Consider the following 144,179-nt stretch of genomic DNA (forward strand, 5'->3'; position numbering starts at 1 on the left):
ACTCTGACCTTTACATTTTATTGATGCTCACAAAATAACACTGATTAACTATACAAAGAAAGTTGTTTTGATTTAACATGGTTTGATTTGATTTGACAATTTCTCCACTGTTAGATCTGTATGGCCTAACCATGTTCTTTCATTACATGTTGTATGTGTTCCAGTATACTGACATTCTAATATTCTTTCATCACTAGAATATGATTTTTTCCCTGCAGATGATGTTAGAATTGCAGATCTGTAGTTAACAACATTTGTCTTGCTCTGATGTTTGTGAAAGGAAATCATATGTCCCCTCTTAGCCGGTTCCATAGCTTAGATGTCTTAATCCCCATTATGTTCTAGATGACATGTGCTTGATTAACCACTTTGTCACTGGAACAGTTAGCGAGGACTAGTGTTGTCTCACTTATTGGGAGGAGAGAATTCACAAAGTTCTGTTGCAAAACAGCATCAGAACAAATGCCTAGATGTGCTCCACTAACAATGTGGACATACAGAAAGTCTAAGCGTGCTAATGAGTGGATAGAATTTCAACTGAATATCATGTCTATGAATCTTAGTATATGCCCACAATGCCTCAGTGCAGCAGGTAATAACTATATAAAGCTTATAAAAATTTATAACCCTTGCTGTATGATAACTGTGACATCCGCCTCTTCCCTATCTTTTCAAGTAAGTTTCTGAGGGAACAAATGTGTCAGTAAAGAATTTAGGTTCTATGCTGATAGCAAAAATAAAGGTCAAAATAAGTGAAGAAACTCATATTGTCCTCTTCCTATCATCAGTAAGTTTGCCATTTTCCATGAACATCTAAAAATAGTTGTGTATTGCCAGCTGTATTCTCCATAATGAAATGATGATACGTTAGATGTAGTGAAGATCCATTTCATTAGGACAGATCCCCATATTTCACCAAATAATTTTAAAAAGTCTAGCCTGGAGGAAGGAGGAATGAGATCCTCAGGCACACCTGAGGCAGGGGGCTTTGCTACCACATCTTCTTACTAAACATAGTCCAATATCATGCCACGTCAATGCAAAAAGTTCAAATTCAATGAAGTACCTGTTAATAAAATCGGACTTGATTCCATCAATAGTTACCCACAATAATAATGTGGTGAAGTCTGTCCAGTTCCGTTTTCTTGATACAGAATTTTTTTTAGCTATATCTCAGGATGCTGTCTTCAGTGGAATGACTGGAATTAGCTAGGTTTTCCTCTCCTCCTCCACTAGCCATATTTGACAAATCTTTTACCATCCTTTATTAACACTAAAGTGAAACATTCATGTAGTGACTCTGCTTTTTTCTTTTCTTTCTGTCATTTTCTTTGTAACCTCATGCACTGTCCTTTCCTTTCCATTACATTTTGTAGTTATTCATCTATAAATGTCAGTATCTGGTCTCATAATTAAATTGGTTGCCCTACTGTCAGTCTATACCGAAGTCTTTCTGATTGCTTTTCAGGTCTCCTTCTATTTCATCTAGCATTCTCCTCTGTCTTGTCCTCTTCTTAATTTTTCGCAATTTTTTTTCTAACTCTTCATCCCATATTGTTTGAGAACCATGGTAATTACCCCCTTTTGGCATCTACATTTCTTTCATAGAATGGTTTTATTTTTCTCCTTTGTTCTTCTTCTACCTTGAAGTATATATATATATATATATATATATATATATATATATATATATATATATATATATATATATATGTATATTGGATATTTTTTAAACAATGTATGTTTCGTACATGTTTACATTTCTAAGGTCCTAAAACCTCATTTATGACTGACTAGTCGTTAACCACATTGTTTCATAGTGAGTTGCTTCCAAACTATTTCACATTTGTAGGTCTGAGATTCTGTTTCTGTATTTGAGCAGTTTATATGAGACTTTTCTTTCTCTCTCTCTCTCTCTCTCTCTCAAGTGACAAGTGACATAAGACTATCTATACTTAACAACTTTTATAACCTTTTGCCTGGCACAAGTTCATAACGCTGCCAGCGATTTGTGCAAACAGTTTTTAATCTAAAGCGAGGCATACACTTCAATGATGCTAAAGCTGTGTCTAGGTTTTTCTATATACTAGTGTAACCCATAAAATTGCACTGACATGGGTTCCTATTACATGACTGAATGATAGAAATAGTGAATGCTCATTTGTCAAACCCAAATACACAAAACCACAGAATATTGAAGGAACGGCTCAGCAATTTTTTCCCCAGGGAAAAAATTTGCTGGGCCATTCTCCAGACTTTGCTGTTTTCTTCACTGTGGTGTGATCTCAGAGTTGGTATATTTAAGCTGGGAGATGTGGGGGCAAAGCCCCCCACTTTATGATGCTTGTACTTCTTTTTTTGGTCAGTGAATTTGTCCCTGGGAAAAAAATTTGCTGATCCGTTCCTTAGACATTTTGTGGTTTCTTTGGGTTCAGTAATAGATCATTCCCTATTTCTAGCATTCAGTCATATAATATGAACCTCACTGGCCTACCTCATTTCCTCTGGGTTCAAGAAATCCTTTTCGGTGGAGCCTAGATGGCCAACTGAAAGCAACACTTTTTAGAGCTCCACAAAACTATCTTAAAAAACAGGAAAATATTTAATTTTATCAAACAAAAATAGCCAAATGTTGCTGATAAACTTCTGAACTACCAGTATATCAATTTTGGTATTTATTCATCAAGATGTTCCTGTGAAAATAACTTGGAGACTATTCCTGCATTGTAGAAATAAGCAGCACAAAGAACTCTCACTCAGAAAATACTTTGAAAAAAAATACAGCTGATGTCCTCTACACTACAAGAACTATCTTTGAAAATGGATGGATTCAATGACAATTTAGAAAATCTTAAAGAAAATTGTCAAAAACAAACTGAAGCCTTTAAAGGATTATTACAACACCAAACAAAATATCAGATATTGAAACTTCATTATGTGACATAGAGGGGAGACTTAAGGATGAAGAAAAACAAAATGAATTTCTCCTACAGCAGAACAACTGGCTCATTAACAAGGCAGATAACTTAGAGAATAGAGAAAGGAGAACAAAGATAAGAATTTTTGGACTTCCAGAGAGAATAAAAGGTGAGGATATCATCTTATTTTTAAACTCTTAGTTACCTGAAATATACGACTTAAAAGAAAGTTTATCCAGTGGCATAGAAAGAGCTCATAAAGCCATAGGAAAATCAATACCTTCCTCACCTGCTGCACCTCCAAGATCAATTGCAGTAAAGTTTTTGTCATATTTAGATAAACAACTTGTTCTCAAATCAGCATGGAGAAAAAGTCCTTTGAAATATAAACAAAATCAAATAAGATTTGATAATGACTATTCTACCAGAGTACCAGATCTAAGGAAAAAACCTGGCCACTTGTGAAACTTCTTAAACAAAACAAAATAAAAGCTCAACTTTTTTATCCTGCAAAAATCAGGATCTTCTATTCAAATGAAATGAGGACCTTCAATGACTTTGAGGAAGCATCTTCCTTTATCAAGAACAATAACATAATTACAAATTCAGATGAACGAATTGGACAGCATCTACTTCCTTGAAAAGATCTCCAGAAAAAAATGTGTGGACTGATATAAAGAAGAAAAAGCAAAGAACTAAGTCCAAAACCACAGTATCCACCAAAACTCTCAAAGAATCTACTAAGGTATGAGATTCATACCAAAGAAAACAAAACCGTATGCACAATTATTTACTTTTTTTCAGTTGTCTCACTCTTGCTGTTTTCTTTCTTCTAACTTATCTAATATAATTGGTTTCATTACAAAAGTATTTACATTGATTGCAAATCTACAAAGTGGTCATATTTTCATAAAATTTTGTTCTTTATTTAAATTAGCAGGAGAGAGAAAAAAGATCAAAAATCAATGGGAAGTAACAAAAGGCTCTATGTCTAACTTGTCACTTTGAGCAATATATAAAATGATTATTCATCACATAAGACATTATGCCTATAAATATATAGGATAACTGGAACTGCATTCAAATAAAAGATTAAATGCTTTTAGGAAAAGATTAACTGATGGATAATAATTTAACATATATGTCTTAAATTTTCTGATCGTTAACTAGTTTCCATTAAAAAATGTTTATTCAAAAGTGAAATGTTCTCAGAAGTTGCGAGTAGACAATAATCAGCTGTGAGAAAGTCGCAAGCTTCTGAGAAAGTTATTTACTTCACAGTGGTCTGTATAAGTTTTCCACTTACTGTAAGACTGAGTGTCATAGCGGTAACTTAGACAGCATGCAAATAATCGAAACACATAACAATAAAATGAATGTGGGAGAAAAACAAAGATTTAATGTACTGACCTTAAACAAGATTAAAAGGCATATAAGCTACCAGGAGGTTTTCCTCATGCAAGTAAGATACAGGCAGAAAAGAGAAGACTGATTTTCTATTACTGCTCCAGTTTGTGAGCATGGAAGTTGCAACTGTAAGGAAATGCAGAGGCAAAATACATATGCATATATGCACTTCCACACACTCTTAAATTGACAAGCAGCATTATAAAAATGTTAAAAGAAAAACAAAAAAGTTTTCTCACACTACAGCCTTCACATTTTATAGGATATCTTTTGGTTAGCTTAACCACATCAGGTGGGAGGGTGAAATTTCTTTCTTTTGTGCTGGGAAAATACTGTAATCGTATATTAGACTGTAATTATAAATATGGCATAGAAGGAAGGTGTGCAGGGCTAGAACATGCAGTGCATAATGTGCATAAAAGAGAAGACTGTGAGGGATCAGTTGCTAGTGTCCTCTCCTGCTCAGCTGGTGAACCTGGGAATATTGAGGTAATGTTACAATTGCCTCATGTACACAGACAACCCTCTCCTCCTCCCACAAAACACAAATACATGCGAGAGATGCAACTATACGGCCAAACTGGAGGCTGAGCTCTCTCAACATAGGACTGGCAAGACCAGTCAGGAGGAGAAGGTTACCACACACACTATAGACCCAGTCTCACATATTACCATTACAACCTCAAATCATACACATAAACACACAAAGACATACTCGGAGGCTCTGATCAAAAATCTACCAAAACAGCAGAGGCCACCAAAGCAGACACCCAAACAACCACCACCTCAGAACACAACACCTGCAACACATAGACCTCACAGTCAGAGTGTCAAACAGTCACAGCCCTTAAGGCCAAACACAATGCCAGACACACTAGTCATTGGTGACTCCATAGTCAGACACACTGACGCCCCGCCACCAGACTGAGTAAGGAGAAGGTCACAGTAAGCTGCCTGTCGGGCGCTAGAATCCGCCACATAACGCAAGCACTCAGGTCTCTCAACAGCAGGTACAAATATGACTCAGTCATTGTCCACGCTGGTGTAAACGACCTGAGACGCACCTCCTTGGACTACATGAAAAGAGACATTGAGGAGCTCTCTGATTATGTAGCCCAGACAGGTATGACCCTGACCTTGAGCAGTATCCTACCTTCACCAAGAATGATGCCACAATACAGAGATAAGATGATCAGCTTTAACAATTGGCTTAAACACTGGTGTCATTCAAAGGGGATCCAGTGTCTGTCTGCCTGGGATGACATGCTGGACAAGCCACGCTGCTTCGCAAGGGACGGCTTGCACCTGTCACCCCTGGGATTCCGGATATTGGCAAAGGCTCTTGCCACCCCCATAGTGCCTTTTTAGGCAAGGCTCAAATTCTAAACCTACCACCCTAGAACACAAAAAGGAAAAAACTAAGGGTAATGCTGCTCAATGCCAGAAGTCTAAATCTCAAAATGCACGCACTCGAGGCCCTTCTCAGTATGGAGAACATCGATGTCTGTGCTGTGACAGAAACCTGGTTCAAGGCTCCTGAGAGCACCCCAGCGCTATCAGGTTTTACCTCATATTATGCGTTCCGCCCCAAAATCTGGACAATACCAAGAAAGGAGGGGGTATCCATATTCATCAAGGACACCCACACCTCAAGACTGGTGGCAACGCACGATGCATCGGAGACCATCCAGGTGCAATTAACCATAGGCAAGACTGCTCTGCAAATTGTAGCATGTTACAGGCCACCTCACAAACTCAGGAACCTCACATGGCCTTCCTGAAAACACTAGAGGGGATAAATGTATCACCAAACACCATCATACTAGGTGACTTCAATTACCCTAATATAGACTGGGAACACTACTCAAGCCCAAACACCCTAGCCCAAAAGTTCCTGGAATTCATAAACTCAAATGCCATGGAACAACTAGTCACCATCCCCACAAGAGGAGATAACATACTTGATCTCATCATCACGAACATGGGAGCACAATGTTCAACACCGGAGGTGTACCCCTCACTGGTGAGATCAGACCACAAACTAATCTCGCTGGAGGTCCTCATCCCACCCCCACCTGAAATAAAAAAGACCACAGTAAAGAACTTCTCAAAAGCCGACTTCACACTTCTAAAGACTAGTGTGGTCTCCTTTAAGGCCCCGAGCGCGGAAAACAGTACTCAAGCCGCTGAATCACTTACAAATGCCTTCTACCAGCACCTGCAGGACTGCATGGATAAGGCAATCCCAAGCAAAACAAAGACTCTTTGTACCAAAGGCAAGCGTCCAGTCTGGTGGACCCCAGCCATAAACAAACTCTACAACAAAAGGAGGAAGCTACTACAAGATAGAGCAAAATCCTTAAAAGGTAAGACACCCTTGATCACTATAAGTAAAAACTAAGAGCTCTCATAAAATCATCCAAAGCAAATTTCGAGAGAAAAATAGCTAAAGACTCAAAAGACAATCATAAGGCCTTCTTTAGCTATGTTAGAAACCTGGGAGGAAACTCCCAGATATGCTCAGAGCTAGTTCAAAATGATGTGAAGATTACTGATCCTACAGACATTGCCAACATACTGGCTGACAGGTTCAGTGTAAACTTCTCCCCTCCCCAAAAGGAGAGATATCTATACCAAATGATTGCAGCCCCCAAACATCTCCAGCGCCCAAGTGAGAACTGCTCTCTCCAAAGCAAAAACACAGCATCCATGGGACCTGATGGTGTCCCCGGCTGTGTGCTCCATGAACTCAATGAGGAATTAAACCCACAGCTAGGACAGCTGTTTAATCAAAGTCTTACCTCTGGATACGCACTCCAGGAGTGGCGCACTGCAACTGTGGTACCACTTCACAAAGGCGGTGCCTCCACCGACCCTGGAAATTACCGCCCATTAGCTTGACAAGCCTTATCTGCAAAGCCATGGAGAGGATCATAATGGACCTCATAAATAAAGACATAGGGAATTTGCAGACTTTGGATCCAACCCAGTTTGGCTTTGTCAAAGGCAGATCATGCCTTTTAAACTTGGTTGACTTTTTCAAACAGTCACCAAAGCCATTGATGAGGGAAAGGCAGTCCATACAGCCTACCTCGATCTGGCTAAGGCCTTCGATACAATACCCCATTCGGGTATCATTGAAAAACTCATCAGCTTAAATGTCAACCCATACATCACAAGATGGGTTGCAAACTGGCTGAGTGACAGAACCCACAGGGTCAGAGCTGCTGGCGCCATGTCAGACTCAAAGCCTGTCACAAGTGGTGTCCCACAGGGCTCAGTCCTGGGCCCACTCTTGTTTGGCATCTACTTTTCCAAGTACAAGCAAACACAGGAGGGTTATGGCTGACAAAGTTTGCAGATGACTGCAAACTGGGCCATAGTAGAAAACACATCTGACACAGATATCCTTCAGAAGGGTCTCACAGAAACGGATAACTGGTGCCAGAGCCACGGCCTAAAGTTAAATGCCAAAAATGCATAGTCATACCCTTCGGGAAAAACAAGGTTACCCCTAGCTACCAAATAGGTGGCAATCCACTGAGCACAGAAGAAGTTATCAGGGACCTGGGGACCCAGGTTGATAGTAGTCTGTCATTCGACACCCATGTAGCTAAAGTAGTTAGGAAGACCTTCTACATTGCCCACCTTATCATGAAGGGATTCTCATCTAGATCAAGGGAGGTCATAGTCTCCCTTTACTCATCACTCATCAGACCAATGATTGAGTACAATGCCCCATTCGGAATGTATCTGACCCGACACTTGCAGCAGCTGGAGAGGCCACAAAAGTTCCTCACCAAAAGGATAAAGGGTCTCAAAAATCTGTCCTATGCTGCCCGACTGAAAGAACTCCAGCTCTATTCAGTCGCTACCGCTTGCTCAGAGGTGACCTTTGCCTAACATACAAGGCCATGTCAAACCCAGATTTGATGAATATGCTTCACCTCAAAAATCTAGATCCATCAGAGCCACAAGGGCGGAGACTTAAACCTTGACACGGCTATTAATAGGACGTGCTGGAGGGATAGATTCATCACCCAAAGACTCCCTATGCTGTGGAACAAAATCCCGGTACATGTGAGGCAGAGCACCTCGCTGGCCTTGTTCAAGAGAAATCTTGACCAATGGATGGGAGATCGCAGATATACCCCAGGGATTACCTCAGTGTCACTGCTCGACAGAGGCACAGCAAAATAATGGGTATAGTTCCCCATACTAAAGGGGTGGCGTAAGCCACAAAACGATGGGCTAGGCTTGTAAATGCCCTCGGGCAGATAGCCTAGTATGAACCTATGAACCTATGAACCTATGTGTGCTTTTCCATTGTTGGGGTGGCGGGTGTTGTGATTGGTTGGCGTGTTAGCATGCAGTCACAATTTATCTTTATTTTACTTTGTGTTTCGGTTTCCCATTTATAAAAGTGAATGCATAAATAATTAGATACCCGACTACCCAGTGATATGGCTATTTGTGTTGCTGCCTCACTGTATGCAGTTCTCCAGCTGTCTTGCTTTCTGCAAGTGTGCATGTCCCCATCTCTTCCCTGAACAGTGTGAGTTTTTTTACTGAGCGTGTCAGTTTCTACATACATCCCACGGACAAGGCTGAGGCAAACTGGTGTGTGTGTGTGTGTGTGTGTGTGTGTGTGTGTGTGTGTGTGTGTGTGTGTGTGTGTGTGTGTGTGTATCCTGCAAAAAAGGGGACCACGACTCTGTTTAGACAGGGTCATGGTCCCATTTGTTTAAGGTCCATTGAGTACTAAGACAAAATCTGCCTGCCTTGCAATTCCGAGAATAGGTGCTGGAAGGAATTGGCCTTTAACTTTTGTCTTCTGCAAAGAACGGCTGACTTCAAGACTTGAAGTAGTATATTTACGCCCTTTTCCATAATGTTTTGTAGGCGGGTTCATTTTATATTAACAAACTGGATTGAGTTAAGAGAGATGTTTTTTTTTTTTTAATGGACAGTAGAACAGGGAAGGTGAACAGTTGGATTTGTTGCAGGCCTGTTGTTTCTAGATGAAGATTCGCACTGAAGCACACCAGTTTATATAAATGCGTGCTTTCAAGAAACATATTAATTCTGCAAGTCACTTTCTTTTTAACCCCTGTGTGTATGTGTAAGTGTGCGAAAAGAAGAGAGAGGGAGAAAGACAGAAACATTTTTTTTTTTTTTGGCGGCCGCTTGCTGGCATTCCGACTGCTCATTGGACCTGTTGCCCCGATGGCAGAGGGGTACCGAATAATGTTGTCTCAGTAACTCCCTCTACCTAAGGTATATAAAAAGTCTCTTAATGTGCAGGATGACTAGCACGATGGGGAAAGCAGTTCACTCTGTCTTCTTGTTAACATATCAGTGAAGTGGAAAAAGACCCAGGGGGATTGTATGGGAGACTATAGCAAAAAAAAAAAAAAAAAAAAAAGAGCAATAGTAGTAGTTACAGAACAAATGTTGATGAATCAGAAAACACATTGAAAGGGACCAAAAATTATTACTTAGTGTAAGACATGTTTACCCTAATTTACACAGACAGTAGAATGTTGTTTTTAAGAGCTTTTGGTTTAGTCCTGCACTCCACAAAGAATTGTATATGATCCTTTATTGTACAACAATTACTAAATTGTTGATGACACTTGAATGAATGTAATGTATACTCACACTGCTATACTAATAGCACAAACTTTACAGTAAGTTCAGAATTCATTTTTTCTGGTAACTGAACTATAGGTTGTAATGATTGTTGTCAATGTAAACAGTTTTGGAAAATTTTATATTGTCAATGTTATTGTTAGCAGCTTTACAGTTGCAATTAATGTATACTTGATTATTCAGGAAAACTGTGGTATAAAGAGTGCGGAAGCAGGAGGGCGGGTAGAGATATTACACTGCAGTGTAACATGCTAATGAGTTATACTTACGGGACTATGGTCTGAAGCTGTTTTAGATGTGAATGTTTATTTTTTCAGACTAGAGTCTTACTGTGATATGTTTGTGTATTAATTAGAAACTAAAGTAGTATACACAATTTAATCAGTTATGAATCAAAATAACTTTCTAGAACTACTATTATATGCTTATGTAAACCAAGATGAATTTCTTAACTACATGCTTATGTAGAACTTTATTTGAAGTATAATACAAGTCTATAGATTAAATTTAATGGTCCTGCCATTAAGATTAAGATACAGTTGCATAATTAAACGTATACAAATACACAGTTTTGAATCTGCATGATGTTTTAAGAAAAAAGAGCCCTGATTTTAAGGTCATCGGGTCCTGATGCTTTTGTATGGCAGGGGCTGAGGGGTTGTAATGATTAAGATATATATTACACAGATACACAGTACAGTATATATTTTCTTTTCATTATAATGAAGAGTGTCTAGACTTAAAAATATTTCATAAGGACAAGTAACCTAATATTCAACTAATATAGTAGGAAATAATTTTTCTGTTTGAACTTCATGTATAAAATGAGGAAACTACATATAATTATTGAAACGAGTAGTAGCATATTTACTAAGTGTCATATATTTTTGCATAGTAAATACTATACAATAGTATTTTAGACAGCTAATGTTATATTCAATATATATTGATTCTATACAGTGACTTTATACTACTTAAAAGGTGGCGAGACATAAATCAAAATTTATAAACAAATTTCAATATGTGATTATGGTTAATGTTACATATAACTGATTAACAAGTTTAGTTAAATATATGTTCTTATATAAGTTTAAAACATCTCCAGTGAAATCAAAGTGTTTTTTTTTTCTAGATATGAGGGATAATCTGATATACTATTTTTTGTCTATTGTATTGGAAATGTATATCATTCCATGTATGATGGAGGAAACTCTCAACTGCTTGATTATTTTGTTATATTTAATTGATCTCATGTTACACTTTTTTTCTTTTTATTGGCTTGAACTTGAATTTAATTTATGTTTTTCAACAGAGAAAATCAATATGTTAACAATATCTAGAAGAGATAAGAACTTTATCCAATTTCAGGGTTATGAAAGAGTTTTGAGTATGAATCATCTTATAAGTAAACTCTAAACACAGTCTAATTATATGGACGTAACACTACTTTCATTAAACAGTAATGATCTGAACAATCCAAAGAAAAGATCAAATCTATTGAGATATTTAAAATTAAATAAAGCCCAGGTGATCCTTCTTCAAGAATCTCACTAAAAACAAATGATAGACATATATGGAATCCAAATGAATATTTAATACTATCACATTCTTCATATAAAACAAAAACTAGAGGAGTAATAATTTTGTGGAGGAAAAATGTTACTAATCCTCAATTCATTTGTAACTATGAAGACAAAGAAGGACTTATGGCTCTTGTAATTTGGACATTAGTAAACTTGTACTGATTTTCTGGCATAGGGACAGAGACAGTTAAAAAAAACATTTAGAGCTCATTAGCAGGGCAACCTGATAATAGGTGGAGATTTTAATTGCATCTTGGATAATTCTAAGACTACTAATAAAAGAAAATCACGTCTTACTTCTACAGCAAAAATACTCAAAAATGGAGTGAAAATTACAATCTAACTGACACATTTAGCTTTAAAGAAAATAATTCACTTTTATTTTCTCACCAAGATCATAGATTTGGTACTCAAACAAGAATGGACAAAAATTTATGTATCCCAAGAATTAAACACAAAAACTAATTTCTCAATAATCCCCTGTCCTCTGTCAGATCATAGATCACTTATTTTTAAAATTGAAGTAGACTTTAAGAAATTAACACACATGACAAGAATACCAGTTTATATCACAAAATTAAAAGAGTTTAGACCTTGGTTAATTTCAGAGTTACAATTTTTCTTAGATACCAATTATACTGAAGAAATTAATATAGTTATGATATGGGATACTTTAAAAGCATATATATATATATATATATATATATATATATATATATATATATATATGGGTCTACTTGAAAACACCAACATGCCAAAACACTGATGACAACACCGAGACCGGAAGATCGACAAGTGAGATGACCGACAGGTTAAAAGCCCAATGCTGAGAACACCGACATGTTAAGGTAAGTGTGCGATAGTGACAGACTTTAGGGTTAAGGGTGGTTAAGTGAGTTAGGGTTAGGGTGCGGGTAAGGTAAGTGTGCAATAGTGACAGACTTTAGGGTTAGGGGCGGGTTAAGTGAGTTAGGGTTAGGGCACGGGTTAGGTGAGTGTGCGATAGTGACAGACCTTAGGGTTAGAGTTTGGGTTAAGGTTAGTGCATAGATAGTTGTGTATGTAAGGTTTAGTGTAGGTTTGTAAGGTTTTTGGTGTGCTTGTGTTTTGTGTGTGTTTTTCGGAAAAGGTATTTGTTTTGTTTTGTTGATTGTCGGGATTGTGGTTTGTCGGGCATGTGAAGTTTTATGCTTTTAAACTGTCGGTCATCTCAGTTGTTGATCTTCCAGTCTCTGTGTTCTTGTCGTCGGTGTTTTGGCGTGTTGGTGTTTTCAAGTAGACCCATATATATATATATATATATATATATATATATATATATATACACACATACATATATATATATATATATATATATATATATATATATATATAGTAAAATTTTTACATGGTTCAGAAATAAAACAAAAGAATGAGAATCAGAATTACATAACATACAAAACAAAATTACAAAGATTAATAATAATAATAATTTTTGGAAGAGAAATTAATAAAAGAATTTTGAACCAAGAAATCCTTTTCACTCTCAGGTATAAATAACACCAGTGAAGGCAAAACTATGTTGTTGCCTGTATTCAGTTTAATATTCTAATTACCAACCATGTGAGCAAACCAAAGGATTGTTCCAAGGTTGGATAACCCTCTAGAAACCATCTTTCGGTTGAGCACTTGATCACATTCTTCACTGCAGAATACATGGCTCCAGGAGATTGTATTCACAATGGAATTACCTAGTGTGCCACTATTATCCATTAACTGGGACTCATTCAGCAGGCAGGGCAAGGAACTCGTAACTGCAGGTCCTCCATGCATCATGTCAGAGAAAGAAAAATGTAGTTATTTACTGGCCTGGGAGGTGACAAGTACAGCTACATTTTCAACACTAAATCCATACATCCTGATGATGCAGTTGTACTTTCTTCTTAATTTTCCAAAGTTTGAGCAGTAGGTCATGCTAAAATGAATATCATTTCTACAGCATGAAAGAGTTGTACAAACATTATAGGAAAGAAATCACCTAAACAGTTTAGAGTTGAGATGAAATGCCTTATAAAATACTGTGGTTATGCTTACTGCAATGAGACAGCGAGGGACCACATGATTTTTTTCAATCATTTCCTTTATGATATATGAAAACTTACTAAATATGGTTCTGGTTTAATGCTCTAAAAGGTAATAGACACTGCTTGTTCATATGAATGACTCATTTCTGATAGTAAATTAAACATACACAAATATTTTATCCTTGTATTAACAGACACCTTCTGTTATTTTCTGTTTAACATTTGTCTCAATCATTTAGACCCATATAGGGGTTAATGCATATTTGTTTGTCTTATAGGGGTTAATGCATATTTGTTTGTCTTATACATTATGTGTATATCACTTGTAGATTTATTCAGCTTGCATCATAATGTATGTACAATTTTGTAAAACTTTGTAAAGTATTTTAGCTATATGTTTTTTACTCTACTGAATTTTTTGTAATGTGTCAGCATCTTATTGTAATCTGCATGTTTGTTTTTGCTTATATGTGGCCCAGGCCATGGATAAAATTGGTAATTGAATTAGTTCATTTACCTGGTTAACAAACATTAAATAAATAATTAGTACAGGAATAGCTAAAAGTTAATTTTCTTGTCTAACACCATGAGCTAGTAGGTCCAAATGGAGAGATGATAAAATCAGAAAGCAAAGGAAAGTAGTATTGCTGGAAGTGAAATCATCAAGTCTAGGTGAGTACCTTCAAAGGTGGACCCTGTTATTTTACAAAATATCACCAAGATGACATACATGTAAACTGTATTTTATTTAGCATATACCATGTCAGTTGGGTGTACAAGTCCCAGAATAAAAAAGTGCCCAATCCTGGTAGGTGTATTGTGCCAGGACTGGGAAACATGACAGTGCTGAATCCTCAAGTTAGTCCAGGATCAGGGGGAGGATAGCCCCTCTGTTGTAGAAGGAAGTAATAGTTCACAAAAATCACAAAAAATGATAGGCCAAAAAAGAGCCATAAAGATGATGGAGTGGACTACTGAGGATAAGAAATAAAATATGTATTGCTGTTATTATGCAAGAAGCCCAGAATGTCTGTACAGAAGATACACAAAAAGGTTAGGAGTGAAATTAGAGGAAAGAAAAGTACCTGCACAAGGAAAAAAAACATCAAAAGCTTCAAATGCAAATTTGTACTCATTAATATTAATGAAAAACATTGTAGAGAGCAAGAAATCTTGGGCCATTTGGAAAAAGAAGCATCTGAGGAAATGCAAACATATAAAGAACAAAATATAGAGATTTTTGAAAGGTATAAAAAAGGAATATGGACATGAGAAATAAAGATAAATCTGATATAATGCAACATTTATGCAACGGTGAAAGCCAAATTAATCAATACAAAAAAGCAGCCACAAAGATATCCAAAGATAAATACAAACAAAGGCACCCAGATATGGAAAATTTCACAATACAAAAATTAAGATCACAAAGAGAGAATGCAGAACAGAAAATTACTAAAGTAGAAGATGAAACAATAGAAGATGAAGTTATAGAATACCTGCAAAGGGAAGGATTTAGTGTAGAAGGTCTAACATAGGTTATATCACAGCATGATGGAACAGTGAGTCCCCCTAGTAAGGAGAAACAGGAAGAGCAGGAGACATCTGAAGAAGAAATATGGACATGGCAAAGAAAACCTGATTTAATGTGGTGCAATATTTATGCAATGGAGAAAGCAAAACAAATCAATACAAAAACAGCAGCATCAAAGATATTTGAAGGGAAATAGAGGCAAAGGCATCCAGATATGGAAAAGTTTACAATACAAAAAATATGAAGACAAATGGGGAAGTAGAAAGCAGTATTATTATTATTATGGAAAAGTTAAAGAAATAGTAACTGAGGTTATGCATTGCCTGCAAAGTGAAGGAATTAATGCAGAAAATCTAACTCTGATAACACCACAACAGGATAGAGTAATGAATCCCCAACATAAGGAGAAACCAGTGGAGCGGGAAACATCTGATCATTTGCCATATGAAGATACTTTGCGGCCTTCATTAGGAAACCAGTATAAAAGTTCAGTTGGAGTTGCACAGCAGGGAAAGGAACAGGAAACAGTGTCAACTCTGATGCAGTCAATGTTGTGGAGTGATAGATAATTGAGCTCCCATATGAAACAGCAATGGGTGACACAGGATGAAACTGAAGAGACTATAGCACAGGGAGATGCTCTGGTACTTTCTGTAGAACATCCACAGGAAATGAAGAACAAAAAAGTAACCTCAATTTAGAAGAATATGATATAAGGGAAGCGTTGCTTGATTTAATTAAGACTGTTAGAGATATTCAAAACAATGAAAGAAATGGACTACAGAAAGTCAATAAGACCCAAAATGTTAGAAGTTTGATAAAATAAATAAAGACAGTAATCAGGATTGTTCATAGAAATTCATGTGATATAACAGAAGTAAATAGGATATATTACTGTGCAGCTAAATTAATAACAGATAAAGTCTTACCACAAAAACACAGGGCAGTAAGGGAAAGGAAGGAGTGAAATCAAATGCCATCATGGAAGAATTGAACAGAGAAAACTATGAAGTAGTTAAGACAAGATGTGTCATTGTCAGAAGAGCACAGAAGAGGGAATATATCAACAAAAATACTCAGAAAAATAGACATAATAAAAACTATGTGCAATATCAGAACAGATCAGGATCTATCGTGCACTACTGCAAATGATAAACTAAAGATATCAGCACAGGCAGAAAAACATAGAAGATAAACAGATAAAAATAAAGGAAAAGTACAAAATATGCAATTTATTGATGACCCAAAACACTTTTACAGAGAAATGAGAAACAAGGCAAAAGGAATAGAAACACATCCAAAAAAAGAAGAAATTCACACATTTTCAAGAAATATTTATGAAGATTCTTTGAAACATAGCAAAGATGCTGATTGGCTAGAGAAATAAGAGAATGAATAAGAAGTTCAAAAGTACAAGATATGAAATGGGATGAAGTAATAGCCAGAGAAACTGAAACAAAACTAAGAAAATCTCCCAAATGGAAAACGCCAGGCCCAGATGCAGTACCTAACTTCTGACTAAAAGAATTAACATCTTTACAGGAAGATTTATCCATGAGTAAAAACTATTTATATGCCCACCCCAAGCAGACGCCAACCTGGTTAACAATTCCTGTGGAGGCAGCAATGTGGGCACCTGTGGAGGAGCCACAGTGTTAAAGATCTTTTGTCTCAAAAAGTGCAGCTCTAAGGAGGACCCTTTAGCATTAGAAGCATATGGCGATGTCCAGTTGGGCCAGCCTTAGGCTGCCAGGGGGAAGCCCACCTTAGTGGAATGTGAGACTGAAGCTCTGAGGAGGAAACAGTTGAAAAAACAGTGGAAAGAAAGTTGTAACTTCCAGATGCCAAGATAGCCTTGTGGGTTAGTGGTTCCTCTCAGTGGGCCAGTGGTCACAGTCACCGGTGCTACATCTCAGGAAAAAAATCTCAGTAAAACCTCGAATCCTGGTGTTTGAGTGGGCAGGCCAATGGTACAGGCAAAATCAGGCTAAATCAACACATAGACAAAGACAATGCAGATGAGACAAAGCAGACGTAGATCAAATCTCTCAAGTAGTCCTCTAGTTTATTAGAGCCACCAAAGCACAGTTCCAAACTTGTATATTTCTGCCTTCTTACTACATCTTACATACAGCATAGTAAAAATGTTAGACTATTGGAAATACAGGGTTGTCTACCAAACTGATGTTCATAAACATTCGGGTGTCTACCAAAAATCCCAATTAACAAATTAAAACATTGAGTAAAAAGGTCACACAGGATAACCACTTGGTAAAAAACACAAACAATGTTTTTGTAAAGCTAGAACTTCTAATGTGTAGTACCTAAAACCTCTTGTGTCTGAGGCATCATGGGAAATATGCAAATTACCCCTTAAGGATATCACGTGCTTCGGCTATCACTCAATCCAAAGTTAGTTTAGAAAAGAGATCAGAACCGTGTCGACTCCAAACTGTAATAGAATGTTGTTGCTGGAAAATGTTAAAAAGCTACGTAGAAAATTCATGTTGAAAAGTTAAAAAAACTCATAATTTTGAGGGAGGTTAGGCTACGCTTTTCATCTAAATCTTCTTCAGGATGGCTATGGAATCCTAATGGTAAAACTACTAGGAACAACTTGAAGAAAACATAAAACAAAATACAAACATAAAAAAATACAGAATCAATTCAGCCAAAGTGAAAGATCAGAAAACCAAAATAAAACTAGAAATTGTTTAAGCAGAGTAATCAGAGTACCTCATTATCCCTTTTTAAGTGCAACCTGGATAACTGGATGGGAAACAGAAAATACACTCCTGGGATTCCACCTGTGTCCTTGCTGGACAGGTGCTGTGGGTGCTGACTTGTCTAAACATGGGCTAAACTTTTGGCTAGGCTTATAAGTAAAAACGTGCTCCACAACATTCAAAATAGTTTAATAAAACAAAGCTTTCGGACTATAAGCCCTTCCTCAATGTTGTAAAAACATATACAAACATAATAATCATTTTATACAAATTTAAAAAAGCTCACATGACACAACTCATCCAATAGAAAAAATAAAACAATTATTCAGTCATTACTATCTAATCATTTTCTGTTTAGACTTCACTATTGGTTTTAAACTAACTTGTTTATTTATACCAAGAAATTTATCTGCCTGCATGCGAATGATCCATTCATACTCTTTAGTATCTAACTTATTTACATCACCTCATCTAATGTTCAAAGTTAACCTATCAAAAACGCTAAAAACAAATTGATATGAAACACCAAACATTTTTATATGTTTAGCCAAAGAATTAATCTCTACCATTTGTCGAATCTCAGAACGATGTTCGATAATCCTATCTCGTAGCTTTCTCATAGATTTACCTACATAAAATGCTTGACACTTCAAACAGGTGGCTAAATATACTATATGACAATTGTTGCATGTAGCTGCGCAGTCAAATTTAAATTTCCTATCGTCATTAACATGTATAAATTCAACAGATCTACAAATAGCATTACATGATGAACAGTTATAGCAAGGCATAGTACCCTTCCTATTATATTTAACTTCAGGTTTCTTATTTAAGGGAAAGTCCTTGTAACACAAAGAGTTTTTCAGACTATTAGAATTCCTATATGTGAAAAAAGGTCTTTCACTAAGCCATCTTTCATGTCCAGGAATTGCTTTCAAAATGTTCCAGTTTTCCTTAATGATACCCTCAATTAACTTACTCCCTCTATTATATGTCATTGTATAATGTAACTGCTGACTATCACCCACTTGTTGTTCCCTTTCAGTTAATCCAGTGTCTGAGAAAAAAGGGCTTGCTCTCCCATCCCTCATACTTAGGATCTTATTCTTTGCCTGATTGAGATGAGATTCATTGTAACCTTTTTCTTTAAAATCCTTTGTCATATCATCTAATTGCTCTAAGCTTGTACTTAACTGAGCATTCAGTCTACTAATCCTTAGATACTGTCCCTTTGCAATACCTCTAAAGACATGCGTGGCGTGCATACTACCCCTATGCAGATACTTGGCCTGAACATCCTTCTTAAATACTGAAGTGTCTATCCCTTTCTCATTTCTACATATTTTTATATCCAAGAAGTGTATTTCTTCCCTCGATGAGCTTTTCTCAAATCTCAAGAATTGAGTTGTAGAATCTAAATATTCCACAAAAGTTTGTAGTTCTTCCTCATTACCTCTCCGTACCAGAAAAATATCATCCACAAAATGCTTGTAGAAAGATATTCTGGAGGCATAGATACTATTCTCACCACATATATGCTCATTTTCCCATTTATTCATAGCTAAATTTGCATAAGTATTAGCGTGGGACGTTCCCATCGCCACTCCTGATACTTGGTGATAGATACATTTATTGAATATAAAATATTCTCTAATACATGCTCAAAAAGTTTACAATAGGGCTCTATCTGCTTTGCTGTAACTCTACTATAATTACACATAATCTCCCTAATGCAATTCACCCCATAATCATTGGGAATTACAGTAAAAAGTGACTTTACATCTAGTGTAACAAACATAAAGCTTTCAACAGGTTCCACCCCATTATACCATTCAAATAATTTCACTAGGAAGTCAGCACTATCCTTTATATAACTTGATATAAATTGCAAAAAGGTTTTAAGAACATTTTGTAAGTACACTGATAAAGGTTCAGTAACCCACCCCCTTCCAGAGACTATTGGTCTCATGGGTGGGTTTGTGGAAGATACGTGTAACTTAGGCAGACTATAAAGTATAGGAATTGTAGGGCAAGGTACAGTCAAAAAATTAAAGCGGTCCAAGTTAATATCACCTGCTATCTGTAAATCAAATACAGACATATTAATTTTTGTAATAAAACTGTTAACTTCAGTCTCAGTAATTTCTCTGAAAATATTTGCATCACATATTAGAAGCTTCATTGCTTCAATATAATCATCATTATTCATTATTACAATACTTCCTCCTTTGTCTGCCTCTTTAATTATAATTTCATTATTCATTTGCAGACTTTTAAAAGCTTCAGATTCCTTAGCTGAAAGATTATACATTTTATTAAAAACAGTTATTGCTATACAGTTCACGTATCCATTTTTCACATATACCTTCAAATGCAGATATAACCGATCACTTACAGGCATAAAAGTACTGGTTCTCCTACATTCAGTGCGCGTACGCACCTCAGAATCTTTAAAAATATTTTTTAAGTCTGGCTAAACATACAAAAATGTTTTGTGTTTCACATCAATTTGTTTTTAGAGTTATTGATAGGTTAACTTTGAACATTAGACGAGGTGATGTTGTAAATAAGTTAGATACTAAAGAGTATGAATGGATCATTCGCATGCAGGCAGATAAATTTCCTGGTATAAATAAACAGGTAAGTTTGATACCAATATTGAAGTCTAAACAGCAAATGATTAGATAGTAATGACTGAATAATTGTTTTATTTTTTTCTATTGGATGGGTTGTGTCATGTGAGCTTTTTTAAATTTGTATAAAATGATTATTATGTTTGTAAATGTTTTTACAACACTGGGGAAAGGCTTATAGTCCGAAAGCTTTGTTTTATTAAACTATTTTGAATGTTGTGGAGCACGTTTTTACTTTTGGTTTATCCATTTTGTGGTTTGCTTCTTCTTCACTTTGCCATAGTGCTCATTTTTGCTTTTGTGGTTTGTGAATCTATAGTTTGAGGCTGTGGACGTTTGGAGAACTTTTTAAGGAATAATGACACAACTGATTTTGAGTCATTCTCGCTCTGTGGACCAATCTTTACATGGACTTCTATCACGCCAAAATCCTCTTTTGGCTGTAGTTGGTGACCAGGCACCAATAGAAATGAATACCGCTCCAGCAACTTCACAACACGAGCTCTTTACAACTAAAATACAAACTTTGGAATGTAAGGTGAGCTGCAATGGCAACGTTTCAGCTTCTGTGTTTATATTGAGTTGGGTATTGTGCCACGGGGGTTGCATGTGTTAAACATGCCCTCATATCGCGATACATACCCTGAACTCCTGAAAAGGTGGCAAGAACTTAACATCAAGCTGAGTACCCAATATATGGTACTAATGAATGACTTTTTCAGTAAAAAAGAAGAAGCTTTATGTAAGGAGATAGATTTAATGGAAAAGGACATCTCCTCGAACTCTGCTTTCATTGAGCATTTAAATCTATATGAGGGTATGCTTACCCACCTGTGCACCTTTGATAAACAACTTGAGGTGATGAAAAGAAAGAAACTATGGTGTGATATTAATGATTTAAAAAATGGTCATATCTTCTCATGGCCTAAGCAATATAATAATAAAGAAGAGAATGCTCATGTTCAATTTACTCATACAGAACATAAACAAGGCTCTATGTATGAACTCGATACATTTGAGTCATCCACCAATCTGGTTTGGCAGGAGATGTCTCAACAAAATCTATTGGGTACTAGAGGTGTGGAGAATGAATTAGAGAATGTAGATGATGAACCAGAAGTAACGCCCATAACTGAACTTTCTAACGAAGATTCTCTCAGTAAGAAAAAAGAGGGATACCAGAAGGGGAGTAAGGAAGGAAGTGGCTCCATTAGTTCAGCGTTGGCATCTACTAGTTCATCTTTTATAGGCAAGCAGCAGAAAATACAACTGAATCTACCCAAACAGGTTGGTCCATACAAACGGGACCAATCGCGGAAATGCTCACAATCCAGAGGGAGAACTCGGAATGGCCCTGTAACAAAGAGCAGGCTGAACAGGTAATTGTGAATAGGAATATTGATATAATTGATTCACCTAGTAGTGTGGCGAATACTCCTGTGGTGAACTTGTCTAATTTGACATTGACAGACTCGGTGCTTTCTTTGTTAAAGCATGGTATGAAGTTCATTCCTGCAAGATTAGACAATGTTGTGAATGCAGTTACAGATTTGAAAGTTTTACACGCACTCTTAACTTAAAAAATATTTTTAAAGATTCTGAGGTATGTACGCACACTGAATGTAGGAGAACCAGTACTTTTATGCCTGTAAGTGATCTGGTTATATCTGCATTTGAAGGTATATGTGAAAAACGGATATGTAAACGGTATAGCAATAACTGTTTTAAAAAAAATGTATAACCTTTCAGCTCAGGAATCTGAAGCTTTTAAAAGTCTGCGAATGAATAATGAAATTATAATTAAAGAGGCAGACAAAGGAGGAAGTATTGTAATAATGAATAATGATGATTATATTGAAGCAATGAAGCTTCTAATATGTGATGCAAATATTTTCAAAGAAATTACCGAGACTGAAATTAACAGTTTTATTACAAAAATTAATATGTCTATATTTGATTTACAGATAGCAGGTGATATTAACTTGGACCTCTTTAATTTTTTGACTGTACCCTGCCCTACGATTCCTATACTTTATGGTCTGCCTAAGTTACACAAATCTTCCACAAACCCACCCATGAGACCAATAGTCTCTGGAAGGGGTGGGTTACTGAACCTATATCAGTGTACTTACAAAATGTTCTTAAAACCTTTTTGAAACTTATATCAAGTTATAGAAAGGATAGTGCTGACTTCCTAGTGAAATTATATGAATAGTATAATGGGGTAGAACCTCTTGTAAGCTTTATGTTTGTTACACTAGACGTAAAGTCACTTTTTACTGTAATTCTCAATGATTATGGGGTGAATTGCATTAGGGAGATTATGTGTAATTATAGTAGAGTTACAGCAAAGCAGATAGAGCCCTATTGTAAACTTTTTGAGCATGTATTAGAGAATATTTTATATTCAATAAATGTATCTATCACCAAGTATCAGGAGTGGCGATGGGAACGTCCCTCGCTAATACTTATGCAAATTTAGCTATGAATAAATGGGAAAATGAGCACATATGTGGTGAGAATAGTATCTATGCCTCCAGAATATCTTTCTACAAGCATTTTGTGGATGATATTTTTCTGGTACGGAGAGGTAATGAGGAAGAACTACAAACCTTTGTGGAATATTTAGATTCTACAACTCAATTCTTGAGATTTGAGAAAAGCTAATCGAGGGAAGAAATACACTTCTTGGATATAAAAATATGTAGAAATGAAAAAGGGATAGACACTTCAGTATTTAAGAAGGATGTTCAGGCCAACAAGTATTTGCATAGGCGTAGTATACACGCCCAGCATGTCTTTAGAGGTATTGCAAAGGGACAGTATCTAAGGATTAGTAGACTGAATGCTCAGTTAAGTACAAGCTTAGAGCAATTAGATGATATGACAAAGGACTTTAAAGAAAAAGGTTACAATGAATCTCATCTCAATCAGGCAAAGAATAAGATCCTAAGTATGAGGGATGGGAGAGCAAGCCCTTTTTTCTCAGACACTGGATTAACTGAAAGGGAACAACAAGTGGGTGATAGTCAGCAGTTACATTATACAATGACATATAATAGGGGGAGTAAGTTAATTGAGGGTATCATTAAGGAAAATTGGAACATTTTGAAAGCAATTCCTGGACATGAAAGATGGCTTAGTGAAGGACCTTTTTTTCACATATAGGAATTCTAATAGTCTGAAAAAATCTTTGTGTTATAAGGACTTTGCCTTAAATAAGAAACCTGAAGTTAAATATAATAGGAATATATGCCTTGCTATAACTGTTCATCATGTAATGCTATTTTTAGATCTGTTTAATTTATACATCCTATTGACAATAGGAAATTTAAATTTGACTGTGCAGCTACATACAACACTTGTCTTATAGTATATTTAGCTACCTGTTGAAGTGTCAAGCATTTTATGTAGGTAAATCAATGAGAAAGCTACGAGATAGGATTATCGAACATCGTTCTGAGATTCGATGAATGGTAGAGACTAATTCTTTGGCTAAACATTTAACAATGTTTGGTGTTTCACATCAATTTGTTTTTAGAGTTATTGACAGGCTAACTTTGAACATTAGATGAGGTGATGTTGTAAATAAGTTAGATACTAAAGAGTATGAATGGATCATTCGCATGCAGGCAGATAAATTTCCTGGTATAAATAAATAAGTTAGTTTGAAACCAATATTGAAGTCTAAACAGCAAATGATTAGATAGTAATGACTGAATAATTGTTTTATTTTTTCTATTGGATGGGTTGTGTCATGTGAGCTTTTTAAAATTTGTATAAAATTATTGTTATGTTTGTATATGTTTTTACAAAACTGAGGAAGGGCTTATAGTTCGAAAGTTTTGTTTTATTAAACTGTTTTGAACGTGGTGGAGCACGTTTTTACTTTTGGTTAATCCATTTTGTGGTTTGCTGCTGCTTCACTTTGCCATAGTGCTCATTTTTGCTTTTGTGGTTAGCTACCTCCCCCCATTCTTAAGCTAGAGGCTAGTAGCCTTTAAACAATTTGTTCTTTATAGCGCTTTTGCGAATTTAGAGGTTTACCCACTCTGTTTTTAATTTTCTGTTAACATTGTGTTCACCATATTTTTCTCTATGTTTTAATCATTTTATACAATTGTATATATATATATATATATATATATATATATATATATTTATAACATTTTAATGATGCATTTGTCTGGATTGGATGTGGCTTAGCATGTGGCTGGTTTGAATAGTTATTTAAACACAGTGTTGCTTAATATGGTTTGGAAGAAGTCCTGACTGTATGAAGGGAAAAAAGGGCTAAACCATATGTCTTTATTTTTAAGCTCAGAATAAAGTTTAATAAATCTGATCTTTTATTTGTTGTCTACTGGTCATATAGTTTTAAAATAACCATTTTCGGAGAGACGTGTTTGCGTTTGAGAACGCTACTTGAGCTGTTTGTAGTTTTTATGTTCTATGGGGTATGCATTTGTCAGAATATGTTAGCTGTGTTTGCTAAGGACATTTTGAAAGGTACACATGTGAGATGGGCAGTCGTCTGTCTCTGTGTCCAAACTTTGCTTCCCCTAAAATAAGTGGAATCTTGGAGTTGGCTATGTAAGTTTTGAGGACTGAATTTTAGATGCATTTTGTGTTTGTTTCAGATGCATGGGTGTTGGGTGGTTTCTGTGGTTTGAATGTGTCTGGTTGTCTGCATGCACCTGCATGTATTTTTGATCTCTGTGCTATTGGAGAACATGGTGGTCAATGAGTGTGTACTGACATTTTTTTTTTTTTTTGATGAGCATGTCTTTCACTGTTTGTCACTGACATCCTGAACCACACCAGGAAAAAGTTCTACTTAATGTCACTCTAAACTATTGATAACTTTTCTTCTAGTGTTCCATAGTTGAGCCATACTTGATTGGTCTTTTTATCTATGATATTTCTTAATTTTCAGTGGTCTTTGTATATCTGACATTTCTTAATTTTCGGTGTAAGTCCATTTATTTGCAATTTCAGCCTATATGTCTTTCTACCCTTCTAGAGAATCCTACATTTTAGCTAAAGAGTTCTGGAATAGCCTTTTACATTTCAGGCATCATATTTCTGTAGCATGTGGTTTAATCTTTAATTTTTAATCTTAAAAAGCTGACTTCATCATTTCTAACATTTTATTGCCATTTTAAAAATTTGTTTTGGACTTCATTGGTTTTGACAGCTGATGCTTCAGCTAGAAAGATTTCTGAGTTGCAGAGTTTATACACAAACAGCCTAATACATATTTCATAAAGACGTAGGGCCAGATCCAATAAAGCCTACACTAAGTGTACACAATATGTATTCAAGAACATTCTTATCACATTTTTTGTGCTTTCTATTCCCTCAGAAAGATTATCCTAAGTTTACATGTAGTCTACGTTTTGTGGTAACCTTTATGAATCCCTGTCAATATTTAAAGCTGCATGAATATCTATAGGAAAACTGCAATTAGGAGGAAGAAGAGGGTGTGAGTTATGTCTCTGTTGTCTGTTCACTCAGAATGGTGTACACTTAGTATACACATAGTGTAGGTGTTAATGAATCCTGGCATTGCTTTTTTATAAGCACGTTTTTGTTTTAAGCATGAAGTGGCTTTGCTAAACTCATTAAAGTCATACTATTCAGCTTTTTATGTATTTTCTTAAATATGTAAATGAAGAAGGACATGGTTTCCATAAGATAGATGTTTGTACTATATGGAGTGTATCCATATAGTACACTCAAATTGCTAAGGCCATAAGTCCTGAATAAAGTTTGTTTCCTTTAAAAATGCAGATAAGCAAAGCAGTTGCTGAAAATTTTTTAATGACTGACAAATTGTAATGCTTTTGTTTAACAAATCCACAAACATTAAGTGTGGTGGTCAAGCTTAATTCTACCAAAGTAGCAGTTATCAACACAGCCTTTTTTCAGAAATGTCTGTAGAAATGCATCCGTTCTGGATATCTGTAAAGCTGATTCCTGAGTGTCAGTGAACAAGTTTATCAGCTATTACAGGTTACATTGTTATTCAAGAGCTATGGCTGGTTTTGAATCCTCTAAAATGCAGCGTTTAGTTCCTTTGCAGCATCCATCATTACTTGTCGAAATGATAAGGTATACAGCTTTGTACTCTATCCATGTGTTATTTTTAGGACAGTCAGTAATAAGAATCCATTATGCAAAAGGTGCAGATACACACACCCACACACATATCACAATCTGGCTCTGTGATACATATTGTACGAGCCACAAGTATTCCCCTAAGAGTGAATGGATGAACGCTTTCAAAAGATAGCATTCACTTTCTCCTCCTAAAGGAAAACTCAGCTCATCTTTGTGATACTCCAAATTGCTCTGTTGAGTTAAAATAGAGCTACCACCATATCCATGGGAGAGCACATGGCTAACTAACATCAGGCACTTCCCCAGACCCCTGCATTGGCATTCATCTTTTCCAGCAACACCAGTCTTTCTGCTATAAATACTGCCAGGGAGAAAAACACAGTGGAGGATTAGTCTCTGAATCATAAAAGCTTTTCATTATGTGAGAATCTAAGGAGTGAATTTGTCTACATTCCATCAAGGTAAGCTTTTCTGAATTCCAGGGTGTGTCTGTGAAGAGTAGAAAGGCTGTTTACACACAAAGAATTGCAAATCAGAAAATCCTCTTACAGCAATGGAAAAAGTCAGCTAATATTGTTCCTTGACAGAAATTTCAAGAGGAAGATGAAAATAAAGGTTTTCCACGACAGAAATTTAAGAGAAGCAGAAATAACTGATTCAAAAGGGATACTTGACTGATTACATAAAAGATAATGATTGAAATTTTATTAAAAACAATATGAGGAACTTTAACATTAAGAACTCCCCTCAATAATAACAATGGGAAATAGCATGTGACACCACTGAATGTAAACTGAGAGTACAGAACAACACCATAACAGGATGGTCTGGATGGAGAGATGAAATTGTCAGGATGGAGAGATGATAAAATCAGCAATGAAAGGTGAGTAGTATTGCTGGAACTCAATTCATCCTCAAGTCTTGGTAAGTACCTTCACGAGGTGGACACTGTTTAAACAAAATCTCACCAAGACAACATTGATATACAGAGTGTATTTTATACAGCATATATCATGGACAGAAGTAGGTTAAAAATAAAAAAAGACAACTGGGTGCACAAGTCCCAGGATAAAAAGTGCCCAATCCTGGTAGACGCACTGGAGAGAGGACTGGAAAAATGACAGAGTAGAATCCTCAAGACAAAAACATTCCTACAGTAGGGTTAGGCCTGGTCCAGGGAGAGGATGGCCCTCCATTGTACAAGGAAGTGATAGTCCACAAAAACTGACAGACCAAAAAAGAGCCATAAAGATAATAGAGTGGACTACTTAGGATAAGGAAGAAATGATGTATTGCCACTATTATGCAAGAAGCCCAGAATTTCTGGAAAGAAGATATCCAGAAAGATTAAGAGATAAACTAGAGGAAAGAAAAATACTTGCATATGAAAAACTGTAGAAAGCATCAAATGCAAATTTGTGTACATTAATACAACAGATTCATGAAAAAACATTACATAGATCAAGAAACCTTGGGCCATTTGGAAAGAGAAGCAACTGAGGAGGTATGAAAATAAAAAGAACAAAACCTAGATATTTTTGAAACTTATAAAAAAAGAAACATGGACAGGGGAAAGAAAGTGGGATCTGATATAGTATATTATTTATGCAAATAGAAAGCCAAACTAAAATCAATGAACAAAGGCAATTACTGTAAATTATGTACACACATATGAATTGGTTCAGCAATATCGATATTTATGGGAGCATGATAAAAGTACTTAGGAGTATGGATTAAAAATTATTCTGGTGTGGCAGCTAAGTATAAGTGGGAAGAGCCTAAACAAAAGATAATACAAAAACTGAGAAAGTGGAAGCTCCATTATATGGATAGTAAGATACAAGCAGTTAAATTATTTTTAGTCCATTTAGTCTTATACACAGGTCAGGCATATTTTATTAACAAGATGAGGTTGCAAATAGCAATTAATAAGTTGCTGAAAGCTTTTGTCTGGGAGGGGAAGATGGCAAGAGTCAAGTGGGATAAGCTGATTCTTCCAATAGAACAAGGTAGAATGGGATTACCTGATTTGAATGGTATATAAGAGCTACACAGTTATGGCTCCTACACATAGCACAACAGAAATCTATAATTCCAAGTGGAAAAGGATGATGATAAAACAGGGGGAAGGTAAAAAAACAATGAGAAACTGGGAATCTGGATGCAGATCTTTAAGGAGAATAACAATAATCATAGAGAATATTATATTCATAAAGCAGCAGAAAGAAATAAGCCAAAACAGAAATGGAGAAAGGAGATTCTGCCAATAGGGATGAATGCAATTAGGGATACAGACAATAGCCAAGAGAGGGCTGGAATTTATGAGAAAAGTGGCAAAGGAACCAAGGTATTGGTAGCAAATAACTTGAAAGGGAAAGGTAAAAGAATGGGAACACACCACAAATTTATTTCAACTGCAGGTTAGAGATTGCCTTCCCTATCAACGATAGATATCAGAGTATAAGCAAAGAGAAAAAAACTAGGGAGTCCTAAACTAAAGACCAGCACTGGTAGAGTTTTTAGTAGAATCTAGAAGAGAAAATGCTGTTAAAAAGGAATAATTAGTACAGCATATAAAATATTGCGTGATAACTATATGAATCAATCAACGGAGGTTAGAAAGGATTGGGAAGTAAGATTGGATAATCAATTCACAAAGAAACAATGGGGATATATGTGTGTCTCTCAAATATGCAATAACATTTATAAGATTTAGGATTTTTGCTTGAAAGTGTTTACATAGGTATTTTTATACTCCAAGTAGACTCCAGAGAATTTTTCCTCAGGTAGACAGCAAATGCTGGAGGTGTGATGAGGAAGAAAGAGGTAATTGGAAACATATTTCCCAGGAGTGTAATGTGTTGACAGACTTTAAAAATTCTCTGCAGACTACTCTATAAGAGATACTGGGTGAGCAAATTGGTGCATCTAGGGAAATTATTTTTTCTGGACTATGATACAGAATCAGAATTGTATAGACTTAGTAAGGCCTTGCTGAGTCTAATTATAGTGGCTGCCAAAAAAGCAATTACTAGAAAATGGAAATCAAAGTCTAAACCACCCATACTGGAAGTAGTGATAAGATACACCCTACACTGATCAATTACATTACAGTGACCATGAAACAGTGGCAAACTACTTTGCAACTAAGCCATGATAAAGGACAAATTATTATCCCAGGGATAAAAATTCAGAGGGGGGTATTGCAGGGTGACTCTCTTGTCATCGTTGCTCTTTTGTCTTGCCATTAACCCATTAAGCTGTCTGCTTAACAGATTAGGTTATGGTTACAATTTGGCTCATAGAAAACAACAAAGGGTAAAGACTTCTCACTTCTTTTTGAGGGTGATTTAAAACTGTATCATTCATCAGAGGACCTAAAAGCCCAAGTAGAAGTGATCAAACGTCCTCAGATGGTATAAGAATGCCATTTGGTCTTGATAAATGTGTAAAAATAGCATTTACTGCAGGAAAGCTGCAGCACAAAAAAAAAAATATATCAGTCTGGGACAGGAATGTGATATAAAGGAACTTGAGCAGGAGGGATTGCATAAATAATTGGGAATTGATGAAGGATCAGCAATAAAACATGAACAAATGTTAACAAAAATCTGTAAGGAATTTCTTAGAAGACTAAAATTAATACTGAAAACAGCCCTAACTTCTATGAACAAAAGTTCAAGCTATAAATCAATTTGCTCTTTCTATTCTAACCTACTGTTTTGGGGCAGCCATGGTGGTGCAGCGGTTAGCATTGCTGCCTCACAGCAAGAGGTTCTCCAGTTCAATTCTAGGCTGGGGTGCCTTCTGTGCAGAGCCTGCATGTCCTCCCTGTGGTCGCATGGGCTTCCTCCGGGTGCTCCAGTTTCATCCCACATCCCAAAGACATTCTGTAGGTGAACTGGACACACTAAATTGCCGATAGGTGTGAGTGTGTGCATGGGTGTGCCTTCTGTGGAAGGTTGGGCACTGGGCTGGCAACTCAACACCATAAAACTCCACTGTCAATCATTCTACAGACCGTTGTTCCACTGTAGTGACCCCTAACAGGGAAAAGCCAAAAGAAGAAAAAGATTCTAACTTACTGGTTTAGGGTAATTGATTGGCCCCAAAACATACTGGATCTGTAGAACGGGAAAACAAGAAAAATACTTCATGTTTATCAAATGATATATAAAAATCAGTGCATACCAAGATTATATATCCCTAGCCCTGAAAGAGGTATGGGTCCTGACGAAATTGATTTCATGTATAGATCTGCAATCGTACATATTTGCTGACCTTATCAGATCCAAACATGGTGAAAGTTCTGAAACATAAAGAGAATGAATCTAAGCTTACTTCCATGCTTAGTTTAGCAGAAGCACATTGGTGTCAAGTGGGAATGGATCGAGTGGGAATGGAAATCATACCAGAAGTAGACAAAAATCAGGCAGTAAATGGATGTGCTAAAAAACAAAAGAAAGAATATTAGTAGAACCTGGTGAGAAGGCAAGAAATGTGGAAAAGGCATCAGTCTTCTGGAAGAACCTGATGTCAGTCAGGATCTGATGCAGGAATAGTTAAGGAGAAGTGAATTTAAACCAAAAGATGAAAATTTAATATTGGTGGCCCAGGATAGTGGAAATGGTAAATTTGTGATCCCCACTGAACTTCACTCTCACGCATCCAAACATGGGCAACATTTGAAACATTCATTTTCAAAAATTTTAGCCAGTATTTCAAGTTCTCCAACTTTTGTTAGTTTGAGCACTTGAATTAAAACCATGTGCATCTCTCTCTCTCTTTATATATATATATATATATATATATATATATATATATATATATATATATATATATATATACATATATAGTTAGATATATCTAATATATATATATATATATATATATATATATATATATATATATATATATAATATATATAGGTTCACTTCAAAATCTTGAAAGCTCAAAATCCTGAATCACAAAATCCTGAACTCAAAATCACGAAAGCTCAAAATACTGAAAACTCATAGTACTGAATCTCATAATACTGAAAAACATACAGGACACCAACACTGACTGTATTGCAGCAGAAATACATACAGAAACAAAGAAAAGGTAAACCATATCAGTCTAAACAAACTATAAGCATGGAGGCAAGCCCCCCTGCACCCCACATGTGGGGGGCTGTGCCACCCACACCCCCTGCTACTTAAATAGATCAACTCCAAGATCGCACTTCACTAAACTAAGCTGAGTTATGCTGTAGTATAGTACATTGAAAGGGAACATGACTAAGGTTACAACAGGCAGTCATGAAGCATGTAATGATCTTCTTTCTTCTTCTTTCGGCTGCTCCCATCAGGGGTCGCCACAGCAGATCAACTGTTTTCATGTCTTTCTGTCCTCTGCATCTTGCTCTGTCACACCAATCACCTGCATGTCCTCTCTCACCACATCAATAAACCTTATCTTAGGCCTTCCTCTTTTCCTCTTACCTGGCAGCTTCATCCTTAGCATCTTTTCCCAAAATACTCTGCATCCCTCCTCAACACATGTCCAAACCAATGTAATCTTGCCTCTCTGACTTTGTCTCCAAACCTTCCAACCTGGGCTGACCCTCTAATATACTTATTCCTAATCCTGTCCATCCTTGTCACACCCAGTGCAAATTTTAACATCTTCAACTCTGCCACATCAAGCTCTGACTCCTGCCATTTTGTCAGTGCCACTGTCTCCAACCCATATAACATAGCTGGTCTCACTACCCTCTTGTAGACCTTCCCTTTCACTCTTACTGGTACTCATCTGTCACAAATCACTCCTGACACTCTTCTCCAGCCACTCCATCCTGCCTGTACTCTCTTCTTCACCTCTCTTTCACACTCACCATTACTCTGAACTGTTGATCCCAAGTATTTAAACTCATCAACCTTCGCCACCTCTACTCCCTGCATCCTCACCATTCCTCTATCCTCCCTCTCATTCACACACATATATTCTGTCTTAGACCTGCTGACCTTCATTCCTCTTCTCTCTAGAGCATATCTCCACCTCTCCAGGGTCTCCTCTACCTGTTCCCTACTCTCACTACAGATCACAATGTCATCTGCAAACATCATAGTCCACAGGGACTCTTGTCTGATCTCGTCTGTCAACCTGTCCATCACCATTACAAATAAGAAAGGGCACAGAGCTGAACCTTGATGTAATCCCACCTCCACCTTAAACGCATCCGTCACTCCCACCGCAGACCTCACCACTGTCGCAGTACCCTCGTACATATCCTGTACCACTCTTACATACTTCTCTGACACTCCCAACTTCCTCATACAATACCACAACTCCTCTCTAGGTACCCTGTCATATGCTTTCTCTAAATCCACAAAGACACAATGCAACTCCTTCTGACATTCTCTGTACTTCTCCATAAACACTCTCAAAGCAAACATTGCATTGTAGAGCTCTTTCCTGGCATGAAACCATACTACTGATCACTAATCATCACCTCCCTTGTTAACCTAGTTTCCACTACTCTTTCCCATAACTTCATGCTATGACTGATTAATTTAATCCCTCTGTAGTTACTATAGCTCTGCACATCACCCTTATTCTTAAAAATCGGTACCAAAGCACTTTTTCACCATTCCTCAGGCATCCTCTCACTTTCCAAGATTTCATTAAACAATCTAGTTAAAAACTCCACTGCCATTTCACCTAAACACCTCCATGCTTCCACAGGTATATCATCTGGACCAACAGCCTTTCTGTTCTTTATCCTCTTCATAGCTATCCTTACTTCCTCCTTGCTAATCCACTGCACTTCATAATTCACTATCCGCACATCATCCAACCTTCTCTCCCTCTCATTCTCTTCATTTATCAGCCCCTCAGAGTACTTTTTCCATCTGCTCAACCCACTCTCCTCACTTGTAAGTATGTTTCCCTCATTATCCTTTATCACCCTTACCTGCTGCACATCTTTACTATATATACATATATGGGTCCACGTTTTAATTTCGAAATTACAATATCCCAAAGTTCTATATATCGAACTGAGAACCTCGAGATCTTGTGATCTCAAAATTAAGAAAAAAAAATAAAAACATATAAAACTATGTTTTTGCAAGGGGGGCAAATGCCCCTGCACCCCCTGCAAAAACATACGTTTACATGTTTTTATTTATTTTTTCTATTTAGTTTTTAATTTTGAAATTTCATAATGTCGAGATTCTGGGTTCGATTTTATGAATCTCGACATTATGGCATTTCAAAATTAAAAAGTGGACCCATATATATATATATATATATATATATATATATATATATATATATATATATATAAAATACTATGTACATACTTCTTGCTATGAGCAGTACACCAATGCACAGAATACAATCTTCCCAGACAAAAAAATTCCAACACTCCAAAATGGTGAGATTGAGATATTTATGCAGCATAACCAGCATCAAACTAAACTGGTTCCTTACTGATGAAGTATTCAGTGAGACCTGTTTATCTGGTTTGTGAGTTTACTGAAATTGGTCTGACTATCACAAGATCAACACAAAGCACAAAAAATACAGAAAAGAAAAAAATTATCTGAAACTCAAAATTTTGAAAGAACCTATACATGCTCTAAGAATTAATCCTGGAGCATAGCAGTACCACCTGCTACTTGTATATCACAACTCTTAAATCACACAATAATGAAGAAATGGCATATTCCCTTCTTTTCTATAGCAGCAATATTGCACCAATGCAACAATCAGCTGTCAATATTTTCAGTTTTAGGTGCTTTTTGGCAGTTTTGTATGTCATTTTGTGCTAGTTAGAGTGAGTGAGTGAGTGAGTGAGTGAGTGAGTGAGTGAGTGAGTGAGTGAGTGAGTGAGTGTTTGTGTGTGCGTGCGTGTGTGTGTGTGTGTGTGTGTGTGTGCGTGTGCATGTGTTTGTGTGTGTGTTTATATTATCTAGCTATCCTATCTGTGTATAAACATTATAACACCGACACCCAAAGAATAGTAATCAGAACTTAGCTAAGAGTGTGCTGAAGGATACATGCTGGGGGGGTGCAGCACTTTATTATTATTATTATTATTATTATTATTATTATTATTATTATTATTATTATAGGACCTATGTTTGCTGAACTACACATTCAAAATAATGAATAATGGCATTGCTATACATACTCCAGTCTATAAATTAAAGAATTTCATTTCACACAAATTTTACACACTAAACTCATACAAATCTTAACAGCACCGGTTGGTCCATTTGTTATAAAAATATGTCAATAAAATAATGTTTAAAAATAAATTACTGACGTAATCAAAAGTAATGTTTTCTGTGCTGTTTAGTTGACATTTCTTTTCTTCAGATTTCATTGCAGTTTAGTTGTCATTTCTTTTCTTCAGATTTCATTGCAATCTGCACTACACCTACTGTTTTTCAAACGAAGATTTAGATCAGAATATAGTAGAATGTACTTATGCTTTGAAATGTTATGCTATATAATAATGTGCCCATCCCTAATAAAATGACTATTGTGATAGTCAAGGAAACATCTTGTTAAAATTATTATACTTGTTCTGTGTAACACATATATGATAACTGTTTAGAGAGCCAATCTCAGCACTGGTTGACCTAGGAATTGCCTAGGGCCCACTGGTTGGTGGGAGGGAGGGGCTGCTGGCCAGGGGGCTGCCACATTTAATTTTTAATTAAAAAAAAAAATACATGTCCATTTTTTAGAGGCATTCTTCTTTAAGACCACACTCTGCATGTGTACATGACACATGCACATCCTGAGAAGCAGTGTACAATGGACACACTCCTCTGTTGCTGCTGCTTTTCTTCTTTCCTGCAAGCATGGCCTTTAAAGTTGCTTAGGCTCTTGGGTTCTTTTTCGTCTTCTTCTTCTTGAAGCAAGACAGACATCCATGAGTGTGTGTGTGTGTGTGTGTGTGTGTGTGTGTGTGTGTGTGTGTGTGTGTGTGTGTGTGCGTGCGTGCGTGCGTGCGTGTGTGTGTGTGTGTGTGTGTGTGTGTGTGTGTGTGTGTGCGTGTGTGTGTTTGTGTGTGTAATTCCCAAGTTAGGGATGGCAAGTTAGCTAATTAACTTGAACGAGTTCAAACCCTGTGTCTTGGTTACCTCTAAACTATCCAAATTTTGCCTCATTTTTTTTGTCTGTTCCTTATAATGATTTGCCAGAAAAACACAAATTTTAAGGACTGAAGTCAGTAATTAATGACTGCATTTGGCTTTCCGACTTTACATAAATCATAAAATAAATGCTGATGCTATTGGTCCAGCAACTTCCTATGTTTATAAGAGCAGTAATTAAAAGGTGTCCACCCATTATTTTACGCAATGTCAAGATTTCTTATGCTAACATGTTGACAGATATGTTGAGTTTCAGTGCATTTTTCAATGAGTTGTGAGTTTCAGAACATTTTTCAATGAATCGTTTCAGTGCATGTACATTTTCAAGGAATTGTGAGTTTCAATGCATTTTTAAGGAATTATGAGTTTCAAGAGACAAGAAGTTTACTGCTGTTCATACTAAGTCTGCTTTCAATGTGCAACTGTTTTCTTTAGCAAATGGCCATCAGTGTTTGTGCTAAACAATTTGAAAGTGGTGTTAGTAGCACAATAGGTAGTATACCTGCCTTTGGTGTATAAGGCTGTGGGATACACGTTTACGCCATGTAGATGGATTGATGATACTGAGGCATTCTTTAAGGGGTAATGGGTGTGCTCCTGAATGTGTCCTTCTTTGGATGAGATGCCTACTAACCTGTTGTTGGTTTGCCAACCATTCCCTATTGCAATATTATCAGCTTACCATTTTTTTTAATGTAACATAGGCAATTTATTCTTCAAGGGCACCTGGCACTGAATTTGTAGATGAAACAGTGAAATGTAAAGATGTTTGCTAGTAGCAATCTCTTCATTACTTAAAGATCTCTTTAATGTGGAATTATTCATATGACTCTTACACTGGAGAGATTGTGCATACTGACTATGTGTGGATTGTTATGACGTTTCAGTGGCCTTTTATGGCTGAAATGTTCTGAAATGGGTAGTTTATTATTGTTTCATACATTTTGTTTCATTGCTTACTGGGGAAGATGTTCAAAACTACAAATTTAAAACACACTCTGACAAGTGGTGCTGTATTATACTAGGGATATAATTTAATATAATCGGGAAGGTGAATCAAAGAACACATGTATATATGCATTATCCTAAAAACAATGTGGGTAAGGGGTCTATGGTCTGAAAACAGCCCAAAGGTAAAATGTCTGCCACTGGCCAGATGCATTTTCTTTGAATGTCAGTTTCAAAGCCGTTTCAATGAATGTGAGTTTCAAGAGCAGAGACGTTTAGTGTCGTTCATGCTAAGTCTGTTTCATTCTGAGACAATACTGCTTTGTTTAGCAAATGGCTATCAGTCTTTGTGCCTATAAAATAAATAAGAAAATAGTATAAACACTGATAGTTTTGAGCAGTGTTTATGATGACTGGGGAGAAATAGCCATGTGATGGGGACACTGGAATGACTGTGGGGGAGGGATAACCATTTACCCTGCCTAGGGCCCATTTGACTGTGACTCAGTACTGACTCTTTATAACTTTGAGAAGCTGTTCAGGAAGGTCCATTTTTTTTTTCAAAATGATATAGTTTACCCTGAACTTGTTCAACAGTGGAGAATATTATATTACATAAGCAGAGGTAAAGGAAATGAAGCCTCCTGCAGGGGGCAGGTAGATGGTTTTCCTGACTTCACTCAAGGCTATTCCTTCTGCTTTATTTATTTATTTATTCATCAGGTGATGAATCATGATATTGATGAACAGCATCTTGACTACATTTATATGAACACTTTTAGAGCAATATATCTGAGAAACAGTGAAATATTACTCCTGCTAAAATAATCACTACAGTAAATCTCTTGGGTGATAGGCTAACAAGATTTTATAAAAAAAACAATGTTCAGAAATTAGCACATTGTACAGCAGATTTTATTTTTTTTAAATAGAGTGATATGTAGAACAGGTGAGACATACATTTTTTGCAAATAAAATTTTGATGTATATATGTACAATGGGTCACAAATGCACTTTTACTGAATTGCGAATGGGCGGGCATACTTATGCGAAAATGCTTTTCACCAAAGCATTTTCGCGTAAGTATGCCTGTTGTGCCAGTCATACTATAGTGCGGATAAGGAAAAATTCCCTTTTCCCCACTGTAGTGCGATCTCAGAGTAAGAATATTAAAGTAGGGGGGTGCAGGGGGTCCTGCCCCCCCCCACGTAAAAATAGATTTCATGTTTTTTTTTTTTTTTTTTTTTTTTTTTAACACACTTTAGCGAAAGTGCTTTTTCAGTGAAAGTGCTTTTGTTAAAGTGTATTCGGTGATAGTGGATTTGGACTGTTGAACTTTCGTTCAGCAGTCCTAGATCCATGTACAATATATCTGCAGCTTTAAGATATCACATTCTGTAGTGTTTATTGATGAATTTCATTGAAACACAAAGAACTGTATTATCGGCATTGCTTATCAATTTCCCTATAGCACTGGACATATCTGAGCTGTTGGTATTCCCATGCCTGGTGGTTGTGCCTTCCACCTTACCTAGCCTCCTGCACTGCTATTTTTTTTTTTTTGCGCAATTATACATGCTTTCCCTGCAGCTAGTCAGCTCAGATTTGATCCCACTGCCATCTGATTTTATTTTGCCAAAGCTACAGTTTGTTAAAATCTTATACCACCTCTGCAGCTATCTTAAAATCTACTAGAGCAGTTCAACCTCTTGCACTACTTTTTAGCAAATTTTCACTGCATTGTTCTTCATTTTTAAGTTTTGTGCATATGTATTTTTTAACAAATGAAAAATATGAACACATTTCACTTGCAATATATGCATTTATTGTGCCTGATCATGTTGTAAAAAGGATCAAGTGTTTTAGGCAGGAATGCTTCAAAAACTGCTAAAATACAGAATAACCTAGAGTGTATATTATAAATCCTAGATCCCTCGCTCTGTCTGCAGTAACAGCTGCCTTGTAGGATACAGAAAAAACATTAGAAGGGGACAGCCAGTCTGTTGTTTTGATTGTACTGCTTGTTCTGCAGGTGAAATTGCTAACCAAACAGGTAAGCACTTTTTTAGATTTTACAATACAGTATACTATGAATATCATGTTCGTCAGAAAGTATTTCCAAGCTAACATGCCTCTATCCATTACTAGGATGTGAAGCTTAGTGCAGCTAATTTACACTCAGGTTCCACCACCCCAACATGCACAAACCAGTATGTTCATATTCACGTTTAAGTCAGTCTTCTGAAGCTTAAAGAAGGGACTGCTTAGCACAAGCTCATAGGCTTAATGTGACCTTTGGCTTGAATGTTACTGGCATTTCACACTTATTTGTTACACAATTACTGGTTGACAACACTTTGCTAAAACACATTTATTAAATGAAGATTAAGCAAAAATGTTTTCCACAGTGTTCAGACATACAGGCAAAAAAAAATCTTGAGATTAGGGTAGATCTCTTCACAATCCCATTTGTGGAAAAGTCAAAGACCATTCAAAGTAACCATAACTTCTTCAAAGGCCATAGCACCTTAAAATAGGCTACATTTGCAAAAGAGGTTAATTGTCATTTTGCTGAAAAGCAGTTCAAACAATCATTGTTCTTCTAATAATTGCATGCACTTCTTTGAAATATTCCCATTGTTTTATCCTTTTGTGGCACTTCACGATCATTTTAATAAGCCAAATTTCTATTGCTTTGTGTACTTTTCTAACATCTTGACTCATCATCATAGAAATTTTGAATTGTAGTGACGCTATGGTAGTTCCATTTACAAATTCTCTATATCCGTTGCAGTCTGTTGTATTTTTGTTTCCATGAAGACCATTCATAAATCATAATCTTACTCTATGGTAAAGACATCATCATTTGCAAGTCAGGCTGTTTATACACAAAAATAAAACTGCAGCTTCAAGATAACCTTAAAATGTTGCAGAATGACTAGAATCCAAAAATCTAAACCTTAACCACTTCAAAGTAAAAATAATGATTTTTGGAACCTCATAAAAAATAATCATAAGTTCCTCCTGCCTGGCATATTTTGAACCATAACATAAAAACCTCCATTTCATACTCACATTCAACATAATTAAACAATTAAACAGTTAAATCCTTGATTGAACCATTAGTTAAAACTACTTCATATTTAAAGTGCCCTTGCTTCCTGACTTACAATTTATTGCAATGCCTTAGATGCTATGGCAACAGTGTAAAAAAACTTGTTTTTACATGTTATTAAAAACCCCTAATAAATATTATAAAATCATAAAATACTATTACAAAAACTTTTTGTTTGTATTTATATTCAATCTAAATATCGAAAATTCAGAAACATCAGACAAAATGATAGGCACCTCTAAAGGACCCTAACTATCTTTCATTATATAAATCCATGAGTTGCATAAATAATTAAATATCTAAAAAATGTATGTAAAAAATGTAAGTTATATATGATAAACATCAGTTTGTCTATAAATATAACCTATACTAATTTAATAAACTTAATAGCAAAAGTATTAGATTAAAAACATATTCTTTAAGTTAACATTTTATCTAGAAAGTGCTTTTAACTTCAATATACATTTTATAGAAGCATATTCATTCAGCCCAGGGGGTGTATGTGCTGATGTCTGAATTTGCCACATAAGTTCGCATTCCTTTAATCTTAATTCCCATGGTCCCCCTCTTAGATGAGGTTCAACTTTTTGAATTACTGTAAAGCCAAACTTATGTGTTGTTGTTCATTTAAACTAGGAGTCAGGTCATTGTGCACATTAGCCCCATTAGAAGGTACCATACCTGACTCCATAGCAATTTGTGTACTATTTCCATGTGAATTAATAAAGTGTTGGAGTCACGACCACATTTCACATATAGAAGAGACCCAAATTTGAAAAGCCTTTTAGAACGACAGAGCCACGAGCATACATTTAGAAATGGTATGGGTAAATGTAGACACTGTCAGCAGTGCAAGTACATAAAATTAGAAAAGCAGTATACCATTAGAGATAGACAATATGTAATAAGAGGAAAGTATAAAAGATTTAAAACTTTCTTCCTCGTGGTGGTTTCAAGCAAAAATTTAATCTAGGAAAGTATACTTGTGATTTCCAGGGAGTAGTGTATGTGGCATTATGTGAATTTTGCCCATCATTTTATATAGGCAAAACAGAAAGAAAGCTGAAGCAAAGAATTTATGAGCACCAATATAATATTCAAAAAGGAATTCTGACAAACACCCTGGCTAAGCACATAGCTGAGAATCCAACACATAAGTTTGGCTTTACAGTAATTCAGAAAGTGGAACCTAATCTTAAGAGGGGGACCATGAGAATTAAGATTAGAGGAATGTGAACTTATGTGGCAAATTCGGACATCAGCACATATACCCCCTGGGCTGAATTAATATGCTTCTATAAAATGTATATTGAAGTTAAAAGCACTTTCTAAATAAAATGTTAACTTAAAGAATATGTTTTTAATCTAATACTTTCGCTATTAAGTTTATTAGATTAGTATAGGTTATATTTATACACAAACTGATGTTTATCATATCTAACTTACATTTTTTACATACATTTTTTAGATATTTAATTATTTATGCAAGTCATGGATTTATATGGTATTTATATAATGAAAGATAGTTAGGGTCCTTTAGAGGTGCCTATCATTTTGTCTGATTTTTCTGAATTTTTGATATTTAGACTGAATATAAATACAAACAAAAAGTTTTGTAATAGTAAGTATTTTATGATTTTATAATATTTATTAGGGGGGTTTTAATAACATGTAAAAACAAGTTTTTATACTGTTGCCATAGCTTCTAAGGCATTGCAATAAATTGTAAGTCAGGAAGCAAGGGCACTTTAAATATGAAGTAGTTTTAACTCATGGTTCAATCAAGGATTTAACTGTTTAATTGTTTAATTATGTTGAATGTGAGTATAAAATGGAGGTTTTTATGGCTGTTGAGTTGTCTGATGAAGTTGGGGCATTTGCCTTGATGAAAGTGCTTACAATATATTGGTCTTTGTGAAGTTTAAAGCAGCTAACTTGCCTTTTTCTTATTTCTTTTTATATTTTACATCACTGATGTCTCCACATGCTTTGTTGTATCCTATTTATTTCACTATCAAACTGAATGTACATATACTTTTTAATTACATTTGTACTGGTGCTTTATTTGATGTTATTTAACTCTCTGAAGCTTTTCACAGTGAGCCTTTGCTAAAAACATCTGTTTATTGCTCATTTAGACTTTTCCAGTAAACAAATGTCAATAAATAAATACATAGCGTACTTTGGTTTTCTCTCACAAGCTGAAGCTGAAATATAGATCAGTGTTCTACCCTTGTTAGCAAAAATAAACATAACCTATGAAATTACTCTCTAATGACAGCATCACCAAATGGAGTGTGCAGTTAGCCATTAAGGACTCAAGCAATGCGTAGTTATCAATCACATAATTTTTTTTTTTATTTCGGGCTATTTTTGAGGAAGACTCCAGGTAGAAGCATCAATATTAAACTTTATTTTTTTAAAATAATTTTAACTGATTTTTAAAACAAAATAACATGTACAAGACCATAAATATATTCAACAACTTTATAATATGTATATACAATCTGTAAGATAAAATAACAGAATTAAACAACATTCAGACATTACCTACACATATAAACATGAGCAGTACAGTTTCCATCCTCCATATACATAATTATCTAACTTAAGAACTTTACTCATTCAGTATAGCTTATAGTCCATTAGTTTTGTTCAAATCCCAATAAAATAATTTCACATATATTTAACTTTTAAAGTTTAGCTTCTGCCCATTCACATTGTAATAATGTTAACCAGTTTCAGTTACTCCAACTTTACAGAGTACATAGACCTCCATTTCCTTGCTATGACCATGTTTGGTACAGATATCAGTAGCACTCGAGTGGTCACTTCCTCCTTACTCTAATCTGCTACATGTCTCTACCCCAAGTTTCAGTGTTTCACAGCACTAACTAAAGCTATAATAAATATCTCAATCCATCCCTGTGTTGCCTTCCTCCATCTTTTTTGTGCTCTTCTATATTCCTAAAAATATTCCTGCATCTTAAGCTCAACATCTCCAACATTTTAAATTAGAATCTCCTTTATCCAGTGTTATTTTATTGGATGTGCTATACCACAAATGGATCCTCATTTGTTGATCTCACAGATATGGCCATTTCCTACGATAAAAGGGATTTTCCCATTACAGTTTACAATTGTCTTGACTTATTTCTTCAATAATTCTTTCCTGAACCAACCAGACCCTCTCTACTCTAGTTCTTCTTTAACTATTTTATGCTTTTATATACAAAAATACATCTAATATTTTTAACATTGCTTCACTTGCTCCAAAGACTTTTTCTGTATTTTTTTTCACTTGTGTAGTGTTTGAGCATTCAACATGAATGTTCATCAATGTCATGAAAGTAAAGTTATTTTTATTCCCAGCTGGGAACAGTTTTGTACATCTTGGAATGAAAGACTCTTCCTTCCCAGCCATTGCTTAACTAACTCCCTTAAATGTTCCCATTTATGTTTGCCTGCTTCTTGCCATATTACCTGCTCATGCCTAGGAATTATATTTATAACATCTGCCAGATCTCAGTTCTCTTGTAGATGGGCACTTTCCAGCACATTTCTCTTAGTTGCTTAATCCCTGTCTGCCACATTTCCCTCAGTGTCAGCCATAGGCCCTATACAGAAACATACAGTCTCCTCCCCAAAGTCATGTGTCTTTATTCTCTTTGTGCAACTCAAGCCATTGTGCTCTAGATTCATAAGTGAATACTAGGTTGTTGATCTAAAGGACAGCTAGCAGCCTAGTCACAATACCTCAAATCATAGGTACATATTGATACATAGTTTTGACCCCTTTCAATGTGGGCTTGAGGGGCCAGACCCAGAGTGTATTTATGACTGCCCCTCCGTTCATCCACATTGTACTTAATGAGAGCCAGGGAGCTATTTCATTTTACATTCAAAGTAAGTCTATTCCATTAAAGCTAGATTATCTGGGATATATATATATCGTGCCAGGAGGTTCTATTTATGTCTTTGAAAACTAAAATCTCCTGAGTGAGTGTTGAGGGTGTTATTACTTTTTTGGATGTGCAGGAGGTTACACAGGACTGGTTCTTTCAGGTCCTGTATGCTACACTGATGTCACCTCTCAAGACTCTGTAGGAAACAAAAATGACAGAGAGAGACAGAATGCTTTATGGTGATCTGGGTAGCTCAAGGAAGACATGCATTTGTTTATTTTAGTGAGGAAATGCTGAGGTCTCTCAAGCTGAGTCATATGCTTAGACAGTTACATACCAAAGTGCCATTACTCTCTGTTATGGCCATGCTAAGGAAGTAGTAGATAGGATTAATAACTTCTTTCTATCTGGGAAAATACTCCAGGTGATTATTCTGGCAAGGTAAAAGGATTTCATAAAAATAGGGAAGACATGATGATGATGATTAAAGAATAGTTCATTGTCAGTAAATGTGTCAGTTTCCCAAATGTCTGAGTTAAATGCCACAACCTGTGAGGATAGATGAATTAAACCCGATCCTCACTCAAATTTAGCAGTTCCTTGCTTGGAATTCTATGTTGGCTTACTTCACCAATGCACTCTTCAAGTAGGACCCAAATCTCATCCACCAAACCATTTTAGGATATATTGTATGACATGTATAATTTGAGATGGAATCATAACCTTGATAGTGTTCATTTTGCCAGCAGTTGTACATCCTACCACCTCTCTTTTTAGAGAATTTATTTTCCTACAAAACTTCGTCCAGTTTCTTATAACTACCCCTTCACATCAATAGCCCACCTCTAATCCTGGGTAGTTGGGAAACTCCATCGCCTGTATACCACTCTCTCCTTTTCCTTCCCCATCACTGAGCAATACTGTTTCATTACAGTTCACTTCCGATCCTAAGCTTTATTTTTTATTTACACTGTGTAATCATAAACCGCTTCTGCTGCCTTTTCTGGCCACATGATGCTACATCTTTTTTTAAAGAATTTTTTTTATTAATTTAACATATTTAAAATATATACTGATGCTACAGCTTAATGATTTATTAGAATTTCCTTACATTTTTTATACATTCTAGAATCTTGCCACTGGTTTGGAGCTTGCTATCCCATTCTACAGGTTATTTCAGTAATATAAAACCGTTTCTGCTAAACAAATACTTCCTCATACCCCTCTTAAGCTGTTCTTCCTGCAGCTTCCTTTTGTGTCCATGTGTTCTCATACATTTTTCATTTTGAAAGATGGCTAATTTTACTGGATGGGTAAAATACCTATGTGTATGTCCTTTCTAAGTAAATATATGTTTTGGATATACAACAAATATAAAAAAAACTAAATACATAAACTCTTTATGCATTTTTTAAAGCTTTGAAAAATCAGTTACACTGAAAGTTAAAATCAAAATTGAAGTACAGCAGTCAATGCTGAAACAATCAGAAATGTTTCACTAGATTGTATACCTGATCTGTTATCTTAATATGATCTTATACATTAAATAAATCTCAATATTCATTACTATTTAGTTGTGAGGCATGAGTTACTAACGTAGATCAATTTGTAAAAAATATCATTTGCAAATTAGACATCAAATATTCACAAATATTTTTAATTTCATACCAAGAATCTGAATCATTTAGTGCTGGTCTACAAAATTTCTGAATACATTTCTAAAATTTTAAATAATGAGCAATAAAATATTTCTACTTCTCCAGTGTAATAGAAGCTCTGTTTAACCAGTGCTTCATTACAATGGATTTTACCCTAAAAGAAATGAACCAATTTAGCAAATTATATTCTTTACTCAGTTTTTACCTTGAGAATGATTCAAATACAGTTAAGTCATTTCTAAGTAAAAGATGTTGGGGATATTTAGAAACAATAAGTATACTGCATTAAGTGAAATGGAATGGTGAAAGGTAGTGTGCAAGAAGGATCTGATAAAGAGATGCATGCTGAATAATTACTCTACCATAGAAAACAGCACAGTAGACATCATGTGCAAAGGTGTGCATACTGACATGCAGACAAGTGTTAACATGAGAGTTACTGCATACACAAACACCAACAAAAGACATGGTTGAACTATTCAATGATACATCAAAGATAATACAGTGAACCATGGCAATCAACTTTTTTTCTATGCAAGCATTTCTCAAGGAGCAGGATTATCACTTGTTGAAAAATGCAAGGATTAGCATCTACTTTAGCAACTCAGAATATTCTAGTAAACATTTTGGAAACCAGTGTATGCATCACTTGTGTAGCACCACATTGTGCATCACAGAAGAGTCATTCAGTGGCTGACATAGCATCACCTTCATGGCTGGGATATATTTGATTGATACCATGTGGAACTAGTTGGCTGCCTGGTGCTATCTCCACATGGGATCACTTCCATGACAGGGATAATTTGATTGCTACCTTGTATAGACAGCAAAGGAGAGAATGACCACCATGCTGACATTCTATGACATAGCCTATCTTCCTGAGGTCCTGAGGGCTCCGACTATATCCGCATTCCTATCAAGACCCACCTGCCCCACTTGTCATATAGTGTATCATCCACCACTCCATCAAATGTCAGGTGTATACAACACACAGATTATTATAAACAGTGAGTGTGTGCTCCATGCAAGCAGTTCCCCAGATTCTCACATCTAACATGTGTGACCTATACCAGTGTTTCCTGCAAGGGATCTTTCCACAGGGTCACCTAGTTGTTATATGCATATATTGTCGACCTAGATCCCATAATGAACCAGTGACATGACTATGGGGAGCAGACAGCTCATACTGGTGTTTGCTGTAATGTGTTACACATGATGCTGCATATGGCTTTGCTCAATTTCCAACCATAACTGGTCTTATTTGCCTCATCCATCTCCAAGATACTCCTGTCATGTGCCTCTAGGTCCTGAAGTGCAACATCTGTCTCCTGCTGTTTACATTTTTCATAGTGCTGCCATTCTTTTAGCACCATGACTCCTCCAGTACACCTATGGGGGCACATATGCATCAGTGTGTATACAGGACTGTCCATATTGGACAAAACACACCAAGCCATTGCCTCTACCACCTCTATGGTAGCTACTGCCTTGTGCAATGCAATTGCATAAAAACTGGGACTGTGTTACATGCAGGCATGGGGTCTACATACACTGGTCTTTACTGCAGTCCCTATAACATTGTCCTTGCACATTGATCTGCAAGCACAGCATCCACTGCCATATGAGTATGTACCACAGTGTCCCTTTGCTCCTCCTGGATCCACAGCCCCAACATGTATGTCAGCTGTAATGCCTGCCTCTCACAGTCTGTGCTGTCATCCCCCAAAAGACTACAATGTCTTACTGTTGAAAAGTAAGGTGTGATCCCTGCGGTGAATTTCCTATCTTCCATCCAATCATCAAGGTTCCTTTTGAAGAGGGCCAAAGAGGCGCTCTGCTTGACATGTATGGGAAGTCAGTTCCAGAGTCTTGCGAGTCTATGGGTCAAGAACCTATCCCTCCAGCATATTTTGTTCATTGTGATGACGAGGTTTATATCCATGGAGCGTGTGTCTCTGAGGGATTGGGATTTCTTTAAGTGTAGCATGTCCAACAGCTCTGGGTTTGACATGGCCTTGTATGTTAAGCAGAGATCACATCTGAGTAGACGATATGCCACAGAGTATAGGTGGAGTTTTTTTAGATGGTCAGCATAGGGCATCTGCTTTAGGCCTGTGATTCTTTTAGTGAGGTATTTATGTGGCCTTTCCAGTTGTTGCAGATGTATTGAGAGGTACATACAAAACAGGGCATTGTAGTCTATAATGGGTCAAATGAGGGATTGAGTACAGTGGGACAATGACCTCCTTTTTTCTGGATGAAAAGCCCTTAGTGATGAGGTATGCCACATAGAAGGATTTCCTGACTGTTGTGGGGATGTGGTTATCGAAGGTGAGACCATTGTCCACCTGTGTCCCTAAGTCTCTTAATACACTTTCAGTGTTAAGTGTATTGGCACCTATGTGGTAATTCACGGGTATTTTCCCAAAGGGGATAACTATACATTTCTTGGCATTGAGCCTGAGCCCATGGCTTTGGCACCAAGCATCTGTTTCTGTAAGGCTCTTTTGTAGAATATCCACATCATTTGGAGATTCAATAATGGCCCCAGTTTGCAGTCATCTGCAAACTTTGTTAGCCAGAGTCCCTTAGTGTTGGCCTGTACTTCAGAGAAGTAGATGCCAAACAAGAGCGGTCTCGGGACTGAACCCTGAGGTACTCCACTTGTCATTTGTCTGGAGCTGGATTTGGAGTCGGCTACTTTTACAGTGTGGGTTCTGTCAGTAAGCCAGTTGGCAACCCATTGAGTTACATAGGGATTAATGCCCAGCTTAGTAAGTTTATCTATGATTCCAGAGTGGGGGATGGTGTTGAAGGCCGTGGCGAGATCCAGATAGACTGTGTGGGCCACCTTACCCTTGTCCATGGCTCTGGAGACTGATTTGAAGAAGTCAATCAGGTTCAGGAGACAAGATCGACCCTTCACGAACCCAAACTGTGTGGGGTCCAGTGTTTGAAGGTTGCCAATGACTTTGTTTATAAGTTCCGTGATAATACGTTCCATGGCCTTGCAAATCAGGCTCATCAGACTGATGGGCTGGTAGTTCCTGGGATACAAGATGGATCCCACCTTGTGGAGTGGGATAACTGTAGCTGTGCACCACTCAGTGGGCATGAAGCCTGAGGTGAGGCTATGATTAAACATGACACTTAGGTGAGTTGCCAGTTAATTTTGTAGTTCATGTAGTACACAGCCTGGGATGTCGTCTGGTCCCATGGATGCTGTATTCTTAGCTTTGGAGAGTGCATTTTTTACCTGTGTGACCACTATTACCAGAATTTGGCAATCTTTTAGTATTGAGATGGGCCCTTTAGGAGGTGAGAGGGGGGTGAAGTTTGCACTGAATCGATCTGCCAGGATATTGGCAATATCCTTGGGATCAGTATATTTAATGCCATTCTGTTGTAGCTCAGAGCAGATCTGAGCATTGTCATTTAGATTCTTGACATAGCTATAGAATGCCTCATGGCTGTCTTTGGAATCATTGGCAATTTTATTTTCGTAACTAGCTTTGGAGGATTTTATGATCAATCTCAGCTTCTTACTGAGGCTGGTAAGGGAGTTTTTTTGCATCCTGGGATTTTCCTCATTTCTACAACAGTTTCTTCCTTTTGCTGTAAAGTTTGTTTATGGCAAAGGACCACCAGATTGGCTTCCTTTTTTTGGAGGAGAGCATCTTGGTTCTATTGGGGATGGCACGATTCATGCATGAGTAGATGTGCTCGTACAGTGCCTTAGTGAAGGATTCAGCAGTCAAACTTTCAGTTCCCGTCTGCATGGGGATAATGAAGTTTGTCACTTCTGACTTGAGTAGCATGAAGTTGGCTTTGGAGAAGTTTTTTACGGCGGTTTCCTTACTGGGGGGTGGGGTGGGATGTGGATATCAAGGGTGATTAGCTTATGGTCAGACCTGACCAATGAGGGGATGACCATAGGTGTGGAGCATCGATTTCCCATGTTGGTAATGACCAGGTCTATGATATTGGAGCCCCTGGTGGGACTAAGGATTAGTTGATCCAGGACATTGGAATTTATGAATTCCAAGAACCGTTGGGCAAAGGTGTTGGTACATGAGTAGTTTTCCCAGTTAATGGCAGGGTAGTTGAAATCACCCAGTATTATGGTGTTTGGTTGTATCTTAATATTTTCCAGTATGTTTAGAAAGGTGTAGTGAGAATCTTGGGGCATGCTGGGGGATCTGTAGCAAGCTACAGTTTGGATTGCAGTCTTACCTAGTGTTAGTTTCACCTGGAGAATTTTAGATGCATTGTGTTGGACAACTAGCCAGGTGTTGTGAATATCCTTGGTGAATATGGACATTTCTCCACCTTTAGTGTTTTGGTTCTGGTTTGGTGGACAAAAAGTGTGGTAAGAGTTGTAGCCTGGTATTGCAAGGGTGCTCCCTGGAGCCTTGAACCAGGTCTCAGTTACTGCACATATATTGATGTCCTCCATTTTTAGGAGTGCCTTGAAAGAGTGAATTTTGAGGTTCAGACTTCTAGCATTGAGTAGCATTACCTTCAGATTTTGCATGCTTGTACCTGTTACGGTGGTGGTTTTGTCCTTTGAACTTTGCCTAAAAAAGGCACTATAGGGGTGGCAAGAGCCTTAGCCAGTAACCTGAATCCCAGGTGTGACAGGTGCAGACCATCTCTGGCAAAGCACTGTGGTCTGTCTATCATGTCATCCCAGGCAGACAGATACTGGATCTCCTTTGAATGACACCAGAAGCTTATCCAATTGTTGAAGTCAATCATTTTGTCCTTATCCTGTGGTATCATTCTGGGCAAAGGCAGGATGCTACTCAGGGCTAGAGTCATACCTGCCTGGGCCACATGATCTGAGAGCTCTTCCATGTCTCTTTTCATATAGTCCAGAAGATATGTCTCAAGTCATTCACTCCAACATGGACAACGACAGAGTCATATTTGTACTTGTTGTGGAGTGACTTGAGTGCATGCATTATGTGGTGGATCCTTGCACCCAACAGGCAGCTAACTGTAATGTTCTCCTTGTTCAGCCTGGTGAGTGGGATATCAGTATGCCTGACTATGGAGTCACCTATGACTAAAGTGTTGGGTACGTTGTCTTGCCTTAGGGGCTGTTGTTGGGTGGCACACTGGTGTTGTGAGCTATCTGACACTTTGGTTGTGTTTGGTGTTTATTTGCGTTTCAGCTTCAGAGGTCCTTGTTGCTTGGGCAGGTTACTGTTAAGGGCCTCCACATATGTGGGTTTAGTGTTGCTATGTGTGGGTGTTGGTGATCTGGGTTTAGAAGGGCTATGTGTTGCTTGAGGTGTAGTGGGGGTGTTAACCTTCTCCTCTTGATTGTCTAGCACAATCTTGGGTGGAGAGAGCTTCCTGCATTTTTCCCTGTGTTGTAAATGTGTTGGCCATTCCTCACTCCAACACAATCAGGCATATCATTGCCAGGGCCATTGCAGAGGTAAGTATCAGTATGTTGTAACAGCTGTTTGTGGCCACCATACACCTTGGAGTTGCCCCTGGAAAGTCGTGTACATTAGCAATACTCCAGTCTATTATAGAGTTCCCTATATTTTATTATTCTGAAATATTATATAATTGTAGTATTCTATCCATTTCAATAGTGTGGTCTCTTGCAGAATGTTGACTCCTCTTTTGCTATGATAGTAAGGGGTTAATAACACAAAGATTATGGTACAATGTTCTCTGAATTTCACCCATAACACAATCCATTATCAGGCCTATTATGTACTCTGAGATCCAGATGGCCCTGTGCATGTGCACTGCGACCAGTTATGGCATGTACATCTCTGCTATGTAGGACTGTTTTGTGGCTTTAAATGTATTTGTAAATACTACACCTAGTCTGTGCCAGTTTTTCCTAACATTGTTATATAAAGGTCAACTGTATTGACCCTTGGTGTACTAATTCAGTTAGACTGTTTTTCCCCTTCTGTAGGGATTCAACATGTTATTGTTCACTGCCTTATTGGCATGTGATTATCATTGTATGGGTGCTCAAAGACCTTCTCAAACTGCCATTTTGTAATGTACTTCTGTTCACACCACTGTACTTGACTGTACCAGTTATTCCTGGAATAGCATGGATGTGACCACTGTAATGAAGCTGTGCCCCATTGCACTGAGTTTTATTTTCCAGTTGCATAATTTCAGCAGTAATTATATGTCCATTGCAATTCATGTTCTTATAGCGAGGCATGCCATGTACTATACTTTGCCAAACTATGTTACACATCCCTCTATTTGAAACACTGTTTAAGGCAACATCATATTCAGTTGTTTTCCATCGGTTCTAGATATTTCATTTGCACTTTCTGATTATTTTTTTCCATGTTTAATTGACCATTCTGCACAAACACACACACACAAGCACACACCTTGTTACCACCCATAACCTGGGTCGGTGTCCTTCCTAGCAGTGACATAGGCACAGGTGATGATATCCAATTGTGTTACCTCCTGTCTTATTATAACAATACCCCCAAAATGTATATAAACCTTGCTACCTGTTTCACTCCTTCCAAAACCTCAAATAAGAGTCTGTAATACATCATACTGGCCATTGCTGTTGAAGTCCTGTTATTTTTCTCTGTCATCTTCTTTGATTACTTTTATATATATTTATTTTTTTAATAGAGTTTCAGTTATGGTGTATATGTGGTCCAGCATTGGTCAATATACCCTGTATTGACCTCCGCACCAATTGCCAAGTCCTCAGCAGTCACCAGTCTACCCTATCTGCATAACGATGAGGGTCATCCTGAGGTAGGTGACCAGGAAGGCTTGTTGATGGCCTTATGTGCTGTTTTTGTGGTAGGAGTGTAAGGTCTTCACTGGAGAGTAGCACATTCAGGTCCTTTTCAGTCAGAGATATGTGCTGTGGCTTGTAAGGACTGAGGTAGACCGCATACTCCCAACTATACAGATTTTCACAGAATGTCCAGATTTTAGTCTCATATTTTTGGTCTGTTTTTCATAAAATTGTGTTTTTTTCTGGCATGTTAGTGGCAAATCATTAAAGACCGAATTAGAAAACAATGACAGACATTTGAGTTTCAGACTTCATGTCCTTTAGAAAATTCATGCTAATGTAAAACCTGTTATTCTATCAACTTTCTAAGTTTGTAAGGGTAATATTTAAAAATTGGCCCTATTTTTGGGCCTTTCTCCCACTTTTATTTATGGCTTTGTCCAGATTTATTGCTCTAAGTGGTTGAGTGGTATGGTAGATCAGTGTATTGAAACCAAAACTGGCACCTTAGATTGCATGCTCTTATGACTAGCAGTCTTATTGTGATCTGACTTTGACCACTGAGTCATCAATGATGGATGCCAGCATGGCATCAGCTGCAAAGTAGCATCTGACATCTGAGTGGGTTCCACACTATGACAGTTTTGAGTTAATTTCTCACACCAGCCTATCTTCCATCATGATTTTCCCTTCCTTGTGGGTCACTCACCATCCTCGTTTATCATTAATTCTTCTCCATTACAGACCATTCACCATCTCTCTGATCTTTACATTGTAGCCACTTCCTGTTTTGTATCACCATCAGTCTTTATCTTTGTTATATGTTTGCGTACCTGCCACTCTTGCAATCCCTATAACCTCCTTCCAACCCATACTGTCCCCATGCTTACCAAACCCTCTATCCTTCTTCTCTAAAAAGTTTTAATTGAAGGATATTGTACACACTTAAGGAGAAAATTCCCTTTTAAAGAGAAGTCATACATTTTAAGAAACAACCAAATAAATGTTATCTCATTGAATAAATCCCCTGTGAAAACAGCTTTTGGAGAGCATACATTCTCCAGACTGAGTACTGCCCTATGGAGCAATCTGCCACTAGAGATAAAATGCCAAGATGCTCTCCAAGGATTCATATTATTCCTGGCAGATCATCTCCAAAGTAAAATAACTTGCAATATGGTTACTCACTCCTTGAAATATCAACCCAAATCACACCTTGTTAAATAAGCCAGAAGTGGAAGTAAGAATTGTGTATATTGCACATAGAAAAGCAAAACAGAAAAAATACCTTCTGTCCTGCACCCACCCCATTCCATTTGACCTTCTCTTTACCCATCTCTGTATACCTCTTCTTCATTTACTCTCTTTCTGACTGTCCTGTCACCTCATTTCATTCACATTTATAAAATAAACACAGTTGGCACGTTGCTATCAAGCAATTGTATAGGCTTTCAGCAGTACAAGTGTATGACATGTTCAATTTGCAGGTAGACGCACACATACACGCTAAGGTCAATATTCTACATGTATGCCAATGACCACAGCTCATGTGACGTGATATATGAGTGGTCTACTCAAATGAGTGATGTCTGCTGTTTTCAATTAAACTTGGCTTCAGTATGCAGCACTACCTCTGGCAGATTCTTCTTATGCAAGCATTTTTAAATACCTTATTGCCATCAAGCCCCAACAAGCAATTTCTATCACATTATTTGTTCAAGCATACCCCATTATTTTGAATTTCAAAAAAAGAGCAACACAAGTAGTCCCAGATGTCTTTATTGTTATATATTCAAAGATTATAAGTCAAGCATCTGCAGTCTAACTTGGGCAAAACAATAAGGAAAAAATAGAAACCAATGATCAGTGGTTTTGGTGGAGTATATAATAATGTTTGCAAAAACAAAGTGCTTTGTAAAGAAATTTTGAACTTGAAGCATATTTCTGAATTTTAAACCAAGTTTGAGACTGGTCTGTCTGGATACTATTCTTGCCCAGACTGTCACTCCAAGAATCTGATGCATTTGCTAAAAAAAAAAATAATTATTACATTGTGCATACAAAATAATATGAGTTTTCTGTAGGGTGAGGATAAATGCTAGTTAGCCAAGTCAAATTGGATTTATCAAAATAAAGTGCAGGAATGAATTTGGCCATTGCTAATGAATCAAGTTTAGTTTATAAGCTAATGAATCAAGTTTAGTTTATAAGCTGATTAAAGCTACAAACATATATTATTTACATTTGTGGTGGAAGCTAAGCTGGCATAATTTAATACCTGACAGAGTAGTTTATTTTCAATCATTGGAAAAACTTTTAATTTGAAAGTTATTTTATTAAATTAAGTGTTATGGTTTTCCAACAAGGGTTGATGTAGATTAACTCCAAATGTTAGTTCTAGATCTTGAAGGAAGTTTTGAGAGTCTAAAATTGTTTCAGAATTCTTGCATATTCTTATAAATCTCCATATGTATACCAAAAATGCAAACAGATGATTACACCACTAAAGACAGTTTCTATACAGAAAATGAAATTGCAGAAGAATATGGACTGCCACCAAAGTCAAAGATTAAAAACACCTTTAATAAAACCTTTAAAAATCAGAGTCAAATTCTGTAGTGAAACAATTCTGGCTATGTATACGGATAAGCGCTTCCGGTTAGACCTTTCTCAAATCCTTAAAAGCCAGCTCACTTTGCTCTTTATATATACTACATTCAAACATCAGTCCACACTGTAACCCAACGTTCACTAACCAGTCATAGCCTAAAATTCAGATACACCCTCTTATTACATCATCAATTCTTCCTTAGGGCTTTCCCTTTTAAGACTGGTTTTAAAGGAACAATACCATTCAATCCCAGAACTAAATCGGCTTGCAGATTCATTATCCATTTGGTCTCTTCTGTTTTTCTTAGATTCACTATATCTCCACCTCGTAAGGTTTCATACAACCTAGATAGAGCCATAAACTTAAACGAGTGTCCTTTGTTCTAGCTAAAGTGGCCATAAAGTGCATTGGTCTCAACCTGATTCTTGATACCCAAATTATGTCATCCTGTTAGTTTTGCCTATGTAGTAGGCTGAGCAGGACGAGCATACACTATCAGAAAACCGAGTACTTTCATTCCACTGAGCCATCCGACTGTTGATGTTTTTTGTGCACTTATGTGAGAAGGAAGTGGCAGAATACAGATCAGCTGAGAGGAACAAACATTTTCATAATTTAAGTCATAATGACTGGATTACAGAAGAGGAGAGAAATAACTATTAAGCCAGTGGTCAAAGGAGGTCCAATTGTGATTATGGATTCCACCACTTACGACAATAAGATGGTAGAGATGCTCAAAGATCTGACTATGTATCAGAGGAAAGAGAAAAGAGATCTAATTAAGCTGATACTGAATGTTCAGGATACTCTTTATGATAACTTAATGAACAGAACTATTAGTCAAGACTTGTTAAATTTTTTTGAAGTAACGCATCCCCTAGTACCAACTATTAATGGGTTGCCAAAAGTGCCTAAGATCTTTAGTGATCCACCTATGTGTCCCATATTCTCGGGTGGAGGCTGGATTACGGAGCCATTATCTATATTCATTGAGGGAAAATTGAAGAAATTACTACCATATGCAACAACTGTTATAAAAGATTCAGCTGAATTTCTAAGGAAACTGTACAATGGAATGATATAAAGACATTCCTACCAAGATGTATTGATGGTCACCTTAGATGCTAACAATTTAAGTCCATACCCAATGACTATGGGAATGAAGCCATTCGGCAATTTGGAAATAAGTTCAAGATTCTGAATAATATTAGCCTAGTATGTAGCATGCTAGGCCTAGTGCTATAGAACAATGTGTTTCTCTATGATGATAACTATTATTGGCAAAAACCTGGAGTAGCGATTGGTACCCCATGCGTCAGTAGTTATGCCAATCTTGTATTGGCACAATGGGAAGATGACTGGAGGACTGACCCCAATAATTCTTGGGATGAACACATCATCCTATATGCCAGATTTGTGGATGATGTGTTTTTGGTGTGGGAAGGAGATAAGGCTTCATTAAAGGAATTTGAAGCATTCTTAATGGGCACGACTACCTTTTTGAAATTTGAAGTGAGAATATCAAAAACAGAAATTGATTTTTTAGACGTCCAATTAACTCTTGCTGAAAGTGATGGTATTAACACTTCCATGCATAGGAAATCAATATGGTGAAACCATATGCTACACAGATCTAGTATGCACCCTAAACATATTTTCTCAAACATAGTAGATAATCAAGTTGTTTGGGTGTCGAGGCTGTGCACCATTGATATGGATTATATAAATGAACAAAAAAATTCATTGATGACTTTGTGGCGAGGGGATTTAAGAGGACAAATACTGACATGAGCACAGAAGTAGCACTTAATGTACAATCAAGTAGAGGCAAACCATACTATTCAGAACAAGAACAGAATGAAATGAGGGTTATAAACAGAGGAGATAAGAAGATGCGATTTTCACTCACATATACTAGTAACAATTCTACCATATTTGAAATAATTAAGAAATAGTGGCCCATTCTGACCTCTGATTCTAGGATGAGAGAGAAATAGTGGGAAATAGTCCAAGCTTCTGCTTTAGAAATAGAAAGAATTTGAAAAGACTTCTATGTTACAACTCTAAAATTAAAGATGAGAGTGGAGCTTCATCTTGCACCAAAAAAGGCACTTTCAAATGTGGGTTTTGTAAAGCATGTCTGTTTATCAAAACCTCTAACAAATTTCAACATCCAGTTACAAGGAAACAATATATTATCCAAGGGTATGTGAATTATAAAAGTAGGAATGTTGTGTATGTAGCTGTATGCTTGTCCTGCTCAGCCTACTACATAGGCAAAACTAACAGGATGTTTAAGGAGCATATTCTGAGACATAATTTGGGTATCAAGAATCAAGTTTAGACCAATGCACTTTAAGGCCACATTAGTAAGAACAAAGGACACTCATTTAAGTGTATGGCTCTGTCTAGGTTGTATGAAACCTTACAAGGTGGAGATATAGTGAATCTAACAGAAACAGAAGAGCGCAAATGGATAATGAATCTGGGAGCCATTTCAGTTCTGGGACTGAATGGCATTGTCCCTTTAAAGCCAATCTTAAAAGGGAAAGCCCTAAGGAAGAAATGATGATGTAATAAGAGGGTGTATCTGAATTTTAGGCTATAATTGGTTAGTGAACCTTGGGTCACAGTGCGGAATGAAGTTTGAATGTAGTATATATAAAGAGAAAAGTGAGCTGGCTTTTAAGGATTTGAGAAAGGTCTAACCGAAAGTGCTTATCTGTATACATAGTCAGAATCGTTTCACTACAGAATTTGTCTCAGATTTCTAAAAGGTTTTATTAAAGGTGTTTTTAATCTTTGGCTTTGGTGGCAGTCCGTATGTATACCAAAAAGGCAAATCTAGAGAAGTAACATGGCATACAAGGCATTCTCTGACCTGATACTGATGGATTTACTGCACATCAAGTCAAATGGCATCATAAATACATAGTCTAGGGATCTAAACCTCTTCTGCAACATTGACAGAATGATTTGGAGGGACAAGTATATCTCGCTGAGGATACCACTTCTCTAGAACAGACTCCCTGTCCACATAAAACAAAGTTCATTCATGTCCATATTCAATACCAACTGGACTGCTCTCTGTAATACTAATTTCAGAGGCAGTTCCTAAATGTTTTTTCCATGCATGGGTCCCCTCAAATTATCTATGGTATGATTGCAGTTATTCTTATTAGGCTTAATATATAATTACTGCCCATTGGAAGGGAAATGCCAATCTCTAACAAATTGGGATAAGTTAATCTGAGCAGAAAAAAGGAAACGGGCTAAGCTTAAAATGGCCTGCAAGGGCAGTTAGCCTAATACTTACTTATAAACCTACAAGGTAACCCAGGCAGGTGAAGCAATACAGCTCTCAGACAGTGCTCCAAATAACACACGGAGTTTAATAAAATAAAAAAAACAGCATAAACGTCACAATTACGTTTTCGTTTCTCTAACTTCCTCAGATGTGGGCTATTGAGATCCAAAACCAGATTTATACCTGAATTAAATTTTAATTAACCTATCACAAACAACCATCCCAATTAGGAACAATAAAATCCTAGTTTCTTTTAAAAAAACAGGTAATAAAATCACTTTAAACCTAGTAATTTAATCAATATACAGAAAATATATATGCATCATTCTAGATGCTTAAAAACTTGTCTCAAAATAAATATATGTAAAAAACAACGTTATTATGAATGACATTATAAAATATAAAACATCCTAAATACAATATAAAATAACAGACATTTACAGCTCTTTTTGAAGTACTGTTAAACTCTAGCTCCATCTTGTGGTTCTAAATCAAAAGTGTTGATCAAAAGCCATGATCAAAGCAGAATAAAAGAACATCTACCTAACCTTACATTAATCAATCACCAAAAATGTTAAGAAAACTCTTTAAATTCAATAAATATCAATATCCAGTTTTATTGCCATAAGAAAAAAAATATATGTATAAAAGTGTAAACCTTGGAATGTTAAACTGTTGTAGTTAAATAAAATTATTAAAATTATGAAAGTTTGTTAAAATACATTTTGTGTTCAAAGGCCTTTCTGTTAGTTGCATGAACAGGTTTAAAGTTTTGCTGACCTTAGTTTGAGGAGGGGCGCTACTGAGATATTTTCATTGAGGCCAGGAAATTTGTTGGCTTGTAAAGTTATCTGCCACAAAAGCTCTCTGTATTCAATTTTCTCCTCCCATAAGCCACCCTGTCCATCAATACTCACCCTTTCAATAACAAAAAATACATATCGGGCATTAGGACATTTCTGCTTGTGTTTGTATAGTGCATTAGTCTCTTTCTGAACCTGAATGTTATACATATGTTCGTAAATTCTTCTTCTCAACTTACGTTCCGTTTTTCTCACGTAAAATGCATGACATGTCCCACATAATGCCAAATACACCAGGCCTTTAGAGTCACAGTTATTATATTCCTTTCCTTCTAAAACTGTGGTCCTGCTATCTACAAAAATACTTTCCTTATTGGCAATGTATGAACACTGAGAACAATGTCCGCATTTAAATGTTCCCCTTCTGGGAAGTTTAAAACAGAATTTATGTAAGGAAGATTTAATAGTCTTTGAAGACAATATTTTAAATCACAATGAATGTACCATGATTATGTAGTTGGTTGATTTAGTATTAAAATATAACTTCATCTGTTTCAAGGGTGAATACTTCCATCAAGTGATTTGATTCCAACAGACTTTTTAAACTATATGAGTTCTTATAAACTACTTTCAAGTTATCCTTGGATATCTTGTCCAAGTCTGTAAAAGCTGTGAATCGCTTCCACTCTCTTTCCATAATTTCCCTGACTACTTTTGAATTGGCATTGAATTCAATAACTAGTGCCTTACTGAAGTTTTCTTCTGTTTTGTCATGGACTTTATTATCCTCAGTTATATCAACTCCTAAAATAGGTTTAAATTTCTCCCTCCTACCTTGAAGCACTTTCTTTTCAACCTGCTCTATTAACCATTCAGGGCAGTTTCTTACTATAAACATTTGTTTTAATGTATTCATTTTATTAGAAAAATCATTGTCGTTTGAAGTAATTCTGCACGATCTTATATACTGACTCTTGACAATGTTTTTCTTGTAGTGCATAGGGTGAGCACTATTGTAAAGTAGGTAAGAATTGGAATATGCGCTTTTTCTGTAAACCTTTGAATGAAATGTATTATTTTTCTTGTAAATCTCAACATCTAAATATTGTAAGTTGTTCTGACTCAAAAGTAAATTCTAAAAAATTAGTACTCATTTAAAAATGTAATGCAAGCTGTGACTTGTTCAGCAGGTGCCACCCAAAAATACATATATCATCCAAAAATCTTTTATATAGGGTCCAACATTTACTATACACTGACCCTAAAACAACCTTTTCCTCCCACCTGGCTAAAACCAGATTTGCGTAGGTTGCCTTTCACTTGATGGAAGTATTCACCCTTGAAACAGATAAAGTTATATTTTAATACTAAATCAACCAACTACATAATCATGGTACATTCATTGTGATTTAAAATATTGTCTTCAAAGACTATTTCTTCCAATAATCTTAGGCCTTGTTCATGGGGATTGTTAGAGAAAAGATCAGCCACATCAATAGTTAAGAAGTTTAAATCTTCCTTACATAAATCCTGTTTTAAACTTCTTAAAAATCCCATGAGTCTCTTAAAATGTTTTTTTTTTCTTTTGACCCATAGTATTTTTAATTTTGAGTCTACATATTTAGCAAGTGGCAAGGTTTTGGACCCTTCTGCAGAAACAATAGGGCAAAGGGGTGGGTCTAGTTCATCCTTATGAATTTTCGGGATCCCAAAGATAGTAGGTATCCTTTGCTTATCCACCTTTAAGAACTTAAAAGTTTTGTGATCAGTCAGTCCTTCTGATAAAAGTTCTTCAAGTACCATGTCAGTTTGTCTATAAGCTATATTGATTTCATTCTTAGAAACACTTAAATATCGACTTGGGTCCCTTAAAATCTCATTCATTTTTCAGTAAGGTGTTGTATTGGGAATGTTTACAAAATACCTCAGTCCTAAGTGTATGATCAGCCTCTCTAGTGATAGTGACATCCAAAAATGTAATTTGGTTGATATCAAAATTTAATGTAAATTGGATGCCCCACTTATTAGCATTGAGGCACTGTACAAATTCCTGTACATATGCATCATTCCCCCCTCCACACCATCCAACAATCATCCAGATATCGCCGCCAAATATCAATTTCATCAAGATACAAGTTGTGGCCAGTGTCATAGATGAGTTGTTCCTCTATATAACCCATGAAAAGGTCTGCATAAATGGGGGCAAAAGAGGCCCCCATAGCGGTACCTTTCACCTGCCAATAACATTTGCCATGGAAATAAAACATGTTCTTGGTTAACACATGTTCTGTGAGGCAAACAAGTAAGGTGTTAAAGCCAGGGGACTATACATTGGCCTTGTCTAGCCAAAACTGAATGGTCTCTAACCCAGCCCAATGGGGAATGTTGGTGTACAGGGCGGTCACATCCAATGTGCACATTAACCAACTAGAATCCAACTGTGTGTCCATCACAATCTATAAAAACTGAGTGGTGTCTTGTATCCTGGTCCTGATCATGGATAAAAGGGGTTGCAAATATTTGGTGAGAAATGCAGCTAAAGGTTCCATGAGTCACACCCTGCCCGATACAATTGGCTTCCCCGGTGGTTTTCTGAGAACTCTTATTATTTTTAACAACAGGATTTGAAAAACAAATTCCTCAATAGAGGATATGATATTCATAACATCAATGAGGCAAGTCAATTTGCCTCACAACAACCTAGATATTTCTTTTTGCAATACCAACATATTTCTAAGGATAACAATAATTGAGCCGGTCCGTCTTGTTACCACCTTTGGACGCAACATTAATACTTTCAGGGAGATTATTGATCATGATTGGGATATTCTTATGGCAAATGACAAGCTTTGTGAGCTTCTTTCTTCGAAATGTCTCTTCTCATACCTTAGAGGTCCCATGTTGGGCTCTTATTTTCATTACAAACATAAGATGCCCTTCAAAACACAGAAGATTACATTATTTGGGGACAAATTGGTAGGGTGCACTCCCTGCGGTCACTGTACAGCTTGTACCCATGTACTCAAGAGCAAAGCATTCACCAGCAGCAATACCTCCAAGGTCTATGATATTCTAAGTTTTGGTAACTGTAGCACTGACTGGGTCATATATTTAGCTACTTGGTCCTGCTCTATTTTTATGTGGGGCAAACCTCTAGGGTTCGTATTTCCGAGTACCTCAGTGACATTAGAAATAAAAGGATGTCCAGTTAATTATTCAAGCACACCATGACCAACACCACTGCTCAGTTTAAATTTATTATAATTGATAAGGTTACAGGAAATAGAATGTCTAAACTTGGTTGGCATACTATGTTAAATAAAAAAGAATCCAGTTGGATCATCAGGTTGGGGGTTTGTTTAAACCTAGCCTGAACGAGTTAAATTGATTGTCCAATGAGATGTCATTTTGTAATTAGGTTTACGATTTATACATAGTACTGAGTTATTTACAAAGGGAGGACAGTAAAATGTTTATTTAATTTTGAGATATAAATGAAATAAGTGGCAAAAAAGTTTAACATCAGCATAGGTAGAAGGTAGGATGGGTGAAGATAGGTTGATTGATGGAAACATAGTAGTGGAGAGCATAGGTATATTAGAAGAGAAAGAAGAAAGGAGAGATGTTATACTTATCCTGAGAAGCACAACTAAAGAGCCAGGATGTTGAGAGGTGTTAGGTGTGTTTTAAATGCCTGTTGTTTTTCAAGTCTGTGAGCATGTGGAAGGGCATTCCAATGGGTAACTACAGATTTTGAGTATGGGGAAGCTCCTGGTTTGGTATATTAGAGTATAGGCCAATAGCAGCTAACTATATTGGTGTTGATGTGGGAGTTCAATCCAATTTAGTTGTTTAAGGGCAGAACAGTGATGAATTCTAAAAGGGTGATTTGCAGCAAAGTGAACTAATCTATTGTAACATTGTTCTAGCTTTGTTTGTGTAGAAGTTTGCATGTTAGAAAAAGTGGGGAATAATACAGTAGATTAGTTAGGAGATAGACTTAACCTATGGTTTCTCTAGCTCTGTCTGTTAGGTAGGTTTTGTTCTATATAAGAGGCCAAATATTTGGTGTTTTTTTTAATAACTGTTTGGAAGTGCAGGTCAAATTTCAACTTGTCATCAATGGTGACTCCTAATTGTTTGGTGTTGGGAGACCTTTTCTATCAGGGTATTATTTAATTAAATTATTTTTTACAATAGTTTTACTTTGGAAGAATATTTTTGGGGTGAAAAGTAAAAATTTTGTTTTTGGGGGCTTAAGTAGAAGTTGTGAGTTGTATTGCCCAGATTATATGGACATAAAGGATTCTTTAGTAATTTCTTGAAGTTTTTGTAGAACGTTGAGCAGATGAGTATATAGTCATCTGCATGTTGTTCAAGACTGGTGTGCCTGGAAGCAATGTGTAGATAATTTATAAATCTGTTAAATAGGAGGGGTCCAAATATGGACACTTGCACTCCTACACAGTAATGGGGAGAAATAAGTATTCTTGCTGCCATTTCATTGCATGGAGTCAATCTGTTAGGCAGCTGTTAAACCAAGAGAGGGAGGTGGAGGGACATCAGGTGGAGAGTTTTAGTAATAGTTTATAGTGGGAGGTGATTTTTAATACCGTAGGCAGGTCTAGGAATAAGGAAGATATTAGATTTCAAATATTTCTATTTTTATTAATGGTATTAAAGAGAAGTATAGCAGGAGTGATACTATGGTTGAGACAAAACATGTTGTGTGGGGGTGAAAAGATTGGTTATGATTAGGTACTGCAGTAATTTGGACTGGATACTTCTTCTTCTTTCAGCTGCTCCCGTTAGGCGTCGCCACAGCAGATCAACTGTTTCTATTACTTCCTGTCCTCTGCATCTTGTTCTGTCACACCAATCACCTGCATGTCCTCTCTCACCACATCCATAAACCTTATCTTAGGCCTTCTTCTTTTCCTGTTACCTGGTAGCTTCATCCTTAGCATCTTTTTCCCAATATACTCTGCATCCCTCCTCAGCACATGTCCAAACCAATGTAATCTTGCCTCTCTGGCTTTGTCTCCAAACCTTCCAACCTGGGCTGACACTCTAATATACTTATTCCTAATCCTGTCCATCCTCGTCATACCCAGTGTAAATCTTAACATCTTAAACTCTGCCACATCAAGCTCTGACTCCTGCCTTTTTGTTAGTGCCACTGTGTCCAACCCGTATAACATAGCTGGTCTCACTACCCTCTTGTAGACCTTCCCTTTCACTCTTACTGGTACTCGTCTGTCACAAATCACTCCTGACACTCTTCTCCACCCACTCCATCCTGCCTGTACTCTCTTCTTCACCTCTCTTCCACACTCACCATTACTCTGAACTGTTGATCCCAAGTACTTAAACTCATTCACCTTCACCACCTCTACTCCCTACATCCTCACCACTCCTCTATCCTCACTCTCATTCACACACATATATTCTGTCTTAGTCCTGCTGACCTTTATTCCTCTTCTCTCTAGAGCATATCTCCACCTCTCCAGGGTCTCCTCCACCTGTTCCCTACTCTCACTACAGATCACAATGTCATCTGCAAACATCATAGTCCACGGGGACTCCTGTCTGTAATTTGGACTGGATACAATTTTCTAATATTTAGATAATGGTGATAAAATGATAGTTGTTCTGAAGTTGGAGTAGTCAGGAAAGGATCCTCCTTTATGAAAAGGAAGTATGTATTCCTTATTCCAAATGACTGGCACATGAGATTTTAGAATGGATCTGTTTATTAGTATAGATGTTGGATACGACAGAGTTTCAGCAGCAATTTCTAGAAATTCAGGATAATGTTTGTCTGCGGGACAGCTTGTAGTTTTCAGTTTTAGCAGATATTTTTTATTCATAGATTGTTGCTAGGCTAACAACTCGGGGAACCTTTCTAAGCCTAGCCAAGTTTTCCCAAAAGAATAATGATGTCCTGTATCCAAATAGGACATTGAGGGCCAGGCATTTATAAGCTTACTCTGTCCATAAGGGACATGGGTGTCAGGCCCGGTGTAAATTTCCTATTCCCCTTCCACTGATCTAGATTGTGCTTAAAATGGGTAATAAACAAACTCAGCATCTTATGTATGGGAAGCTTGTTCCATAATACGGGCAGTCTGTGGGACACACATCTGTCTCTCCAGCATGTTACGTCACAGACAAAATTCCAGTTCCCTAGACCTTGTATTTCTGGTACTGTTTGACTTACAAATATGTAGGAGATTCCAAAGTGTGGGGTTTGTGGATGCCTTGTAAGGAAAGCATAGATCACTCCTCAACAAAGCACCAACAAAAGAGCCAACACTCCAGTGCAGCCTCCAACAAAGGGTACTGATTTTTTCATTCCACCATAAAAAAATACCCCAGTGGGGTCATACCAGTTTCAGCAAGCACCTTCCTCAGTGACCACACTGCAAAAGTAATGCATGGAAGACACTACACACATTAATTTCTAACCAATACTGCAGCGCCCTGTAATGGATGAAAATATATTACATACCTATATTACAAAAAGTCTATTTGAAAAAAATAATATGTGACAAAATGACAAAAGTAAAGTGAAAAATGTACATATATTAGTCTATATTCAAATAATTACAATTGTTCATTCGACCTTGGTGAAAATAAAGCTCCCACCTTAACAATCCACATTTTTTCTTTGTTGGTTAATAGCTCATGCAATCTATCGACATCTGAATTCTTGAACTTAATGAGATCAAAGACCATAAAGCTGAAAGCCCCAGTGGGATGTTTGAGTATATGCTTGTATAAAGAACTCAAAACTTTTTTATTTTTATATCACTTAGATAGTCCCCAACCCTTGATTTAAAGGGTTGGGAGGTCTGTCCCACATAGAATGCCCGACAACTACATTGGGCTAAATAAATAACTCAACTGGTACTGCAATTGGCAAAAAAAGAAATATCATAAACATGTGGAGAATTGTGACTCATAATACTGTTTGACTTGAGCACGCTTGGGGTATTTAAACAATGCCCACATGGATGGCAACCAACCAGTGGTTGCCCAGTTATTGTTTCTTGAAATAGGGGATTGAGGGGATGATTAAATATCCTTTTATAATGATTAAATAAAGATCCCAATGACCGCCCCTTATGAAAAGCATAAGAACACCGATCTTTGATGTATCTGTTTAATGAGTTGTGTGACTGTAATACATACCAATGTCTCTGGATAATATTCATAAAGCTCCTAGTGTTCCTGCCATAAGTGGTAAATAATCTATGCTCCAGGGATTGATCTGTTGGCTTAGAATGATATGACAGCAATTGTATCCTATCTTGTTGGTTGGCAAACTGGCTGGCTGTAGTGATGTCACCTACTTGATATCCCCTGCTCTTAAATCTAGCTGTTAACTCCTGACGATGGTGGGCATACGTGGAGGAATCAGAGCAAATTCTCCTTATATGAAGAAATTGTGATTTAGCGATATTCCTGATGACATGTTGTGGATGGAAGCTCGTGGCATGAAGTAGGGTGTTGAACTGAGGAAACTTCCTAAATACCTCACTTTCCAAAGTGTCTGACTCAGTTCTCTTAATTAGCACATCCTGAAAGTGATTTCTGATCTATCAAAAGTTAACTTAAATTCAACACCCCATTTATTGCAATTTAGGTATTCCATAAATTCAAATAAAAATGCCTCATCCGCTTTCCACACCAACCAACAGTCATCAAGATATCTCCGCCAAATATCTAATTCATTCATAAAAATATTATGATTGCTATCATAAATCAATTGTTCCTCCACGTAAGCCATAAACAGGTCTGCATATATGGGGGCAAAAGAGGCCCCCATAGCAGTATCTTGAACCTGCCAGAAACATCTATCCTTAAAATAAAAAACATTATGGGTAAGTACCAATTCAACCATACAAACCAGAAGAGTATTGAAACCTGGGCTATGCAAATTGGCCCGATCAAGCAAATATTGTAAAGAAATAAGTCACGCCTAATGGGGGATACTTGTGTATAAGGAGGTGACATCTGAAGTACATTAAAGCCAGCCCGGTTCTAGTTGCATATCAGATATAATGGCAAGGAACTGTGTGGTATCTTGTATTCTGGCCCATATCAGAGACAACAAAGGTTTAAGATAATGTGTAAGAAACTCTGACAAGGGCTCAGTCAATGAACCTCTACCAGAGACAATAGGTTGACCAGGCGGTCTATTGAGATCTTTATGGATTTTAGGCAAAAAGTAGATATACTGTTGTCTGGGGTGTTCGACCTTTAGATGATGACACATATCATGAGTAATAATACTCGTCTCCTCCACTAAATCCAAAAATTGATCAAAGTCTTGTTTAAACCTTCTTGTTGGATCGGTAGGCATTGCCATATAATGAACTTTGTTTGACAGTTGTTGCTCTGCCTCTGCCTCATAATCCACCCAGTTATGAAGCACCACAGCCCCAACCTTGTCCACCGGTAGGATGACAATATCATGATTATTAATAAGATGTTCAACACACAACCTTTCTTGTGAATTAAGATTGTCTTTAATAATATTATACTTTCCCAGATTTAAATGTAAATCCTTAAGGACCTCATTCTGTAAGGCCTGTACTATGGGTGACATTACTGGTTTGAACTGAGAAGGGCTGAATCGGAAAGATCTGAGGCCAGATTGTTCTACTTCATCCCCTTTCAACTCCTGAAAAGATAATTTTAGATTAAGGGTACGACAAAAGCTGACAACATCATTTGCAAAATAATGCTCTGGAACCCAAAAGCCTGGCACAAAACCCAATCCTTTATTTAACACCTGAAGTTGCTGTTCATTGAGTATAGCAGAAGAAATATTGTGTACATTATTCACTTCAACAATCAAATTTTGATCATGTTCTGAAGAATCACCCCAAGATCCATAGTGTCTTTTGTGTTTCCTCCCCCCTCGTCTCTGTGCTCTGTGCCTAAAGGGATTCTCCCTGTCAAACTATGTTCTAACTTATTCCCCTTACGAACTGGTAAAGCTCTGGTGTGGCCATCCTCCCAATCTGTATTTGATGATGACTCATCCGCAGAGATAGCAGACTCCCTACCTCTTTTTTTAAGTATAGACCTAGGTCGAGAACCCCTAGGCTTTTTGGAACTATGATTGGATGTGCCAAATTTTACCCTGGGTCGTACCTCAAAAGGTTTACCTTTATCATAATCACCTACATCACGAGTAAACTTTTTGATTTTCCTTTCATTTAGTTCAGATTCTAGTTCCAATAAATCCTTATTAAGTTGTTCAATACAAATTTTGTAACATGGAAGTGATGAAAAATCCACAAAACCCCTACTCAGACTCAAAACCTCACTGGTTTGTTCCTCCACCTTCCTCTCATAATGGCTGGTCAAAATATTAACAAAATTCATGGAGGTCTGTTGTTGATGTGCCTCCAACCATTGAGCCAAAAGAAACTCATCCAGTTCAGCAACCATAGGCTGCAACTTTATTCTTAATCCCCTAGGGGCAATTTTCCTGTGTTGATATGCCCAAAATAACCTAAGATGCCAAACATTCTTCCTTAATGTAATGAGAGTTTTGGTTAGCTTTGTAAAGGCTAATTTGCATTCCTGAGTGGGGTCCTAAACAACAGAATCATTGACAACCTTATCTGACTCCAGGCCAAAAATACCCAAATCCCCAGAGTCAGATGAGAGACCTTTGATAATAGTTGTCAAATCCATCACTGACCAAAAGTACCACAATATTTAGTAAAAAAATAAAAAATTCAAAAATTTAAAAATTAAATAAATCCACTGTCCCAGTCAGTCACATAAAGGTACTATTTCTGTGAGCCATCTCACACCATTAACCTCAGAAAGGGTCCAAATCAATGTATTAATTGTTGTACCTCTTTCAACAAAATATAAGACCTGTGAATGGCCAACATGGGCACAATAATAGCCAGTGCACTACACCTCCAACAGAGTTCCCAGTTACTCAATGTCTTTAATAATATTGAAGTTAGTCTTCACAATATTTCAAATATTATCGGTGCTTACAGACATTTCTATGAGCCAATTGGCTAAACCTGTTCCTGCTACGTAACCCAAGTGTTCAAAAACAGACACTCAAATACTAAAGAAATACTAACTGAAGCAGTGGATAATCTCAAATGAATATATGTTACCTGGTCAATGATGTGATGACACAAAAATCAATGGTTCAATGCACCATACATGTATGAATTACGGTCTGAAATCAAACACCCCACTCAGAAACCCATAACCCCCTGTTAAACATAATAACCAACCAAAAATCATCCATCAAATTATCACTATATATGAAAAGGAACAACACTGAGAACAATTAAAAAGGAACTTATTACATAATAGAGCCTCCCAATGATGTTGAATTCAAGACTCAACAGTATTGAAAACAACTCAAATTGTGATTAGCCCAATATTTTGATATGACCAACCATATAGAGGCATGAAACATATACCTAATATTGCATCAGGGAATCCATGCATTTTAAGTGAAAATGCTTATTAATAACATAAACTCACTTAAAGTAAACATACAGATGAGAAAAAAAATCACCAATGCCACGATTTCAACCTGCATTATGAATTCACAACAACATGTCCACAAAATATGAAGTAATATAAACCATGTCCCTAATGAAAACTTTTAAAAGTTGAAGGACAGTCCAGAAATAAACATAAAACAAAAATAATCATATGTCCATGCAATATTGGAATCACCAGTCAAACCGTTGAAATTCGCAAACCCCAAGGTGTGTCCATCAAGCCTGATTGTACAAAGGGCCGTAAGGATTGAGAAACACATAAACGATATCTCCCATGATGTAAACACCAAAACCTTGTAGTGTTAGGAAAAACATGTCCACATCTAGATGGAAAGTTTGTTAGAACACACAAGTCCAATCCAAATGAAATCCAAAACCAAAAATTGGTTTCTAGAGTTAATCCTGAGCCCAGAGAATAAAGCTCGACCAAAAACCAATGGCCTAGATTGGGAGATCCCTGAAATCAAGATGGAGAACCAGTTTCGCTATCATCCGTTTGCCACTAAAAACAAAAAAAATATAATGTCCCCAATCATATGGTGATTTGTTGGTAAAATCCAAAACATAAATCAGATTAAATGTCCAATTAGTTTGTGAAAGTGTTCATTGACCCAAAAAAACAGAACTCAGCAAAAACCATATGTCTGAAACAGTGAATCCCTGAATTCAAATAACGAACCAATTCCACCATTCACAGTTCTCCACGAAAAAGTGATGTAATACGTCTAAATATAATCGTTGTAAACGTATTTAGTTTGAGCAATTTTAGTTTGAGCAGCCTGGCAGGTATTTGCAATAAATCTTTCTCGAACTAAAATTGCTCAAACCAAATACATTTATAATGATTATATTTACACGTATAACATAATTTTTTCGTGGAGAACTGTGAATGGTGGAATTGGCTTGTTATCTGAGTTCAGGGATTCAATGTTTCAGACATGGTTTTTGCTGAGTTCTATTTTTTGGGTCAATGAAAACTTTCACAAACTAATTGTTTGGACATTTAATCTGATTCGATATATGTTTTGGATTTTACCAACAAATCACCATACGATTGGGGACATCATATTTTTTTGTTTTTAGTGGCAAACGGATGATAGCGAAACTGGTTCTCCATCTTGATTTCAGGGATCTACCAATCAAGGCCATTGGTTTTTGGTCGAGCTTTATTCTCTGGGCTCAGGATTAACTCTAGAAACCAATTTTTGGTTTTGGATTTCATTTGGATTGGGATTGTGTGTTCTAACAAACTTTCCATCTTGATGTGGGCATGTTTTTCCTAACACTACAAGGTTTTGGTGTTTACATCATGGGAGATATCGTTTATGTGTTCCTCAGTCCTCACGGCCCTTTGTACAATCGGGCTTGATGGACACATCTTGGGGTTTGCAAATTTCAATGGTTTGACTGGTGATTCCAATATCACATGAACATATGATTATTTTTGTTTTATGTTTATTTCTGGACTGTCCTTCAACTTTTAAACATTTTCATTAGGGACATGATTTATATTACTTCATATTTTGGGGACATGTTGTTGTGAATTCATAATGCAGGTTGAAATCATGGCATGGGTGATTTTTTCATTTGTATGTTTACTTTAAATCAGAATATGTTTATGTATATGTTGGAGGTGTAGTGTGCTGGCTATTATTGTGACCATGTTGACCATTCACAGGTCTTATAGTTGGTTGAAAGAGGTACAACAATTAATACATTGATTTGGTCCCTTTGTGAGGTTAATGGTGTGAGATGGCTCACACAAATAGTACCTTTATGTGACTAACCAGGGACAGTGGATTTATTTAATTTTTCAATTTTTTAATTTTTGAGTTTTTATTTTTTTACTAAAAATTGTGATACTTTTGGTCAGTGATGGATTTGGCAACTATTATCAAAGGTCTTTCATCTGACTCTGGGAATTTGGGGATTTTTGGCCTGGGGTTAGATAAGGTTCTCAATGATTCTGTTGTTCAGGACCCCACTCAGGAATGCAAACTAGCCTTTACAAAGCTAACCAAAAATCTCATTACATTAAGGAAGAATGTTTGGCATCTTAGGTTATTTTGGGCATATCCACACACGAAAATTGCCCCTAGGGGATTAAGAATAAGGTTGCAGCCTATGGTTGCTGAACCGGACGAGCTTCATTTGGATCAATGATTGGAGGCACAACAACAGGCCTCCATGAATTTTGTTAATATTTTGACCAGCCGTTATGATAAGAAGGTGGAGTTTGAGTAGGGGTTTTGTGGATTTTTCATCACTTCCATGTTACAAAATTTCTATTAAACAACTTAATAAGGATTTATTGGAACTGGAATCTGAACTAAATGAAAGGAAAATCAAAAAGTTTACTTGTGATGTAGGTGATTATAATAAAGGTCAACCTTTTGAGGTACGACCCAGGGTAAAATTTGTCACATCTGATCATAGTTCCAAAAAGCCCAGGGGTTCTCGACCTAGGTCTATACTTAAAAAAAAAAGAGGTAGGGAGTCTGCTACCTCTGCGGATGAGTCATCATCAAATACAGAATGGGAGGATCGCCACACCAGAGCTTTACCAGTTCAAAAGCAGAATCATTTAGAACATAGTTTGACAGGGGGGATCCCTATAGGCAGAGAGCACAGAGATAAGGGGGGAGGAAACACAAAAGACACTATGGATCTTGGGGTGATTCTTCAGAACATGACCAAAATGTGATTGTTGAAGTGAATAATGTACACAATATTTCTACTGTTATACTCAATGAACAACTTCAGGTGTTAAATAAAGGATTGAGTTTTGTGCCAGGCTTTTGGGTTCCAGAGCATTATTTTGCAAATGATGTTGTCTGCTTTTGTCGTACCCTTAATCTAAAATTATTTTTTCAGGAGTTGAAAGTGGATGAAGTAGAACAATCTGGCCTCAGATCTTTTCGATTCAGAACTTCACAGTTCAAACCACCAATGTCACCCATAGTACAGGCCTTTCAGAATGAGGTCCTTAAGGATTTACATTTAAATCTGGGCAAGTATAATATTATTAAAGACAATCTTAATTCACAAGAAAGGTTGTGTGTTGAACATCTTATTAATAATCATGATATTGTCATCCTACCGGCAGACAAGGGTGGGGCTGTGGTGGTTCAGAAATGCGTGGATTATGAGGCAGAGCAACAACTGTCAAACAAAGTTCATTATATGGTAATGCCAACCAATCTAACAAGTAAGTTTAAACAAGACATTGATCGATTTTTGGATTTAGTGGAGGAGAAGGGTATTATTACTCATGATATGTGTCATCATCTAAAGGTCGATCACCCCAGACAACAATATATCTACTTTTTGCCTAAGATCCATAAAGATCCCAATAGACCGCCTGGTCAACCTGTTGTCTCTGGTAGAGGTTCATTGACTGAGCCCTTGTCAGAGTTTCTTACACATTATCTTAAACCTTTGTTGTCTCTAATATGGGCCAGAATACAAGATACCACATGGTTCTTTGCCATTATATCTGATATGCAACTAGAACTGGGCTGACTCTTATGTACTTTAGATGTCACCTCCTTATACACTAGTATCCCCATTGGGCGGGACTTATTTCTTTACAATATTGGCTTGATCGGGCCAATTTGTATAGCCCAGGTTTCAATACTCTTCTGGTTTGTATGGCTGAATTGGTACTTACCCATAATGTTTTTATTTTAAGGATAGATGTTTCTGGCAGGTTCAAGGTACTGCTAGGGGGGCCTCTTTTGCCCCCATATATGCAGACCTGTTTATGGCTTATGTGGAGGAACAACTGATCTATGATAGCAATCATAATATTTTTATGAATGAATTAGATATTTGGCAGAGATATCCTGATGACTGTTGGTTGATGTGGAAAGCGGATGACGAATTTTTATTTGAATTTATGGAATACCTAAATTGCAATAAGTGGGGTGTTGAATTTAAGTTAACTTTTGATAGATCGGAAATCACTTTCCTGGATGTGCTAATTAAGAGAACTGAGTTGGACACTTTGGAAAGTGAAGTATTTAGGAAGTTTCCTCAGTTCAACACCCTACTCCATGCCACAAGCTTCCACCCACAACATGTCATCAGGAATATCCCCAAATCGCAATTTCTTTGTATCAGGAGAATTTGCTCTGATTCCTCCACGTATGCCCACCATCGTCAGGAGTTAACAGAAAGATTTAAAAGCAGGGGATATCAAGTAGGTGACATCACTAGGGCCAGCCAATATGCCAACCAACAAGATAGGATACAGTTGCTATCATATCATTCTAAGCCAACTGATCAATCCCAGGAGCTTAGCTTAATTACCACTTATGGCAGGAATACTAGGAGTTTTATGAATATTATCCAGAGACATTGGTATGTATTACAGTCAGACAACTCATTAGATAGATACATCAACGATTGGTGTTCTTATTCTTTTCATAAGGGGCGGTCATTGGGATCTTTAATCATTATAAAAGGATATTTAATCATCCCCTCAATCCCCCATTTCAAACAACAATAACTGGGCAACCATTGGTTGGTTGCTATCCATGTGGGCATTGTTTATATTGCCCAAGGGTGCTCAAGTTGAACAGTTTTACGAGTCATAATTCTCCAAGTCTTTATGATATTTCTTTTTTTGCCAATTGCAGTGCCAGTTGGGTTATTTATTTAGCCCAATATAGTTGTCGGCCATTCTATGTGGGACAGACCTCCCAGCCCTTTAAATTAAGGGTCGGGGAACATCTAAGTGATATAAAAAACAAAAATGTTTTGACTTCTTTATACAAACATATACTCAAAACATCCCACTGGGGCTTTCAGCTTTATGGTCATTGATCTCATTAAGTTCAAGAATTCAGATGTCCATAGATTGCATGAGCTATTAACCAACAAAGACAAAAATGTGGATTGTTAAGTTGGGAGCTTTATTTTCATCAGGGTTGAATGAACAATTTTTTGTCATTTTGTCACATATTAATTTTTTCAAATAGACTTTTTGTAATATAGGTATGTGATATATTTTCATCCATTAGAGGGCGCTGCAGTATTGGTTATAAATTAATGTGTGTAGTGTCTTCCATGCACTACTTTTGCAGTGCGGTCACTGAGGAAGGTGCTTGCCGAAACCGGAATGACCCCACTGGGGTATTGTTTTATGGAAGAATGAGGAAATAAATACACTTTGTTGGAGGCTACACTGGAGTGCTGGCTTTTTTGTTGTTGCTTGGTTTATGTGGTATAGCTATGCACTTGCCATTCGTGCAGGTTTCAATGTTTCATAGATCACCCCGCAACAATCTATATGAAGCTGAGTAGAGGTAAAGGGCTTTAAGGCACTCTGCATAAGGCAAGTTTGTTACATCTTGTATTCTTTTTGTAAGGAATGTCTGAGGTCACTGTAGTTGCTGCATATGCCTGGTCAGATACATACCAAAGGGAGTATTGAACTCTATGATTGATCTGATAAGGGTGGAGCACAGTGGAATTATGACCTCTTTGGAACGAGATGCCATGCCCTTACTTATAAATTGCACAACATAAAAGGATTTCCTCACCACTGTGGCCATGTGGTTGTCGAAGTTATGTTTGAGGTAGGGACAGGTTTGATAGAGAAGTGGACTTCCATGTGGCTTTGTGCATGGAGGTTGGATGGTTTGATGGTGGATTTGTCTTTGATAAGTGATGCTGCAGCTTGAAGGAAGTATTTGTTAGTTTTTAACGATTGTTAATGAAGTGTCTCCTAGGGATTGAGTGGGTTGTTGACTTTGGCATAGATTTAGTAGATTTTGGACCACTCACCAGAATTTTTTTAGAATTATTTTGGTGTGCCTTCTGTACATTAAAAAATGAGTTTCTTGCATGCCTTATACTGTGTTTCGTTTTATTTCATATTTGTTTCTACTGCAGACATTTTTCCTGAGATCTCTTGATGTGCCATGCTTTCCAGGCCTTGACAACTGCTTTTAGGTAGCTATGTTGCTGGATTAAGTTTGAACTCTTTTTCTCCTTATAGGAGTATATTTGTTCAGTATATTGGTAAAGGCTCTTTTAAGCTCAAGAGCAACTTCATCTAAAGTAAATTTTTTGAACATATTCCAATTATATTGCTTTAGAGTGGGGATGAAATTGTTTACATTAAAACTGGATAGGTTATGCATCATCTTGTATGCATGATGTTGTACTGGACTGCATACAAGCTTGTTCACAAAACTGCCCAGATGGTCACTTAGGTTGTCAGTGTGCCATAGTTATAGATATTACTGGGTTTAGTTGAGAGAATCCAGTCTAGAGTAGAGGCATTAGAGGATGTCTTGTTATATTTTCTTGGTGTATTTATGAGCTGAGAGAAACTATACATGTTAATATTGGTAGTGGGGAATATCAGATTCAATTTTGATCCACCCTATATTAAGGTCACTAAGAAGGATGGTTTCTTGTGCTTATATTATTGCCAAGCGGAATATATACGGTTGTAATACATATGATCTTATAAGAGTCTAGCCTGAGTGAACCAATAAGAATCCTTCCATTATTAAATGAGGAATGTTTTTTTTTTGTCCGATAAAGGAATATGTTCAGGTGTTTTGGGTATATAATAGCTACCTCACCTGATTTTTCGGATATGCAGTGTGCTCATAAGAATACTATGCCCTAGTGGGAAGATTTCAGTATCTTTGACTTCAGGTTTTAGCCACATTTCTGTGAATAGCAGGGATGGCAGGATTGTAATGAAATATGAAAATATGCAGTTCAGTCACTTTGTTACAAATGCTTTTAAAGTTAATGTTTATAAATGTTAGACTTGTTTTACCTGAGTTGTAGGAGCCAAGTGTCACATTATTAATGGTTATGTGGGCCACTGTGGGCGAGACTACTGTGGTTAGACCAGGCTTGGGGGTGAATGTCGATGCATAGTTGCAGACTGGGTGAGGATAGCTGAAATATACAATCCCCATGGTTCTACATTTGTTCTTTGTGACTACTTTGTGGATTGGGTTAGTTACTTTTATATATGTTTGCTTGAAAAGATGGATGTGAGCTAAGTTGTAAAGGTTGTGTGCTATACAGAATGAAATACGAAAGTACTTACAATTGAGGACAATGGACTGAGTAGTGAGCATAAGATTCCTGTAGAAAGGTGTATAATACTTGGTTATGCATGCTATAAGTAGAAGGTAAATGAATTGCAGTACTTTAAACAACGTACTACTTATCATGCAAGTGTTCAGTTAGTGAAAATCTAAACAGGGCCATAACAGAGAGCTGGATAGAGTTTGACTGGTTATGGATTGGGTGAAGTGGGAGGGGTTGTTGAGTTACAATATAGAAGAAATCAAGCTGAAAGAAAGAAGAAAGGTAGGAAGTTATTGGGTGTGTGAAGGAGGGTACAAGAAAGGTTGTAAGCTGTTTCATGACTGGTGGTAATGTGGTGGGTGGAGATTAGCTTAGGATAAGTATAGATGGATGATGTGGGGTTGGTTTGGAATTGGGGGTAGGGTAGGTGAGTGTAGTGAGCACAAGCATAAAGAGGGTGAACACAGTGAGCTCAACTAATCAGGTACATCAATAGAATGCAGTTAATTCCCCCCAAAGATGTTTTTTCCAGCAAAAACATTAATGAGGTAGAGTACAATGTTTAGGGATGCAAAGACAAAGTCTTTGAACTCTAACTACTCGAGGTGAGTCACAGTACTTATTTATTTTTTTTTTTTTGTTTGTTTGTTTTGGGCTTTATTTGTTGCTCCAGGGAAATTTTGCACTGCTAAATTAAAACATGCTAAAGTGTTAATTTAACTTCAACAAAAGCAGTTCAAGGCCTGCAGGTGGGGGCTCTTCCATCAGATTCAGTACTACAGCATATAACACACTGATGCAGATGTGAGGGAAAAAGAATATTTCAGCAGTTTAATTTGATTCTAGGAAACTGCCTTACATTGGTTTTAATTGAAGGTATTTTCTCTCAGATTACCATATACCTTATGATGTTAGATGGACATGATTAAAATTAGTTATTAGAGACTATTTATTCAGTGTCACTTCATATAAGGAAAAGAAATCTTTGCAAAACATAGACTTCAAGCTTGGACAAGAAATTTCAAAACAATTGCGAGTTGCAAGCAGGAAATGTTTACCCATTTAAAAGATTTACAAATAAAATAAAAAATCATACATCTTGAGAAGCAATTGCATTTTAAAGAATATATTTCATCTTGATATTCAAAATAGGGTAATGTTGTATATTTCGGCTTTTCCTGGTTAGGGGTCGCCACAGCAAAATAGGGTAATATGCCTTCAAAATTATTAGTGTCCATTTAAAAAATAAAGCATCTCAGTAGTATGTTCTAAAAATTTGCAACAAATGGAGGGTCTTTTTATTTTCTTTATTTATTTATATATTTATATATTTGTTGGCATGGCAGGAGGGCTGGTCTACTGAACTTTTTTAGCTGTGACTCAGACTCTGCAGGAGAATGTAATACATATAGTCATTAGTACATGACAGAGAGAACAGTACAAATACAACTGGAAACAGTGAATTAGTACATAGATCAGAGAACTATGCATGGCAGTTAAAAAGTTAACAAATAACATTTGGATAGACAATGTAGCTTATAAGCAGAATTGACATTTAACAAATAATCGGTTGTGCAATATTCAGACAATGTAGATTGTGTACAGTATTGTTGAGTGGTGGTGACATTGATAGGTGTTGTACGTGGCATAATTAGCCATGGTCCCTGTAGCATTTGCAGGTAGATTCATTGATAAGATACTTATGTAGGATTTGTTTTAAATTCCTTATTTGTTGAAAGAACTTTCATTTCTTTAGGTAGGTCATTCCAGCTTGAAAAACCTCATCTAGAGAATGCCTTGTCATCTATTTTATTTTTAAAGGGGAGTCTGTTCAGTGTAATATTGTGTTATCCACAACTACTTAAAGAGCAATCTTTTTTCATAAATTGCAGTTTTGATCATAAAGGAGGGCAGAATCCTAGTTTTAATATTTTACATAATAGGTTGCTTTACAAAAAAGATGCCTAATTAGTAATTGTCAGTCAATGGAGTTATTTAATGATGTTGCAATGGTAGGAGAGAGGGTCTGCTAAAAGTCAGTCTGAAAATCTTGTTCTCCACTATCTATTTTTGTTTGTGTTGCAGACTAAGTGTGGGGTAAGAAAGGGTAGTCCATATTCTAGTTTACCAAACAGAAAACATTGCAGGGGACTGTAATACACAACTCTCAAAGATAAAAAATAAATAAATAAATTCCAGTTTAGGTTGAAGAACATGTTAACAACTGCTCTCCTGACTGATGGAGAAAGGAGATAAGAGATTTTGCAACAGAATATGAGATGTGGATGCAGCTTATTTTTAATATAATCAGTAAGGCCAGATATTCACAGAGAATGATCGTGTATCATGCCTAGGTATTTGTATTTACCTAATTACCAGATATTCTACAGGAATTTGTTTTGATGTACAGAAAGATCTATTCATCTCTTAAACCACATACCTCATCGAAGAACATTAACAAATGCCATTTTTAGCATTTATTGGCTTCAACTTTAATGGTGGACTCTCTATAATCATCTTTTTTAAAAAAAAAATATGAAACCATCAGTAATCTAAAACTGGCTAAAGCTCCAGGACAGGATGTCATTCCACCTGCCTTTTTTAAAAACATTAAATGTTGTCATTGGACCTATCCCACTTAATTGCAGACACAGGAATTAAATTAAAAACTTATACTTATATCAACCCAGAATGATGCAGTTTTTTCACACTCCAGACTTGCATTCACACTCACAGCTATAGCCAATTTAGGGTGTCCAATCCACCTTCTGGATAGATAGATATTTTAATACATTTCAGTTTTTTTCACTTATGGTGTAATGATAGCTCAATAAAGCTGTATCGTGGACATATACTGTAATCCTTACCATTAGAAGAAATCATGTACTCATCCTAATAGAAAATATGTAAAAAACAACATGCCAAACTAGAATAGGGAAATGACTGTGAAACTCTACATTTGGTATCTGCATAAAAAAATAAACCAAAAAAAGCACCACCAGGGTTTCCGGACTCCACACAGTTTTATTTAACACAAATTGTTAAGTGCTTTCATCAATCCAAGTTGACTTCGTCAGAACAATTATATGCATTTTCTGAAGGGTATGAAGTCCAAAACTCAAATTTATGCCATTATTTTGTGATTTTATTCCTCAATAATTTGTCAGAAAACCACATTTTTTTAAAAATAGTCCAAAAATATAAGGCAGAAATATGGGCATTTTCTGAAAATCTGGACAGTTGAGATGTATGATATGCTTTATTAAAGAGACCTCATCCCATCAGCCTTCGAGAGAATTAAGAAACTTCTCGGTGGTCGGCATGGAAACAGACAGTGATGGGAAGAGGTCTCTTTATTGGAGCATATCATACATCTCAAATTTCCAGATTTTCAGAAAATGCCCATATTTCTGCCTCATATTTTTGGACTATTTTTTTAATGTGGTTTTCTGACAAATCATTGAGGAATGAAATCACTAAATTATGGCAGAAATTTGAGTTTTGGACTTCATATCCTTCAGAACATGCATGTAATTGTTCTGATGAAGTCAACTTGGATTGATGAAAGCGCTTAACAATTTGTGTTAAATAAAACTGTGTGGAGTTCGTAAACCCTGGTGGTGCATTTTTGGTTTATTTGTTCTTTTTGAACCATTGCACCACTTTTTGGGTTATCTGCATAAAAAATGACATATGCCACTCCCTTTTGAGGGTTGTCTAAAAAACTATCAAGCAATTGCAAATGGATGCTCAAGTACATAGTGCACCATGACTGGATGATACAACACACCTTAGTACATAGACTTCTGCTGTATTTATACAAATGTGTTTTATATAAAAGACTTTTGCTTCTCATTGACAACTCACTGAGATATATTCTATGCATGCATTGTAGTCATGAAACATGATCTATCAGGGCCTCTGGAATTACTATTTAACTGTAGCCTTCAAACAGGCTTTGTGCCTCATGAATGGAGAAAGGCAACAATCATACCTCTGCACAAAGGTGGGCCATCTACAGACCCAGGAAACTAAAGACCCATAAGTCTCACTAGTCTTATATGTAAAGCCATGAAAAGAATTATTATGGAGATGATCAACAGAGACATAGTAAACCTCCAGACAAAGGACCCAACCCAGTTTAGTTTCATCAAGGGAAGATCATGCCTACTCAACCTGGTGAACTTCTTCAAGAAGGTCACCAAAGCAATGGATGAGGGCAAAGTTGTTCACACTACCTACCTTGGCCTGGCCAAGGTATTTGACACAATACCACACACAGGTATTGTTGAAAAACTCAAGAAGTTAGGTACAAACCCATATGTCACCTGGTTTATAGCCAACTGTCTCACAGACAGGACCCAGGAAGTTAGAAATGGGGAGTCCACCTCTATAAATAGGCCAGTCACAAGTGAAGCCCCTCAGGGATCAGTCCTTGGATCGCTCCTTTTTGGAATTTACTTCTCAGAAGTCAAGACCAATGTCAGTGGTCTCTGGCTGACTAAATTTGCAGATGATTGCAAATTAGGAGCTGTCACTGAATCTCACACTGACACAAATGTTCTCCAGGAGGGGCTGACATAGACAAACAACTAGAGTCAGAGCCATAGACTGAAACTAAATGTCAGGAAATGCATAATAGTATCCTTTGGGAAAGTCATCCATCCCTGGTAACTATCATATTGACAACACATCCCTTAGAGTTGACCCAGTAGTTAGGAACTTAGGGACACACATAGATGATAATATAGCCTTTGATCATCGTGTGTCTACAGTGCTGAGGAAATCATTCTATGTTGCGCAACTTATAAACAAAGGTATGGCATCTAAGTCCAAGGAAGTCATTGTTCCACTGTATTCAGCATTCATCAATCTTATCATTAACTACAATGCCCCCATTGGTATGTACCTAACCATGCATATCCAGCAATTGGAACGCCCACAGAGGTTCCTCACCAACAGAATACAGGGCATAAGTAATATGTTCTATGCAAACCACCTCAAGGCCCTGTCTCTGTATTCTATCTCCTACATGTTTTTGAGGGGAGATCTATGCCTGGCGTACAGGGCATTGTCAGACACCACTCTGATGGACCTCCTGCATATCCAGAAAACAAACAGCACTGGAATTACCCATTCTAAAGACTTAAACCTTGTCTGTGCTATAAATAGGACCTGCTGGAGAGATAGGTATATATCACAGAGACTACCCTGTCTATGGAACAGGCTCCCCATCCTTTTGAAGCAGAATTCCTCTCTAACCCAATTCAAGTGCAACTTGGACAATTAGATAGGAAAATGGAAATTCATCCCATGGTTTGGCACCTATGTCTCTAATGGATAGAGGTAAATGGTTCATCTTCCAGGTCCATGCTTACACTTATTAAGGGTATTAGAACTTGTCAGAGATTTGGGATGCATGGCTAGGCTTAAAAAGGCCCTTGTGGTCATTAGACTAGTAAACACCTATAAATTCCTAACTCTGAATAAAAAGTTACACAATTGCCTGTAATGAAATGGTGTATAATGTGTCATGTTAAGCTATGACAGTGAAATACTTGTAAAACTGTACATTTTGCATCTTTGTGTAAAATGCCATATGTCAGTTCACCTTTAAAGTTCTTACTAAAGGCTTCATATAAATAACATTATGGAATTTAATGCAGCATAGTATAAATTTAAGCATACTGTTCCACTCAGTATATGGAGCATTGATAATTCCAAGACTGCAGACATAAAAGTTATAATTTGGAGTAATATATGTGATTTTTAATTTTAGTATAATGATAATACAAGAGATACACTGTGAAAGAAAGTTGTATTTCCCTAACCTGAGTAGAACTCATAAACTCAAACCTAATTGAAACTTAGTGTAATGTACACTGAAAGCATGACACATTTTACCAAGTAGGTCCATTGCTGAAGCTAGGTAATTATTAGTTATGTACTCACCATAACTTGGCATCTCTGTTGTCCATTTTCATTCTTCTTCATCAATGGGTTTGGATCCGATCCTCAGATCTAAATTGATAGCATAAAATAGACTTCGGATCCAGGTCTCGCGTTCCTCCCTCTACCCATAATGTTCTATTCCATCCCCAACACCTCAGATCAAGTCTGTTGCATAATCTTCCAATTTATAGTAGAGAGAGACATACACAGAAGATGGACATAAGAAAAACAGGGCTCAACCCAGAAACTGAATAGCTCTAATACAGTCTAACAGGTACTTCCAGGAGTGACAAGGATGGGGGAAGGATGGGAGGGAAGGTGAGGAAAAATGAAAATGGACAACACAGATGCCAAGTTATGGTGAGTACATAAATAAAAAATCTGATGCTATCCTTTTTGTTCTTACTCACCAATGGGACAGAGTCCCCAGCTATGTAACCCTCGGAAGGCCCTCATGGAAAGACCTGCCAGAGCACTGTTGAAGTAAAAGAAGCTCTTCTTCTAGAAATGATGTCCAATTTGTAATGTGCAACAAAGGTATGAGGCTTTGACTAAGTAGGTGCAGCACAAATGTCATCAGTGGAAGTCCTTGACCAAAAGGCAGATGAAGTAGCCATGAACCGAGTAGCATGAACTCGAGAAGGTTGTGGTAATTTTAGTCTTTTGAGAATAAATCATTAAAATGCAATCAGTAATCCACTTGGCTAGCGTAACATTAGACACTGCCTGACCCTTGCAATTTGTGGAAAAGGATACAAAAAGTTGGTTAGACTTCCTGAATTGTTTGGTTCTGTGAAGATAAAAACTGTAGTTGTCTGTGCACATCAAGGAGATGAAGCATGTACTCCCCCCATGTATAAAATTTGGGAAGAAGACTGGTAATTGTATCTACTGGTTGATATTATTTTCAGATGCCACCTTAGGAAGAAAAAAGAGTTAGTTCACAGAGACACCCTGTCTTTATGGAAAATAATGTAAGGAGGCTTTGCTGATAGGGACTGGAGCTCAGAAATTCTTTTTGCTGAAGTTCGGCTACTAAGATCATTTTGTAAGAAAGGCACTTCAGATCACATTTGTCTGCCAGTGCAGAGGGTTTTTGAGTTAAACCCTGAAGGACCACAGTAAGGTCCCAAGGAGGAGAAGGGTCCTTTATTGAGGTCTGAGGAGAAAAATGGCTTTCAGGAATGCCCTACATAATCTGGACAAAGCTAAAGAAAAAGATTTGTTTCCAGAATGGAAACTTGAAATCACTGCCAAATGAAGCTTAATTGTAGAAAAACTAGCTCCTTTTTTAAAAAGTGTTGCTAGAGAAAGAAGAACGGCCAAAGTTGGTGCTGAAAAGGGATCAATACTTTGGTCAGAGTTCCAAATAGACAATCTTTTCCATTTGCTTCTGTAGACTTAAACTATTACTGGAAGTGGTGAAACCATGTGGTTAGCTTGAGATTGCGCAGATTGGGTTGCTGAATTCTCGATGGATGAGAGAGAAGATCCTGAGTGGGTTCCAGTATCCATGGAGAATATTGTAAGTGAGACCATAGGAAGGGGAAACATACCGGCCAAGGCCAGAAGGAATAGATCTTCTGAGTCTATCTCCTAGCAAGTTGGTTTTCCCTGGGATGTGCATTGCAATGAGAAAGTGGTCAGAAATTATCTCCCATTCCCACACCCTCATGGCTTCTTTGCACAGTGCATAACATTGGCATCGGATTCCTCCTTGCTTGTTGATGTACCAGACTACTGACATATTGTCTGTTTGAAATGCAGTAGTCCCTAGAGGGAGAACATCTTGATATGCTTGCAGTGCTAGGAGGATTGCTCTCATCTCTAGGATATTGATATGCAACTTGGTCTCCAGAGGGGACCACATGCTTTGAACCATCTTTCCCAAGAAATTAACCCACACCCCAGTGGGGAAGCATCCGTGGACTCAGTGTTAACTAGGAGTGGAAGGATAGATAAATCATCTGTCCAGAAAACAATTGTCAGACTGAATCCACCAATGAATATGACATTGGCAGATTGGAGTGAGTCTTATGGGAAAAGATGGGGCTGATAAAGAATGGGCCACTATATTCCCAAAGTTCATTGAAGAATTTGCATGAAGAATCATGCTAGAGGGACCAGACGTATGGCAGCTGACACTGACCCCAGGGGTTGTAGTACTAATCTTACTGGAACAGACAGGTAAGAGAGTATAGAGTCAACCTGATGTCTCAAAGATATGATGCGATGGAGAGGTGAGGAAACCACCTGAGCTGTAGTGTCCAAGAGAGCCCTTATGAATTCCAGGGTCTGTACTGGGACTAGGTTTGACTTGGTATTGTTTATTGAGATGCCTAAGGTATTGGAAACGTGGAGCAAGTAGTCCCTGTCTTGTAAAAGTTGATGCTTGGATAGGGTGGTGAGGAGCCAATCATTGAGATTTAGAAACAGCAGGAATCCCTTGTCTCAAGAGAGCTGCCATGACTGCCATGACTGCCATGACTGCCATGCATTTGGTTAACACCCCGAGGGGCTGTGCTGAGTCCAAAGGGCAGTGCTCTGAATTAGCAATGATTGAGTCCCAGCTGAAAGAGTAGATGTCTCCAGGATTACCTGTCTATTTTTATGTGATAGTACGCATCTTGGAGATCTATAGAGCACATCCAATCATCCTTGCACAGAAGAGACAGAATGGACTGAACCCTGACCATGAGGAACATTGTCTTCTTTACATACTGGTTCAACTTGTTTAGATCTAAAATGGGTCTTAGGTCCCCTGTTTTCTTTGGCACTAAAAAGAAGCATGAGTAAGTTCTGAATCCTGTCTTGTTGGGCGGGACCTCTTGGATGACTTTTCTGTAGCAGCTTTTGTATTTCTTGTGCTGCATCCTTCATCTGAACAGGTGAAATGATGGGAAGTTTCCTCTTTTGAGAAGGAGGAGAAAGAGGAAAATGGTACATAGTAATCCCTGGATATGATTCTTAGCACCCATGAATCTTTTGTGATATCTGTCCAGGCATCTATGTGCAAAGAGAAATGACCCCCCAACTGCCTCCAGAGTTGGACAGTTGGCCAGTGCTTCAGGAGCACTTATAGGGCCTATCAGAAAAGGAATCTCTAAAGCCCTGATTCTTCAGGCCCCCTCTGCCTCTAGTCTGTCTTGTTGGTTTCTAGAGAACCTACGTTGAGGGGTAAAAAACTTGATTCCTATGTCACAGAGAGTCTTTCCCCCTTATTCACTGTGAGGAAGCATGTCTTTAACTGATGGCCCAAACAAGGAAGTGCCATCAAAGAGGGCATTGACAAAGGATGTCTTGAAGGGCTGTACAATATCACATAGTTGCATCCAGGCATGTCTCCTTATGGTTATACCTGAACTGGCTGCTCATGAGGTACATCCACTGCATGGGAGATCAGCCTTATTGATGCATTTAAAATGGACAGCAGAGAAGAAGGTAGAGATGTCCCGGAAATGACTGTCCCTGTGGGATAGGTCTGACGGGCTCAGAGAGATGGAAGATGGGTAGGATCTAAGACAAGAGACGACAGTTCCCAGTGAAGAGAGAAAGCCTTTTCTACCACCTTGAAGGCCAAGGAAGGTAGGTCTGGGCCAGCCCCGGATCTGAGCCTCAAGGGGAGAATTGGATCCGAGCTCTCGGGGGCCAAGGCTCTGAGAGGAAGGGCTAGATCCAAAAATATTGGAGCTGAACCTCACCCCTCTGACTTAGCACTGACCTTTCAGATCTAAGACCCACTCTGATCTGAGTGTAGCAGAGCAGAACTGGTCAGGGACACTATCAGAGTTAAGGAAAGTACTTTTCTTGGATCCAATGCTAAACCTCCCTGGAATCTCATATCCTGGGACCCCAAAACCACTGGTCAAATTGGAGAGGGAGAGAGAATGTGCTTGTAGGTACACTAACAGATCCAAAAAGGGATGGAGCTGGCAGGACCCCCATTTGGCTCTGAGCCCTGAGAAATTTCCACATCATCCTATCCACATTCACCTTTGACAAACTACTAGAAGACCTGGAAACACACATTGTGGATGAGGGTATGGAGTGTTTCTTCAGAGTCTGGAAAATTTGGCCTGACAAAGGAGGAGATACCAGCTTAATGATATACTCCAGAGTACAGCTCCTGTACACAGAGCTAGAACTGGGAACCAAGGTCTTGGGATTCGATAAGGAGGTAGAAAGAAGTGAAGAAATCACTATCAGAGATGATACCGTAGGATCCAAAAAGCATTTAGGATCCAAAAGAAGGCTCCTGGGTTTAGGATTTGAAACAATCAGATCCGAGATTTTTCGGATCTTCTCCAACAGTTCTGATGAATCTCTTTTTGGTTTCTGAAGAAACAGATTTTGCTGATTTGGTGGGGATCTGAGCCCCAGAAGAAGCAGGCAAAAGACCCCCAAGTATTCATTTATTTTTCCTGTCAGCTAATCTTCTGGGATTAAACGTAGAGCATACTGAACAGGTTGCATTGAGGTGACCAGTTCCTAAACAATAAATACACTTCTTCAGGGCATCCAAACTGGGGATCTTATGCCCACAAGAGCTGCATTTCTTGACCCTGTCAGTTTCTCAGACATAGTGGAAAAAGGCTAACAAAACAGTAAGCCATACAAGGTAGCAATATCCAAAGAAATACAAAAATAAATACCAGCTATGGTATGTTACAGCTACCCGAAAAGGTAAAGAAAAATATACCGACAATGGTATTTGACAGAATCTACCAAAGCAGAAGTGAAGAAAGTTTCAGGACAAGAAGAACACTAACACCTAATACCAGCAAATGCTAAGAGGGAAGAAAAGGGAAGTAAAAGGGTGTAAGAGGAAGAGAAAAACTGAATAGGACTATACAAAACATTTTTTATTAAAAAAAACAATCACTTAGAGCACGAGAGTGGAACCTATGTCTAACTACAATGGCGGCAAATGAGATCTCAGGTGTTGGGGATGGAATAAAGTATTATAGATAGAGGGAGGAGCTCAAGAGCTGGATCATAAGTCTATTGTATGTGGCTGAGTCAGATCAGAGGATGAGATCTGAATCCATAGGTAAGGAGGAATGAAAAGGACAACATCAGTTATAACCCTGAAACTATTTGTCATGTTGCAGTAATGTTTTGTCTCCAGATATGGTTGCTCAGTTATTAACTATAATGAGGTTGCGCTTTTAACTACAAAGTTAATGGATCATCTGTCTACTGACTATCTGAGTACAGCATCATATTTTTTGGTAATGTTTTCGTTTTTTTATGTATTAGAATTTCAAATGCTGGAAGATATTACTTTTAGAGACAAATAAATAATGGTTTGAAAGCAAAATATACATATGATTTTATGCAATATATACATATGATTTTATGCAATATATATTTGCCCCTTTGAGGAAAGGTAAAAAAATTGTAAGCTTGTGAACCAAACCTAAAGACATTTGCATTAGAGATGCTGTGAAACCATGATAATAAAGTAGAAACCTGAATGTCAAAGCATTGGTTGTGCATCACTGTGTTTCTAAAATATAATATGCTCTAATTTCAATTCGGTGAGTATGCTATTCCAGCATGTGTTCTTTCTCAAAAGGTACACTGCCTTTAAATGTGAAAAACTTTCCTAAATTATCCACAAATTAAAGCTGATTCCCTATACATACACACACACACACACACACACACACACACACACACACACACACACACACACACACACACACACACATACACACACCAGTGTTTTTCATCTTGCTGTTCTCAGACATATACACTTCCTGCATGACACATAAGAGCAAAGATCATTTATTATTTATTTATTTATTAATTTGCCATTGTTGACCGGGAAAGTCCGACTGGACCTGAGCCCTTTTTCAATGAAGGTCCGGGGAGAAAAGCTCCACAAGAGTATATACACAGTCTAAAAAAGTAACAATTAATGTACATACATAGTTTACAAAAGTAACAATTTATGAGTACAGTACAGATAAAATAAGGTGAGTTATACTCTATGCTGTCAAGTACAAAAATATAACTATTGCTGTTACTAGACCGTAAATAAGCTAATGAAAGCAATAGATAAAATATTTATAAGAGACATTACTATATATACAATGAGGCAGGAGATGGTAGAGAAAAAGCATATCAGAGCCTGGGAAATTTCAGAGGGTGGGATATGAAGTCCAGTGAGAGGGAGTTAAGGGGAAATAGGTTGGGAGAGCAGTAGGAACAGGCTGAAAGTGTGTGAATAAGTGAGAAGTTAAGCATTTTAGGGGTAAAGGAGAGAAGAGCATTGACGTGGTTGAGGTTATAAAGGTCAGAAAGAGTGGGAATTAGAGGTGCTTTAGGTGAGGAATTTCAAGGTGGGTTTTTACATAGATATGTCCTCAAATTAAGAAGGTGTTCTTTGAGAGCTTCTTTGAATTCTTGTGTGTGAGGTATATAATGGATGGCCAAGGGAAGTTTGTTCCAAGAAAGGGCTGCTATATAAGTTTTGGCGATTGATATTTTGGGTTTGTAAATGTCTAAGTGTTGTTGGTCAGAGCTCCTGAGATTTCTAGCAGGTATGTAAGGAGAGATGAGTGAGGAGATGTCAGGGCAGGAGGAGGGCTTATAAAGGATAGTGTGAATAATAAGAAGTTGTGAGAGCTGTAGTTGATGGGGGAACTCCAGCCAATTTAAAGCCTTGATAGAATTACAGTGATGAGAGTTAGATTTCTGGTTAGCTGCAAACATGGCTATTTTGTTGTAGGCACCTTTGAGTTTGGATAGTAGACCAGTTTGAAGGTTGCTTAGGAACTGTGAGCTACAGAGGAGGTTGGGTAGAAGGCAGGCATATGCAAAAGAGAAATGCGAGTTCTTTGTAAGGAATTTGCTTTGTTTCTGTAGAGTAAACCAAGTTTTTGGTGGGTTTTCTTAATACAGTGGTGGATATGAAGGTTGAATTTGAGTTGATCACCTATGATGGCCCCTAGCAGCTTAGTGTGAGTTTTGACGCTGATGATAGTGTTAAGTGATGTTATTGAGAAGGTGGGTTTGAGGTGGGCAAGTGATTACAGGAGAAACAGCAGACATTTGGTCTTTCTGGGACTGAGAATTAGTTGTTTTTTAGTGACCCAATTTTCAATATAGTTAAAGGAGTTTTGGGTGAGGATGTGCAGGTCAAAGAGGGTATCAGAGGTAGAGATGATAGTGGAGTCATCTGCATATTGAATGAGGGTAGATAGTGGACAGGACCTTACAGAGGTGGTTACTGAAGATGTTGAACAGTAAGGCACCAAGAATTGAACCCTGTGGAACTTCCATGTTGATGGGGAGGAAGAGGGATAGTGAAGAGAGCCATTTAACAGATTGTTGTCTGTTGGAGAAGTAGCTGTAGAACCATAAGATTGTTGAGGTAAAGAGGTTGAGGTCAGAGAGTTTGGAGAGGAGCATGGGGTGAGAGACGGTATCAAAAGCTTTAAAGAGGTCCAGGAAGAGACAGAATGAGTTTTTGTTGTCTCTGGTGAGGGAGATGGAGTAGGTAAAGGAGATGAGGGCATTTGTGGTTCTGTGGTATGAATTCAAGTCATGCTGGGTGGGGGTGAGTAGGTTTTTGAGAAGTAGATAGTCCAAGATTTGCTTGTGTAGACATTTTATGAGCACTTTACAGAGGGGGACAGAACAGCTATAGGGCAGTAATTAGTAATACTTAAACTAAATTTACTGCTTGTACCTTAATAATGTTATTTTTATTATGGAGCTTTTCCTCCCGGGTCTCCACTGAAAATGGGTTTTTTTCAGCCCAGTCAGACACTACCTGGTTAACAAATGTAAATAAAATAATAAATAAAAATATTGTTTGAAGATCAAAAACCAATGAGTGTAGTGTTCTCAGGTGAGCAGGTAACTCCTTTTCCAAATATATGCTTTATCCTAATCAGCAATACTGTTAAGATAAAACAAGTGAATGGCAAATCATGTTTTTTTACTAATAATGCTCCATATACAAAATCCCTACTTTTACAGATCAGGATCAGTGTCTGTGGCTGGTTATGACAGTAGAAAATGAAGTATGTTACTGTTGCCATTATAGAGATTGGGATGAGGGAATGGCAGTGAATGATAACAGCAAAATGAAATATATTTGTTTGTCCATTATAATGACTAGACTAGACAGTCTCTGCAGTCTCTCATTTCCCACTGAGAGTATAATCGGCATATAATAATGCAATGCACACTAGTTATATTTATAATAAATTAATTTACTTTGTTACTGTAAAGTGCATGAGGCACTACCCTCATCTGTCCTCTCTTTCTTGTGTTCCAACAGATATGAATGACTGCTTGAAGTGCAAAGAAGACCAGTGGCCAAATGACCAAAATGACAAGTGTGTTCCAAAAGCCATTGAGTTCCTGTCATACAGTGATACCTTATGTGTCCTTCTGGTTGCCATTGTAATATTCTTTTGTTTTGTCACAGCTTCAGTACTGTGTATTTTCATAAAGTATAGGGACACCCCAATAGTCAAAGCCAATAACAGAGACCTCAGTTACCTCCTCCTTTTATCACTGATGATGTGCTTTCTCTGTTCCTTACTATTTATTGGTCATCCAATGAGGGTGACATGTATTCTCAGGCAGACAGTTTTTGGTATCATTTTTTCTGTTAGTATATCTTCTGTTCTGGCTAAAACCATCATAGTTGTCATTGCATTCAAAGCAACAAACCCCAACAGTAAGTTAGGGAGCTGGGTGGGAACAAAGATACCTTATTCACTTATTTTATGCTGTATGTTGGTGCAAGCTGTTATTTGCACTGCTTGGCTGCTTACCTCACCTCCGTTTCCTGAAATGGATGTTAAGTCTTCATCTAGCCAGATAATACTGGAGTGCAACGAAGGTTCAAAAACATTCTTCTACTGCATGCTTGGATACATGGGTCTTTTAGCTATTGTGTGTTTTGCAGTTGCATTCCTAGCTAGGACATTACCGGATACCTTCAATGAGGCTAAGTACATCACCTTCAGCATGCTGGTGTTTTCCAGTGTCTGGCTGTCCTTTATCCCAGCATATCTGAGTACAAAGGGTAAATACATGGTTGCTGTGGAAATATTTGCAATATTATCTTCCAGTGCTGGGTTACTTGCTTGTATATTTTCTTACAAATGCTATATCATTTTGCTGCAATCCAACCTGAACACTAAAGAGAACTTAGTAGGCAGAGGAGGATTCAGTAACACTGAAAAGTAGTGTTCAGTTATATTTGCTTTCTAAATTATATTGTAATTAAATTATTGCATTTATAGTAATATGTAGTACATTATTTTATTACTTGATGCTTTTACAGATTTGTATCTTTACTGACTGATACTTCATATGCACTTTTTAAGTAGCTTAATTGTCCAGTCTTCCTCCTTGTTGACAAGGACCAGTAGAAAACATTGAGAGGCATGTAGTATATTATAATGAAATTGCAAGTTTTACATTTAGTATACTACTTTACATTTTTAGGGATGCATACATACAAAAGTTCAGTCTTTTCTACTGTTCCATAAAATTACTGCTGTACTTTCTCATAAACATCATTTAAGGATAACTGATGAAAAGATGTGCCACAGTTCTCAGGAATGTCAAACTGGGTCATATTCCAAACAACTTGGGGTAGGACTGTGTAACCACTGTGTAAAAACTGCCCAGGGCCATCTGAAGATATGCTCTCTCCTGCATTGTCACATCAAAGAATGGGACAGGACCAGTAGTAATACTGCAGCAAGAAGTCACACTTCGCTCCATTAGCAAAGGTGAATGCAACTCTCTTGAAGAATAGAGAAGCTCCAGTAACAGATTTTGTACACTACCCCTAACATCCCACACTTAGTGCTCACTAAACAGAGTGATTTACAAAAAGCCATTACATATGAATCATGACAGGAGATGAGGAAAGACATGGAGCTGTACACCTTCACAGTGGACTATATTTAAATGTCCCTGCTAATGCAGGTACAATACATTGCAGTGGTGAGTGCCTGGTCTGGAATACACTGAGGTCATGATGGTTAGAAGAGGGGACATAATGCCTTACTAACATGAATTTTGACTACAGGTTGTAATGGAACAGTTATTTTATTTCTTTTTTCGTTTGCGAACTGGTTAAGTGAACTTGTCCATGGGCCATTTTCATCCGCAATCCTGGCCAAGTGGGAGACACACTGGAGGTACTACTGAAAAGGAATACTTGTTAACACATAACACCATGCAGCTATTCAGCCCAATACACAGACCGTCAAAGATTCTGGATGAAAACACACAAGATACAGAATGTCTCAATATAGACAGATTCAGCTATATGCACGGATATAAGCTCTTTTATATTTCTTAAAATAGAACAAAATCATACAAGGTTCAAAGCTTTCATAACTGTGATAAAAGCCATACACACATTTTCAAGGCAAAGGAGTAAACAGATGCAGATGCGAGGATAGCTTAAAACATTTCTCATACTATTATCTTGACATGGTTTATGTGTTCACTTTTAATGAACTTATCTCCAACTATGTTCCATACAAGTACATGTTCCATAAAATACAGGATACATAAATTTCTTTCAAGGTTGCATGATTAGAAGAAATATTTACCATGTGCTTGCTAAGCTCTAATAAACTCTAACAAATGTCAAGTTGTGTTTTAAATGAGAAAGGAAAATACAAAACTGTTGCAGTAGCTTAAACTAAAAGTATATTTAAATAACCATTAAAGTAATATATCCATTATAGTTCCCCGCTTTGATGCTATAAATCATCAACAGTCCAAGATTATTTTGAATCATATCATTGACAAACATGTAAGCTTTGGAATGTTTTTAAGGTATAACAACCACTGCATAACATAATATACAAGAGTTATAAACTGTATGACTATAACAAAGATAATTATACCTTGTATTATACAGGTACTAACATTTCCAAATATATTACCCAACCACTCAAAGAAGGTCCAACAAGGCTCAGTTTTAGTCATGTTAATGGCCATTTGTTCTATAAAATCAGCCTTCTTTTGTTCATCATGAAAGTCTGAAATTAAAGTACAGCACCATTTTCCGATCAAATGGCAAACTCTGCCTTTCGAGGCCAGTACGTAATCAAGAGCTATTCTGTTTTGTAAGTCGGTGGCTTGAACTTCAGTCACTTCTCTATGTGCCATGCAAATGTGTTCTAATGTCTTATTAACCATTTCAGCTAATACCAGAGACAGCTGATTCACTTCATGCATAGTTCACAATAGGCCATACTGTGAAGAAAACACTGCTACTGCTTGCTCAGCAGGGTGTGTGGACTTCTTATTGTGTAACCTTCCAGCAGGTGTAGAGAAAAAAATGAAAAATAGTTGGCATCATCTGTTCCACATAGCAAAATACAGACCAGTTTCTGTGTAAACAGGGGTTGGTGCAGTCGCCACAGATGTAGTAATGGACATCCAATATTCCCATGCCTTTTCCCGTCATATGTCTTCAATCTAAGTTCTACCATTAAAGTCTCATCTCAGGTGTTATTGCAATTGTTGTAACCTACTCACACAGTTCTTTCTCTGGCATAACAAATATCACCTTGTGCCAATGAACCCACTCGGTAATATATTTTCTTAGTCCAGTGTGTAACATTACATCAATTTTGGTTTTCTATAGCAGATTGCATTTCTAAATCAGTTTGTTGCACAGGGACAGATAGCATTTGGATTGCACCCCTTGGCATCATGGTGAACAAATCCACATACCGAGCAGAAAGAAAATTTTAGGTCAGCAGCATATTGATGCAGCACTCAAAGAAACATGTTTTCTCTCATGTCAGTTGGGAGCAGTAGGAGGAGGAGACTCAATGATGTCACCAGAAAGAGGTGTGGTGTCATTTCCTGTCGATTCAGGAGACGTAAAGCAGGTTTTCTTGCAATGTGAATTATGAACTCAATTCGGTATTCTGGCATGCTTTACTGCAGTATGGATAGTTAGGAGGATGAGATGACGTCCCCTCCACCGTGACTCGAAAGAAGATTTGCTCTGGAATAACTTTACATAAACCCAATCATCTCATCATAATTCATGACAGGGAAATGTTGCTGGTAGTGGAAGGGCGTCCTTAGTGCATTTATGAAAAGTCCATGAGATAGAAACAAGTTTTGAACAATAGTTCAGCAAACCTTCATCTGTAAATACCAGTTCACAGTTTCTAACTGATGGGGAAGGTGGCACTGTCATGGGACAGCCCCTAAGAATTTCATGAGGATTTAATTTATGAGTAGTGTTTATATTTCCCTGTATACTCAGAGTCAGAAGCAAAGCATTTGGCCATTCAGTCCTGTCTCACAACACACTTTGTTAATTCTAATTTTAACAGTCTGGTTAGACCTTTCAACAAGACCAGATGACTGTGGATGATGGGGAGAATGTAACTGTAAACAAATGTTAAACAGAGAACACAATTTCTTAACAATTTGAGCAGTAATATGAGCACCTCTATCAGAATTAATACTGCAGAAGGTATATTTTTTATAGGACATGCAATATTATGTAACAAACAGATCCTACAATTATTTACATAATGGGCAAACCAGTCCTGCTGAAAAAGATTAAGAAGTCTATGCTTACCAATGTGATCCGGTAAGTTGTATGCCCTTATCAACTAGGGTAGTACAGCCAAAGGTGCTACTATCTTGCCATCAGGGTGTCTCAGAATACCTTTTACAACCCACAACCTGCACTGTTCATCCTCTTTTGTCAGCCTCTGAAGCTTCATTCTGCAAGGAAATCAAAACATTAAAATTACAAGGATTGTCAAACTTTATTAAAGTTTCCTGTACAAGGAAAACAAAATGTTCAGTGACATCCAAACCAGCAGCTTGCTTGGCTGCATAATTAGTTATCTGGTTACCACTTACAGTGATAGTGTCTCCTTTTATATGAGCTTGCACTTTAACTACAGATAGAAGCCTTTGGTAACAGCAAAGCATCTAATAAGTCATTTACAAACTTTCCATGTTTTTATTTCAGTACATGTTGTTAAAAATCCTCTCTCCATAATTCCCCAAAGTCATGGGTTACCCTGAACCCATAACTGCTATCAGTATAAATGTTCACAACTTTATTGGCAGCTGTTTTACAGGCTTTGGTTAATGCAATCAATTTAGCAACTTGTGCAGAAGCAACCCCTTTTAGTCTTTCCTGACAAAGTACTATATTTTCAGCTCATATAGCTATGTCTGCAGTAAGGTTTCCATTTCTCTCTCTTTCACATGATACATCCCTGAACAATTCCATTTCTGTGTTGTCCATTGGAGTATCTCTCAAACTAGTTTAGGAGAAACCACATGGCTAGTGACAATTATACAATCACGCGGTTCACCACTTCCTGTCATAGGCAGGAGGGATGCCAGGTTCAATACCTAGCATTATTCAATGGTGATTGAAGGGTTTGAAATAAACAATTTCTATTTTGTTAACCTGGCAGCCAAAAGATGCTGCATCTTAGATTTTAGCAACAGTGCAGATACCGCATGGGTTTGTGTCCTATCACCAATGTTGCAGATTGTTCTACCATTAGTGCAGCTGCTGCTACTGCCGGCAGGCAGCCCATTAATCCTTTAGCCACCAGGTCTAACAATGAATTGTAATATGTCTAAATGCCTCACCATGCTGCTCAACTAGTACCACTGCTGCATATCCCCCCACCACCACCACCACCCCCATTTTCATAACAAGACAAAGTGAAAGGCTTCTTATAATCTGGGAGTCCTAAGATTTGGGCTGTAGCAAGAACTTGTTTTAAGAAAGTAAAAGAGTGTTTTTATTTTTCTTTCCAGGGCAACAGCAATGGTGTGTCTTGTTCAAGCATATCAGTCAAAGGTCTAGCAATTTCTGCACAATTTGGTACCCATTGCCTATTGTACACAGCCAAACATAGAAAAACTCATAACAGATCTGAGTAACAGGGCAGGATGCCCTTATGATAGCTTCAACATGTGAAGGCAGGATATGCCTCTCCCCATGAGAGATTAAGTGTCCTTAATACTTTACATTAGGTGACCATAACTGAAGTTTTTCCTTTGACACTGGGTCCTTTTTGTGCTAATTTAGTCAGTTAATGGCTGGTGTCCTGCTGACAATGTGTTAGTCCTTCTGAAGCCATAAGTAAATCATCTATGTATTGCACCAATACTGATTTGCATGGAAACTGAATTTCTTCAAGATCCTGCTTTAAAATTTGTGAAAAGATTGAGGGACTATCAACAAAACCTTGTGCCAGTTGTAACCACATATATTGAATTCTCCCATATGTAAACACAAATAAATAGTGGTTATCTGGTTGAATAGAGATGGAAAAGAAAGCGGAAAATAAATCTACTACAGAAATGCAAGTAGATGCAGCTCAATATGATTGCTGGATTTGGCACTACATGGTATGAAGGGATAACAACGTGATTTACCGGATTCACTATACAATCACGAAATACTGAAATGTCGAATTTCAGTATTTCAAGACTGAATAGTCGAAAAACCCCATAAACAAAAACCCACAATCACAAATACTACAATCGCGACCATTCACACACACACACACAAACCAGGACATAATCACACACACACATACACCTACCTAACTAAACAAACATAGCAACACACATAAACACACTTAACCTACCTATAAGCAGGGGGGCAAGCCCCCCTATACCCCCACACCCCCCCTACTTATATATTCTAACTCTGAGGTCATACTAAACACACAAACACACAACAAACACCACCGCACACACTCACATACATTAAAATCCCTACACATTATCCTCAAATACATGACACTTACCTGAAACCCCAGATAAATCCACAAACCACACCACACGTCACAAATGCGACACCACGATAGCGGCGGATTCAACATTTGTGGATCTGGCATAGTGTAGTTTTGGTTAACTGCACTTTCCACTATTCGGTCTCGACGTACTGAATTTCGACATTTCAGTACGTTGAGATTGTCTAGTGTATCCTATTTACCGCTCTTAAATCCTGTACAAACCTGTATGTATCTCTGCCTGTTTTTTTTTTTACTGGAAAAATGGGAGTGTTACAACATCTACTTGCTTTTGCTATAATTCCCCTGCTAACGCAGATATTCATTTACAGGTTTGATGTCCTGTTCTGCCTCTGGTTTTAAAGAATATCGTGTTATGCGAGGAGGTGGCTTTGTAGGATCTACACATATTTTTACAGGAATTGCAGATTTTAACATACCTACATTATTAGAATATTTTGCCCAGAGAATGTCAGTATTCTGCTATGTGTCGGTCATCTGCACTCGAACATTGCTCTTCTGTTTTTTCCTCCTTAACACTAAGTATGACAATCACTTCTTCAGATTCAGTGGGTACATTTATATAAACGCCATCTGCAGCGCAAACGATAGTACACCCTAATTTACAAAGCAGATCCCTATCCATTAAGTTTGCTGCAGCTGAGGTGCTTAATAGAAAGACATGCCTATTTTCAATCAGTCTTAAAATAGGTTTAGATTCAGGAAAAACAGTGGGAGTGTTAGCGGCACCCATTGAAGACACTTTTTCAGATGATACTGGAATTTTATCCTAGTCACTTATTTGCAGCACAGATTAAGTCACACCAGTGTCAGTCAGAAATGGAACACCTTTTTGTCCTCCTTTTAACTTAACAAAAGATCCTTCTTGATCTACTTGCATTAACAATCTTATGTTTACCTCATATTTTCCCACAAGTGTTGTCAGGTCAATTCTCCTGACATTTGCTCCCACTTTGGGGGGGGGGGGGGTGGTCGTAGAGAAACATTGGAAGGATTTTGATTTTGCCACTGCTGCTTTTGCTGTCATTGCTGTAGCAGATTAAGGCATTCTCCTTTCCAATGTCCCATTGGTCCACAGTTGTGACAAGCCCCCCTCAGCTTGATTTTGTTGAACATTCATTGCTCTTCCTCTACCCTGTCTACCTTGCCTACCTCTGTCCCTGCCTGTACCCTTCTTTCAAAACTCTGTGTTTGCAATTGCATGAGTTCTTTTCTGCATCGCTTCTCTTTTTATCTGTTTGACATATGCAGTGCTCTGCAAATTTTATTAACTTATCTATTTCCTCCTCCTGCCAAGTGACCTGATTTTCCTTTACCAATATCTGCACATTTGTAAGAGTCTGTATACAAAACCAAAATTAAAATCTGCTCTAGCATTTGCCATTGAATCTGCAATGTTGAGAAGCATAACTCATTCTGGAAAAAAAAACATTTCTGCAGCAGTGGGCAAACATGTCTATGTTCCCACTTTATTTTATGTACCAAGTGTAATGTTACACAGCAGTGGAAAAAAGTGAAAAAACACCTCTGAAGTTTGCCATCTGCCCACACAATTTAAGCAAAAATAGCTCAATAAACTGTGATGAAAAGAAATTGCACTAAAGCCCTTCACACAAGCAGCAAGTAATGGAATGTAAGAACCATAGTGGTCTTGTGTAGCGGGTCCCTAAGCAAGAAAAAGGTGGAAGCACCCAAACGTGCTGGTGTTTATCCCTTACTTTGCTTACATGCAGTAATTTTATCCCGTTTTGATTTAACAGGACAGACTGTCAAAATTCTTGTAAGAGCTTTTCTCTGACTTCTTTAATGCCCTCTTCCCTTCAACAGTTGAGGAATTTGGGTCTTCTACTGGGGCCAATCCAGGTTTGTTTTTCAATTTGTCATATGTATCAGGGAGGACTACGGCTTTTTAATAACTGCCTTAAATCTGCCAGGGTGGGTTCATATATTTGAATGTTGTTGTTGTTTGTCTTTTTGGCTTTTCCCAGTTAGGGGTCACCACAGCGGAACTCCTGTCCGCTAATGATTGGCAGTAGATTTTTTTATGGTGTCGAGTTGCCAGCCCGACGCCAACCCTTCAGCAAAGGCACGTCCATTCACACATGTCTTTCGAATGCCACTTGACCACGGGAAGGACATGCAGACTCCACACAGAAGGCACTCCAGCCGAGAATCGAACAGGAGAACCTCTTGCTGTGAGGCAACAACGCTACCGCTGCACCTTCCAGTTTCCTTCCCGGTTCATATATTTGAAAAACAAAGCTTAATTACTCCTTAAAACTTTTGTGGGTCTTGCTTGATGTTAGGAAAAGTTTTAACTGTAGTATGTAAATCAGTAAGTATCCAAGGTCTCTGGACTAATGCCTTAGTATTATCTATCTGTGATATCTCTCTGAGGGGATATAGAGAATTATCAATTTGTTCTTCTTGCTTTGTAACCTATCTTGTCTTTTGGTGAGTAAAATGCACCTTTTTACCTGGATATTCTACCTCATCCTGTCATGAGATTCTCCCACTGCCATCTGAGTGAGAGGACAAAGTGATGGGTTGGACAGTATAAGAAGGTTCAGGGTGGACTGAGGCTGATGCTAAGTGTGTAGGTGCAGAAACAGTGATATGTATAGATACACGTCTCCATGGGGTTGTAGACTGACATCTGTCTTGCTGGGAAGACTGGGGGACCAGATCCTTTCTGTGATAAGGGAAGCCAATCATCTTTCCCAAAAGACCTCCCCTAACCCAAATGCAGTATGATCATTTGAAATGGCTGGATACAAAGGAGCAGTTGGCATGGTATTACATGCTTTTATTGTACTTTTAAGTTCTTTGACTTGTGGCAACAATTTGTCATTTGTATCTTTTAACCCTTTTACAGTGGATTCTTTGTCTCTTTCAAAAGTTTCTTTATTATAATTATTACACTGACCAGTTTTTATCTTATTACCCTTGGTTCTAATTTTGTTCCTAAATACAGTATTTTAGTTTTATCAAAGTTCCATTGTTAGGAAACCATAAATCTAACTTTGGTTTATTTACTTTATGCCAGCATGTTATGTACTGAGAAGATTTTGCCTTATATTTATAGTTCTCATTATGGGCCCAAATACCAACAGATGGACTGATGATTTTACTACCTGATTTACCCATAATATAATGTGTAGTACACTGTTTTGTTATTTAACCTTTGTTTCTTATATGACAAAACACACAATCTTACATACACATTCATACAAACTGTCAGACACATACATTCATTACTTGCAGGGCCCCTACTTGCTATGCATTTATGACTGAAACCCACTTCAGTCTAATTACCAATACTGAGCCCCCCACCCTGGTCAGTATATGTAGCATATGCTGTAATGAAACCTCACAATTGTAAACATTAATCTAAACTTAGAATGCATTCACCTGTGAAATAAATAATGTGGATCCAATCCAAAGCTGCATTTACTTCACTGAAAACCACAGGCACTCAACAAGAAAAATGTATGTTAAAAGCACTTACTGAAATGGGCACCCAGCATTTGTTGAATAGATCCCTGTCACAGTGTTCAGTGATGTTATCCAAAACAAATAAACCTTGGTTAAATATATAAGCATCATAGCATCAGCTGAGAAAGAATACTTAACATAGAATGTCATAGAGCTATTTAGTCCAATACACAGACTGTCAAAGATTCTGGATGCAAACAAAGTATTTGTTAGAAAAGTATCAGGATACGAAATGCCTTAAAAATAGAGAGATTCAACTATATGCACAGATATTAGCCCTTTTATATTTTCTAAAACAGAAAAAACATACAAGGTTCAAAGCTTTCATAACGGTGATAAAAGCCATACACACATTTTTAAGGTAAAAGGAGTAAACAGATAGCTTAAAATATTTCAAATTCTATTATCTCAACATGGTTTGTGTGCTCCGTTTCAACAAGCATATCTCCAGCTATGTTCCATGCAGGTACGTTTTCCATAAAGTACAAGATACATAAATTACTTCCAAGGTTGAATGATTAGAAGAAACATTTACTGCCTGCTTGCTAACTTCTAATGAACTCTAACAAAAGTCAAGCTGTGTTTTAGATGAGAAAGAAATATACAAAACTGTTGCAGTAGCTTTAAACTAAAAGTATACTGTAATAATCATTAAAGTAATATATTCATTACACTATATTGAACATAAATGCAGATATATTTTTAGATATGATCATAATAAATGGTGTGTCTCAACAAGACCCTGAAGACAGTATACTCAGGTAAAGAGCAATTACATACAGTTCAAAAAGTAGCAAGTTATACATATTTATGTCAAAGCACAGCCAGAAAATGTCATTTTGTACTCACAACCTCATATTGTTACCCCTAAAAAGTTCTGTATTTAAAAATGTACATATTTCCCCAGATCTTGCTCCCTGTCTGTCTAATAAATGCATGTATACTTTTAAAGTGTTTTCCTATACTACTATAAAATGGGTTGCTTTTTGGATGAATATTCTTATTTTTAAGCAAAATATGTACCCATTTGTGTGTCACATTATTAGTTTAGACAGATTTACAATATTCTGGTCTCATTAAGCACAATTTTTCTGACTGATATTCAGAAAAGTGTACTCAGTTGAGTATAAAGAGTATACCTGACTATACTTTTGCATTTATGCATGAATGTACTCAGTTGAGTATAAAGCATATATCTGACTATACTTTTGCATTTATGCATGATTTACTTGCAATATAGTGGCAATGCAATCTTCCAGATCTGGTATACTGTTTTATATAATTCTCCTGAAGTTAATGACAAACCTTACAGCACTTCTGTTGAAATCAGAAATAGGCAAATTGTCTGTATATAAAACTTGCATGCCTCCTCTGCTGCATATTTTCTCTAGATAAACATTCAAGCCTTCTTTTAAAACTCTATTTATCAGAACTATGTAGTCCACTTTGCCCCAGGTGTAACATTGTTTCAAAATCAAAACCTATTTGTTCATGGTTATTATTCCTAGGTCGTGGCTGAACAGGGTCAATAGACCAGCTCTCCTGCCAGGTTAACAAACTGTAAAATAAAAATAAAAATACATAAAATTATATATATTGCATTATATTGTTTGCTACCAATTGAATCACATTATGATAATACATCATATTAATAAACAATCTAAAATATTTTTGTACAGTATGTTGATCTATCTCAGGGTAGTTGAAATCACCAAAAAGTATTAATTTTTCATGTAATTATTGAGATTTAAGTTTGTCTAATGAATCTATATGTCTAATCTATCCATATTAGGTTTTAGATGACATAGCATTATTCTAGTTGAACTATTAGGTTCTTATTAAACAGTCATGAAAGATTCATTACTTGTATCAGAAATAAGTAATTTAGATCAAATATTATCTTTTATTAATATCAATATACCTCCACCCCTTCGAGTCTCACATAAACATTCTAATTTCCTAAATCCAGGGATTATACATTCAGTGGAGTCCCACACCCCAGTTATTATCATGTCATAGTCACCACTTTATATAATAAACTTTAACTCGTCAAATTGGTAACCAGTGGTTTGAGCATTACAAAAGTAAGGTCTTATATAATCTTTCATTTGTGCCATTTTCCTGGTATGATGTCCTTATAATGTTATAAGGCCTTCTAATTCTTCCTTCACGCTTTTATGATGTCTGAAAAAAATTTAATAAGATCATTGATCTTCCCTGATAAGTACTCCAAGCCATATTGATTTAAATGGAATAAATCATAAGAAAATATTCTTAAATCATTTGTGCACCGTGCCCAGTGCCACAGCCATGTATTAAATAATTGCAGTTTTGTGTACTCATAACCATTCCATTTAACTGAGTGGATAATTTCAGAGAATTTTACTTGAATTGAGCTGTTTTCCAGTTTCTAAATAATATTCAAAATAAATTGTTTCACAAAATGTATAACTACAATGTATACTAAATATAATAAATAAATCCTTAAATTGGGGTTATAAATCTAAATTGCCAAGTATGAACAAGAGGATTTAGAAAAGAGCCTAACAGTGAATAGATGCAATGACATTGCCAAACATAAAACATATAGTAGAAATAAAGTGGGGAATCAGAAATGCCTTTTAGTTTCAATTTTTATTTCAGCCTGTACTTCAGATACTCATTAATATTTCAACTTTATTGTATTCATAGAATCACAGGATCATAAGAGATTACTAGGTTAAAAACCCAGAAGTCATTTTAAGCCTAGCTGTTTATCCCAATGTAATACAGTAGAAATGCTAGTCAATACCCAAGATTGCATTTAGTGATGACTGCCCAAGTTCAGGAGGGTTGTGGCCGCTATCCTTGGTAAGAATTTACTGTGCTCCATCCACTCGTTCAGGTTCCTTATCAATGCCATAGACGTGATCTGTTTACATGAACTGGTAGCCTGTTCCACAGACACGGCCAGTCCCTAAACTATTTTAGTTATGAAAGAAAATGCATTGTACACCCTCAAAATGTATTGTGCGTTAAGTGTATTAAATGTGTTTTTGTAATAGTTATGCAAAAAAAAGTTTGGCTATAATATTTTTGATTTTGTTAAATGCTAATAATGTAGTTTTAGAGTCTTATGCTTGTATTGTATCTTTAAGATATTTTACTGTCCTTGTATATAAGCTTATTTCATTTTTTTTCAAATGAGTATCTTTTGGCATGAATATAATTCATTTTCTATATGAGATGCTAAATAACATGGGACATCCCCACTCTGGGCCAGTAATCAAGGATCCTGAATCCTCACCACTGACATTGGAGAGGGATGTTTACTTGGAATACAAATGGATACATCATTATTTCCAGATGCAGACTTCTCTGCATCAAGCACAATTTCCCTTAAGAGCACACAGGGAGCACAGTCAGCCTGGGGGTCTGGATTTCTTTATAGCTGTCTCCCTCTAGGGTCCAAATAAGGATCCCCACTGGCAAAGCTCTAGGGATAAGTCCACAGCCAAGTGTTCAAGGCAAGTCCTCCAGCACCCTCTCTGTGAAACCAGTGTGCTTTGTGTTCCTGCTCCATGTAGCTGACACACACTCTTTGAGATTTAATTTTCACACATGCCCAAACACACACACACACACACACACACACACACACACACACACACACACACACACACACACACACACACACACACACACACACACACACACACACACACACACTTCTATGGGCTAGGCTTGTAAAGGCTCCAGAGCCATTAGCCTAGTACACACCTATGAACACCTGGAAAAGGCTGGCACAGATTACCTGTTCTACCAGCGTTGTCAGACTATAATATAGATTCACTGCCACCACTCAGTTACTATAAGGTTCTTAAAAGTGTATCCAATTATACTTGGTGAAATTAATATTAATATTAACAGAAATGGTAATATTGTCCAAACAGCAATGCTTTCTGGAGTAGCCAGAGTTATCAGCAAATAAATATATGCAAATACTCTCAAAACTTAAATATTTTCTAAAAGGACTGGCCACAATGAGAAGATTAAATATATTTAATAATAAATAATAAAAGAACATGAAAATATGAAATATTTATTTACAATAAACACCAGAGTTTCAACCACAGAAAATATTAAAATAACACAAGTGAATAGATTCACACAATCAGAGAAAAACAGTACTTAACTAAGCTCACTCTATTTTCCTGACTAATCTACAGAGTTACTGTTCCTTGGTTCACTTACTTGAGCAAGGCAAGATGATAAGGTGAAGGACCCTTCTTTGTCAGATTTCCAAAACAGAGTGCCCAGTCTGACTGAGAGACTTTTCAATATAATATCTAAATATTATTTCTGGGACAGCTTACAGAATGACATCACATCTGGTCATCTGACACATTTTCCCACACTATCACCAACACTAGAAGCTGACAGGATTTTAGTACCTATGTGTTACCATACTCAGAGATGGAGCTTTGCTCAGATCTTCTGCAGCTCCTGGAAGTCATAAAACAATTTCAAACCTCTACCCCTCCTACAGCACTAAGGCATCTCACAGACATTTTGTCTCTGGCCGCAATCAAAACTATAAGATGCAATCTTTATGGCCTAATTTAATTTCAGCTATTATTCAAATGTTGCTGCATCTGAATTGTGATTAACTTCTTCTCTTCCAGTATCCTCTGTTAAAACATATATATTTAATTCAGTTACAACAATACATGTACATTTCTTTTCTTTCCAGCAGGGCACATTGTTGATATATTTTCAACACAAGCATCTGTACAAATCAGTTTGATATTCAAACATAATTCTTTACTAAATTCCAGCTAGCAGTGCTGGCATAGGCTACACATCCACTGTCCCAGTTATCCTGTCATAGCTCGCAGTAGCTGCCTATAATCACATCTCTCCCCCCATTGAAGACTCAAACCTAGTTTATCAATTGCCCCTTGAGAAACATTGCTTGAGGGGAATGAGCCTATCTAGGAATACATTATCCCATAGCCTGTTTTGAGATCCCATCTACCTTGGCATGGCTGACCCCATTACACTGCTGAACTGTCATGTCATATGCCTGCAAACCTTGGCTCCACCATAGCTAATGGCATTTTGCTGGCTGGTTGACTGCAGCCATAAATCCCCTTCAGACTCCTCCTGCCTCCTACTGCAAATACTTAGCACAAGGGCCTCCCTATCATGGTACAATTTCATTATGTTAATATGGTACAATGTGTGCCCTGGCCTTCTGCCTAGCAGTTCTACCATGTAGTTAAAATTACTGACCTTCCTTACCACTTTGAAAGGTCCCTCCCATGCTGTCTGCAGCTTATTGTGTCTGACAGAAATGAGAACCATAACCACCTGTCCTTCAGCATAATCTCTGGCTCAAGCATTCCTATCATAACATACCTTTTGCTGCTGTTGGGCTCCTGCCAGGTTCTCCTGGCCAAGCCAATGAGCTCTGTAAGAGCTGTCCTAATGTTTAGGATATATGCCACAACAGATTTCTTGGTTTCACACTCACCTTCCCACTCATCATAAATCAAATCTACAGGCCCCCTCACCCTATGTGCATACAGCAACTCAAAGGGTGAAAAAACCTGTGGATTCCTGGAGTACCTCTCTGTAAGCAAACAGTAGATGGGGCAAATATTTCCCCACTCTCTTGAACTGGTCTGCAAATGCTCGTAGTTTGGTCTTTAGTGTAGAGTTTAACCTCTCCACAAGACCAATAGTCTGGGGATAGTAGGAGGTGGTCTTTAGGTACCTCCCCAACAGCACTTCCACAGACAAGCCAGCAGGTCTGACATGAAACTGGTACCTCTCAGTCAGTATCTCTCTTGGGAAACCTACCCTGCTGAAAATACTTTCAAAACTTAATATTTTCTAAAAGGACCAGCCACAATGAGAAATATTAAAATTACACAGATGAAGAGATTCACACAGTTACAGAAAAGCAGTACTTAACTAAGCTCACTCTATTTTCCTAACTAATCTAGAGTGTTACTAGAGCAAGGCAAGATGAAGTAGGCATGGGACCCTTCTATATCAGGTTTCCAAAACAGAGTGGCCGGTCTGACTGAGAAACTTCTCAATATCTAAGTATCTAAATATTATTTCTGGGATAGCTTACAGAATAACATCACATCGGGTCATCTGACAATGTTTCCCCACACTATCACCAACATTAGAAGCTGCCAGGATATTAGCACCTATGTATTACCATACATACACATAGAGCTTTGCAAAGCTCTGCTGCAGCTCCTGGAAGTCATAAAATTATTTCAAACCTCTACCCCTCCTACAGAGCAGACATTTCATCACTGGCTACAATTAGAACTGTAAGATACAATCTTTATGGCCTAATTTAATTTCAACTATTTTTCAAAGTTTTCTGCAGCTGGATTGTAATTAAGCTCCTCTTCTAGTATCCTCTGTTAAAACATATACATAAAATTCAGTTGCAATAATACATGTACATTTATTTTCTTTCCAGCAGGGCACATTGTTGATACATTTTAACACAAGCAACTTTAGAAACACAGTTTCAACACAAGCATCTGTACAAACCAGTTTGATATTCAAGTAACATATAACTCTTTACTAACTTCCAGCTAGCTTTGCTGGCATATGTTACACATCCAGTGCCCTATTTCTCCTGGCATAGCTGGCAGTACATCCTGTCATCACACGGATGTAGCCATCCATACATTTTGTATGCCACAACATACACTTTTATTGGAATTTTTTTCACGCAATGAAATGTGCTTGAATTTTTAGCATATTGATACTGCTTTAGTTAATATTTTTTTTCAGAATGTCATACTAGCTTTTATGCAAGGAGGCTGTATACTGTCCACTGTATGGGGATGGCTGGCTACACATGGAGGGGGTGGGGGTTACATTCTGGAAGTTACTGTACAAAATCAACATCCTGGTTATATCCCTGGTCATGCTGGTGAGACAGTAAAACTAAACAGATGGGAATACTGAGCTCAGAAATCTGATACTCAAATACAATATCCAATCAGCTTCAGAAATTGTAAATCAGAACAGTGACATTAGCATGGCCAGGCACCAGAGGCATGCACACCCTATGTGACCTCCATGCCCATCCATGGACAACATGAGCAAGTTGATGTGGCAATTATAGTTATTCATGTGAATCAAAATGTAAATAGAATGGCTAGGGTCCTATGCTCGCACATACCTGAACTCAAGCTCATGCACAAACAGGACCTGGTCCCATAGTAGACAAAAGGGAAGTTAACATATTGTGTTATTGGCAAAATTCAGAAACAATAACTCTAAATCATGTCATTTGCATAATAGCTATGCTATAAACTCTGTTTATAATGATAAAAAAGTTGTTGCCAATTTGTGAAAGACCTTGTTGTAGCAATTGCCTCATGTACACAGACAACCCACTCCTTCTCCCACAAAACACAAATACATGTGAGAGATGCAACTATATAGCCAAACTGGAGGCAGAGCTCTCTCAACTCAGGACTGGCAAGACCAGACAGGAGGAGAAGGAAACCATGCACACCACAAACACAGTTTCACATAGAACTATCACAACTGCAAAACAAACACATAAACACACAAAGACATACTTGGAGGCACTGATCAAAAATCTACCAAAACTACAGAGGCCTCCAAAGCAGACACCCAAGCAACTTCTGCCTCAAGACATAAGACATGCAACACATAGTTCTCAAAGTCAGTGTGCTAAACAGTCACAGCCCTTAAGGCCAAACACAATGCCAGACACACTTGTTATAGGTGACTCCATAGTCAGACACACTGACGTCCCACTCACCAGATTGAACAAGGAAAAGATCACAGTAAGCTGCCTGTCAGGTGCTAGAATCCGCCACATAACACAAGCACTCAGGTCACTCCACAGCAAGTACAAGTATGACTCAGTCATTGTCCATGCCGGTGTGAACGACCTGAGATGTACCTCCCTGGACTACATGAAAAGAGACATACAGGAGCTCTCAGATTATGTAGCCCAGGCCGGTATGACCCTGACCCTGAGCAGTATCCTACCCTCACCAAGAATGATGCCACAATACAGAGACAAAATGATCAGCTTTAATAATTGGCTTAATTACTGGTGTCATTCTAAGGGGATCCAGTGTCTGTCTGCCTGGGATGACATGCTTGACAAGCCACGCTGCTTCGCAAGGGACAGCTTGCACCTGTCACCCCTGGGCTTCCGGATATTGGCAAAGGCTCTTGCCACCCCCATAGTGCCTTTTTTAGGCAAGGCTCAAATGATAAACCTACCACCCTAGAAAACAAAAATGGAGAAAAACTAAGGGTAATACTGCTCAATGCCAGAAGTCTAAACCTCAAGATGCACGCCTCAAGCCCTCCTCAGTATGGAGAACATCGATGTCTGTGCTGTGACTGAAACCTGGTTCAAGGCTCCTGAGAGCACCCCAGCACTATCAGGTTATACCTCATATCATGCTCCGGCCCCAAAATCCGGACCGAACCACAAAAGGAGGGGGAGTATCCATATTCATAAAGGATACCCACACCTCCAGGTTAGTGGCAACACACGAAGCATCGGAGACCATCCAGGTGCAATTAACCATAGGTAAAACTGCCCTACAGTTTGTAACATGCTACAGACCACCTTCTCAAACTCAGGAAACCCACACAGCCTTCCTGAAGACACTGGAGAGTATGAATGTCTCTCCAAACACCATCATATTGGGTGACTTCAACTACCCAAACATAGACTGGGAACATTACTCAAGCCCCAACACCCTAGCCCAAAGGTTCCTTGAGTTCATAAACTCAAATGCTATGGAACAACTAGTCACCATTCCCACAAGAGGAGAAAATATACTAGACCTGATCATCACAAACATGGGGACAAAATGCTCCACACCGGAAGTATATCCCTCATTGGTGAGATCAGACCATAAATTAATCTCACTGGAGATCCACATCCCACCCCCACCCCCAGCAAAAAAGACCACAGTGAAGAACTTCTCAAAAGCAAACTTCACACTTCTTAAGACTGGGGTGGTATCCTTCAAGGCCCCCGAGCCAGTGGAAACCACAACCCACGCTGCTGAAACCCTTACAAATGCCTTCTACGAGCACCTCCAGGAATGTATGGATCAAGCAATCCCTAATAAAATCAAGACCCTTTCCACCAAAGGCAGGCGCCCGGTCTGGTGGACCCCAGCCATAAACAAACTCTACAACAAGAGGAGAAAGCTACTACATGACAGAGCAAAATCCCTAAAAGGGAAGGCATCTCTGATCAATACTAGCAAAAAACTACGATCACTCATAAAATCATCCAAGGACAACTTTGAGAGAAAAATCGCTAATGACACAAAAGACAATCATAAAGCCTTCTTTAGCTATGTTATAAACCTGGGTGGAAGCTCCCAGATATGCTCAGAATTAGTCCAAAATGATAAAAAAATCACTGAACCCACAGACATTGCCAACATACTGGCAGACAGGTTCAGTGCAAATTTCTCCCTCCCTCCCCCAAAAGGAGAAATATCTATCCCACCAGAGTCTAGCCTCCCAAACATCTCAGATGCCCAGGTGAGAGCTGCTCTCTCTAAAGCAAAAAACACAGCATCAATGGGACCGGACGGTGTCCCCAGCTGTGTGCTACACGAACTCAGTGAGGAACTAAACCCACACATAAGGCTGCTGTTTAATCTTAGCCTTACTACAGGATACGTACCCAAAGAATGGCGTACGGCAACTGTGGTCCCACTCCACAAAGGCGGTGCTTCTATGGACCCTGGAAATTACCACCCCATAAGCTTGATGAGCCTTGTCTGCAAAGCTATGGAGAGGATCATAATGGAACTCATAAATAAAGACATTGGGGACCTACAGACACTGGATCCTACCCAATTTGGCTTTGTCAAGGGCAGATCCTGCCTCTTGAACTTGGTCGACATTTTAGAAACAGTCACTAAGGCCATTGATGAGGGTAAGGCAGTTCACACAGCCTACCTTGACCTAGCAAAAGCGTTCGACACAATACCCCACTCGGGCATCATAGAAAAGCTCACCAGCTTAGATGTAAACCCATATGTCACAAGATGGGTTGCAAACTGGCTCAAGGACAGAACACACAGGGTTAGAGTTGCTGGTGCCATGTCAGACTCTAAGCCGGTCATGAGCGGTGTCCCACAGGGCTCAGTCCTGGGCCCCCTCTTGTTCGGCATTTATTTTTCTGAAGTGCAGGCAAACATAGGGGGATTGTGGCTGACAAAATTTGCAGATGACTGCAAACTGGGCACCATAATTGACACTCCATCAGACACAGACATCCTCCAGAGAGGTCTCATAGAAATGGATAACTGGTGCCAGAGCCATGGCCTTAAGCTAAATGCCAAAAAATGTATAGTCATACCCTTTGGGAAAAACAAGGTAACCCCTAATTACCACATAGGTGGTAATCCATTAAACACGGAAGAAGATATCAGGGACCTGGGGACCCAAGTTGACAGTAACCTCTCTTTTGACACTCACATTGCCAAAGTGGTTAGGAAGACCTTCTACATTGCTCACCTGATCATGAAGGGATTCACATCCAGATCAGGAGAGGTCATTGTTCCCCTGTACTCTTCACTTATCAGACCAATGATTGAGTACAACGCCCCATTCGGAATGTACCTTACCCGACACCTGCAGCAGTTGGAAAGACCCCAAAAGTTCCTCACCAAAAGGATAAAGTGGCTCAAACATATGTCATACGATGCCCGACTGAAGAAACTCCAGCTCTATTCAGTCGCATACCATCTGCTCAGAGGTGATCTGTGCCTGACATACAAGGCCATGTCCAACCCGGAATTAATGGACATGCTCCACCTCAAAAAATCCAAATCCACCAGAGCCACGAGAGCAAGAGACTTAATCCTCAACACGGATATAAATAGGATGTGCTGGAGGGACAGATTCATCACCCAGAGACTCCCTACACTATGGAACAGAATCCCAGTCCATGTGAGGCAGAGCCCCTCACTGACTCTGTTCAAGAGAAATCTTGACGAGTGGATGGGAGATCGTAGGTTTACCCCGGGAATCATCTCTGTATCACTGCTGGACAGAGGCACAGCAAACTAATGGGTATAGTATTCTCATCCTAAGGGGTGGTGAAAGCCACACACACTCTGGCTAGGCTTATAAATGCCCTAGGGCAGATAGCCTAGTATGAACCTATGAACCTATAACATACATAATCTAACAAAGTGGAAATCAGTGTATTCTGTCATATAAGGAAAATGAAAAAAGACAAGATAGGTGATAACTGACTACAGCATTACAGTCACTGTTCAAGGGACCATGGCCACCAGAGACATTGTCAGACAATGGTGCAGTATGTACAATAGCAATGAATGGTCAGTACAGTGGCTTAACAGTTATGGGGGCTCAAACTGATAGGAATACAGGGAACATGCAGGACAAAAAGTAGTCCTGATGAGTGTGTCCATCCACCAAGGGCAAAGGATACAAGCAACACACATTGAAATACTGTGTGGAGTCAGCATTCATCCATTCATGGCACACAGAACAGGCAACACAAATCACAACATAAATCCAACCAGGGAGCAACGTTGGCAGACAGGCTCAATCACACTCCTATTGTGTCAGCTTCTACCCACTGTTACATATGCACACATACATTATAACAGGGTATGTGGATACTGGACCTCCAGTACACCAGTCACATAAATTTCTATTAACACTGGTGCAAGAGACTGCACATATGGCTCATATGGTCACAGCCACAGCACCATTGTATTGTGTCAAAGCAGTTACCTTCTAGCAAGGAACAGGGCTGGGTCCACCATAGGGGTGTGCTGGGAAAACTGTAAAGGCGGGTGTTGATTGACATGGACTGTCCTGCATACCACACTGATCCACACATGAACCCACAGATGCACTCATCTAATCTACCATGGGGCAAGAAGAACAGCAAAGACTAGAGAAGTTCACCACATAGGAGAGTGAACATATACCCCATGCTTATGCACACATTGCAGGCATATCATTAACAAGGGTAAAGCAGACAATGTCTTTCAGCATAAGATGAGACAGGGACTGCTGCAGGACATTGATGCAGTTGGTGGTCATAATAGGGAAGTGGAAGAACTGAATCAAGGGATAAATTATATGATCCAGCATGCCACGACTAAAAGTCAATAAACAGCTAGAGACAGGCTGGCCATCAGTTATCTACCTCTCATACAGTAGCATCTAAAGAACACTGAGGAATTCCTGATATTCTTCAGTGGTGACAATGCAAAAACTCTCTTTTTTGATGGTGGATTGAATGTGATAGGTGAGCTGATGAAAACTGCCTAAGTGTCTGTAAAGGATCTACCTGGTGCCATTCCTGTAGGACATTGCTTACCAACTCTGCCTGGATTCATATGCACCCCCTGTATTTATGACACCTAGGAACATTTGGACTACAAAAGAGACTCCCTGAGTGATTTTACGAAATGCACCTGGAGTGCACTGGGACATAATAGTCCTATAGTATAGCCAGCACATCTGTGTAGTTTACTCTAATATTGACTTTTACCATTCTATCACACAGGTACAGCAGAGTTGCAATTAAGGCAGCTTGCACCACAAAGTACCTGGTATTTTTTTATTTTATTTACATCTTGTTCAAGTTAGGCCACTAACCTGCTGAAATATTTTCAGGGAAGACCTGAGGTAGCCTGAAGAAATAGAGAGGCTGATGGAGAGGGAAGGAGATGGAGTAGTGAAAAAAATAAAGGAGAAAGCAAATACTGAGACCAGAGAATGTGTGCAGGATTCTGAGCAAATGTTTTAAAGAAACCTGCTTGATGGAGATGATTCAGCAAATGATGGATGTATAATTACAACCCTCCAGTCGGGAGAGTTGTGGGATGACTTACTTAAAGAAATGTAGGACAAAGTGAGCCAGAAAATGAAGGAGTTGTTTCCTTGCGGGGGGGGGGGGGGGGGGTCATTATGAAGAAAATACAAAAGGAGGATGCAGAGACAATCTTGTAGAATAGTGGTGATATAGAAAAGAAGACACATGCAAAGAAAGTAGGGGGCATTATGCAGAAAATACAAAATGATATTACACAGATGATCTTGAAGAATAGTGGTGAGATAGAAAAGAACACACATGCAGAGAAAGTAAAAGAAGGCCGAAGAAATTATAAAACAGAAGTACATGGTAAGGATTCAAAGTAAAGAAGACAAGGAAATGGACAGGTATGAAGTGTGGGACAATTTAATAGTTCATTTGGGTGTAAAAGCACATGAGGTAAGAGCATTTATTCTTATTAACAGAGAGACATTTGGGGATATTATATATGAGACTTTTTTTCAATGGAAAATTTTATTGGAGAATATGAAACAAGGAAAGCCTGCAACTCATGGAATCTTTGTGTGATAAAAGCATTTAACAGGGAAACAAAAAGAAGATTCATGTACAATTTTGAACACAGGTAGAAAAAGAGGCTTTGAAAGGACATCTGAAAGATTTATGTATAGAAGTACTGGACATTACAAAGGTTTATAACAAAGGGGTTTATGGACTGGTGGCTGGGATTGTAATATTGTGTTAAAAACAAATAGTAAAAATTATATATATATATATATATATATATATATATATATATATATATCAAGCATTATAAAAGTGGAGGGGAATATGGGTATTACGAAATACTGGGGACAGCCCAAAACATATTTCTTTTGAGGGAAAGGACATTTGATAGGTAACTGTGACAAAAAATGTTTATATTTGTGGGGAAATAGGACATGATGCAAAAATGTGAATTGAAATGTTATATATTTATGGATGGACTGCAAATATGAAAATAATAGTAAGGAAAAAGAAGAAAGAAAGAAAATGAACAAAGAAAATAAAATTTAGAAGTAGTAGAACTAAGAAAAATTAGATGAGAAAAAATAAGGACAGTCATCCCTCTCCATAAAGGGGGAGTGACTGTAGACCCTAGGAATTATCGCCCCATTAGTCTGATATATAAAGCTATGGAGTGCATCATCATGGACCTGTTTAACAAAGATACAGGAAATCTCCAAACTCTAGACCCCATGAAATTTGGCTTTGTGAAAGGGAGATTATGCCTGCTCAACCTGGTTGAATTCTTTGAGTGAATCACTAGGGCTGTGGATGAAGGTAAGGCAGTGCATACAGCCTACCTTGATCTGGCCAAGGCCTTTGATACCATTCCTCACACGGGAATTATTGATAAACTCACCACACTAGGCATCAACCCCTATATCACCAGGCAGGTTGCAAATTGGCTCACAGATAGAACACACAGTGTGAAAGTAACGGACTCCAAGTCAGACTGCCGACTAGTCACGAGTGGAGTCCCACAGGGATCGGTCCTAGGTCCTCTCCTGTTTGGCATGTACTTCTCAGAAGTCCAGGCCAACACAAAGGGACTCTGGCTGACCAAGTTTACAGATGGCTGCAAGCTGGGAGCCATTATTAACTCCGCAAGTGATTAAGACATCCTACAGAAAGGCCTCACTGAGACCAATGACTGGTGTTGAAACCATGGCCATAAGCTTAACTCCAAAAAATGCGTTGTCATCCCCTTTGGTAAAAACTCAGTTCCCACTAATTACCACATTGATGGGAGCCCACTGAACACTGAAGGCATTATAAGAGATCTGGGGATGCAGGTTGACAGCAACCTTTCCTTTGATCACCACATTACCACTGTGGTCAGAAAGTCCTTCTATGTGGCACACTGCATTACCAAGGGTTTTGCTTCCAGGAAGAAAGATGTTATCATCTCTCTCTACTCTTCCCTCATTAGACCAATCATCGAGTATAATGCCCCATATGGCATGTACCTCACTAGACACCTGCAACAGCTGGAGAAGCCACAGCAGTACCTCACAAAGAGGATCCTAGGCATTAAACAGTTGTCCTACACAGACAGACTCAAAAGACTCCAGCTATTCTCTGTCTAATATCACCTACTTAGAAGTGCTCTCTCCTTGACTTACAAAGCCATGTCTGACCCAGTTCTGTTAGAAATGCTGCATCTAAAGAAATCCTAATCCCTCCACACCACACCCTCTAGAGACCTCAACCTCATTACCACAACCAACAGAACATGCTGGAGGGACAGATTCCTCATCCAGAGACTGCCCATGCTCTGGAATAGACTTCCCATACATGTCAAGCAGAGGACCTCCCTCTCCCTCTTCAAGAGAAATCTTGATGAGTGGATGGGTAATAGAAAGTTCACCCTGGGGATCACTCCAGTGGCTCTACTTGATAGCGGCACTGGGAACTAATGTTGGGCGGCACAATGCCAGGGCACTTCTATGGGCTAGGCTTGTAAAGGCTTCAGGGCCATTAGACTAGTACACACCTATGAACCTACGAACATAGAAAAATGTTCTGAAATAAGTGAAGATGACGTAAAATGGGAGGAAGTTAAAGGAAAAAAGAATTCTATTGGTAAAAGAATAAAACACAGAAAAAGAACATTTAAAGGGATAAGTACAAAAGAAAAAAGAAAAGAAATGGTTGAAAAAGAATATATTTTGCTTAATATTGGGGCTTGGTATAATGGTTAAGGTGTCTGACTCACAGACACAAAGTATAGTGTTTAATTCTCGCCTTTTGAAAAGAAATTGGTTAGGCTTAGAATGGTCTACTAAGAAAGCTAGCTTAGTAATTAGCTATGAAACCGTCAATCTAAGGGAAAATACAAAATTTAGAGTGCTTTCTATAAATGTGAATATTATTAAGAATATAAGAATAGGAATGTTCCATTGTGTAATATATGTGATGTAGATCTAATTATATTAGAAGGCACAAGATTTTAAACAAATGAAGAAAGATTACAAACAGACACTAACTGTAAAGAAAGGGAACATTTATTTCATAAGATTTTAGACTATGCATTAATAGATATGAACATTATAACAACAGAAAACTAATTGTGATTTAAGAGGCAAGTGTAAAAAGAAAGAAAATGATATAAGAAAAATGTTAGAAGTTATAAGATGTGGCAAGTTAAAACTTCGAGACAAAATTCATGGATTTACAAAAGGGATATTTATAGAAGTGAAATACATTATTTTATAATATCAGAAGGTTTAGTTATAGGAGAAAGGAAGGTAGTTGAAACATGAATTTCTGATCATCTTGCAATATAGCTGGAGATAAAAGAAAACAAGGAATACATATAAAAATAGGGAAAGGATTAAAAAGGATAAACGAGAAAGCATGGAATGAAGAAAGAAAGATTAGCAATACAATTATGGAAAGATCATATTACTTGAGAATATTTTATAAAAATTGGTCTGAGTGGTGGATGATATTTAAGGAAAATATATATATATATATTTTTATAGTGGCAATATGATGTAAGAAAAGAGAAAAAAGTATAAAAGAACATATAATGATGCACTGGAAGATTTAAAACACAATGATAGAAAATACTTTGACAAAGAAAAAGAACTATAAGAAAGAAAGAAAAAAATACAAGAATTCTTACATAAGCAAATATTTTTTACAAGAAAAAGAGAAGTGTCAAGTTACTTAGGCAGATTAACAAAGAAAAATGCTAGTGTAGTGAAAGAAATAAGAATGTAAAAGGGAAAATAGGAATAATTTGGGAAAAGATTATGTATACTGTAGTACAATATGTACAAAAAATATTTAAAGAAAAAAGAAGGTAGTGAGAAAAACATGTAAAGTAAAACAGTTAACACAAAAAGAGTATAAAGAGGTGGAAAAGGAGATTTCTTTAAATGAGCTTGATAAAATATTAGGACAAGTAAATATAGATTTGTATGCAAGCCCATATGGAATATGGTATGAATGTGTAAAATTTTAAGGGACTGACAAAAAAAAATTTTTTTTTTTAATTTTTGAATGAATGGTTAAATGAAGGGTTTATGTATAAAGAGTTATGTAGCAGAATACTTAAATTCATATGGAAGAAGGAAGATAGAAGGGAATTAAAAAATTGGAGACCAGTAATACTGAATAATATTGATTATAAAATCTTTCTTAAAATCACACAAATGAGATTTGAAATTAAAATTGAAAATATTATGGAATATAGTATAATGGGGAAAGGCTGTCAAGAATTACTAATGATACAGAAATTCTGGATGATATTATGAACAGAAAAAAGTAAAAATCATGATAGGAGGCTTTAATAAGGCATTTGACAGAACTGGACATGAAATTTTATGGGTAATAATAAAAGGATATAAGTGAGAAATTTTGATAATTATGTATGTCTGCATATAGTAGTAATAAAGTAAAATACTTGTAAATGGCTGGTTAAACCAAGAGGTATATATGAAGATTGGTATAATACAAGGATGTCCAATGATTTATATACTCTCTGCTTTAGTTATGAATGTGATAGTATGTGAAATAAATTGCAAAATGAAGGAGGAGAAGTATATAACACCAGAAGGGTTAAGAATTCCAGTTCTGTTAACTTTTGCTAATGACATAATTGCAAGAAAAAAAAATTTGGATAAAAGAAATAATTTGCACAATTGAGTGCCTACAGATAATAGGGATGGCTTTAAATGAAGAGAAATATAAAGGTTTAGGTGGTGTAGTAAAAATAGAGGGTATATATTTTACAATGAGTTAAATTTCTGTGTTAGGTATAACATTTGTGAATAAAGATATAAGTAGAATTCCATGGGGAAAACAATACAAGCAATAAAGCAAACCTTTTTTCTGGAGAACAAATATATTATCATTCAGGAAAAAAAGGCTTATTTGATAAACAGTACTGATGGGAAAAAATAGCATGCTTAGCAAGTGTATTTATGTTGTCAACAGTATTTGAAAATTAATTATTAAAGATAATGGTTTCATTTATGGAGGGTTCTAGATTAAACCCAGCAAAAAGAGAAGTTGTGTATGTATATAGAGAAGAAGGAGGTTTAAGGTTAAATAACCAGTGGTACATGCTGCTTCATTAAATTTGTACAAACTAAAATGGATAAATGAAGAAGAGTGATTAGTAGTAAAACTGTATGAATATAAGTATTTTAAGGTATAGTAAAAGGAGTTAAAAAAAGTAGTGTATAAATGAAAAAATAAAATGTTACCAAGAAAAAATATGTTTGTGGAAAATAAAAATTGATGATATAGAAAAAGATAGAAAAGTATTATATAAGAGTGTAATGATAAAACAATACTATGTAAAATCATGTCAAAATCTAACAGATGAAAAAATTAAAACTATAACAATAAGAAGCAAATGGTGTAATCAGAAAGTAGAATGTCAAGATTTTTTTGTGGAGACTAGTCTTAGATATATTGCCAGTAAAAAGAAATGTACCATATAAAAAGAAAAGTGATAGAATGTTTACATTTTCAAATATAATTAACTACAGAACATGTGTTTTGAAATGTAAAACAGTAAAAAGTTATGGGGAAAACAATCTAAAGAAGATTTTTGAAGATGTAAAATAAGTGTATAAAATAAACAAAAGATATGATTAAATATATGATATAAGAATAGAAGTAAAGAATATGTTAAAAGAACAGATACAAAGTTATTTTATGTTATATAGGTTATATGGAATGAAAGAATAAATGAAATTATGTTTAATAGTAAATTGATTTTAGCAAAAATATTAAGTAAAATCAGATGGTGCTTGTGGAAAAGGAGTGGGGGTCTAATAAGGGTGAAAATTTAGCATGATTGTAAAATAAATTATGAATATTTGTAAACAGATTTATATATTTATGCATTTGTGCATATGTAAATATTTGTAAATATGTAGATATTCTGTAAATAAGTTATTTTTGTATATTAATAAAGGACCCTACTCTTTCTGGAAAGTGCCATAGTGTTTTATTTTTACATCTATATATACCCATAGGCTATGCATAGCCTTAACATGCAGCAGGTTGTTTCCTTCATGGGGGTGGCATTCATTCATACATACCAGATCTAACACTAAGTTATTTATATGTGTACATGAATGCCACTGCCATAAAGGAGACAGCCTGCTGCATGGTGGTAGCATTCATGCATACATACCAGATTTAACACTAATAAGTTATTTGTATGTGTTTTTGATTCAATTGAGAGAGGCTCCTTTACAAGAAGTCAGCAGATGTCTGATGTAAGAAAGTCTGTAGGGGTTGATGATGATGGCATCTTGACATGGCACAGTCTGATGACACAGTACCAACTGTCGGTGATGCTGAGAGCAAGAAGCATACTCCTCTTTTCCACAGGAAAGTGAGCAGCAGAAGTCCAAGATTAGCCTCTAGCTTAATTTTTGTGGAAATGTAGGCTTTCCCTTCTGTGCCATTCCCACAACTGATAAACAGCACCTCTGCAGGAACCATCAACAGACCACACTGCCTCCAAGGTTCATTTATATGTCATTGAGCAGAGGTGAGCTGGTGACCACTGGGCTGTGACAGCAGAAACTTTCCTAACACAGATGTTACCCTTGACATCAATTAGCAGATGTGCAGGTCTCTGATCCAGGCACAGGTATCCACTAATTGGACTATGAGTTGATTAGTGTGCAGCAGGGCCTGGGAGAAGACCTTCAACCATTGCAGGGACTGTTTCACATTCAAAATCAGAAGTGTAGTATTGCTTCATGTCAAAATCTTAAGCAGACACACCTGTTGAGGCTAGTAAGTTGATGCAGCCGTGGTGAACTAGCTGGAATGGTCACGTTGAGGATGGTTCTGCACTGTTAGACTGCACAGAAGGTTAACCCAGATAGCACATATTGTTCTCAAGATGGCCACACTGTCTACACTCTCCATGGCTGCCTCAATCCCTGGCCATGGACACTCAGCTGAAAGTGGATGATGTTCATCCTTCACCACTCTGGCCTTTACTTCAGCTGTCATCAGCTACCTGTATGTGGCCAACACTCTTCCTGCTCCACTGCCTCATCTCTGTCCATTAACATTCTCATGGATGTGGCCGACTGTCATCCTGATCAACTATAGGCACCCACACAGGGTCCTGCACTTGAGTACTAGCCACTCCCCTATCATTATCAACATCCCTCTTTTTCCTATCTTTCTTCATGAAGTATGGGTTGTGGTGTCAAATACCACCACCTCTTTTGATGCAGTGCCACTCTCCTATCTTTTTGACCATCATGCTTTAGTAGTTCATGTCATTCACACAATCCATCCATTTCTTGGTTGGCTGTCCATTTCTTGCTGCTGTCTTCCTGTCCCAACCAAATCTTTATCACAAAATCATCTACTACTTTGCAACACATGTTGTAATCTATTTTTCTTGATGTTCTCTGCAGCTGGGTACACTTTGGCATCTGCCTGGTGTCCTCATTTCTTTATCTGTCCCACAGTGTCCCTTCTACCAACCATCTCAGGCACTTTATCTCCATCAACTTAAACTTCCTCAGCTGCCCTTCCTTCATTGCCCAGGATTCTGTGCTGTGCATGTAGTAGTACAGCTTCTGTGGGGTGTACTTAATTTAGATACTTCTGGAAGTACTTCTTCCATCTGCACCTGATATATTTTGTACTGATAAGCAGATTGTTGTGATTATCCCTTGTTAGTGGTGCCTGATGACCATATTCTTTATCTTTCTGTTTTTGCCTTGCTTCTTTGTGCCATCTGCAGAGTCACCATGCCAAGCTGGTAGTGTTTCCTCCCACTCCTTGTTCTTTGACATGGTTTGTTCCTGTTTTCTTAATCTGTTTGTTAGACAGCATGTATTCTATCTTAGCATGGTCCATCTTTATCTCTCAATACTTCTTGTATGCCTTTATATCTTCCTGGCAATCTACATTCCAACATCTTTCCTTGTGTACCTTATTTCCATACCAGGCTTGAAATTTTCACACAAGCTTTTTGAGATGCTGCCATTTTTTTTACTCCACCTATTTCCTTTTCTTCCTGGATCTCTAAAGCGTTGAGTAATTTCCTTTAACTCCTGTGCTTTTGCACCAGTTAATTTCCAGGTCATTAGCCTAGTTTCTGTTGACCATTATGGCTCTCACTCTCTTGGTGAACTATTTGGTGGCCATTAATCTGTGAACAGAAGTCGAGAATGACCCTGCCTTCATTATTGCTGTTATCATATCAAAGTGGATCCAGAAAATCCTCAGATCTTGTTTTATCTCATCTAACATGAGCACTTAGGTATCAAATTATTAATACCAGATCCTTCATCTGCTGCCTGAATGCCTCTTTATCCTCACCATTAAAGCCGTTGTGGTGCATAGATTGAGATCATGAATGTTTTGCCTTTTCACTGACTGTCATGAGTCTGATACTGGCTGTGATGCCATCCCTTACTGTCTTCAAAAGAATCTGTCTCTCTCCCTTGCTCACAGTTCCTCATACCACTTTGTCTGTTCTCTCCATGAGAAGTAGCTTCTGGATGTCAGGCCATGGGACTGATTAACTTCCCATCCACCCTGTTTTCTGGATACACAGAATATCCAATCTCCTTCTTAACATCAAGTCTTCCACATTCTAGCTACATCCCATCAGTAAACCTATATTCTGTTTAGAAATCCTTACTTCATTTTTGTCATTGATGGCTGACAAGTTTTAGGTCCAACTTTCACTCAGTAGAGCTATCCCAGGTAAAGCACCCTGGTTAACTGTTCAGCATCTAGCCAGTAGCTTATTGACCCAGTGCAGCTAGGTTTCATAACAGGAATACACTGTCAAATAGTGGTTCATAGACCCCTCCCACCATGAAGATCGGTCCCTGGTGTATGTTGAAGTAGGCTGGAACCTCAACCACCTAGCACCAGCAATATACACCTGCCTCTTTTTTTTACAGCATTAGTTGATGTGATTAAATCACCTAGAGCTTATTCATAGGTTCATAGGTAGGTACTAGACTATCAGCCAAAGGGCCTACATATTCCTATCCAACAAGGTTCTCTGGCTTATGCCACCCAAGAAAGTTATTTTCCTGTGCCCCTGTTGAGCAGAGCCACAGAAGTGATCCCTGAGGTGTATTTCCTATTTCTCATCCACTCATCAAGATTTTTCTTGAAGACTACTAATGAGGAACTTTGCTTGACATAGATGGGTAGCTTGTTCCAGAGAATGGGAAGTCTCTGGGACAGGACTATATCCCTCCAGCATGTCCTGTTTATTGTGGTGACAAGGTTTAGGTCTTTAGAGTATGTAGCTTGGAGGGATTGGGATTTCTTTAGGTGTAGCATGTCCAACAGTTCTGGGTTTGACTTAGCTTTATATGATAGGCAGAGATCACCTCGGAGTAGGCAATATGCCACGGAGTAAAGCTGGAGGTTTTTGAGACGGTCAGTGTAGGGCATCTCTTTGAGGCCAGTAATCCTCTTTGTGAGGTACTTCTGTGGCGATTCCAGCTGCTGCAGATGTCTTGTGAGGTACATTCCAAAATGGGCATTGTACTCTATAATGGGTCTAATGAGTGTTGAGTAGAGGGGAACAATGACCTATTTTTTCATGGATGAGAACCCTTTTGTGATGAGGTGTGCCACATAGAAGGATTTCCTGACTACTCTGGCCGTGTGATTATCAAGGAGAGACTACTGTCCACCTGGGTCCCAAGTTCTCATCACATATTGGGCGTTAAGTAGACTGCCGCCTATGTGGTAGTTCATGGGTACAGAGTTTTTACCAAAGGGGATGACAATGCACTTTTTGGTATTGAGCTTGAGGCCATGGCTCTGACACCAGGCATCTGTCTCAGTGAGGCCCTTCTGTAGGATGTCCACATCATTTGGGGACTCAACTATGGCTCCTAACTTGCAGTCATCTGTGAACTTCATTAGCCAAAGGCCTTCTGTGTTAGCCTGTACTTCAGAGAAGTAGATACCAAACAGGAGAGGTCCCAGGACTGAACCCTGTGGTACTCCACTTGTCACTGGTTTGAAGTCAGATTTGGAGTCTGCAACTTTTACAGTGTGGGTTCTGTCAGTGAGCCAGTTGGCCACCCATCTTGTGACATAGGGATTTATAGCTAGTTTAGTGAGTTTAGCTATAATTCCAGAATGGGGGATGGTGTCAAAAGCCTTGGCGAGGTCAAGATAGGCTGTGTGAACCACTTTACCCTTGTCTATGGCTTTGGTGACTGCCTCAAAGAAGTCAGTCAGGTTCAGGAGGCATGATTTGCCTTTCACAAACCCGAACTGGGTGGGGTCCAAGTTTGGAAGTTACCACTATCTTTGTTTATGAGTTCCATGATGATACGTTCAATGGCCTTACAGACCAGGTTCATCATGCTAATAGGGCGATAGTTCCCGGGATCAGTGGTGGCTCCCCCTTTGAGGATTGGGATAACTGTTGCTGTGCACCATTCAGTGGGCACAAAGCCTGACATGAGGCTATGATTGAACATGGTGCTTAGGTGGGGTTCCAGTTCATTCTAAAGTTTGTGTAAAACACAGCCTGGGAAGTCGTCTGGTCCCATGGATGCTGTGTTTTTGGCTTTACAGAGTGCTGCTTTTACCTGCATAGTTGTGATTATAGGGACTCTGCATTCTTCCTGTATAGATATGGGCCCTTTAGGGAGTGAGAGGGGATAAAGTCAGTACTGAACCTATCTGCCAGGATGTTGACAATATCAGTTGGTTCTGTAATTTTCGTGCCATTGTGCTGTAACTCAGAGCAGATCAGGATGTTGCCATTGAGAGTCTTGGCATAGCTATAGAATGCTTTGTGGTTGTCCCTAGAATCAGTGACGATTTTGTTTTCATAGCTAGCTTTGGAGGATCTTATAAGAGATCTCAGCTTCTTACTGAGTCTGACCAGGAAGTTCCTCCACTCATGGGATTTTACTCATTTTGCAACAGTTTCTTCCTTCTGTTGTAGAGTTTGTTTATGACAGGGGACCCTCAGATTGGCTTCCTTTTTTTGGAGGATAGCGTCTTGGTTCTGTTTGGGAGAGCACGATCCATGCACTCATGTAAGTGCTTACAGAGCGCATTTGTGTAGGACTCAGCAGTTGTAACTGTATTGTCCATCTGCATGGGTTTCATGAAGTTCACCACTTCTGTCTTAAGAAGCATGAAGTTGGCTTTGGAGAAATTTTTTACCATGGTTTCTTTAATGGGGGGTGGAGGCAGGATGCGGATATCTAGGATGATTAGCTTATGGTCAGATCTGACCAACAAGGAGTTGACTTCGTGTGTGTAACACCTGTCACTCATGTTGGTAATGACTAGGTCTAGGATATTGTTGCCCCTGGTGGGGGTGTGGATATGTTGATCCAGGGCATTGGAATTTATGAATTCCAGAAAGCGTTGAGCGAAGGAGTTGGTAGAGGACTAGTTTTTCCAGTTAATGGTGGGGTAGTTGAAATCCCCCATTATTAGGGTGTTTGGTTGAACCTTAATATTTTCCAGTATATCAAGAAAAGAGGAGTGGGAATCCTGGGGCATGGTGGGAGATCTGTAGAAAGCTACAATTTGGATTGCAGTTTTGCCCAGAGTTAGTTGCACTCAGATAACCTCGGATGCAGTATGCTGAGCAACTAGCCTGGAGGTGTGGATAACCTTAATGAATATGGACACACCTCCACCTTTGGTGTAATGGTCCAGGTTAGATGACCGAAAAGTGTGGTATGAGTTATAGCCTGGTAATGCAGGGGTACTCTATGGAGCCTTGAACCAGGTCTTAGTCACTGCACAGATATCGATGTTCTCCATTTTAAGGAGTACCTCGAGGGAGTGCATTTTGAGATTTAGACTTCTAGCATTGAGTAGCATTACCCTCAGTTTTTGCTTGCCTGTTCCTGTTACATTGGTGAATTTGTCATTTGAACCTTGCCTAAAAAAGGCACTATTGGGGCGGCAAGAGTCTTAGCCAGTATCTGGAATCCCAGAGGTGACAGGTGCAGGCCATCTCTGGCAAAGCATCATGGTCTGTCGACCATGTCGTCTCAGGCAGACAGATACTGGATCACCTTAGAATGACACCAGAAGCTTAGCCAGTTGCTGAAGTCAATCATTTTGTCCTTGTACTTGCATATCATTCTGGGTGATGGCAGGATGCTACTCAGGACTAGGGTCATACCTGCCTGGGCTACAAGATTGGAGAGCTCTTCCATGTCTCTTTTCATGTAGTCCAGGGAGGTACATCGCAGGTCATTCACACCAACATGGATAATGACAGAGTCATATTTGTACTTGTTGTGGAATGACCTGAATGTGTGGATTATGTGGCGGATCCTAGCACCTGACAGGCAGCTGGCAGTAACCTTCTCCTTGTTTAGCCTGGTGAGTGGGACATCAGTGTGCCTGACTATAGAGTCACCTATGACTAGTGTGTTGGGTACGTTGTTTTGCATTATGGGCTGTGGTTGAGCGACACACTGAGTCTGTGGGCTATGTGTCATTTGGGTTGTGTTGGAGGGGTGGGGGTTGCTTGCGTTTCTGCTTTGGAGGTCTCTGTTGCTTGAGCAGATTATTATTGAGAGCCTCTTCAAATGTTTTTGTGCTTCCATGTGTGGATTTTGGTGGTTTAGGTTTAGTGGGACTATGTGATGAGTGTGGTGTGGTGCAAGTGTTTACCTTCTCCTCTTGACTCTCAAGTTCAGTCTTGGTTGGAGAGAGCTTTACCTCCAGTTTGGCTAGATAAGAGTGTGTGTGTGTGTGTGTGTGTGTGTGTGTGTGTGTGTGTGTGTGTGTGTGTGTGTGTGTGTGTGTGCGTGTGCGTGTGCGTGTGTGTGTGAGCATAAATATTCAAACACATGCACACACACACGCACACACACACATATATGTATGCATGTATGTATTTTATGGCACACACAGACATACACATTTGTGTGTCTGTGTCTGTATATACCTATATCTGTTATATTTGTTGGAAAAAATATACATATAATGCCATTTGAATGTCATCAACTTAGTCCTTCCAAATGAACAGTGAAAGAATAGTGAATAAAATGCATAATAGTATTTCTAGCCCTGGAAAGTATGTTTCTGGCATTGAATTGTTCATTACTTACAAATAAACATAATATCATATGCAAGCAACATTTCTAGGATCACAGAGAAACAAGAAAACAAAAAGTGTCCAGTAGTTATAACTTAGACATTTATGCTCAGTCATGATAAATAGTTATACCCTATTTACTCCATTTTTTCTCACTTTTTTAAACATACAACTCCCTTTCTGTTTGCTCCACACAATGCAGATATAATTTCTAATAGAGGTCTGTATAGATTGGTCTGTATCTACAAACTTCTTAATGTAATTCTTTTGAAATTACATAATGCTGAATAGAAAATGCAGACAAGCTAGCTCTCTACAAGAAAACTGAATGAAGTACCAGGCTACAGCAAAACATTGGATGAGGGAAGCCCCTCTCCACATCTCATGTATTCACATCTTACCCTGAGGTATTACAGACCTGGAGTTAAATGTAATAGAAGGGATTGTGGGATGCAGCTCCAATATAAAGACATAGAAGCAGATTAGCTTTTTTTTGTTAGTAAGTTATGTCATTTCTATCTTCTATTTCAATATTACATAACTCAGTAGTTGGTGCATCAAGAACTGTAGTAGAACCAAAACATATATCTTTTTGAGGAGATTGTTTGTATTCAAATTTATAATCAGACACTACAGACTGAGACAGCATCTCGCACAGTACTGTTAAATAATCATCAGTACACTGCCACCAATTTTATAGTTCAGTAAAAAAAAAAGACAAAGATTTTTAGGGTGGAAGCTCCTCCTGTACCCCCCCAATCAGGGGGGGGGCATTGTCCCCACACCCTTACCTAAATATGGGTCAGTTATGTTCAAATAACTTTAATTTGAGCCATTGTCTCCACACCCTTACCTAAATATGGGTCAGTTATGTTCAAATAACTTTAATTTGTCGATGTAAATGGTTTAACATCAAACCCAAAAACTACCCCAAAGAAACTGAATAACTGAATTGCAGTACAACCAAGCAAATATAAATCAGCAAAACTTCACATAAATTAACAAAGAAACCACTCAACTATTTTGAAATTCATTAATTTTATATTCCCAGTGGCAAAATTATCCCAGTTTTGCACTGATTACCCTGATGACTAAAAAAATACTTTTCTAAAGTTCTACTAAATTATTTATGCATGTATCATTGTTTTTTCTTGAGTTTATTAGGGTAGATTACTGATCACAACTTATCATTGTCAGACTCAGTCCAAGTGAAAGCAAAGAATAATTTAATTGGTTTCTAAGTAAAGTGCAGCAAGAAGAGTTAATACACAGCTGGCAGAAAGAAAATAATGGATGGGTTTTATAGGTTCATAGGTAAGTATTACGCTATCTGCCCTTGCAGGCCATTTTAAGCCTAGTCAGTCTCCTTTTTTCTGCTCAAATTAACCTATCCCATTTGCTTAGAGACTAGTCTTACCCATCCCATAGATTCATATTTCATAATTTTTAGTTATATACAGGATAATGACCATCAGGAATTTTATAATTCAAGGCATGCAATCCAAACCAATCATGCCCCTTAGTATCATGGGCATTTTTTAGGAGGGGTTATGTTAGTCTGGAAGCTTCTAGATGTTATGTGGTAGGAGTATGTTAGTTTGGCATTACTGTCTGCCTCTGTCTGTCAGACACATGGTGGCCAGACCTGGGATGAATTTCCGATTTTCCATCTATTGGTCAAGGCTAGCTTAGATATATAAACAATAACTATATATTAGCACTAAATAAGAATAACTGTGATCATACCACAGATAATTTAAGGGGACCCATGCATGGGATAAAGCATTTAAGAGCTGCCTCTGTCCATTAGAAGTACACTAGGCAGTCCTAGGGTAAATATTCTGTTTTCCATCCATAGATCAAAGTTGCACTTGAATATGAACAGTGATGAACTTAGTTGTATGTGGATGGGAAATCTCTTATTTAAGATCTATGGTGTATTGCTGACAGGCATGTTGAAGATCTGTGTGGTAGCTACATGTGGTTTACATAAAAATAATAATAAAGGGTTTTACTTTATAACATACAGGAGCTTGAATAGTAGCTGCATAAAAATTACAACACTTTAAAATTTGTATTACATGCAACATTTACTTTAATACTCCACAGGCATGTAAAACAGAGAAGCTAAGAATGCAGTAGGGTAGAGTGAAGTAGTAGTGACTAAGTCATTAGGTGATGTCACTTCTTTGGAGGCAGGAGCATTGAGATTCCTTGAGTATATGTTGTGTTAGTTAAGTCTGAACTTGGGTTAAGAGGAGAGTTCCTTTAGGTGGATAGGGAGAGACTGCCAAAGGCCAGAAACATTAATAGACAAAGAGTAGGTCATACAATGCAGTTTCAAAACCACTAAAAGGGCATATGTTTAAATTTTATTGGCACTGTTACTGAATTGATGATTTTATTTCTTTTTTTTTAAGAAAATGTTTATTTTACCATATTTACAATATCTACACAGAAAGGAAGAAATTCAACATCACATATTGTTATATAATGATAGGAGTACATTGAATCAGCAAGGTAATCTTATACAATTAGCATATTATGAGTCTTGGTATTTCAACAGCAACATTTCAAGGTTATCCCAACCACTAAAAGATTTAGTATGATTTAAAGATCTTATTCTGATCAGTTTTAGAAATTATTACTGTTAGATTCAAAAATTCTTTGAACATAGGAACAGAGTTCCTTTTCCAATTTCTTGTAATAATTTTTCTACCAGCTGCCTTGTGAGCTCAGAACATTTTTTACTCTTTGGCTTTTACAGATACAGGAAGGGGAACCTTCATTAATATTACCGATCTAGTTAAAGAGCAATTATCAGACCATATCCCCATAAAAAACTACGCATCTCTTTCCAATATACTTTTAATTTTCACAGTTTTTAAACGTGTGTATCCAAGTCAGCTTTTACACCTTTTCTACATCTCCAACAAACTGCTGTAATTTGACTAAACTTAGAGATGTTATAGGATGTAACAAACATTCTATGCATATATTTTCACATATAAACTTTCCAGCATAAACTTGAAGATGTTTGACCAACTGATTTAAGTAACAAAGTTTTATTCTTACCATCCGTTGAGTCATTTAATCCACTACAATCTAAAAAGTTCCAGAATTTTTCATCAAAATTATTATTTATAATTAACTTATATAACTTGGACAAGCTTCCTTTAAAGGTCAATCTACCTTTGATAATGATATTCATATATTCATATAATGGGGGACTTGTGTTCTGTTCCTCCTTACTCATATTATCTACAAATTCATTTAATGTCTTATTGATGGATAATATCAACTGGTTAGTATATTCATCCAACTTATATTCTTACATTAACTATTCTGAAGACTTAGCTTTTCCTTTTTCAAAGCAATCAGACCATAATAACAATCCATTCCTTTTTAGTAAAATTATTTCCATTTTGATATTAATGGAGTTTTAAAAACATATTTATTTATTGTTTTAAGAATTGCTTTCATATGTGCAGAGTCTAAATGTTGAAATGAATTTCATTCTAAAGTAAATTTTGTTAACCAGATGAAATGATCATTGCATATTTCTAATTTATTATATTTAATAAACTTATAAAAAATAGTATAATCTACTCCTAGATGGTTTTCCATTGGCTAGTATCCACGGTATAACAGAGTTAAAACTTGCATCGATAGATTCTACATCTGGTAAGATAATACCACCACACTCTAATAATCTTATATGAGTTCTGTAAACAATTAGCTAGTTGTTAGGATACTATAAGAATGAAGTTAACATTTTTTTCCTTTTTCTTTAATTTTTTTTTGTTAGGTTTTAAAGCTATTGAATGCTATATATCTTTTAATAAGAACTAACCTATCCTCAAAAGTAAAAAAAAAAAAAATTCAATTTTTTAATAAGTAACACTTCAAATACTTTTTCAAAATTAATATTAATCTTACTCGCATCTTGATAGATTTTTATTCCTAAATATTTTAGTTCTTTTCCTTCCCAGTTATATTTATCTTTAAACTTGCCATCTAGTAATTGATTTAACATTACAGTTTATTATTATTAAATTTCAGCAGTGATACGTCTTGAAACTACTCAAGTTCCTCATATATTTATTTGATCAAATAATTTAAATCTCTTATAGTTAGTAAAATGTCATCTGCAAAAAAGCTGCAATTTAGATTGACAATCTCTGTTAACTGAGAATCCATCAATTTTTATCATTGCTTTTTATTCCATGTGCTAAGAGTTTGATAATTAATGCAAATAGTAGAGGGGACAAGGGACAACCTTGCTTTGTGCCTTTTTTAAAGTGAAGCCTTGTTAAATTTAAGATCCAAATTAAGATAATCCAAATTTAACATACACTTTGGGTTTCTATACAGGTTTTTAATATTCCTAATATTCCAATAAACTGTTATGGAAATTCAAATGCTTCCAAAGTTTTAAACGAGTAGTTCCAATCTACAGAATCAAAATTTCTCTCAACATCTAAGCTAATTAGGACCAATTTCTTGTTTATTCATTTTGCTATATCTAAGCCAGTTACTATCCTTTATATATTATCATATGTTAATCTATTGACTATAAATCCTGTTTTATTTTTATTATTTAATTTTTCTATTCTATAGTTCTATTCTATATTCTATTTCTATATTTTATAGTCTACATTTAATAATGAAACAGGTCTATATGAGAAAACTAACTTATTATCATTTATTTAAGTAAAGGTGAGATTACAGAAAATTTCCAAGAGGGAGGAATTATTTTGTCATTCTGAATTATCCTGAAAATGTCATTCAGTAATTCTAATTCTAAAAGATTTAACAGAAACAGACTATACTACTAATCAATGTAGATTTTTTGAAGTGACTGTATAACTGTGCAATTTTATTTTTACTAATCTCCACTTTAGGCATTAAAACTGTTTGATATTTTGCCATTATTTTTTAATGAATTCAGTATTATCCAATTTCTTTGTTGCTCAAACCATGCTGTGTGTACTTCAGCTTGTATTTGTGCAACTCTTTATCCCACTCTTTCATTTTATTACTAGCCCATCTTCCTTTTCTGTCTTTAATATGCATTTATAAGAAGTCCCATATTATAACTTTGCTAACATGATCATTATCATTCAAAGAACAAATTCTTGATTTGTTCCTTAAGGTAACTCTTAAACTCATAATTTCATCACATATACTGTGATTCTATAAATGGTCTGAAATTTCCTTATACCCATTACTATACTAATACCTAGTGCTTTAGGATCAGATAAATAACAAGGAATACTTTTAAAATAATTTACTTTACTGAGTACATCTATAGAGACATACATTCTGTCAATTTGTGTCCCATGCATATAAGAATAATGATAAATAACAATGAGTTATCTTCTGCTTTTGCTAGTAAATCAACTAAACTATTATTAATACATCCATTTGGTGCTTTAGCTGATGCCAGTATTTTAGCTTTCTTCTGTTCACTTGTGTCTTCTATAGAAGATATGCAGTTAAAATCCCCTGCTAAAATTAAACTACCCTCCAATGACTTTGTAGTAAGTTTAAATTATATGTATCCACTCTTGCACCTATTCCAGGATCCGGTAAAAATGATCTAGTGTATAGAGTTTTCCATTATTCTTAATTATCACAAATGTATGCATTTCTTTGGGATCATTAATGGATTCCATGACCTTAGTTATTACAGTAGATTTTTTACAAAGTATAGCAGTTCCTCTCTTTTTGTTAAGACACAGATAACATTTCATAACCTTATTTATTTAAATATTTTATATCTTTATATATCAAGTGAGTTTTTTGCAAGAATAGGTCTCCTCTATTTAATTTTAGGTATCTCATTAATTATTTCCTTTTGCTGCTATTATGTAATCCATTTACATTAATATATAATAGATTAAAACTATCTATACTGTGTATTTAAAAAGAGTTATTTTAAAATATATGACACATTTATCCACCACATTAATTTAATTATATAGAAGACTCAAATGCATTCCTCTAAAACTATTTGAAAATTTCAGATTTTTTTGAATAATTCTTTTCTAAAAAACAAACTACTAAAACTCATAAATAAAAACAAAGACATGTCTACAATTATAACTGTATATATTGGTAATAAAGCACTATGTAACATGGATACCAAAGTTCCTAGTTTGCCTATTGAATAGACAACTTACTGCACTATTGCTCTACCTACCAACACCTACAATTAATAAAAAAAAACTAGCCAAAAGCTACTGTGACATACAAATAATTAATGTAATATTATACATAGGTCAAATAATAACAGACTATTAATTTCATTACATATTTTGCCATTTAAAACTATTCCCCCATTACTACATAAAAGTTTAATAATACTCTTTTATTAATCACAAATATTGCATACTCAAAATATTATATTGTATATTTAGTTATGTAATAGTAGCAAAAAATACCCATTAAATATTCTTAAGTTATCTGTAATCTTACAGATGACAGATAATCTTTTAATACTAAACTATAACACAAAAGGAAAATCAATGCACATATATATTTATCATGTTAAAAGGCATACACATTTTATAAAACTAAAAGCTCTGAAGTTTTAAAGTACAAGTGCCAATATCTCATATTTGTGTAATGCTCAACACAAATATCAAAATATAACTTATTAACCCACTTCATAAAGATATGTACATTACTAAAGTTGAAAAGCTTGTTTTGTTATGTCTATGGAGCCAAAAAATGTCTGTAGTCTATATTGCATTCCTTGAGCATATGCATATTATTCATAAGATGTTTATTCTTATCAATTCTAATATAACAAGCAATCTAGACTATATATAAAATCCCTGCTTGTTTAATTTAAATTTGTGTATTTAGCCACTGTGAACTGCTGTTCCAGTCTGAGCTTCACATACTGACATTAGTATTTGACTACAGCAAGTGAAAATGACAACTCACAGCACATAGTAGCTGGTAATTTCCTCTAAGTTTCTCATTCCTCCTAGTTCTTTTAATCTGTTCCAATCAGTAACAAACATATAACTTTACTTCCTTCGATTAATATGTACAGTTTATATGTATAGTAGGAGTTAATAACACTACAACATAAGTTATTAACATGCAAAATGTAAACAGATTATATGATACAACATCTCAGTATAAACCATTACTGTATATTTTAATTTAAATTTTCTTAAGGAAATAGAATTTTAGTTTAATGTTTCCAGAGTTGGGGGGACAATATCCAAGCTACCAAATTACATAGATCTTCACCTTGGATCCCACCCTTGCATCAACACCTTTCTTTGTTTTTTTTAACATCTTTATTGAATTATCACTTGTGACATAGAAAACAAACTCTATTAACAAGTTCACATTTACAAACAATAAACTTCACATATATTGCTATGTATTATATAATCTAAGGAACATTACATAAATCATTGAATTCCTGCCCTTTTTTAACAAGAAACATCTTTATTAAACCATCACTTATGACACAGGCAATCATGCATTTATATAAATGAAAACAAACCACACCGACACAATCCTATTTTTAAACATTTTATATCACATGCCATACTGACACACTCCCAGATGAAAACATTATACATCACTCATAATCTACCCAATCATTTTCATTCAAACATTACATAGCTCATTTAAATCCTTCCTTCCTTTAAACCTCATTCCTCCAGTGTATGTATTAATCAAACAATTCCTATTTTTTTCCTTTGTAGTTTGCTCCTACCCTTTTCAATTCTAGTTGTTTTATCTCTCTTACTATATTCACTAATTCTAGTATAATAGGTTTAGATTTTAATTTCCATTTTCCAGTAATTGCTTTTTTGGTGGCTACCATAATTAGACACAGCAAGGCCTTACCATAACTAGGCAATTCCAATCCTGTATCATAGCTCAGAAAAATCATCTCCCTCATCACATCAATCTGCCCACCCAGCATCTCTTGCAGTGCATTCTGTAGAGAATCCATAAAGTCCACCAACTCAACACACTCCCAGAAAATATGTACCCAAGTATCTCTTTCTTTCCTGTCACGCCTCCAACATTCGCTGTCTACCTGAGGAAAAATGCTCTGGAGTCTACTTGGGGTATAAAAATATCTATGTAAACATTTCCAAAAATCCTTCCATTGTTTCTTTTTGAATTGCTTATCCAATCTCTCTTCCCAATCATTTCTAACCTTCTCTGATTATTATAGTTACCATGCAATATTTTATATGCTCTTCTAATTATTCCTTTTTAATGGCAATTTCTATTCTATATTCTACTAAAAACTCTACCAGTGCTGGTCTTCCATTTAGGATCCCCCTATTTCTTTTTATTTGATTATATTCTTATATCAGTCCTTGATAGGGGAAGGTAATCTCTTACCTGCAGTCCAAAAATTATTAGTGTCTTCCAATTCTATCATCTTTCCCACTCTTGTTATTTGTTCTGAATACCTTGGTTCCTTTGTCAGTTTTCTCCAATAAATTCCAGCCCCCTGTTGACTATTATATATATCCCTAATTGCAGTCATCCTTATCAGCAGAATCTCCTTTCTCCAGTCTCATGTTGGCTTAGTTCTTACGCTACTTTCTAATACTTTATAGCTATAATATTCTGTATGATTACTGTTATTCTCCTTAAAGGTCTGCATCCAAAATCCCAGTCTCTCCTTGTTTTTTGAACTTCCCCATTGTTTCATCATCATCCCTTTCCATTTTGAATTACAGTTTTCTGCTTGGCTATATATAGGAGCCTTAACTCTGCAGTTCTCAAATACCCCCTCAAATTGGGTAATTTCAACCTGCCCTTTTCTACTGGAAGAATCAGCTTATCCTACTTCACTCTTGCCATCTTCCTCTCCCGTATAACATTCTTCAGCTCATCATTAATTGATATCCACAATTTCTCCTATGATTAATAAAAATATGCCTGACCTGTGTATAAGACTAATGGGACTAAAATATTTTAACTGCTTACATTTTACTATAGATATAACAAAACTTCTATTTTCTCAGTTTTTGTATTTTTTTGTTTAGTTGCTTCCCACATATCCTTGGCTGCCACACCAGAATCATTTCAATCCATACTCCTAAATAGTTCACTTTATCATTTCCCTGTAAATATGGATATTGCTGGACCAGTTCACATGTGGGTACATAATTTACTGCTATTGCCTTTGTTTTACATTCATTAATTTTGTATCCCAAAAAGATATGAAATTGTCTCAAATGTTCCACAACACTGTAATGTCTCTTTCTGGTTTTGTCAGGTAGAAAATAACATTGTCTGCAAATAGAGCCAGCTTTTGTTAACTACCATACCAATTATATCCTTGAATTTCTGAGTCCCTTATTTTCTTTGCTAATGGTTCTAAAGAAAATGCAAATAATAAAGGGGAAAGAGGACACTCAAGCCTGGTTTCTCTGCATAACAGAGAGGACCCCACTCACGTTAATTTTCACTTGTGATCCCTTATATACTCCCCTAATCAACCTTATATTTTTTTCAGGAAATGCAAAGGCTTCCATTGCCCTGCTTATAAAGTCCCAACTTACTCTGTCAAATGTTTTCTCTGCATCAAGACCCACCAACAACAATGGCATTTTCTTATATTCTGCTTCCCTCTGGATCATCAATGTTCTGTTAATGCTTTCATATACTTGCCTCCCCATCACAAAACCACACTGATCCATACCTATCAATTTTGGCATTACCTTTGCCATTCTTTTAGCCAATATAGACATGAACACTTTATAATCATGGTTTATTATTGAAATGAGCCTATATGAAGCTGGGTCATATGGATCTTTACCCTCTTTAGATATTACAGCTACTACTGCTTTCTTCCAGGATGTTGGTACTTCTCCTCTTAAAATACTGTTAAATAAAACCTTCCAGACCTTTATTAGTTTTTTTCCCTCCTAGATTCCAAAGTTCCACAGAAATACCATCTATTCCTGGGGGACTTTCCTACAGATTAGTTATAAGTCACAATTTTTATGTCATCTCCTCCTAGCCTATCTATTAGTAATTGAGGCTCGTCTACCTTTAACCTCAGCATATTTAATTCTTCCATAACATTTCCATTTGTATCTTTCTTGATTTCCATATTTCTCTGCTTCTTACAAACATTCATATAATTTCCAAAATGTTTAAATCTCTCTGCAGGATCTCATTACCTTTCTTGTTATAGGCTCCCTAAGCTTGGCAACAGCCCCTTCTACTTTCTGTTGCCTGAGTCGTTATGTTAAAAGTTTTTGTGCTCTAGTGTTATTATCAAAAAGCTGTTGCTTAACAGCAATCTTAATGAAGTCATGTATATTATCAAGGTAATCCCTTATTTTCTGCTCAGCAATCTACAGTTGGTCCTCCTCTTGTTCTGTGAGATTCCCCCTAGTCTGCAATGCTTTAACATTTGCCGGTCTCTCTAAATAATTCTTGTTGATTCTTAACCATAACTCCCTCTCTTATTTCCACCCTATTTTTATACTCCACCTTAATTTTATCACACTACCTAGCTATATTTTCAGAAGTAATTTCTATCATCTCAAATAGCTCCTGAATAATCTCCACCAATTATTCCTTAAATTCCACTCTTTTCAACAGATAAGTAGGAAAGTACAAGCGTCTCATTTTTATTTCATTGCCTGGTGTTTTTTTTAGTTATTATTAGTGCATGATCTGAAATAGTTACTGGGTGTGTATCAAGACCTTCAATTAAAGTGAAATGAAAATTGTCTAGCCTACCCCAGTTTTTATATCTTGGGATATAATATATAAAATCACTTTGAACTCCTATTACTCAATTCATATTTTCCATGCCAAATATTTTCATAAATTTCTTCAAATATCTACCCTCCTTTGTTATAATTTCCCTTCCCCCCCAGACACAACACTGCTGCAAATCAAATTCCAGTCCCCAACTGTAAGTAATATTCCTTGCTGAAAACTGATTATTTCTAGCATAATTTTCTTATGCTCCATTATAGCAGTTTTAGATGGAATATAAATATATGCCGTTAGCACTACAAATCTGCCATTATCATCTTTAGCCTGTTCTATCACTATTGGTGCTCCTCTGGAAATTAATAAGTACTCCTCTTTTACTTTGTCCCAAATATTCTACTGAAGAACCAACCTGGAAATCTTTATCAAATCCACAGGTTCAGTTCTTTCCAAGTGTCTCCTATAAAATATCTATTTGCACTGTACATTTTTAATATAGTCTACTATTCTTTCTTTTTTGTATCTGTGAGAATACTGACATTTAAAGACATTACAGAAATCATCATTGTATTAAAAGGTTATTATTCCCACCATTTATGTACAACACCTTTTTGTTAAATGTCTAGTTCCAGCTTTTGTATTACATGCAAACACTGTTTGGCAGGTTGAACTTTTATATAGTTGTTTTTGTCATATCCATTTTAGACTATGCCACATCTTACAAAACTTTTTGTTTTATTGAAAGCCCTCAAACAAACAAACAAAAAAACCAATACCCCTGTAAACCCTATTAATTCAATACTAACACAAAAAACTATGTACATCTTCAAATATTAAACTTTTACCCTCCTTATAGGAACAAATGTCACAAATTGACAGCCACATTCACAGACTAAGTTAACCTAAAAGAAAGGTTATCCATTCTAAGATTCATGGTGCATCCTGTGTTTCTAAGTGCTGACTGGTTTTGTCTTATCTTTATATCTCTCCCAGCTGGGAAAACCCTGCATGCTTTCAGAGAACATTTTCTCCTAGCCAGTTTCTCTTTTCTTTTTTTCCCCCAGTCAATCACTCACCACCAGACTGTAAACAATTTCTCTTTATCAAATTGTCTCCATGGAGACATGAGAACCAGACAGTCAATTTCTCTTTATCAGATTGTTTCCATGGAGACATGAGGACCAGATACAGAATTGCTACTAAGCATACATTCATTTGCTAAAAAAGCCTCATAATAATCAATATTCCTTTTCATTTACTTGCTTTCTCTTAAAATGTGTTACTAAAGCAATCTAAGGTCCTTAATCAAGTCATTCCCCCATGCAAAAATGAGAAAGCAAACATTAATTTTTCTTTTGCAATGCTCTTTTAGCCAGGCTTTTTTTCACATCACAGATCTTGCATTTCTTAAAACTGAACAAGGAGAGAGAGAGAAAGAGAGAAGGGAGAAAAAAGGACAAAAAGAACAGCAGCACCCATTTATAATCCCCATTATGCTTAAAAATAACTAAGAAAACTGTACCTTATACCATGCAAAGAAAGCCATACAGCAAATAAATAGTACTATGAAGAAAAAATGTTTTCTTTACTTACAGTTAACCTTCTCACCTCTCTTCTCCTCCCCAAAGCATTTTTCTAAGCATTAATGACATGCAGTAGGGAATATACTTTAGAGTCCCCCACAAGTCCAATAGATTCTGAAAAAGTCCAATATTTCCAGATTTACTTGTTCTGTCATTATTCACAAATATAATGATTGCACTGTAATCCCACATTAAGTTATTGCTTTTAATACTCTTCATCTCCATCTCCCAAATCCTGTCTCTGCTTCATTTACAATGTACTCTCCATCCTCTAGTCAACTATTGTGCTCCCTTCCTTCTCTCCAACATTTTCCATTGAAACAGTGGAAAATGTTTCACAGGTACAGTCTTTCTGTGGTCTTTATTACCAGAAGAATGAGAAGCAAAATCTCCATCTGTTTCACAGCTCACTTTTTGTTGGACAAACATTTGTATTTCCTCCTTAGCATGTACTTCATCAAAAATGATTTTGTCCATCCAGGGAAGAATACCTTGAAGACAACTGGGTACAGCACTTTGAATTTCACGCCTGTGTCTCAACGTTTGCTGAATAGGGAATGAATTTACTATTTTTCTGCCTGGTGTACAATGAGTAGTCATTCTCCACAAACACTCTGCTATCTCCCACTTTTAGTATAGTTTTTAAACACCTTTAACACATTACCACTTGTGACATAGGCAAATTTACATATAAACTCCTTCTTCTGGTAGGATTGCATCTTTAGTATTAAAGGTCTAGGTTGCTTTCTCATAGCCTGGTTTGGAGCATGCACATGATGTGCCCTTTCAAATAACAACTCCTACTGTGGAATACTAGTCCGGTGGTTTATTTGTAATTTCATAAAATTAATGCAGTCTGTTTCTTCCTTCTCTGGTATAGCTGAAAATCACAGATGTTCCCTACATGCTCTGTCCTCTAATTCTATTATTTTTTGAAACATCTTTTCCTGAAGAGTCTCATATTCAGCCAGCCTTTTCTTCATTTCAGCCTCTGATTTTTTGCAGCTTTATCACTTCATCTGAATATCTGTTTAAAGTTTCTTCCAGTTTCCCAGCCTTTTGTTGTTTGTGTTGATATACTCCATCAGTGTTTCATTTATTTTAGCCAGGTCTGTCTGCAATTGTCTTTTACCTTCCTGTAGGTTACTGAAAGTCATGTCTGAAGGTTACATTTCTTTTAACTGAACAGCTGAAGAACATTCACCCTGTCAGTGTTTCTTCCTCAGTTTTTGTAGCTGCTTTTTCCCCGATGCTCTGTATTTCCTTTATTCCTAGCATCCAGGCAGTACACTTATAAGCCAGTTATTGAAATGTACCCATAAACACAAAAGTCTACTGGCCTTCTCCGCTGAGTTTATATTTTCACATTGGGAGAGCTACAGTTAAGTTGTTACTCAGTGTGCAGCCATCTTGGAAGTCTACGCCTTTCTTTTTTGTGAAACACTGTATGTATACAGGTCATTATGAAATTAGTTCAGGAACCCCTGAAGTGTCAGAGATTTAATCATGCACAGTGTGAGCATAAGGCCTTACAGGAACTGTCTCATAACAAAGAAGTTAGGGTTATAAAACAATAAAAGGGTGAGGGTTGTATTTATGAACATGGCAGACTATTTAGGTAAATTATCTAACATAATTATTGATGATTCAGCATATCGGGTTTTCACCATCACTGAAAGTCACCAAGCATACAGAGTGATTGACTTTGCTTTGAATGATTCCCTCATAAATGCGGCTGTTTCCATACTGGATTACAATTTTTTACATGTTTCTAAACCTGTGATCTTCAGCATCCCTACAATACACAGACATTCATAGCCCTCTATTATGAGCTATTATAGCTGCTGGGGGATCGAAGACTGAACCCATAGCTGTTTTTATTGACACTAAAGTGAGAGGTTTTCTTGACAACTTTCCCAGGAAGGATTTGTATGATTTCAGACAGATCTCAGGATTGGCAATGGGAGCCCCTTGTACCCCCATGTTTGCTAATACTTTTCTGTATGAATGGAAACACATATGTTTATGAGAGTTTGTAAAAGGGGTGCTTGAAAAAATACATCTGAACTGTCCAGATTTTCACAGAATGTCCAGATTTTTTCCTCATGTTTTAGTCTGTTACTCATAAACAGTATTTTTTTTTGGCATATTACTGAGGACTGAGACCACTAAATAATGACATACACTTGAGTTTCAGACTTCATATCCCACAGAAAATGCATTCTAACACTAATCCTGTTATTCTAACATCTTTCTAAGTTTATCAGAGCAATATTTAAAATCAGTCCCCATTTTGGGCCTTTATACCCCATGATTTTTAGGGGTTGTCCAGATTTCTTCTTCTAAGAGGTTGAAAGGTGTGCCTGAAAACTTTCTTGGATATTTTTTTTTCATCTGGTAAAGTGATTTCGCTAAGTTAAATGAATTTTGTGAGCACCTTCAGGCATGTACTGACTTTCTTAAATTCCCTTTCCCTAGTAATTCTAGGTTTATAATTTTTTAGATGTCGATTTCTGTAAGATCCTTGGATCTGGGTACTTTGATTCTGATATGTTTAGGAAATCCACTTTTTTCAACAACTACTTGAATAGTGTTCATACACTGGAACAGAAGAAAAGCATTATTAAAGGGCAATTTATTACATTGTCCAAGTTGTTATCAAATGAACAAACATTCCTGCAACAGTTTGACAATTTGAAGCAAATGGTTCTGGCTAGGGATTACCTTCTATGCTTATTTTCTGAAGTGATATCTTTGGTGACAGATGGAACTTCCTGACCAATGGATGTGTTTCCTGAGTTGGTGAGGTAAAGAGAGGATATTCTTGGCTCAGAAGAGGAGGAAGTTGATTTTGTTTCAAATTGATTTTAGCATAGAGATGGTAGTTAAGGGTTTGGTCTAGCCAAATCCCACAAATTTAAAGGATAGTTGTTTCTATTTCAGTGCTGTTTAAGTCTGATATGTGCAGATCATTTGGTGACTGGGAATTTTTTTTTTTATGAGTTCCAAAGAGCATAGTTTTGGAAGGGTTAAACATTAATTTCTGATGCATTATCCACTGATGGAGTGAGTGCAGCTCAAAATCATACAGAAACACAATGTCTGTATGGTTTCTATTAGATCTGTAGATGACTATATCATCTGTGTATAAGATAAGTGGTGAGGAGGGAGGTCATAAGGGTGTGGTAATAAATTATAGTAAAGTAACAATGTGAGGAAGGACCCTGAGGAACCTCTGTGTGCAGAGAAGCTTTATCAGAAAGGGAAGATCAGATGCTGATTTTGAAGTGCCTGTTTGACAGGACCCCTTTAAACAAGTGATAAGTGTATGTACCAGTGCCAGTTTGCTGAGGAAGTGGTCAGTGAGATCTTCTTAATAAGGTCTGTGAAGTGCACTCCATAAGGTAGCATAATACTGTCTGCTAAGGTCCAAAGTAGAGTTATGGTACAGTGTCCTGAACAAAACCCATGCTGTTTTTGGGACAGAATTTGGTATTACTGGATGTATTCATCTAAGTGTGTTTGTAAGAATATCATAAGATTAATTTGTAGTTTTACATCAATGCCAAGTCTGCAGTGGTGCAGCAGTAGCATTGTTGCCTCACAGCAAGAGGTTCTCCCATTCGATTCTCAGCTAGTGTGCGGGGAGTGCCTTCTGTGTGGAGTCTGCATGTCCTCCCCGTGGGTCGAGTGGTGTTCCGAAAGACATGCGCGAATGGGCGTGCCTTCATTGAAGGCTGGGCATCGAGCTGGCAACTCGGCACCATGAAAATCTACTGCCAATCATTAGCAGACCGGAGTTCCGCTATGGTGACCCCTAACCAGGAAAAGCCGAAAGACAACAACAACATAAATGCCAAATTGCTTGAAATGTGAATTTCTTTTTACTCATTTATTCATGCTCATAGACATGCAGTATTTGTAAAGTAATCCTGAAAAATAACCAAACTCTACTGCAGTAAGTACTTTACACTGTTTAGATTTACAGCATTGTATTGCAGCTTTATACAGCTTGTACACACAATTGTAAAGCTGATGTTTTAACTATGCACAAATATATAATTTATTCCTCTTATTTAGGGACCAAACTCTATATTCACCTACAAGGGATATTGTTATCTCAAATACTTCATACTGTATTCAGTTCACAATGTCTTCTGATGATGCAGTGAAAATGATAACATCTCCATTTCTCTGGCTAATTGAGTGTCTGAAACAAGTACAGAAGTGAACCACTTGACAGGAAAGTTTAAACAGTTACCAAAGATCTCTATCAAGACTAATCTTTTTAAAGAGATTTATGAGACATTGTTTAGCAAACCAACAGCTAAGATCCATAGAAACTTTTCTTTAGTTGGTTTCACCACATTAAGAAAGCTGCTATGTTTTTTTCAGACTATATAGCTTGACCAAACTAAGTAGAAGCAATACCAGGGCATTTCAATGTCAGCCCTCCTATGCATAAAGAATGATTTCTTCATGTCTTATTTCTCTTATAAGTATGCTCTATCAAAAATGAATTGTACAACAGCAAAAGAAAATATAGATTAGCACCTAGTTCCTACTCCAGAAGAAGTTGATGCAGTTCTGAAGAAAATTTTCACATGTCCTTTCCAGAGGGTAGGTATAGATTCTAGGAAAAATCACATGGTAGCAACTAAATTATCAGGTTTTGAAGAATGAAGCATACTTCAGTTGGTTAAAAATAAGTTCAGATATTAATCCACAACTCTGAAGGGTTCAGTGGAGACAAATAAGAGTAGTTGTTGACAGAAAAAAAATGCAAAAAAAGAGTAGCACAAGTTAATTCACAAATGGAACTCTGTTTATTGACTAGATAATATCTCAAAACTATATCAGAAATATTAAAGTCTGTCATACCAAAAGCTGGCTTCTTATGAGATAAAGTAAAAACCTTAAATATAATTTGCTCTGACACGGCAGAAATGAAACAGTCCAATAGTCATTGACTAAAAGGCTGAACACTATAATCTAATTAAGGAAAATTCTGATCAAACAGCAACAATACAATTTCAGTGTGGAAAGAGATCCAGACTTAATTTGCATTCATCCATTAAAAGAATAACAGGGTGCATGAAAA

At 37.1% G+C, this 144,179-nt stretch overlaps 1 protein-coding gene across 1 annotated transcript; it reads left to right on the plus strand.

Moving 5' to 3' along the window:
* Nucleotides 1–21,131: 21,131 nt before the first annotated feature.
* Nucleotides 21,132–91,687, plus strand: LOC122788676 (vomeronasal type-2 receptor 26-like). The gene is made up of 4 exons (XM_044055571.1): nucleotides 21,132–21,892; nucleotides 21,984–22,116; nucleotides 38,666–38,789; nucleotides 90,768–91,687. The coding sequence occupies exons 1-4, from the start codon at nucleotides 21,132–21,134 to the stop codon at nucleotides 91,685–91,687; spliced, it is 1,938 nt and encodes a 645-aa protein (XP_043911506.1).
* Nucleotides 91,688–144,179: the final 52,492 nt, after the last annotated feature.

This window comes from Protopterus annectens, chromosome 14.part0 (assembly GCF_019279795.1).
Source record: "Protopterus annectens isolate FY-2018-M chromosome 14.part0, PAN1.0, whole genome shotgun sequence".
Taxonomy (NCBI): domain Eukaryota; kingdom Metazoa; phylum Chordata; order Ceratodontiformes; family Protopteridae; genus Protopterus; species Protopterus annectens.

Bases quoted from the DNA above. Each gene is read 5' to 3' on its own strand.
- LOC122788676 (XM_044055571.1), top strand. From the start codon at position 21,132: ATGCCCTCATATCGCGATACATACCCTGAACTCCTGAAAAGGTGGCAA. The intron at 21,893-21,983 runs GTAATTGTGAAT...TGACATTGACAG, and splicing joins ACAAAGAGCAGGCTGAACAG to ACTCGGTGCTTTCTTTGTTA. The intron at 22,117-38,665 runs GTATGTACGCAC...TATAAATCCTAG, and splicing joins ATATTTTTAAAGATTCTGAG to ATCCCTCGCTCTGTCTGCAG.